Genomic DNA, 144179 nt, shown 5'->3' with positions numbered 1-144179 from the left:
TCATGTCTTTACCTAAGCAAGTTCTTGGTCCGATGTTGAAGGTGAAGAACTTCGACATGGGTTTATGGCTAAGCTTCCCATCATCATCTATCCATCTCTCAGGCTTGAATTCCAAGCTATCTTCTCCCCAAATCCATGGCATCTTTCCCTCACAATAAATTGAGAGTATAATCTGCACTCCTGGCTTAATGACAGTGCCGTCTGGAAGAACATCTTCTTTTATAACAGCTTTGCTAATGAGAGGAAGTGGAGGATATAGCCTTAGTGATTCGCACAAGGCCGCATGTAGGTATACTAACCTCTTTAGATCATCAGCCTCAAACACCAATCGCGGCTTTGTATCAGAATTTTTGGTATCATTGTTTTTCTTCATCGAGGCTACAAGCTTTAATTCCTCCAAGATCTTTGCTTCAACATGTGGTGCTACTGACCACAAGAACCAAACGAGACCAGATGCAACTGTGTCCCTACCCGCGACAAGAAAGGTAAACATTTCATCTCTTAAAAGTTTTGCATCGATCTTTGAAAAATCATCAAGAGACTTAGAGTAAGTGGCAAACATACCATTTGTTTCAAGCAAGCTTTCTTTCTTTGTAGAGATGTATTCACCGAGGAGGACATCTATAGTTCTTTGTGCCTTTGATAATCTCCTCTCATTCCCAACCCTCAACCATCTCAGGAACTTCCAAAAAAACATAGGCATTGTATGTCTATGTAGTGTGGCTTCTAGTGCCACATCGACTGCGTCCGCAAACTCATTAGCTGAAAGATTTGAACATAGAGACCTTTCATCTCTCCCAAATGTGGTGCTCATAATAGTATCGAATGCGAATCGTTTACACACCTCTTGTAAGTCAATGGTGTGTCCTTGTCTAGCCACATGAGTTAAGAATGGCACTAGTGAATCCAAGATTATATTCTTGCTCGATTTAGCTACATGGCTTCGAAACTTTATCGATGAGAAGCAAGTGTGAGCCATCTTCCTTTGTGATCTCCACGATTCATCATCGACGTTGATTACCCCTTTTCCAAATATGCTGAATAGCTCACTGAAATAACTGCCTTGGGGAAATTGGAGAAATTGGTCTTGACAATGTACTCAATGTTTTTGGGGTGGCAAGTTAACTAAGTTTTGAGAAGACAGGACCGTTAACGAAGAATGAACAACGGCCATCAAGGGAGGTAAAAATATCGGTCATCCACTCCAGTATGCGATTGGAGTTCCATAGGAGCAACGGGAGTGCACCGAGGAAAGGCCAGTGATATATGGCTTGGCTCTTTTGTTTAAGGTACCAAGCCAGAAAGATCAAACAAAGGAAGGCTAAGCAAACCTGAGGCCAGTACTTCAAGAACTCCATGTCGTATTTTATTTTATTTTTTCTTGTGGTCACTGTGATTACTAGTGAGGATTAAGAGGATTCTCTGGAAAGGACTATATATACTGTTTTAGAGCAGGAAAAGTCGACACGATAGGACCCAACTCAAGTTATTTCAATCGTTTGGAGCCAACTCGATGTCGTAAGGACTACGTGCCACATCAAAGAGTCGTGATAATATGACTCGCCAAGTGGCATACTCAACCTACTCCTTGACTAAAAAGTTCCAAAATCGTAGATCTATACGTCTTGAAATACACGATTGCACTTCCCCATAAAAAATACATCTCAGAGTGAGTCTGGTATAAGATTAAAAATTTCTAAGTCGTATAAATCATCCTCACCAAAAATCAGCTCATTTCAAAACTTGTAACTCATATAAAACAAAATAATAAATATGATGTGGATTGCTCTTTTTAATTTGTGCCGTACTTTATTAATTACCCGTATTAAATTCCCACCCAATCTATTTTACAGGAAGGATTGCAGATTACTCTTTAAGATTTTTATTGCCGACAGAAAAAAAATATATATATTTTTTAATAAATTGTTATCGGACTCTCCAAGATAAATAGTTTTATTTTCTTTGGAATCCTCCCTCCTCAAAATTTTCTTCTCATAGTGAGAAGTTCCTCCAAAAAATATTATTTTGAAGTTCTCACGTGGAATGCCCATCGAGCTTTAAAAAAAATTTCGAATTTATTTTTTTAATAATATATTCTGAGATCTAAGAGATCCCATTTAAAATTGGTAGTTACCAGAAATCAATAGCTCTCTACTTCCAGGTAGAAACTTGAAGGTTTCGAAAAATTAAAGACAACTCTGAGATTTTTATGAGCTGCGTGCCTACTACAAACGGCTTTCTTAAAATTCCAATGTGTCTTAAATTCCTACCGAACCTACACAACAGTTCTGGATTGCTCTTCGGATATTTATTGTGGACGGTGAAAATATATATTTTTTAATAAATCCTTATCCCCCTCTAAAATAAATAAATAATTTTTTTTTTTCAAATCCTTCCACCTCAAAATTTTCATTTAATCTTGAGAAGCTCCTCCAAAAAAGATTATTTTGAAATTCTCACGTGGAATTCCCATCGAGCTTTAAAGTTTTTTTTTTTTAATTTTTAAAAACAACTTAAATGATATATTCTAAGATCTAAGGGATCCCATTTAAAATTGGTAGTTACCAAAGATCAATAGCTCTCAACACACGTTGAAACCTCAAGATATTGAAAAATAAAAAATAAAAAATAAAAATTGAATTAATTAAAACACTTAATCAATTGATCTTTCTCTCTTCATCAATGTTTTTAGAGTGAATTAGCATTTAGTGAGCTGAAAATGAGTTATTTAATTTCCAAAATGTGTATGCTGACGTGAAGATAGATTCGGGGGATTGAACCTAAAACACGGGTGACTTGTTGATCATACATAGAAATTTCCGTTTGTGGGACTTTTTCTTAGTGTTTTATCAAATGTTGTCTAATATACCCAATTAATAGGGTTTTTGAAACTCTTTTATTGTCACTAGTACATCTTTTTTTCAAAGCTATAATTATAAAATTAATAGCTTTTTACATGGAATGCTATAGATATAATGCTATGGTTAAGTATATTACATCTATATCATTCATCACAAGAATGCCATAGATAGAATAATTTATCAAAACGGTAGAGTTTTTGAAATTATTTATCAAAACGGTACACTATAGCAAATAATTTTGAAAACGGTAAATTTACCATTTTCGAAATTAATTTTTTTTACCAAAACGGTAAAAACAGTAAAAAGTATTTTTTTTTTTTTACCCAAAATACCCTTTTTTGTTTTACATATGTATTTATAATTTTAACCTTAAAAAAATGAAAATCCAACTAAAAAGATTCACTCTCTTTCGGTAATCCAACAATCATATGAATTTACAATTCTTTTTTACCGAAATCAATTTTATTTTCGTAATTTCAGTCAAAAAATAAAAAGGGTATTTTCGGTAAAAAAAATATACATTTTATTGTTTTTACCGTTTTGGTAAAAAAAAATTAATTTCGAAAACAGTAAAATTACCGTTTTTAAAATATTTTGAATAGTGTACCTTTTGATAAATAAACGAAAAGTTATGCAATGTTATAATTGGGTAAATCTGCCTGATTATTATATTGTTTTCTTCAAAGCCACTTTTATTTCCCAAAATATTTAGATTCAATTTATTAGTAATCAAATAGTATTTCAAGCATCCCAATTACAGTGCTTTAAAAAAAAAACATACCTCGTAATTAAAATAGAAATAACAATGTTTACAAAGACTTATAATAAAATACAAATTGATTCATTTGCATCAACTCGTGGTCTCTATTTCCTCAAAAGCTTTAGATCCAGTTGATTGTTGATGTTGAGAGCTTATAGTTCTATTTCTTGACCTTCTCCTCACAAATGGTCTTTTCTTATAGGGACAATTATCAAAAAAATACCAAAAAAAAAATTATTTATCAAAATAAATCCAATTTTTAAAATTTTATAAAAAAGATACAAAACCGGTCTTTTAAAGACCGGTTTTTCTCTCTCCTCTATTTTCCTCAAGACTTTCTCTCTCCTTTAATATTAAAAAAAAAAAAAAAAATTTAAAAAACCGGCCTTTGAAAGACCGGTTTTTCTCTCTCTTCATTTATTTCTCTCACCCTTTCTCTCTCCTATTTTAAAAAAAAATTTAAAAAGTTTTTCTCTCTCTTCATTCATTTCTCTCACCCTTTCTCTCTCCTATTATTTAAAAAAAAATGAATTTTTTTTAAAATATTTTTTTCTCTTTCTCTCATTCATTTATCTTGAGATCTCAAGATCTTAAGATAAAATAATAAAAACAAATTTTTGATTTACCTTAGTTGAAGAAGAAGATGAAGAAGAAGAAGATGAAAAAGTTAAAACAAAAAAATAATTTTGTGAGAGAAGAGAAGAGAAGGGTAAAAGAGATAAGTGAAAAGAGAGAAAAATAATTTTAAAAAAATTCGTTTTTTTTTTTAATAATAGGAGAGAGAAGGGGTGAGAAGAATGAATAGAGAGAAAAAAAAATTAAAAAAAATTCGTTTTTTTAAAAAAAAAATAATATGAGAGAGAAAGGGGTGAGAGAGAATGAATGAGAGAGAGAAAAACCTTTTTTTAAAAAAATTCATTTTTTTTTAAATGATAGAGGAGAGAGAAAGGATGAGAGAAATAAATGAAGAGAGAGAAAAACAGGTCTTTGAAGACCGGTTTAAAAAAAAAAAATTTAATATTAAAGGAGAGAGAAAGTCTTGAGGAAAATCGAGGAGAGAGAAAAATCGGTCTTTAAAAGACCGGTTTTGTATCTTTTTTGAAAAATTTTAAAAATTAGATTTATTTTGATAAATAATTTTTTTTTTTGGTATTTTTTTGATAATTGTCCCTAATAATATCCAAATCCGAAATTTTTTTTCAGATATCCAAATCCAACAAATGTTCTAAAACTCTATTTGAATTCGAATTCGATTATCTTATTAAATATCAGAATAATTTGATTAAATTCAAATAACTTGTATGTATAAAAAAATATTATTTTTTCTTATCCAACGAATTTTTTATTATTAAATTATTTTTATTATATATTATATTATTTATATAATAATAAATAAATAAAAAATCATATGTATTATATTATTTATATAAAAAAATTAATTAAATAAAATAAGATATATCATATATTATTTCGAATCAGATATTATTGGATTCAAATGTTAATATCCGATAAAGATTCAAATATATAAATTATTTAAATTTGAATTCAATATCTAAAATTTTTGAATAATATCTAGGGACAATTATCAAAAAAATACCAAAAAAAAAAATTATTTATCAAAATAAATTCAATTTTTAAATTTTTTTTAAAAAGATACAAAACCGGTCTTTTAAAAACCGGTTTTTCTCTCTCCTCGATTTTCGTCAAGACTTTCTCTCTCCTTTAATATTTTAAAAAAAAAAAATTTTAAAAACCGGTCTTTGAAAGACCGATTTTTCTCTCTCTTCATTTATTTCTCTCACCCTTTCTCTCTCCTCTATCATTTAAAAAAAAACGAATTTTTTTTAAAAAGATTTTTCTCTCTGCTCTCTTCATTCATTTCTCTCTCACTCATTTTTCTCTCCTATTATTTAAAAAAAAAAAACGAATTTTTTTTATAAAAGTTTTTCTCTCTTTTCATTCATTTCTCTCACCTCTTTCTCTCTCTCCTATTATTTAAAAAAAAATGAATTTTTTTTAAAAAGATTTTTCTCTCTCTTCATTCATTTCTCTCACCAATTTCTCTCTCCTATTATTTAAAAAAAAAACGAAATTTTTTTTAAATATATTTTTCTCTTTCTCTCATTCATTTATTTTGAGATCTCAAGATCTTGAGATAAAATAATAAAAACAAATTTTTGATTTACCTTAGTTGAAGAAGAAGATGATGAAAAAGTAAAAAAAAAAAGTAATTCTTTTAGAGAAAAGAGAAGATAAGGGTAAAAGAGATAAGTGAAGAGAGAGAAAAATATATTTAAAAAAAATTTCGTTTTTTTTTTTTAATAATAGGAGAGAGAAAGGGGTGAGAGAAATGAATGAATAGAGAGAAAAAAAATTTAAAAAAAATTCGTTTTTTTTTTTAAATAATAGGAGAGAGAAAGGAGTGAGAGAAATGAATGAAGAGAGAGAAAAACCTTTTTTTTTTTTAAAATTCGTTTTTTTTTAAATGATAGAGGAGAGAGAAAGGATGAGAGAAATAAATGAAGAGAGAGAAAAACCGGTCTTTCAAAGACCGGTTTTTAAAAAAAAAAATTTAATATTAAAGGAGAGAGAAAGTCTTGAGGAAAATCGAGGAGAGAGAAAAACCGGTCTTTAAAAGACCGGTTTTGTATCTTTTTTGAAAAATTTTAAAAATTGGATTTATTTTGATAAATAATGTTTTTTTTGGTATTTTTTTGATAATTGTCCCTTTCTTATATCTACGTGATCTTGAAGAAATGTAAGTCCTGGGCTTCTTGAGGATCCTCTTCTCGCTCGGTCGCTCACACGCAACACCAAAAAATGGAACAATTTCCTTTCTCGAGCGCAAAAATTCCTTAGATCCTCTATAAACTCTTCCAATGATTTGAGCTACTTGAAACATAGAATACCTGCACATAAACTGCAATTAGTTTTCTGGAAAACAAGAATAAAAGAAGAAGATACATTCTAATGTCTAATGTGGGGAACAGTCCACAAGAGTGGCAACACTTGCAGATTTCATCAAATGTGATCTATAACAATGATCAAAACTACATTTCTATCTGTTTCAATTAATACCAAGCTAACAAGGGAAGTACATAGGTTTTACTTAAGGAATCAAAATTCACATCAGAATAGAACAGGCGCTACGTCATAATAAGCTCAAAACGATGGCCCAAGACAGTCGTTTTTTAACAAAACAACTGCCCTAACAGTCGTCAGAATCGTCGTTTTAAAAGGAGTCGCCTTTTATTGCGACCGACTAAAAAACGACTGTTGATGACAGTTGTTTTTTCCTGACTGAAGCCATATAAAACAGTCTATGGCTGTTGTTTTTCTGGCTTTTTTTTTTTTTTTTTTTTTTTTTGTAAGTTTAAAACAACTTTTTCCCCACTTTAAAAAATATATATAATTCAATTTTTGGGAAAATTCCACTATAAAGTATAAACAATCTGTCATCCCACAAATAACAAAACAAAATTAAAGAAGAATATGGTACCTTGAACAGGTTTGCTCTCAAAATCAGAAATTCCAGAAAAGCTACTTCCTTTGTGATCCAACTGAACCCTGCGACTGGTACTTGGAATCCTCAGGCAGCTCCTTGGGCAGAACCAGTCCAAATGGGCAGGCCAAAAGGCAGAGCCATTGAAGAAGATGACCCATTTGTAGCCATATATTGCTACTGCTTTGGAGCAACATTAGCAGAGCTTCCATCAACCTTTCGTTTTGAATTAATGCACATTAAACCTTCTTCTGCTCTTTGTCTATCCTCCTTGCTATTTCCCTCCGAAGTAACTCGATCTTTACTCGCTCTGAAGTTCGTCCTTTTCTCAGATCACTTCCTCTTCGCCTCCATCCACCTCAGAGACTGCAACTCTTTACGTTTTCTCCTCTCTTCTTCAGTTTCTATAGGTAGCGAAGAACTCTTAATTAAAGCATGATAGACAACAGGGGGTGGAGCTTCTGCATCATCGTCTCTTAGTAGAGTTTTCAAAGATGATTGAACTAGATTACTCTGTTTCGGGTCTACTCCAAATCAACCCCCCAAAGAGAGGCCTAGATTTAGCTCGATTTCTTCGATTTTCTCTGTTAATTGGGTTGGGTGGTGATTTCCTACTGCAAATCTCTTCAATAGATCTCTTGGGTTTGTCGAAACATCTATAAATCATATAGTTCAGCACTTAGTGCTAAAACTTACTTATCATATTCTAAGCAAAGAAAGAACCAATGTTGTTCTGATAAATATTGAGACACAATGAGATTTAAGATGAGGCGAGGGCAAGAGTTCCTCTAGGCTCAGTGCCACTGGAGTGATTGTCAAGGCATACTTGGAAAGAGGGTTCACAATCTTAAACACAACAAAAAAATATATATATAAATCCATCTATATCAAGAAACATAACAGAGTCGGCTTTATCAAACCCATCTTCCCCAAAAATCTTCAAAAAAGACTCATTTTGAGTTCCTTGAAAATTTTACACCAAAAAATAAAAAAGGCCCATAATAGAAACAATAACCCAAGGAGAGGATGTTCCTTCCCTTGAAATATTAACATACGAAAGAAATCAACAAGAGAAAATAGAAACAAATACCTCTGAAATTTTTAGGCAAAGCAACGAATTTGAGCGACACGACTTTCAGTTAGAAGCAATGATGTTGTTCTGTCAATGCCAAAGTGGTTGCCACCGTGCTCATTGCAACGTCTTCACAGATAATAGCCTTACAGAACAACCTAAGCCTCTCAAGTCTATATCGGTCAATTGTGGAAAGCAAATGCTGACCCATCAATGTAGAAGTTCATTTCAAGTTCAAACCAATAAGCTCTTGCATATCAGGTAGGACATTTGAGTATATGAAATTGAGTAGGGCCCGTAAATACACAACCAGGAGAAAAATAAATTTTAATTAACTTTTGTTAACATTTTCTTTCAATTTCAAAGGAGATAGGTTTGACCTAAGAACTCTAGGATGCTAAAGCCAGGTTTGACCTAAGAACTCTAGGATGCTAAAGCCTAAAAAAAGAATAAACTAAGGTGATCTAGAAAGACAACACTAAGCCCACTGTTGTGTAGAGATCTAATATGCTTGGTTATGTATATTAATTCAAGGGCTAGATAAATACCTCAGCAAATCAGAGGGAACAAAACATGAACTAGATTGTGGTACAATAGAAGGTCGATTAAGAGAAAACAATATCTTCCGTGTTCGAGTTCTCTCCTTCATTTTCTATTAATGTATCAGCATTCTCCACTAAGATGAACCAACAAAATCACATAAAGATTACATCAGACATAGCTATGCAACAAAATCAAATCTAAAATCCCTATAAACAACTGACAAAAATAGTAATTTGAGCTGGAAACAGAGAGAGAAAGATGTAGAACAAGAGTTTTTTCTCGTTTTCTCAAAATCGACAAGATTGAAGATGAATAATTGATTTCTGAGATCAAAGAATAAGAGTTTAATCTCAGAAATCAAGATCGAAGAACAAAGATTTCACGCTTTCATCAAATCTTCAAGCATTCAAAAATCTGGAATGAAAATACACAGAATCAATAAAGTTCTAAGTCAAATAATAAAAAACAAAACATCAATTTAAAGAGAATGAGAGAAGAAACACTGATCTAAAAGAAAAAATTACTGTAAATGAAATTCGAAAGCTGAAACTTAGCCAATCTATAGATAGAGTAGCTAGGGTTTCAAATCTTGAAGAAATATAGAACTTCGAGGTCAAAATTGAGAGATATTGAAACCCTAGAAAGGATTTTGTCTTAGAGAGAGGGAAAAATAGAGTTGGTGCCTCTGAGATTTGATGCGTCCGAGAGACTTGAATACGAGAGAGGGTTATTGCTTTTGAGAGAGAGAGAGAGAGAGACACACACACACACACAGCTGATGCAAGAGAGAAGGTAAATCGTGGGTGTTGGATTCAAAAACAACTCTTGATGGGTCCCAAACAGCACCAAATCCACGATCATGCTTTGTTGTTAAAATTGACATTAACTACACAACTACAATTGGTGCCGTTTTCATTGTATTGACTGATGGAAGATGTCGCTTAAAAACGACTGCTTAAAACAGTTGTTCTTTCCATAAAACCAGAGTCGCAGATTACCTATTATGACATAGTGAGGTATGTAGAGCACATGTACAATAAATATAGAACCGATAGGAAGTTCAATTAATTCATAACCTACTTATTTCTATCTTCTAACAATACTTTATACATTCCTCCCTTTCTCTATGTTGTTAACCAGAGAGCAGTAGCATTAACTAAAAATAATTCTTACCTTATAAACTTCCCCTGATTGCTCACTTCACTCTTCATGCTCGACTTCGGTTCACGTGCATTATGCTAGCAATATGTCAACGGCAGCAATCAAGGATCGATGGGGTTTAGTTTTGCTACCATGAGGTATGAAGCTTAGCCATGCGCGCCAGCTGTTTTGCTTCTTTGCTTCAAAAGCAGCTCCACTGTTGAGCATGTCTTGAGCTTTGATAGGAAGTTCTGTTAATTCATAGCCTCTATTAAACTTACCAAATGATACAAGATAAGTGACAACTCAATGAAAGCATGAAGATTAGACAGAGACAATGGCAAGAAAAAATTTAGACAAATAAGGGTTCAATCGTTAATCAGTGCTTATGCGAACCTTCAAGCTTTAACATCAAAAATGTATTTTAAAAACATGAAGTTATGGCAAACTAATTTTGGAATCTTTGTCACCCTTTTGGTAAGACACCCTAGATTGTATATTTTTATTACTTAGAAACTTATTTATAAGTAGCCATGATGTTCTTCTCTTTATAAATTTATGTCCCTCTCAACAAAATTCCACTAAAACCGCCCATCTCTACCTAAACACAGCATTCTTTTAGGAGACCTCTTAAGATATTATAGGAAATTGTGTCTTAGGTTTCTACATACATGGTCAAGGATACCTCTCAAGACATTATCTTTTGTTTGATCTTAGCCATAACAACATAAGACCTAAGAATATTTTTTTTTTGTTGATAAATAGCATTGCATTCATGAAACAGAACCAAATCGATCAAGTTGACCAACCTTGTGAAGCCTTAGAAAACTGAACTATTCACACATAGAACAACAAATCCCATCCCAATTGTACAAAATATCCTCATAAAACAGGCCCCTAAACTCCTTATATACTTTGGACCAACGAAAAATAAGACCCAAGATAGACATAATGGGATGATGAAGGTGTGAGATAGAGAATAAAATAGATTATCCATTAGATGTTAGTTAGTAGAGAATATAGAAGTACAGTAGCAGACTTAGGACTTAAAAGCAATACAAGAAAGATACATGTAGGGCAGAGTCTTGGTTTGGGAGTTCTGTTAATTCATACATTTAACACACCAGTCTTATTGGAGCTGCTCCTACTACTTGTCTCAAGTTTTATAATTCTTTATCCAAGCCCACAAGCCACAAGAAAAATGAAATTTTTGAAGGAATCTCCAAGGACCAAATCGAAGAAACAGGAAAAGGAACTACCCACATTAAACATGTTAGGAAGATGCATGCCTTCAACTTGTAATGATATCATGTTCGGCTTAATGGAAAAAAACAAGAGGATCAAGTCACCTTATAAATAAGGTATAGGAGGAGCATGGTTCCAGGTCTAAGTACCTCTATCACTGCCATTACTCGCAAACTGATGCTCCATCTAGGCATTGCTAGTCTACTGAATTGATTGGCCCATATAATTTTCTTGAACTAAATAGTTATGGCTATGGATCATAGTAGAATCCAGCTGACGGATTGAACTGCTCCTCACACTTCTGTCATAGATATCTCCTTCCCCACAGCAGCTACATAAATATCATTAAGATTAGATACATAAAATAAACACAAATGGCAGATCAACAATATAGATACATAAAATCCACACAAATGGAATGAACTAATACGAATAGAGATATACTATCATGTGAGTTGAATATTGAATCCAGAAACTATAACACAGCTATACAGAATTGGATCGAAATCAGGCAAAGACAACAAATGGGTATCCAAATCAGGAGTACCCATCTCTCTTTTTGAGCTCAAACTGCTAAACCATGTCAAAACCCCTCCTCCCCTGTTCATAGCAAATTCTAGGAAGGGATCTAAGGATTGGGCAACCTTCAGTGGGTTTTGGATGCAACAGGCTGAGGTGAATGATGGCAGTCAATATCTAGCTGGGCATTTGAAGCGTGTCCATGACTCAAAGATTTTTTATAAGTATCATTCATCATAATCTTAAAGGCCGAAAGAATATAAGAGGAGGCTGAAATGATGTAGCCAAAAAAATAAAAAGGCCAAAGTTTAAGATTGGCTACATAAAAAACTGAATACATAACTAATGTTGATTGAATGGCAAAATAAGATCCATGTAGCCAACCAACCCAAAATAGTTCGAATAAGGAAATGATGATCTGTTCTTGTATGTAAAAGATGTATGATCATACTTCATACACACCTGATTAAGGTAGCTTGCATGAATCCAACGTGAGGAAACATGGATTGACTTAGTATATCCACTCTTTCCAAATCCATGATTCCTAGAGAGATTTGGATCAAATGCCTACACTCCCATTAATGAGTGATCATCAACACTAATAGCCTCATTTCCAACAAAAAAAATTTCATACTATATCATTTTGTCCCTGTTATCAACATCTCACCAATAGAAATTAATGTTTAATATGCACATATGTGGCAGCTATGTCATTCTTGCTGATGTGAACCATTTTTTGTTTTTTTTTTTTTGCTGATGTGAACCTATTTGTGAACTCGAGAACGCCCCAATTATTGGGTATGAAAGAAAAAAATCTGATTTTGTCATCAAATTTTCAATAATTATGATCAGATTTAGTATTGGAAATAAATATTTAGATTCGTTGATTGTTTACAACATGTCTGAAACCTTACTGAGCCCAAGCATGGCTGGATTTTGGCGTGGGAATGGGTTTATAAATGAAGCAATTCTGAGGGAATGATAGACTTTCGATAATATGTTCTCTAAACAGGACGAAACAACTGGTGGCACATATATTAGCATCTTCTAGTGAAGTTTACGAACAAAAAAATATGGGAGGGCTCAAAAAATAAGGGTGAAGAAGAACTTGTGCCTATGAATTTGGTTGGGCTTATATTCCAAAGCCCAGAAATCAGAGAAAATGGAAAAATTTATAAAAAATTATAAAAATAATCAAAATATCCCTTAACGTTCGATTTTTACTTAAAAATCTAGATTCCTAGAAAAATGTGATTGAAAATAAGCTTTCAACAATATTCACACACATCAAAAAAATCTGAATACCACAAATTTAGGAGAATTGAATTTTTTCACATGAAATGATGACTTTTTACATAAAATAATAATTTTCATAATATGGAATGACACCAATCGATCATGATGAGATAATAAAATTGAAATTTTAATTTTAATCAAGAAATTGAGTATTGGACCCTCACCGATAAAAATTTTAATTTTACTTATTACACATAATTTAAAATGCAAAATTAAACAAATGTGACGTGTTAATAATAGAAGTTCATTATCTGCAAATCAACCCATTAAAATTTGAAATCTACCAATTAAAATTTAAAATCACCTAATCAATCCTAAAATTAAATCGACCTATTAAAATTCAAAATCAACCAACGAATCGCTGATTTTAACCATGGAAAGACTAGAAAATTTAAAACCAATCAGTCAATAAAAAAATTAATTAAAAAAATAACCAATTGCGAATTCAAATTCAAACCAATTCAACCAATCAATCAAGATAATCAAACCAACGAAAAATGATGAATGATCAAAAGTACAACCAATCGATCGTGAATTTGAATAAAATCATCACGTTTGCGGATTGAAATGATATGATCTCGATCAATTAATCAACCAACCACAAACTAAACAAATCAAACCAATCAAAGAGTAACCCATCGATTTAAATATCTTAAGGATCAAACCCCATAATCAATGGATAAGAGGTAATCAAAGGAGGCGTGTCATAAGTCACAGGATACATGGGTTCATTACCCCTTCTAAAAGAAAGTTACTACTTCACACATCCTACACCATTCGGCCAATGCATAAAAAAAAATTTAAAAAAAATCAGGAAAAGAGATCTTAGGGTAGAATCTCCATAAGATCACATCCCTCACGCTTATAAAAGGATAGTTCGGCCAGTAAAGGAAGGAGAGAAAAAAACAAAGAGAACTAAAAAAATTGTGACAACAACGAGGGAAGAGAAAAAGTAGAAGAAAGGAAAACATACGTGCAGCCACCCTAAATTGTTCTCTCTCTTGTTCCACGTATAACAACCTAGCACCACCTCTTTCTTCTTCTTCTCCTCAACCTCGCCTCTTTCTTCTTCTATGAACCACTCAACCATCCCCAGCCATCTTTTTGTTCTCTTCTTTAATTCACCTCTCTTTCAATGCCCCAAACAGCAGCTCTTCTTCATCTCTCATTCTTTCTCCCACCTCTCCTTTGACGCTTCAAACAGCCCCATCTCCCTCTCTTTTGACGCCCCCTACAACTTCTTCCCTATCCTCTTCTCTATTTCTTTTGACGCCCCAAAGCAGACCCATCTCCTTCTCTTTTGACGCCTCAAACAACATCTTGTTCTTCATTTTCCTCCTCCTCTACCGTTCTTTTGATGCCCCCAACAGCCCCAATCACCTTTTTCTTTGTTTTTGGTTCAACCATCATTCTTGGCCTCTCTTTCTTGTTATTTCCCTCGACTCTTACATCTCAGCCTCATAATCCCCTACTCCATCACTCTCATTACATTATACCAGCCAGCATCTCTTCTCTTCCATTTCAGTTAATTCCTTCATGGCACACAACCATCATTAAAATATAAACAAACGCTCTTGGCTTCTATTTCTTTCTTGGCTCCTTTGCACCCTTTCATTTTCGAACTCTCTCTACAACTCGCTCGGTTCTTAAGTGAACTCAATCGGAATGAAAGGCGGAGTAATCCGAATTGCAAATATATTTTTGAAATACCTATGTTTTAAATAGATTGTGATTATTCTTTTTTATTTGATTCTTGTCATAAGGCCACAATAATTTAAACTCGCTTTACAAGTTCAATACCATTTAAATCGTTGGATAGTTTATTCATCATTTAGTGTGGGTCAGAGATTTAATTTGATAATTATTTTAGCATGTTGTGCTTCCAATCGATTTGATAATTATTTGCACGTGTTATGATTTTTAACGTATTCGGTATTTATTTATACATGTTATAACTTTTAACAATTTTGGTAATTAATTACGCATGTGCTATTTTAATCATTCTAGCAATTATTTATGCATGTTATGATATTTATCTATTTTGGTAAATTGTTTATGCATGAGGAATTTTAATCGATTTGGTAATTATGTTCATATGCATGTAAGAATTTCGATCGATATGGAAATTATTCATGAATATGGTTACCAACTTAGTAAATTTTTATGCATATGATGATATTTGCCAATTGGAAAATTATCCATAAATGTGACATTTTCCACTTTGAAAATTAATTGTGCATGTGATGACATTTACCAATTCAAAAATTAATTATACATGTGATATTTTTATTTATTTGGAAATTTTAAGTATTTGATAATTTTACCAATTTGAAAATTCTAAGCATGTTAATTTTTTTTACCAACTTGGAAATTCTAAGCATGTGACATTTTTACCAATTTGGAAACTCTATGCATATTGTATTTTCTTATAGATTTAAAAATTTTATGCACATGATAATTCAAAATTTTGATAATTTAGTTATGAACATGGAGTGATTACCGAATTAAAAATTATTCATGTGATAATGTGTTTACCGAATTGGAAAATTTTCATGTAATGATGTGTTTACCAATTGGAGAGTCATCTCTTTGCATGCGATAATGTTTGCTAATTTGAGAATTCACTTGTGCATTTGATACGTATCAAATTGATTATACATGTGATATGCTAATTGAATTTTTCATTTTTCACGAGACTTGCCACTTGAGTCTTAGGGTATTGAACTTGATTAAGGTTTTTTCATACTATTTGGTTTCCTCTATGTGTGTAAAGTTTAAGGAATTGTGAAGTATTTGCAGGAATCCCAACCGTAGGATTTATTTAGCCAACTTGGCATAAAACGATAATAATAATATTTTGATTGATTGATTTGCATTGAAATGATGATAATTGGACCTTGGGTTGACCTTAGACTTCTTCCCTTGACTTATGATAGTTTAGGATCGTAGTAGAGCCTGATTGTTTCAATTGGGCGGATTCAGTGCGTAACACCATCCGAAACCCGTAACTCGACTCCTTACTTATTTCTCTTAATCGTAAACTACTCCGGATTTATTTAGAGTTATTTTGGTTCCTATACCTAAATTAGGTGATGCCTTCCCATTCTCATAAAATCCCTCAATTATTTATAATACTTTTCTGTACAAAGTATCAAGGCTTTTTCACCAACAAAACCTTAGATGGTAGTAACTACTTTGCATTAACTACATTTAGATCAAAAACCCTATAGATCACCATATAGATCACCTTGAAAGAACTCCCCCAACCTCTCTACTTCTCATCTCTCTCATGATCATCCAACGGTTGAGATCAAATCTCGATGTTTGATTTAGCAAATAGAAAATGATCCGCAAGCTCCTCACAACAAACTACAAAGTGCAAAGTGCGCCTCTAAAGCACTCAATTGCCCTTTTGCACAATGCACGTACGCAAACAAAACGACTAGATGCCGCTTAGCAACGAAGTGTAACTTCTAAAACACATAACTAAATTAGTTATTTGAGATATCTCATATAATCTCAAGTGAGAGTATTATATTTTTTTTATGTAGGATTATTCTATTTTAGGAAATAAAATCTTAAGTTCCACATTTTCTCTAAAATACAAAATATAGAAATACTCTTCAACTTATAAAAAAAAAACTCAATTTAACCCAAAAACTTTAAAAACAAATAAACCAATTATTTTTATTTTTATTGAATGTAATAAATATTTATTTTATTAAAATAATAAATATTAACATAAAATGATTTGAAACTTCGCAACCTTCAAGAATCTGAAATAAGGATTCTGCGACAATTCTTCCTCTATTTCTCTTTGTTTTCACCGACACGTTAGGATTGATAGAGAGTTGAGGATGATTGTATGGAAAGAAATAGAGAGATTTTAGAGAATCTAGGGTTGAGGAGGGTAGATGAAACAAAATTTATGATTTTAGTACAAGAACATAAGGATAGAACGAAGATTGGAAGAGAATGATGAAGTTCGTGATGAAGGAGTGTTCAGATCTAGGGTTTGGATTCAACTATAAAGAAATTTTGATGAATCAGAGATTCATGGATGAGAACCAAAAACCTCTTGAAGCTTCAACTTCGTCTAAAATAGCGACAGAGATATGTCTGATTTCGAGAGGAGCAATTGCTTCAACCGCATCTACAATGGTGTCAAGTTTTGTCTGACTTTGAGAGGAGTTTTTGAAGATTCAACTTTTTCTACAATGGGTTTACAGAGAGTTCTTCGTTGCAATGTCCGATTTAAGAGGAAAAATCGAAAAAAGTTATGTTTGAGTTCTTCGTTTGCATTGGTGATTGAGTTGTTCGTCGCAAGGTTCCCTCCATTTTTTAGAGAGAGTTGCTATTGCAACACTAACTTTTGTCTATGCCACCACAAGTGTGCTAATTCTTTGATGATTTACATATGAACTGGGGTGCGTAGCGTTAGAGAAACTTGGTGTGGCAATAGAATCTTTCTATTTTAATTAACCAAAATGTTGCTTGTTGTGCAAATTTGCAACAATAGAACTATTTGATTTCCAACGTGTTTTTTCAAGAATGTCATCAAATGTTACCATTTTACTAAGGTCTGTCATAGATAGAACATTGGGCAGAACACGTATTTCATTTTCAGGCATATAGATTTAAATAATGTCTTTCCAAATAGATCAAGAAATTAAAGATATTGTTCAAAAAGACCAAGCAATTAAAGGTAAGTTCGACCCTTACCCTTCTAGCTAATGTTTGAAGCTCATGTTAACTAAACTTTTTTTATTGACAAATCCAACCCTTTATCCTATAGCCTAGCCTATTTACTAATCTTGACTCGTTAATAATGTCCAACATTACATGAAAATCCGAAATTTGTATAAAAAAATTTGTTAGGCCTGGCCCGTCGAATTTTAAAATCCAAAACTCTGCGGCCCATGGACCACATTTTCATCTTCTTTTTCTCTTCATTGTTTCTCTTTCTCTCTGCTTCTTTCACTATCATCGATTGATCGATCGACCTCTCACAGTCTCTATCTCAATCGACTTCGCCCTCTCTCTCTCTCGATCAACGTCTCCGTCACTTTCTCACAGTCGCTATATCGATCGATCGACCTCGCTTTTTCAATCTCTCTCTCGATCGACCCCTCCATCAATCGATTGACCTCTCCATATCTCTCTCACAGTCTCTTTCTCGATCGATCTCTTTTTTGATATGTCTCCCTCAACAGATCTCATCTCCCACTCTATTTGATCGATCGATCTCGATCTAGATCTGATCATCGTTCTCTCTGTATCTCATCTATATTTGTATCTCATCGCTACTCGTCTCTGATAGCTCGAAGTGACCTATCAATCTCGCTGCCTATCTCTGATAGCTTGAAGTGATCAGATTAGTCACAAAGGAACTCTCACTTGCTGCATCACCTCACGCGACAAGCCAGGAAACATTGCGACTAGGTAAGACTTTAGAGGGATCATATATTACAATTTGAAAACACAGGTGTATCTCTAATATTGAACAAAATGTAGAGGTGCATCTTTTATTCATCTAAGATCATATAATCTCATAACCAAGGGGTGATTTAGAGGGAAAACCAAGGTTTAGGGTTTAGGTGCATTTCCCTCATTTTATTGTAGACTATTTGAACATTAAGACCCTGTTTTTTTCATTATTTATCCCAATTAACACACTAGAAGTTGGACGTATGTGATATATAGTTGCATTGTAGAAAGGCCATGACTAAGGATAGATACTCGAGAATTGTTTATAGGTTGTTAACAGTTTTGGAAGATTAAGTTTGATGGAAAGTTGGGGGCTCAACGTGGTTTTAAAGATCGTCCATGACCGAGGAGACTCATCTCGATATGATTCAAGAACGAGTGGGATATTCTATTTACATCATCCTTCACAATCACTCATCCGATATGACTTGTCTGATATTTTGAAATTTTTGATAAAAATAATTAACATTCAATAATTAAATATTTATTATCTTAATGAAATATGATATTGTGCCTAAGTATCTTCTAATCCATTGTATTTTATAAAGGAATTATAATAAGTTGAATATATATAGGTTAATAAATAATTATAAATTGAATTAAACTCTTTATCTCGTCCATACTAAGATTTAGAACTATGGGGCTCAGGGGAGAAGAGAAGTCGAATGAAAGGTCGGGAGGGGAGGGAGCATATTCAAAAAGATGTTGAGAATTGAGATTGGTTTCTTGGAACTTGAGAGGTTTGGGTAATAAGGAAAGGAGGTCCATTACAAGGAGCTTCATTAAGAAGTGGAAAATAGATGTAGTTGTACCGCAAGAAACTAAGTTAGATCTATGAATAACAAAGTTGGCGTAGAATCTTTAAAAGGGCCTCCTCAGTTTATGGCTCTTGTAGAAGTAATGAAGATATATTTCGATGTGTATTCTTAAGCTTTTTTATGGTCCCACAAACATGAGGCCTCGTTTATATTTTTTGAAACAGTTCGATGTTGTTCACTGTCCTTGGGACAATTTGCTTTAATGGTGATTTCAACTTGATCAAATTTTCTAGTCAGACAAACATGAGTGATTTCATTAAAACTTGTGGGTAGAATCTCCCTCTTGAAGGCTGTTGTAGACACCCCATTTTTGCATTCGCCTGATTAATCAACTCGTCAACCCGATTGCAACAGTTCCCAATTATGGATGTTTATTCCAATACGTTATTTTGTTACCAGATATGTTTCAGAAATCCAGATGAGGTATCTCGAACTGACAAAACTGTAGAAACAACGCTACGCTAGAAAAATATAATCCCAAAAACTTAGAAATCATCATTTTTTAGATAAAAAGAAGTTTCAAGATAAAAATCACTAAAAAATTATTAAATTATCAAAATACCCCTAACCTTAAAATATTCTTAGAGCTTACGTTACACTTAGAAAAATCCATTCAAACACGTAAAATAACAAATCGAAACCAAATAAATCATTTCGCCAATTTTTACAAAATTTGAAAAAATTACGAAAATACCCCTCATAAAATTCACGACCATTCCACAAAAAATTTCATAAATGACACAAACCAATATTTCCATTGAATTCCTTACGAAAAATCGATTCTAAAACATCCTAGAACATCAAAAATCGACTTGAAACACAAAAAGTCCTTTCCGAGGATAAAACGATAATTTTATAATTAAAAAATTTTGAAATTAATAAATAAAACATTAATAAATAAAGTGAAATATTAATAAAATTAATTTAAAATTTTAAACAAAAAAAATCGATCAATCAAACTCTCAGGGAAAATTGTTAATGGTTGCCAAGATATTTATTCAAGGACCCCTCTATTTGGGGGTCCAAAGAATTAAATATATAATAGAGGGGGATTCTCCAAAAAATTAAAGTCAATCAAGTAAAACTAAAGTCAAGATATTAAAGTCAATCAAGTAAGACTAAAGTCAAAATCTTAAAGTCAATCAAATAAGACCAAAAGTCAAAACCCTAATAGAGTTCTAATTAAATAATAATTCTATTTAATAATCTTAATTAAATAATAACTTTATTTAATAGAATTCTAACTAAAATATAACTACCTGAAATAATTCTAATTAAAATATAACTCTAATTAAAAGAATTATAATTAAACACTAATTCTATCTAAACAAACACTTAAAGAATCTATAAATAGGGGTCCTCACAATCTATTTTCGTATGAAAAAATAAACCATAAAAAAGTAGGTCAAAGAACCTTCCCAAAACCCTAATTTTCAAGCCCCAACTCCTTACCTAACATCCATACCCCAATTTTAACTCAAAAAACACCTAAAAACCCTTCTAAAACACCTTAAAACCCATAAAAATTTAGAAAATTCACAGATCCAAGAAGAACATACCTCAACTTGGAGATCAGAAATCAGATCCGGCAACAGAACGAAGTGAGGAATACTATACAAAGAGTTGTTCTATCAGATCTGAGGGAACAAAGCCGTTGTATTCAGAAAAGGTGACTATTTTTATTTTTTATTGTTATTTAGGTCTTGTTAGCAATGTAGTTTTATTTGAAAATTAGTAGAGACTGGCGTTTCTCGGGTGGGGTTGGTGCCTAACACCTTCTAACCCCGTAATATGATCCCCGAACTCTCAGTTGCTACTGCTTCACATGGTATCAGCCAAGAGAACAACTAGATTCTTAGTATTTGACAGTTTTTTCTTTATTTTAATAGGTAATATTGGACAATTTAGTAGCTTTAGATCGTACACTTTATTTCTTGATGATTGAGTGATTCATTGCGCCCTTTCCCATTCTAATTTGAGAGCATGCGACACATGCTTTGAAATTTGATTAGCTTATTACCATTTGGTGGGTGATTTCACTGGGCAGCAAAACTGAGTTACATGTTTCATTTGAAGTTGAAAGTTTAGAATGAGAAACTTACATGAATGAAAATGGAGGTTTTGCTTGGTCAATCGCTAAATAAGTCTTGTTCTTGAAGAGATAACTTACAGTGATAAGGAAAATGTTGGGCCCAAGTCCCTAGAAGGCATCAACAAGAGGATTGAAATACAAAATGGGTTCTCCAAGCTTACTAGGTTGGAATAGATTAGTTTGTGATAAAACTTTGGCTTTAGATGGATGTAATGGGAAATACATATTGGGCTTACACCCATAGCTAAGTTGGTTTAACACATTGCAAAGCAACTTTAAGGTCATGGGTTCAAGTCTTGCTTACCCATCAAAAATAAAAAATGAGACATAAATAATAAGTTTCTTCATCCCATCATAAGTGTTATGAGGAGTAACACTATTTTTTGTCGTATGGTTGATGGACCCCTTAGGAGAAACTACAAAAGCCATGTTTGGATTTTATTCCAATCTTTATATGAAATCTTGCCATTTTAGGTCCACATTAAATGCCTTGAGTTTGATTGTGTTCATTTGGAACAAAAATGATTGGTTAGAGAGAACATTTGATGAAATTTCTAAATTCATTACTCAGTTGAGGGGAGATTGACCCCCTAATCAATGGAATGGTTGTATTACCACCAGTTTGCAGTTGTAACACCCATAGATTTTTCCAACTTACTAAGTTGGCACCTTTGTTGTCATGAAGATCATAACTTCAATTTATTTTTTATCTTCTTCAATTATAAAGTTAAGGGCTGCTGATTTGAGGATTGGTATTTACATGGGAGGATAATGTATCTGGGCATGTCTAACTTCTTTATGCCTAGTATAGCTTGGCCTTTTTGTAGCTAGCAAGACACTTCACTTCTTTTTCTTCATCTTGTGTAATGGGATTTTTTGGTCCCATTTCTACTTTTAATTCAAAATTTTATTAACAATAAAAAAGTTTTACTAGAAGCCAAACTAATTGTAATTTAGTGCTAATAGTTTGCATAGTCATAACTGCTTACAAGATTCTAGAAAATGTTGTTGTTAAAAATGGTATTCTAATGGACACTAGTACTAAAGAGATGGGATGTTTATATCTTTTGCCTATATTTGAATATCACATTTACTGCACGATATAGACAATAGTTTGAGAAATGTAATCCATAGTTATGGGGTTGAAAATTGGACTCCAGGTGAGCGGATACTTATATTTCAATCTCCCACTCTTTTTTGTTTGCTTGACATGTACATTTGAGTCTAGTTAAATCTACACTTATTCTTACTCTTGGTGCTTGAGTCCCTATGAAAATCATGAGAGACAAATCAACCCACTAAATGAATGTCCATAGCATGGCGATCAACCTCACAAGAATAATCCATTTCGACATTTGTAATCTCATGGAAATATATGACTTGAAGGTAAAAAATCTAGGTGCTAAAAATTGGTATCCTATTCAATGCATGCCACCTGTTCATGAGGGGGCTCACCATCTTAATCATTCGATGTCTGCCATGTGTCTTAGCAAGTAGCTCCCTGTGTTTGAATGTTTGGGCGTCATAGTAGTAAGCATAGTCACCAAGTTGGAATATGGGTTTAAAACGGCAAGGGAAAACTCCTAAAAAGGGGAAAGAATCGAGAAAAAAATGATAACTATAAAAAATAAATTTTATAAGAATGTTATGAAATATGTAATATATAATACATTATTGACTATTGACTATATATGTTTCCAATAATGTAATATATAATGTTATGAAAAATGTTTCCAATATATTTTTGAATAGAAAGCATATAACATTTTTCCACACATCATTATACATTTTATGATGTTACCTTTTGAGCAAAATAACACACTATTGAAAAAAAAAAAAAAAATCATAACATTAATAAATAATCATCAACTCCTACATTGAACAACATTTATGAACCAAATCACAAACAACCATGAGGCCACAAAAATTGACCATAGCCCTAAAAGCAATGAGTTTTTTATATTTTATAATAATAAAAAATGTTTTTGAAATGTAAAAAATGCCGCCTCTTTTATTATTATTTTTTAAATCATAGTTTTTATTATTTAATTGTTAAAGGTACAAAACATTTTTAAGCAAAACTTCTAAAAATGTTTCCAATATATTTTTGAATAGAAAGCATATAACATTTTTCCACACATCATTATACATTTTATGATGTTACCTTTTGAGCAAAATAACACACTATTGAAAAAAAAAAAAAAAATCATAACATTAATAAATAATCATCAACTCCTACATTGAACAACATTTATGAACCAAATCACAAACAACCATGAGGCCACAAAAATTGACCATAGCCCTAAAAGCAATGAGTTTTTTATATTTTATAATAATAAAAAATGTTTTTGAAATGTAAAAAATGCCGCCTCTTTTATTATTATTTTTTAAATCATAGTTTTTATTATTTAATTGTTAAAGGTACAAAACATTTTTAAGCAAAACTTCTAAAAATAAAATGGAGTTTTTTTTTTTTTTTTACTTTGGTTGTAAGCATCGCTCTTTTATATAATGTATTGATGTAAGTAAACGTGTTTATGGCGTGATGTAATGCAAAGTATATAGAGGCTATAGTAGAGGAGTTAGGGTTACATTATAAATTGCTAGCTATTACTCTCCTTAAGTTAGAGATGGATGGAGCAAGGAGGCTTCATGTATTCTATCAGCAATTAGTGGATTTGAGCATCACCATGGACGTAGTCGTCGGAGTTCTTCACTGGTGACAAACCACTTCACATGTTGGTGTCTCTATTGTTCTTCTTCACACTACCCATCAACCATCTCAGTTGTGGCACACATCTCAAGGCATATATGGTCACCTCAATTTTTTTTCGAAGCTATGGGTTACTAACCTTGGAATGGACTGATTTGAGGGTATGATAGTCAACATGGCGGGACAACTTAATGTACGTAGGATTGTCCAACAAGATCACCATGTGGCCCCACCGATGGAAGCAGAAAACAAAAAGTAATGAGTAGGTGTAGATTTAGCCCAACTCTTTAATTTTATGGTAATCATTTTTTAGTGAAATCCTTGTATTCATTTCCTAGCAAGGGCTTTGAACAATCTCATTGTCATCTTCCACCTCTTACTTATCAACAAAAAGAAGAAAAAAACCCATCTTCCACCGCATCCTATATCATAACCTTGTTATTTTACGATAGGCCTCTTATTATTATTGTTGTTTTTATTTTGATTTTGATTTTTGATTGGTAATTCTCTTTTTAATGAGATAAGTAACTTGGTGATGGTGGGTATTGAACCCAGGTCTATGTATCATCACCCATAGTAGGCTTTTTTTTATGTTATTTCAAACCATTATGAAATTATTGTGAGGTAGTTTAATTTCAATATCATTCTAGATTCTGATGGGGTCGTTGGCTATAGATAATCTTATCATTTCTTTTGCTCCTTTCAGGATGGATTTATTTTGCTAGGCCTTTACTGAGATTTGCAACTTCTGAGCAGACTTCTAATGGTGTAAATGAGCAGTATAAAGAAGCATCTGATGGAGTGATTACTATGAAAAAGAGTCCCACTGATGAACAAAACGTACCTTATGAAGCAATACCTACAGAAGAAGTACCAAAATCAGAAACTCTCATGGGTGAAGAAATGCAGGCCTTTGAATTTCTGGAGAAGCTCAACATAAAGGCTTTGCTCAATCTTTTCATTCTTAAAAGCAAACCATTATTTCTTGTCAATGATTGTGGTTCTCATTGTGTTGGGACCAAGGGTTTTTAAGCTCCCCATTTATTTATTTTCTTTGCTATTACAGGATCCACAGAACTCCAGCCGTAATCGTGGCTTTACTTTCATCGAGTATAATAACCATGCATGTACTGAATATTCGAGGCAAAAGATGTCAAATGCTAAATTCAAGCTAGATAATAGTGCTCCAATCGTGAGCTGGGCTGACCCTAAAAATGCAGACTCTACTCTACTTCACAGGCTTTTTTTTTTCCTTTCGTTCTTTCTTTCATTGGTTTCTACTGTGCATTGGTCATAAAACAAGGGTTGCTAACCACTTAATGATTTCTCCACGTGGATGTTAAAACGGTAGCTGTCAATGAAAATGTTTGCTATTTATCAAACACTGATAAATGTTTCTTACAATCCATAAAATATCTATCATATACAGTTAACTCCATATCTGCAAGCTGAAATGATATCATGTCCAGAATGCAACGGCTTTGAGTGCACAAGAACACCTTCATGTGTTGTGTTTTTAAACTTGAATGAATGTACAGATGGCAATAACCATAGCAGCAGTGGTAACCGGTAAGTGGTAAATCAAGAAAATCCTGTAGTAGAATGAGATGGGGATACTAAAAGAGAGAAAAATATCAGAGTGACAGAATGGAAACTCATTGTGGTGAATGTCTATGACAACTATTAGTTCTGCACCCATCTGCATGTATGGTCCTAATGTAACAGATACGGGTCCATTGTACATTAGCAAACTTGATTTTGGAGATTCATTTCGGAGGCATGAGATGTACTGCAAGTTAGCAATTGTGCCTAATGAAGAGAACATATTAATACTAAAGTTTTGGCACCACAAACTGTTGATGAATTGAAGTTATTTTCTTTTCATTGCAGATTTAAGCAAAAATGTGCCCCACCTTCGACAGTAATAATGGTATCAGTTGGGGTCTTTGTTATAATATTGCTTGTAGGCCATATCTTCCATGCAGCTATAAACCGAATTGCAAAGGTGGAGGGTGATTATCGTGAGACGATTGAGCTCAAAGGCCTGGCTGAAGCTGCTGATGTGGCTAAATCCCAGGTGCTTTTTACTATTAAATGGTGTTCCAGTAGAGTTTTACACCGAAAACTACCATCATACGGGACACATTCTTTGGGGAAATGTCTATAACCTAGGGGAGTGATAGCATAAACTCGTTTTTTGATGGGTATGTGAATGCATCTACCATCATACAGGTGTTGGTTAAGCAATGGATGAAGGGGTAAAATCTGTACATGTTTATAATGTGGCAATGGATGTTCTAAAAGAGGCTGCGAAGAAGGTCACTGTTGCAAAGAAGCAATCAACAAGTGCATGTTAGTGAAGGAAATCAATTGAACTATTGAATCTATTTTCTCCTCTCACTCAGATTTTTCAGATTTTTTTCTTCAATTATCTCTTCTTTTTTCTTCGTTTTAATGTGAAACTAGGTCTATTTCAATTTTAAAAATATTAATTCATGAATATTGATTCATTTTTCTCTTCTTTGTTCTTCAGTCAATATGGATGCCCATCATATTCTTGTTCTATGATTTTTCTTTTGTTTTTTATTTTTCTAATTTTTTTTTTTATTATTTCGTTCATAGTGATTGGTGAATTAGAGGACCGTGCTATTATTTGTTAAACCTCCAAATTCGATGGTCATACTCTATGAATTTTTTTTTTTTTTAAGCCCATTCTCCAATAATTTGATAGTCCAGGGCCGTCAAAAAAAAAAATTCTACAAGAGAATATTTGACAAGCATATTTGACGGGAGGGTCTATAAAATTTCTCAAAATTTAACAAGTTAAGACCAACAAATATAGGCTTGTTTACATAGTGCAACCTAGTTGTTAATCTTATAAACAAATTCTATTTTAATTTCTTCCATCCTTAATATTTGTGCCCATGAGCCCAAATCCCGATAGATTTCATATCTAATGATCAAGCTCATTTTTGGGTCCATTAGAGACTACACTTTCAAATTAAAATCCTATAGGTTTCAGTCTAATCAGAATTAATCATGGCTCGAAATTGAAGTACATTTGAGTTGGATCATTTTCTCCTCATTCTCTTCTCTCTTTTTGGGGAATATTATAAGTTCGAAAACACAGGGTGGTATCTCAAAATATTCATCAAAATTAAGGAGGTCTTATGGTTTATGGAGCCTGATGGTACTGTTCAGGAATGAGTATTGTTCATCATTTAATACAATGGAGCTCCTGAAAGAAATTTTTTCAAAAGGTTATTTTCATAATTTTATTAGTATTATGTAAAACTCTAGTTAGATTTTTCAGGGGTTAATATATATATTTTTGGTGAAGGGGTGTAATCTATAACAGTGTATTTTCTCTTTATAGTAAAATCGGTGTAATTCGTGGATGTAACCACATAAAAATCTCCGTGTTTTATATGTGACTGTATTTTTTTTTTGGATCGATTTCTCTACGTGAGGGATATGTCTAGTTCACCCTGAAATTTGATTAATATTTTATTGACGAAATGTTTGCCATAAGTCAACTCGTGTCTTATTGAGTCAAGTTTTCAACTTTTAAAATTATATATATATATATATAGGTCAAGATCCGTAGGCACGTAAAGCTACAATAGGTTGTCTTATATGGAAAACAAAAAGGTTCGGAGTGAGACTGAAACTTCAAGCCCCATATTTACAAGTTGAAGAATTATTGACCGTCCATTTTTTGTAAACTACTTTTGATGGAGTTAGAAGTTTTAGAATGGGCTGATTTTTTGTGAGAATGATCTCCTCATCATAGAGATCATCCTCACAAAAAATCAATCCATTCTGAACCTTTTTACCCATATAAGACAAAATACATTTAAGCTTTATGATATATGTGTACAAGGATCTATATATATGGGGGCGGTTCATGGGACATATGTAAAAACAATGGTTTTTCAAAACATGGGTTAGAGGTTTTGGATTTAGCTGATTTTGCAAGAATGGTCACTATGATGAGAACATCATTCTCACAAAAAATCAGCTCAATCTGAAACTTTTAAATCCATCAAAAGTGATTTACAAATTATTGCCAAAAAATCGACGATCCACATTCTAATTCACTTTTAATGGGGTTAGAAGTTTCAGATTGGACTGATTTTTTTTTTTTTTTTTCGGATGATCTTCCCATCATAGAGATCATCCTCACAAAAAATCAGCTCAATCCGAAACTCCTAACCCATATTTTGAAAATTTATTAATATTACATTGTTTTTACATATACAGTGGTTCCTATTGAATTCCAAGCGAATCCAAAAATAATACATGTATATATTTCACACAAACATGAAATAAAGTGGGACATAAAGAAAATTAAATAAAAGGATAATGATTGTGATACAGATAAAATAAAGGGAAATGGGCTTTGCATGGATACATACTTCCAACATTACACTTTATATTTTTTTAAGGACTTAATTTACAAAAAAACATTTAACATAATCGTGCATCTCATAGGTTTACATACTCAATTAGAATATGAATATAAAATTGATTAAAGTAACATAAATCTTTTAGCCAATGATCAAAATATAACCAAGAAAGCCTTGGGCCCATATTGATCAAGGTCCAAAAACCCTTAACACTATGCCAACAACCCTAACTGTGGGATTAATGCCATTATTAATGACTATCTATTTTGGAAGCTTGTCCTCCCACCATTTAATTATTCTATCGGAGAACGAAGTCTATTTGAGAAGACCGAGGTCGTAGGGGGACATGTTGGCATTTTAGTAAATATTTGAAAAGCCTTATATTTTTAAAGTGATGGCATGTCACCTTGATAAGGTACAAAAAAAAAATAACTTTAACAATATATGCCAACAACCCTAACTGTGGGATTAATGCAATTATTAATGACTATCTGTTTTGGAAGCTTGTCCTTGAAACGGATAATAACGTTGCTTATAATTTTCAAATTACAAAATATCCTTCTTTATTGTGTAATGTTGAAACAAAAAAAATGCTTTAATCATTATTTTAAGTTACAAATTAGGACATTTAGCATAAAAGTTTCATAAGTTTACAGCAATGGCAAAAAAGGACCCTATTTTTTTTCAATAGTCAAAATAAGACTATTTGCAAAAGTAGCTCATGTTTTTGGACAAAAATGCCCTCATTTATAATTTCTCTAATAAACACTTGAAAAATAATATTTTAAATTATAACTTCCCCCCTCCCAACATTTTCTACCATTGAAATATATACAGAGAGAGATCCATTCTTTCTACCCAAAAATCATTGGAATTCATTAAAGAGACTCTAGATTTGAGTAACAAGCTCGTGTTTGGTTCACGATTATTTTTATATTCTTACAATTTTAGTATATCTATTGATCATATTTATATAAATAAAAAATGGTAGCAAGATAAAATTGATTTCTCGAAATTTTTATGGTTTTATTCATAAAATTTACCCAATATCAAACCTCGACGTTGTAATTTATTATAGTGTCGAGGCTTGATGGTACATATTGTGAGGTTTGGCGTTGTTGATATTTTTTACTTACAATACTTCTATTAGATAATTTCGTGGAGGTTCGACAATATGTACTGCTAAATCTCAACGATACATTCCAGCATTGAAGTTCAACAGTGAGCAAATTTTATGAACAAAATCATAAAAATTATGTGGAATCAATTTCCCTCCTACCATTGTACCAAGATTATAAAAATACATAAACAATTTTAAAAAAATGAATGAAATAGAGGAGAGATTGATAACCTTTAGTTGAAATCTTCAATAGATTGTGGATGGAACACGAGAGTTCGTAGTTTCAAGGTTTACTATTATTCCTTGAATCTAGAGCTTTTTAGATGAACTCCAATGACTTTTTGGTAGATAGATTGAATATCTCTCTATTACGATGGTATAAAATGTTGGGAGGGAGAATGATACAATTTAGAAGATTATTTTTTAAGGGTTTATTAAAGAGATTGTAGGTGAGGGCATTTCTGTTAAAAAAATATGAGTTGCTGTAGCAAATAACCCTATTTTGAGTATTTTAAAAAGAGTGGTCCTTTTTTGCCATTGTCATAAACCTATAGAATTTTTGTGTTAAATGTCTTGTAAGATAGCCCCTTTTTATTAATACATGTGCGTTTGCACATGTTTCCTTGATAAAGTGCTAAAAAGCTTGAACGATATATACCAACAACCCTAACCGTGGGATTAATGCAATTATTAATGACTATTTGTTTCCAAAGCTTATCCTCTGACCGTATAATTAGTCACGTTCTTATAGCTTGTCCTATGTAATTTTGAAGAAAAAAAAACACTTTAATCAATATTTTAAATTAAAAATACCCCTTTTTATTGATACACGTGAGTTTGTACATGTCACCCTGACAAGGTACAAAAAACTATAACAATATTTGCCAACAACCCTAACCGTTGGATTAATGCAATTATTAATGACTATTTGTTTTGGAAGCTTGTCCTCCACCCTGATAAATTAATCATGTTGCTAATAGTTTTCAAATTACAAAATATCTTTTTTTTACTGTATAATTTTGAAAAAAAACAATTTAATAAATATTTCAAAGTTCAAATTAAAATAGCCCCATATTATCAATACATGTGCGTAAGGTTAAAAAAAACTTTAACACCACATGCCAACTACCCTAACTTTTGTATAAATGCAATTATTAATGACTATCTGTTTTGGAAACTTGTCCACCAACCCTATATTTAACATTGCTTATAGTTTTCAAAATTATAAAATACCCTTCCTACAGTGTAATGTTGAAAAAAAAAAAAAAAAAGCACTTTAATCTATATTTTAAATTACAAAATCACTATTTTTATTGATACAGGTGCGTTTCCACATGTTACCTTGATAAGGTTTAAAAAACTGTAATAATACATGCCAACATCCCTAGTAGTGGGATTAATGCAATTATTAATGACTATCTGTTTTAGAAGCTTGTCCTCCAACTGTATAGTTAATCACGTTGATTATAGTTTTGAAAATTACTAATATCCTTTGCTTACTCTATAACTTTGAAAATGAAAAAAAACACTTTAATCAACACTTCATAATTAAACGGACATATCTAAGGATCCGTAGTTCTTTCTAGTAATTCATTCCATTTTGGTAGGCCATCGGGGTTGTTATCTCCAGAAACATAGATTGTTATAGCCATACTTGGCATTTAGGTGTGCACTGTAGAGAAATTTTTTCTAAAACTACTTATAGTTGACAGAGATCAAGTTTTTTGTTATATGAGATGGATCAAGAAATAGGTTACTGTTTCTAGGCATAATAAAAAAATAATACATGTAGATATTTCACACAAATATGAAATTAAGTAGGACATATAGAAAATTAAATAAAAGGATATTGATTGTTATATAGATAAAATAAAGAAAAAATGGATTGCTTCAATACATACTTCCAACATTATAATCATTAGATTTTAAGGGTGATGTTCTGCATAAGATCACTTTTTATTTATTTATTTACAGACTCAATTTCCAAACTTTTTTTATATCATAATCGTGCTTACCATAGGTTTACATACTCAATTAAAATATGAATATAAAATTGGTTAAAGTAACATAATATTTTAGCCAATCATCAAAATACAATTGAGAAAGCGTTGGGCCCATATTGGTCAAGGTCCAAAAAAAGTTAATACTATGCCAACAACCCTAATTGTGGGATTAAAGTAATTATTAATGACTATTTATTTTGGAAGCTTGGCCCCAAACCTCTCACAGTTCTTATAGTCTTCAAAATTACAAAATATCCTTCCTAAATGTGTAATTTTGAAAAAACACTTTAATCCATATTTTAAGAGTCAAGTTGGAATGACATTGAAATTAATCACAAGGTTTCTCATGACATTCTTGAGATCAGGATTGGTCTTGATTTCATACATGGCAGGTTTCTTAGATCCTATGTCGTCTCTATCAAATTCTCCTAAGTTGGTGCTTAAGTTTTGAGTATTTTCAGTCAATTCTATAAGAAACTTGTATGCCCATAATCACCAATGTCTCTGACTTATTGAAAAAGTCATGATTAAATAATGACTTCTTCTATCACTGATTTAATCATGACTTGTTTAATAATACATGATTTTAATAAACTTGTCGATTAGATAATGAATAATACATAAAATAATGAGGATACAAATGAGAATGACGTTGATTTGATATTTTTTTTTTATGTTAATGAATCCTAACTCAAACTCATGATTGAGATTTTTTTTATATTTTGAATAGTATTTTCCTTGAATTTGTTGATATCAACAACTACGTCATATTGCGCTAAAAACGACGGTCTTGAATCGTCAGTTTTAACGTAATATGAATTCCTAATTTATCATTCTAATGCAATAGATATAGAATACCTGTTAATAGGAATGATTACAAAGCGCTAATCTAATTTGATATTTTCCTCACTTTTTTCGATGTTTCTCGATTTTACCTAACTTTTCCCTTGCTGACTTATTCTCGAATCCCGCCTTGATGACTATTTGTTTGCTTATTAGGAGTTTGATTCATGAATTTGCCTTTGTGCATTGACTCTAATAGGATACGTTGGGTTGTTGGTAGATCTCAGTAGAAAAAATTAACGAACTGGACTTTATCAATCCCGTGATGAGAACATTTGACAAGTAGATCATTAAATCGCTCCTAGGTCTGGGGGAATTCCTCATCAAATTATCCACGAAAGTTTCTAATGAAATTCTTCAATTGCTAAGTCTTTATCATTAGAAACAATTTGGCCATAAATTTCTTTCATAACTCATCTCATGAGGTGATAGAGTTAGTGGCCAACGATTTTACCATTTTGTTGCATGATCCTTTTGGAAGAGAGGGAACAACCTCAACTTGACACTCTTTTTGCTCAAGTTTCCATTTTGAAAGGTGTAAACACCCTATGTTTGCACGCCTGATTAATCAACTCGTCAACCCGATTGTAACTGTTCCCAATGATGGTTGAATGTTTTTTATTTGTTACTAGATATGTTTCAGAAATTCGGATGAGGTATTTTAAGCAAGCAAAACTTTAGAAACCACGCTACGTTAGGAAAATAAGACCAAAAACTTAGAAATCATCATTCTTGGGACAAAAAGAAGTTTTACGAGAAAAATCACTAAAAATTGATCAAATTACCAAAATACCCTTAACACCAAAACATCCCTAGAGCCTATGTTGCGCTTAGGAAACCCTTGCGAACACAAAACAGCAAATTGGCACCAAATAAACTGTTTTGCCAATTTTCACCAAATTCGACAAAATTATGAAAATACTCCTCATAAGGTCCACGACTATTTCATGTTAAAAACCCAAAATTGACACAAACCGATACTCTCATTGAATTTCTTACAAAAAATTGATTTCAAAACATCAAAAAATAACATTTCAACCCAAAAGTCTTCTATGATGGCAAAATAGTAATTTTCCAACCCTATAGATACAAAATTTTAAAATTAATAATTAAAATATTAAAGAATGTAAAGTGAAACCTTAACAAATTAAACTTAAAATTTTAAAAAAATAAAATCAATTAATTAAGCCCATGGGCCAAATTTTAAGTGGTGGCATACTTATTCAAGTGGGGTCCACCTGATATTTAGTAGAAAGCCCCTTCATTTGGGATCCAAAAAAATTACAATATAATCAGGGGGGATTCTCTAAAATAATTAAAAAATATTCTTTCATTGTACCTAAGAATAGAAACCTTAATTCAAAATCTTAATTAACCTTATCTTAAATAGACTTAGTCAAACTAAAAAACTCTATAAATAGGAATCTCCACAACCCAATCTCGTAGGTCTAGAAAAACTTTAAGAAAGATAGGTCAGAAACTCTCCACAGCCTTCCCAAAACCCAAAATCTAAAGTCCCAAGTCCCTATTTAACATCCAAATCTCAATTTTTTTAAAAAAGCACCCAGAAACCCTCAAAACACCAAAAGAAGAAAATACTCAGATCTAGGAGGAGAATACCTCATTTTGGAGATCAAAAAAGGATCTATTGACGAAGAAAAAATAGGAAAACTCACACAATAGCGTTCTCCACTAGCTCTGAGGGAACCAATTGTCACAATCACCAGATAAGTTAGGTTTTTATTTTATTTTATCTTTTTAGATCATTTTTAACAATGTAATTTTTGGAAAAAGTTGAGACCGGCATTTGTCGTGCGGGATTAGGGCCTAATACCTTTCAATCCCGTAATGTGATCCCCGGACCCGTTCTTTCTGTAGATCAGTATTTTTATCTATTTAGAGTCAGTGTTTCGATTCCTAGACCATAATAAATAGGTGGAGACTCCCAAACACCAAACCGCGGATCTGCAACCCGTGGATCGAGAACATTTTCAGTGGCGACTCCACTGGGGATATTTTGAGGATCAAACTTGAAAAAATCCCAAATTTTGATATTTTGCAAATCGACCTAGTTTTTTATTTTGATTTATTTATTTATTCATTTATTTATTTGCTTATTTTTATTCTTTTGGCTTGATTGTGGATTATTTGTTTGGATTTTGAATATGGTATTTTTTATTTCTTTTATGGTCCAATTGAGGGTTACTTTTGATGACCCTAAATAATTTAAGATTTCAAAGATTAATGAAATAAGGATGGAATGATGGTGGTTGGGATGAGTAGCGATCAATTTTTACAAATAAAAAAATAATATTCTTTTAATCGACGTTGCTATGCATGGTGCGTGGTTAGTTTTTTTTTTTTTTTTGAAACTCATACATGACAAATCTTTTGAAAACATAGGCTAACTTGAATAACTCATAGTGAAAATGTTTTATAAAGTTTTTTGTTTTGCAAATCATGGCTTGGCCCACCTTGTCCTTTTTGGCATTTTCATCACAAAACTTACTACTTTATGAAGTTTGTTACTCAATTAAAAAAAAAGAAAAAAAAATAGTAAGCTCGCTAGATTAAAAACCTAAAAAGGCGATTTAGGCAAAAGCTAGAGCACGCTTGCTAGATTGAAAATCTTAAAAAAAAAAATCTAGGCAAAAGTTAAAGCAACCAAAAGACAAAAGAAAATCTTCGTTGAGTTGAAAAGTTAAAAAGGCGGTCCAAGCTGAAACATCAGAAGTCCGAATGACCAAGTTTCAATACACAGCTTAAATTAGGCAAAGACTTAGAAGCTACAAGTATCTTGTCTACGATTGATCTGAAAATGTTTGCTTCCCTAAGTGAATCAAGAGGGAAAATAGAAGATTCTACAATGAATCTCAAAAGAAAATATTTTGTTCTCTTGAGCCTAAATCAAAATCTTCAATGTAAAAAGTCAAAATTAAAAATTAAATTTTATTGTACTTGTGGTAATCAAATGTTTCAAACCTTCATAATAAGGGGCATTGTTTTTTTTTTTTTTTTATAGTATGTAGCTTTCCTCTTTACACAAAGGGCATTTTCTTTTTTTTTTTGAATTGTATTCAATTATTTCCAGTATAGGAATTTGTTCTTGAGCTTGATCAATGTTAATCCTAAAGGATAACGTGAACCCTAGATTTAAGGTTACCCTCTTGATAACAAATTTTTGGAAAACCCTTGAGGTGAGGGCATTTTGTTCTTGAGTTTAATCAATGTTAATCCTAAAGGATAATGGGAACCCTGAATTTAAGGTTACCTTTTGATAACAATTTTTTGAAAAGCCCTTGAGGTTCAAAGGAAGCTAAAATTTAGGTTTTAAATTCATAAAATTTTTGAAAAAACTTCAAGTTCAAAAAGAAGTGTTTCTAATCTCATATTGATTTTGCCCAGAGAATAACTCATTACCCTTCCACCTAAAACAGTAAATATAGCATCTTTTCTTTCCCAGATCCATTCATTATTTCCCATATTCATTCATTATTTCCCATACTCATTCATTTATTCTCAGATTCATTCATTCTTTCTTAGATTCATTCATCATTTCCCAAAGTTATTCATTTTTTCTCAGATACCGCTGAGGGTTTTCTCGAATTATGCTCAAATACCGCCAAGGGTTTTCTCAAGTTATACTCAGATGTCGCTGAGGGTTTTATCGAATAATGCTCAGATACCGCCAAGGGTTTTCTTGGATTATACTCAGATACCGTCGAGGGTTTTCTCAATTTATGCTCAGACGCCGCTGAGAGTTTTATCTGATTATGCTCAGATTATACTCAATATACTTAGATACTGTCGAGGGTTTTCTCGGATTATACTCATATTATGCCCAAATTATGCTTAGATTTATCTCAGATCTCAAATGCACATACTTGCACATTTATTCCATTAGTCAAGGACAATTTTCTAAAATTCAAGGATCTGACGCTCTCAGTGAGAGTTCACACTTGAGGACCTGACAACTTTTGAGTTCAGAGAGAGTTTTACTTTCAAATATTTGAACACCCTAACGAATTGCTAAATCAGACTGCAAAATGAATTATCATAAGCTTTGGCATTCGGATATCACATCATCTACCGAAATAGATTTGTTATCTAGTTTACTTCAATCCTCTGCCAAAAAGGGGCATCTGTAGACACCCCATTTTTGCACTCACCTGATTAATCAACTCGTCAACCCGATTGTGATAGTTCCTAATGATGGGTGACTATTCCAATATTTTTTATTTGTTACTAAATATGTTTCAAAAATTTGAATGAGATATTTCAAACAAGTAAAACTTTAAAAATCACAATACGCTAAGAAAATATGACCCGAAACCTAGAAATCATCATTATTGGGACAAAAAGAAAATTTATTAGAAAAATCACTAAAAAAGTGACCAAATTATCAAAATACCCCTAACATCAAAACATCTCTAAAGCCTTTATTACGCTTAGGAAAACCTTTGCGAACACATAAAATAGCAAATTAGAACCAAATAAATTATTTCGCCAATTTTTACCAAATTTAATAAAATTATGAGAATACCCCTCATAAGGTCCACAATCATTTCAAGCCAAAAACCCATAAATGATACAAATTGACACTCTCACTGAATTTCATACAAAAAACTAATTTCAAAACATCCCAAAATATCAAAAAATGACTTTTCAACCTAAAAGTCCTCTTTGAGGGTGAAAACGATAATGTTCCAATACTAAAAATTTAAAATTTTGAAATTAATGATTAAAATATTAATGAACGTTAAGTGAAACCTTAATAAATTAAATTTAAAATTTTAAACAAATAAAATCAATTAATTAAGCTCACGGGCCAAATTTTAAGTGGTGATCTACTTATTCAAGTGGGGCCCACCTGATATTTATTAGAAGGCCCCTCCATTTGGGGTCCAAAGAATTAAAATATAATCAGGTGGTATGGAAACCCTAATTCAAAACCCTAATTAATCTTATCTTAAAAAAACTTAATAAAACTAACAACCCCCAAAAAATTGTATAAATAGGAGCCTTCATAACCCAATCTTGCAGGTCAAGAAAAATCCTACAAAAAAAAAGGCCAGAAGCTTTCCACAACCTTTTCAAAATCCTAAACCTAAAGCCCCAAGTCCTTATTTAACATTCAAACCCATTTTTTTACTCTAAAAACACCTAGAAATCCTCTAAAAACATCTAGAAACCCTCAAAACACCCAAAAAATCAGAAAATACTCAGATCTAGGAAGGGAATATCTCAGCTTGGAGTTCGGAAGAGGATCTATTGAAGGAAAAAAATTGAAAAACTCATACGATGATGCTCTCTACCAGTTTTGAGGAAACTAATTGTAGCAATCACCAAGTAAGTTAGGTTTTTATTTTATTTTATTTTAATTTTTTAGGTCGTTTTTAGCAAAGTAATTTTTGGGAAAAGTAAAAACCAGTATTTACTGGGCAAGATTGGTGCCTAACATCTTTCAATCCCGTAATGTGATCTCTGGACCATAATAACTAGGTGGCAACTCCGAAACACCATAAAGTGGATCCATAACCCGTGGATCGATGACACTATTAGTAGCGATTCCACTGGGATATTTTGAGGATCAAACTTGAAAAAATCTTAAATTTTGGTGTATTACCAAATCAACCTAATTTTTTATTTTTATTTATTTATTTATTTTTATTATTTTGGCTTGACTGTGAATCATTTGTTTGGATTTTGAGTGTAGTACTTTTGATTTTGTTTATGGTCCAATTGAGGGTCACTTGTGATGACCCTAAATAATTCAAGAGTTCAAAGATTAATGAAATAAGGATGGAATGATGGTAGTTGGGAGAAGGACCCATCAATTTTTACAAATAAAAAAAATAAAATTCTTTTAATCGGCGTTGCTATGCATGGTACGTGGTTAGTTTTTTTTTTAAATCATGCATGGCAAATCTTTTGAGAACATAGCCTAACTTGAATAACTCATAATGAATTTTTTTTTTTTTTGCAGATCATGGTTGGCCCACCTTGTCCTTTTTGGCATTTTCATTACAAAACTTACTACTTTATGAAGTTTGTTATTCAAAGAAAAAAATGAAAAAAAAAAATTGTAAGCTCGCTAGATCGAAAACCTAAAAGATTATCTAGGCAAAAGCTATAGCACTCTCGCTAAATTGAAAACCTGAAAAAGCAATCTAGGCAAAAGTTAGAATAACCAAAAAACAAAAGAAAATCTCCGTTGAGTTTAAAAGCTAAAAAGATGATCCGAACCGAAACATCAGAAGTTCAAATGACCAAATTTCAATACACAACCTAAACCAGATAAAGACTTAGAAGCTATGAGTATCTTGTCTATGATTGATCTAAAATTTTTTGCTTCCCTAAGTGAACCAAGAGGAAGAAGAGTAGATTCTATGATGAATCTCAAAAGGAAATATTTTGTTCTCTTGAACCTGACTCAAAGTCTTCAATGTAAAAAGGCAAAATTAAAAATTAAATCTTTATTGCGCTTGTGGTAATAAAATGCTTCAAATCTTCATAACAATGCGCATTGTCTTTTTCTATAGTATATAGTTTTCCCCTTTACACTAGGGGTATTATTTTTTTTGAATTGTGTTCAACTATCTCTAGTGTAGTATTTCCTGTCAAACTAGGGGCATTTTTTTCTCAAGCTTGATCAATGTTAATCTTAAAGGATAATGGGAACCCTGAATTTAATATTACCCTCTTGATAATAATTTTTTTAAAAACCTTTGAGGTTCAAAGGAAGTTAAAATTCAGGTTTTAAATTCATAAAATTTTTAAAAAAACTTGAGGTAAAAAAAAAATGTTTCTAATCTCATGTTTGGTTTTACCTAGTGAATAACTCATTACCCTTCCACTTAGAATAATAAATAGGGCATCCTTTTTTCCCCAGATTCATTCATTTTTTCCCTGATTCATTTATTCTTTCTCAGATTCATTCATGTTTTCCCAGACTTATTCTTTTTTTCCCTGATTCATTCATTATTTTCCAGATTCATTCATTCATTTTTTTCTTAGATTCATTCATCATTTCCGAGAGTTATTCATTTTTTCTCAGATACCATTGAAGATTTTCTTGGATTATGCTCAAATACCATCGAAGGTTTTTTTGAATTATGCTCAGATGCCGTCGAAGATTTTCTCGGATAATGTTCAGATACTGCTGAGGGTTTTCTCGGATTATGCTCAGACGTCGTCAAAAGCTTTCTCAAATTATGCTTGGATATCGTCAGTGATTTCTAAGATTATGCTCAATTTATACTTAGATACCGCCAAGGATTTTCTCGAATTATGCTCAGATACCGTCATGGGTTTTCTTGGATTATGCTCAGTTTATGCTCAGATTATGCTTAGATTTATCCTAGATTTCAAGTGCACATACTTGCACATTTGTTCTATTAGTTAGAAAGAATTTTCAAAAATTCATGAATCTGACGCTGTAGTGAGAGTTCATGTTAAAAGACATGACAACTTTTTAGTTCAAGGAGAGTTTTACTCTCAAATATTTGAATGCTTCGACGAATTGTTAAATCAAGCTGCAAAATTAACTATCACTAACTTTGGCATTCAGATATCGCACTATCTACCGAAATAAATTTGATATCTAGTTTGCTTTAACCTTTTGTCAAATAGAGACATCTGTAGACACCCCATTTTTTGCATTCGCCTGATTAATCAACTCGTCAACTTGATTGTGACGGTTTCTAATGATGGGTGAATATTCAAATGTTTTTTATTTGTTACTAGATATGTTTCAGAAATTCAGATAAGGTATTTCAAGCAAACAAAACTTTAGAAATCACGTTACGCTAGAAAAATATGATCCAAAACCTAGAAATCATAATTCTTGGGACAAAAAAAGTTTTACGAGAAAAATCACTAAAAGATGATCAAATTACCAAAATACCCCTAACATCAAAATATCTCTAGAGCCTACGATACACTTAGGAAAACCCTTACAAACACATAAAACAACAAATTGAAACAAAAAATAAACTATTTCGCTAATTTTCACCAAATTCGACAAAATTATGAAAATACCCCTCATAAGGTCCACAACAATTTCATGTCAAAAATCATAAATGACACAAACTGATACTCTCATTGAATTCCTTACAAAAAATTAATTTCAAAACATCCTAAAACATCAAAAAAGAACCTTTCAACCCAAAAGTCCTATTTGAGGGTATAATGATAATCCGAGAAAATCCTTAGTGGTATCTGAGCATAAATTGAGCATAATCTTATAAACCACTGGCGGTATCTAAGCATAATCTGAGAAAACTCTCGGCAGCATCTGAGCATAATTCGAGAAAATTCTCGACGGTATCTGAGCATTATTCGAGAAAATATTCGACGGCATCTGAGCATAATCCAAAAAAACCTTCGACGGTAATTGAGCATAATCCGAGAAAACCCTCGACTGTATTTGAGAAAGAATGAATAAGTCTGGAAAAGGATGAATAAATCTGAGAAAGAATGAATGAATGAATCTGGGAAATAATGAATGAATAGGGAAAAGAAAAAATGAGTCTGGGAAAGAATGAATGAATCAGGGAACGAATGAATGAATCTGGGAAAAAATGATGCCCTATTTACTATTTTAAGTGGAAGGGTAATGAGTTATTCTCTAAGCAAAATCAAATATGAGATCAGAAACGCTTTATTTTTAACCTCAAGTTTAAAAAAAAAATTATGAATTTAAAATCTGAATTGTAGCTTCCTTTGAACCTCAGGGATTTTCTAAAAAATTGTTATCAAGAGGGTAACCTTAAATTTAGGTTCCCATTATCCTTTAAGATTAACATTGATCAAGCTCGAGAACAAAATGCCCCTAGTTTGACAAGAAACACTGCACTAGAGATAATTGAACATAGTTCAAAAAAAATATTGCCCCTAGTGTAAAGGGGAAAGCTATATACTATAGTAAAGGACAATGCCCATTGATATGAAGATTTGAAAGATTTGATTACCACAAGCACAATAAATATTTAATTTTCAATTTTGACTTTACATTGAAGATTTTGAGTCAGGCTCAAGATAACAAAATATTTCCTTTTGAGATTCATCGTAGAATCTACTCTTCAACATCTTGATTCACTTAGGAAAGTAAAGATTTTCAGATCAATCATAAACAAGATACTCGTAGCTTCTAAGTTTTTATCTAATTTAAATTGTGTATTGAAACTTGATCATTCGGACTTCTGATGTTTCAGCTCGGACTGTCTTTTTAGCATTTCAACTCAACATAAATTTTCTTTTGTCTTTTGGTTGCTCTAACTTTTGCCTAAATTACTTTTTCAAATTTTTAATCTAGCGAGAGTGCTATAACTTTTGTCTAGATAGTCTTTTTTAGGTTTTCAATCTAGCGAGCTTACAATTTTTTTTTTCATTGTTTTTTTTTTTTTTTGAGTAACAAACTTCATAAAGTAGTAAGTTTTGTGATAAAAATGCCAAAAAGGACAAGGTGGGCCCAGTCATAAATTTTAAGTGGTGGCCCACTTATTCAAATAGGGCCCACTTGATATTTATTAAAAGGCCCCTCCATTTGGGGTCTCAAAGAAATTAAAATATAATCAGGGGATTCTCCAAAAAAACTAAAAAATATTCTTTCATTGTATATAAGAAAGGAAACCTTAATTCAAAATCCTAATTAAACCCTAATTAACCTTATCTTAAAAAGACTTAGTCAAACTAAAAAACTCCTAAAAAACTTTATAAATAGGGACCTCCACAACCCAATTCATAGGTCAAGAGAAACCTTAGGAAACATAGGCCAGAAACTCTCCCCAGTCTTTTCAAAAGCCTAAATTTGAAGTCCCAAGTCCCTATTAATATCCAAACCCTAGTTTTTGCTCTAAAAACACTCAAAAACCCTCAAAACACCAAAAAGAATTAAAAAATACTCATATCTAGAAGGGGAATACTTCATCTTGGAGATCAGAAACAGATTTATTGATGGGAAAAAAATAGGAAAATTTACACGAGGACACTCTCCGCCAGCTCTGAGGGAAGCAATTGTCGCAACCACCGGGTAAGTTAGGTTTTTATTTATTTTTATTTTTTTAGGTCATTTTTAGCAATGTAATTTTTGGAAAAAGTAAAAACCGGCATATGTTTGGTGGGATTGGTACCTAACACCTTCCAATCCCGTAATGTGATCTCCGGATCTATTCTTTTTGTAGATTAGTATTTTTAATTATTTAGAGTCAGTGTTTTGGTTCCTAGACCATAATAACTAGATAACGACTCCCAAACACCAAAAAGAGGATCCGCAACCCGTAGATCGAGGGCACTTTCAAAAGGTTTGACAAATTGTGAAGAATTTATTTAAATGATTGTAGGGTCGTTCCCTTTTAAACCCATAAAATTTAGGGAGCATACATGTTGATTGCAATTATCCTAATTTCGAATTGTGTTGTATTTGTTGTCGACAACATGATATAGGAAGGTAGACTGGCTATGATTGGTGAAAATAATTCGTGAAGAGTTCTTTGATCCTCCATTACAAGTTGAAGTAAGCTAGGATGTTAATCCTCCATATCTTGGATTTGAGGGATAGGAAAGGTATTGAAATCTCTCATAATCTATGAAAGTAGGTGAGATTATGTGATCTCTGGATCAAATGGCTAAAACGATTCTTGTTGAGATCTCCTACCTATCATACAAACAAGAAGAAATTCACACAAAAAACCTATAGGTTTATTTGACTAGACAACTCCTAACTGCTTCAAAGGCATAATCTAAGCCTCTAACTCAATTCTCTAAAATCATTGCCATCAAGTTTGATCCCCAAATGAGAGGTGGTGCACAATGTTGAGCAAGGGCACTCTAAAATCACATTCTTGTCTTAAATAGACGTAATATATTCCCTTAATTGGCGGGGCACGATCGTGTTTAGGCATTGATTCTGATCAAGAATTGTAATTGATGCAACTTAGACTAACTTTATCTATTGAGCTCGAAGGGCCCTAAGGTCAGGTCTATCATATTTTAAATTAATTTTAGGTTATTATGTGAATCCAATTTTTTTAATAGAGCAAGAGATCGATGATGAAATCTAATTCTTCTCTTATGGTGTCATTCTCGTAAGGGTGCCTTCATTACTAAGTGTAAGTCAAAGTGTGCAATAATATCAACCAAAAGCACTAGAGAAACCTACTGATTGTAGTTTCATGAGAGTATGAGTCTTACCTTTCATTTTAGATGGGGTATGTACTAGTTGAGTCAACTCACGGACACCATACTCATTGTATGAACTTGAGGAGTCAATACAATTGCATCATACTGTCGTCCTCCCCTAAAATAATTACATTCCAAACCTTCTTGGATGGATTTCAAAATTAAAAGGTCGTTTACAAAAGAATTCCTACTACAAGTTTTATTCTAGAAAAAAATAAAAGAAAATTAAAATTTGTTGTTTCTTGTTGGGAATCTGACTCGAATGACCAAATAAAGCTCCAACCATTGTCTCAGCATCGAATCCTCCTCTTGTAAGAAATATAACAAGTCTGAAGGAAAGTTCTAAATTTCAAGATATTTTATTCACATTCATTAGAGTACAAAGAATATGTAGAAAAAATTTAGATCCAAATCGGTGCAGATTACCACACCGTCGGTAGGGTCCACTGTGTGGTTGTGAAATTCTAGTGAAAAATGATTTTTTTTTTTTAATCATGGACCTCTCTATGCTAATTGAAAATGAAAATGAAATAAACAGAGAAATTTTTTCACAAAAAGAAAACTTGGATTTGTTGAAACCCTAATCGGTTCTCGTCAAAATTGGAATCTTGTTTTCAGTTATAGCATCACCAATTTGTTCGTTGTAGATTGTCACATAAATAAAATAAAACAAATAATTAAAACCTTGTCAAGCAAGGGTCAATCCACAGAGACAATCTCGATTTGAAAGCTCTAACTTAAAACAATAAAGATTTAAAGTAACTATTAAAAACTTGATTTGTTGAAGATTAAACTATTTAAAAACAATAAAAATAGTGAAGTTGAAATCACAATGTAAAAAATCTTAGATTGGTCCAATCCATCAAGAAAGATCTACCTCATCTATTTATTTGTGTTTGATTTTATCTTGATCCAACTAACAACTTAATGTCGTTAGATTAGAAGGTTAATCCTTTTTAAGCACAATTAATAGATTATAAGTTGTGATTAAACTTAACAAGATGGAATCATAAAAACTATTTACGTTGTTCTTAACAGGGCATGCTTTAGCTTGAACATATCTAAGTCTAAATCATAAAAATCAAGATAACTTAGGCTAGATCTGATGATTTTACTTATCGAAATATCATCACATATATCAATGAAGCACAAATGCAAAACAGACAAACTGAGAAAGATTATCTTGCTCATGGTTTCATTGACCTCTCTAATAGAGGGTTTAGCCATAGATCATTGCAAGAACAATAAAATATTTAAAATAAAAAAAAAAAGAAGAGTCGAGAGAAAGGAGAATGTAGAAAGTTCTTCTTTTATTGATCTTGATCTCAGAGTTGTAGTTCATTTTCTAATTATAAAGCTTGAAAAAGAAACTAAAACTAAAAGTTAATAAAAGTTGAGTATAGGAAAAGAAGAGAAAGGTGGAAAAAGAGATGATTTTTTGGCTTGATTTGGTATTTATTTATAGAACTAGATTAGGGTTTTTCTCCAATTGAGAATCTTCGTAATATCTAAAAGCAAACCATAATTACCTTTCATCCATTGTGTAATGGACACATCAACACGAGATCTCCATGCAAATCATAGCCATGGTTGCACCACCGTACACCTCTACCACATTGTGGCCATAGTAGGCCAATTAGACACATATCATAATAAATACAAAAATAATGAATAAATGTGAACTATGCATGTATCGTGTCAATTTAGGGAAATAATCGTATATTTATTAGTAAAATCTCCATAAATCAGGCCTTAGAAATGACTTTTTGGGCCTTAATCATTGTCATCTGACCCTATAATTAATCACATTACTTTTAGTTTTCAAAATTACAAAATATCCTTTTCTACAATGTAATTTTGAAAAAAAAAACACTTTAATCGATACTTTAAATTACAAAATAACCCTTTTAATTGATACATGTGTGTTTCCACATGTTACCTTGATAGCTACAAAAGACTTTAAAAATATATGATAACAGCCCTAATTGTGGAGTGCAATTATTAATGACTATCTGTTTTAGAAGCTTGTTCTCCAACCATGTAATTAATCACATTGATTATAGTTCTCAAAATTACAAATATCATTTTTTTACTCTGTAACTTTGAAAAAAAAAAAAACACTTTAATTAATATTATCAAATGTGTTTGATAATAATAATTTCAAAGAAGATTATTGGTGACTAAGGCACAGAGAAGCCACTATCCTTAAAATCAATTTCGCCTCTTTAAGAATGAGTCTACAATGGAGTCGGTCTTAATCGTCTAGTTTCCAAGATTCAGCAGTCATTGTCTCTAGTAATCGTACACTCTGAAGTAGCAAATCTATGTCGAACTCGATCAAATCGAATGTTGTACAAGTAGCAAGATATTATTTCAAATATAATAGTAGAGAGGAGGCGGATCAGAAAGTTTTTTCTACGTATCTCAAACAGTAAGGCACAATCTGTTTTTATAGACAGTAGGCCCAATGGTCCACTATAGTAATGATAGGTATGTTGAGGCTTAAATCTGAGATTTAGACCCCTTTGCGTGCACATCGTTATAGTAATGATAAATACATTGATGCTTAAATCCGAGATTTTTACCCCCCTACGCGCATCACATGCATACACACACACTAAGGTTTTCCAGCGGGTTAATCCCAAATAGAATGAGCTGTAGTCTCACAAGTGCCTTGGGCCCCCATGTGCGTGCGAAGCCCACTCTTTTTCTCACTCTAATCGAAACAAGAGAAAAGAGAGAGAGAGAGAGAGTGAGATCCTTTATTAGTTAAATATCATTCTTGTATTTATTCAATGTGAGACTAAAAATTTGAAGAGTTGTCTTTACAACTCTCACAAGCAAGAAAACAAAGGGAATCCTTGACTTTCATCTTATACAATAAAGGAAAAAAGCTAATTTAGCTTAGGTTTCACTAATTAAGGAAATTTTTACACTTTACAAATAACACTCAAGAGGTCTTAAGTTCAAAACTTATCCCCAACAAAATGCATCAATAAAACTATGAATTTAACAACAATTTTTTGTTATATGAGACGGATCTAGAAAAAGGTTACTGTTTTCTAGTTATAATAAAAAAAATAACACATGCATATATTTCACACAAACAAGAAATTAATTGGGACTTAAAGAAAATTAAATAAAGAGAAAATGGCTTGCTTCGAAACATATTTCCAACATTATAATCATTCGATTTTAAGGGTGACATTCTACATAAGATCACTTTTTTTTTTTTTTTGTTTGTAAGGACTCAATATCCAAACTTTTTTTTTTAATCATAATCGTGCTTAAAGTGAAATATGAATGTAAAATTGATTAAAGTAACATAACATTTTAGCCAATTATCAAAATATAACTTAGAAAGCGTTGGGCCCATATTGATCAAGGTCCAAAAAAATCTTCACACTATGACAACAACCCTAATTGTGGCATTAATGCAATTATTAATGACTATCTGTTTGGGAAGCTTGACCTCAAACCGTGTAATCACGTTGCTTATAATTTTCAAAATTACAAATATCCTTCCTAACTGTGTAATTTTGAAATAACACTTTAATCAATATTTTGAGAGTCGTGCTGGAGTGACATTGAAATTGACATAGTGCACAAAATCATTGATGCTCTCACTTGTGTCTCAATGAAAAGCATCTATGGTTTTTTACACACATCCACATCAGCAATGTGTGAAATTATGTCAATTTCAATGTTACCCAGCATTTTCCATATTTTAAATTACAAAGTAACCGCCTTTTCTTTTTTCAGTATTTTTTATTTAATTTATTTATGGAGAATCTTGTTGCTGAAACTCAAGTTGAAATCAGGTGAGTTGTTGTTCTTACATGATCAGGTAGGTTTTACATTGTTAAATTTTTTTTGTTCTTGATTGTTTGAACAAATTTTATTCAGAATCATGACATAGGATTCATGTTGCCAGCCCGGCCTAAATAGCTGGGATAAGGTGTATGGGGATGATGATAGTGCCAGTCCACCTTCACCACATCTTCTACTACTGATTCTCCTCCTACTCTTAATTAATTACCCTGCCAAAACTACTCAACAATCAATTTCAAACGATCAGGACTCCTATATTTAAGACGCCTTTGGTATTTAAAGAAGGTTAGCTAGGGTCATTTATTTGAAAACTTTCCAGTAAGATGGGCCATTCTTAATCGTTTTTTCAATAAAAGAAAGCAACCAATTATGTGCAATTTTTAATCTCTTTTCGAATTGATTCAGAATCCAATACGGTGTCCCGGCCCGTTCCTATAAAATAGGAATGGTGTTTACATGGCACATTTGGATTGGAGTTTAAAACACCTTAGGCTCCTAACCAGGCTTTGCACGAAGGCCAATGTGTTTATTCTCAAATCTAAACATGCCATGTAGACACCGTTCCTACTTATAGGAACATGACTCCGTTCTGGATTGCGACTCTTTCAATTTTCCAGCTAGTAAAGTTGGTTAATAAATGCTAATTTGTATCTTTAGTCTATGTTGTGTGTACGCACTCATTACAGTACTTCTTCACGTGTCCTACCTGTTTTTGGAACCACCCTGACTCGTACCTTGGACCCACTGCATTGCTCCATGCTCTAAGGTAATTTGAATTTTAGGTCTTTCTATTGTTGGTTTTATTTGTTTTGGGTTTATATTAATTTGACGTTATGATACTGACAACCCTTGGTTGGATCTTTTATGGTAGTTACTTGCCGGAGTGATTGTTTGCTCACAGCGCTGTGACCAAATTTGCTCACAGACCACCACCGTTTTGCCATGTGGTCCTGATGACATAAACAATAATAAGAGAATTTTTCTCTCCTGCCCATGGTAAAAAACCGAAATTTCCAGATAAGATCATCTTGTCGCATTCAAAAATATGATCCAACACCATTTATCAAGCTTGAAATTAAATTTTTTTTTTATTTTTTTTTATTTTTTACTAAGAGATTTTTCATGAAATCTATAAGGTTGTGGTGTTCAATTGTCAATATGATAATTCATGTGGATACCACAATACTTTTTAAGATTTGAAATTTAAAAATAAATATTTCTGGGCAATGGATGCGTGGGCAGGAGAGAGAAAATTTTCTCTTATTACTTAGGGTGCCACATGTCAAAAAGGTGTTGGTCTCTGAGCAAATTTACTCAACGTTGTAAGCAAACCATCACTCTGCCTTGCCGTGCATTCTTTAGAATTTTGGGTTTTTCTCTCTTATCATAGTTTTTGCATTACTGTAGTTTTTTATTTTAGAGAGATGCTATTCACACCCAAATTTTTACTTATTAATAGTGAGCCAAAACTACATAATGCAGGCTTGTCATTGTCAATGAGATCGCCACTTATAAACCGGTGAGATTCACTTGAAAAACTTGCGAGATTGCGGTTGACGTACTTGGGAATTTAATTGAATAGTCAGCCCAAGTTTGAATTTCGTCAAATTGAGTTCACGAAATGGTAATTTTGTAAAATTCGTAGTTTAATTTTCATATAATATTTCATTCATTTATTGTTGAGAATAAGTTTTGAACTCAAGACCTCTTGAGTGTTTTATTGTAAAAAGTAGTACTTTCCTTTTTTGGTGAAACATAAAAATACTCTTTTCTTTTTCCTTTTTTGTTTTACTTTACTTTATTGGTTTTGAAAGTTGTAAAAACATCTCTTCTTTCTTTAGTCCCACATCGGGTAAATACAAGGAACGTTCTCAACTTATTTATGATCCCTCTCTCTTTAATGCTTGAGTGTGAAAGAGATAGAGACTGGGCCTCGCTCGCACATGGGGGCCCAAGGCACTGTGGGACTACAGCCCATTGAGTTTGGGGCCAACTCGTCGGAAAACCTTAGTGTGCGTGTGCGCATACGATGCACGCGCAAGGGGGGTGCAGATTTCGGAATTTAAGTCTCACATACTATTTCTGAGTGCACGGTTAGCAGACAGTGACTGTTAAATCTTGGAAACCAAATGCGAGAAACCGACTGCATTGAGGATTCAATCCTAAAGAGGCGAAATTGGTTTTAAGGACAGCGGCTTCTCCGTGCCTCAGTCACCGATAAGTTCTTCCAATTTCCTCGAATTATTTACATTATAATATTACTTATAATTCATTGTTTCAACAAACCAGAATCAAAATTTCTCCAACAATCTTAAAACCAATTTATATCTATATCTTGTTTCTATTTCTAAACTTTAAAACATGGATTTTAGACACGAACATGTGAAACCTGACTTGTTGAAACCAGAACCTTTTAATGGGAAATTTTATCGAAGATGGAGCCAAAAGATGCTCTTCTTCCTTGAAGCCCTTAATGTATTGTTCGTACTCAAAATAGAAAAACCTAGTAGATATATTTTTAATGATTGTGATAGATGTGTGTATAGTAAATTTAGTGGCAAAATTGGTGTAATCATTTGTTTGTACGTAGATGATATATTGATTTTGAAAAAAAATTTAAAAATAGTTGAGGAAACTAAATCTTTCCTAAAATCCAAATTTGAGATGAAGGATTTAGGAAAAGTTGATGTCATGTTAGGGATTAAAATAGCTAAAAAAAGATGAAGGATTTGTATTGTCTCAAAGCCATTATGTAGAAAAAGTGTTAAAAAAGTTTGGACACTTTGAGAGTATACCTGTCGTGACTCCCTTAGATTCGAACATAAAGTTAAGAAAGAATAGAGGTGATAGTGTGTCACAAAAAGAATATGTTAGGATCATAGGAAGTTTGATGTTTTTAATGAACTGTTCTCGTCCAGATATAACTTTTGTTGTGAGGGTGTTAAGTAGGTTCACTAGTAATCCTAATAGAGACTATTGGACAGCATTAGTGAGGGTTCTTAGATATTTAAGAGGAACCATAGACATGGGCTTACATTTTAATGGAAGTCCAAATGTGTTAGAAAGGTATAGTGATATGAACTGGATATCAAAATCTGATGAATCCAAGTCCACTAGTGGTTATATTTTTATGCTAGGTGGAGGGGTTGTCTCTTGGAAATCATCTAAGCAGATATATATGGCTAAATCTACAATGGAATCAGAGTTCATTGCATTAGAGTTAGCGGGAACTAAGGCTAAATGGCTAAGAAACCTATTAATAGGTATTCCTTTATGGGAAAAACTAATGCCATCAATATTTATACACTGTAATAGTCAAGATGCTATAGCCAAGGCTAAAAACCATATATATAATGGTAAAAGTAAACACATTCATCTTAGACATAATGTGATCAGGCAATTATTAATGAATGGAGTGATTGCAAATGACTTTGTAAGGTCAGAAAGCAATTTAGCATATCCGTTAACAAAACCATTAACTAGAGGGTTAGTGAGAAAATCATCGAGGGGAATGAGACTAATGCATATATAAATAATTAGTCTGTAATGGAAACCCAATCTATATGACTGGAGATCCCAAGAAGTAGATTCAATGGGTAACAACAAGTCACTGAACTAATTGATAAAGCACTAGTGAAAAAGAGTTGGCAAACTTTTGATCCCTTTCCTATGATGTTAAGTAGTGCTTATCTATGATGAGTTAAGGATGAACAAAAGTTCTTAATATAATCTATAGCCTTATTGGGTGGTGTGTAATAGTCATAGAACACACTTGATGGATTTACCTATGTGAATGTAGAAGTGGGGCCGCTTCTTATGAATAATATGGGCAATTATTCTAACGCATTCATGAAATATCAAGATTCGACACATGGGCGAAAAGTGTCAAACCATAAGAACTCGATCGATCCTAGAAAGAAAGATACGTATGATATAATAGTTAAACTTACATTAAAATGGAAAGGGTTAAGTAACCTAGTTACACCAGGTCCATGTGAGTTTTGTCTATCTATACTAAGTATCGATTAGGTCCAAAAGACATCGATATTAGGTATCCGGTATTTCAATTTGTACGAGCAACAATTCCTTCTCTTCTTTCTATGAATTTGTGGGGGATTTTTGTAAAATTCATAGTTTAATTTTCATATAATATTTCATTCATTTATTGTTGAGAATAACTTTTGAACTCAAGACCTCTCTAGACCTCTTGAGTGTTTTATTGTAAAAAGTAGTACTTTCCTTTTTTGGTGAAACATAAAAGAACTCTTTTCTTTTTTCTTTTTTGTTTTACTTTACTTTATTGATTTTGAAAGTTGTAAAAACATCTCTTCTTTCTTTAGTCCCACATCGGGTAAATACAAAGAAAGTTCTCAACTTATTTATGATCCCTCTCTCTTTAATGCTTGAGTGTGAGAGAGATAAAGACTGGGCCCTGTGCACACATGGGGGCCCAAGGCACTGTGAGACTGCAGCCCATTGAGTTTGGGGCCAACCCGTCAGAAAATCTTAGTATGCGTGTGCGCATACGATGCGCGTGCAAGGGGGGTGCAGATTTCGGAATTTAAGTTTCGCGTGATAGGCCCGCTTTTGCTAAACTTTTATTTAATCTCAATCGTTGGTTTGTGTTTTTATTTCAACCGTTGGTTTGTTTTTTACTGTTTTGGACTACAATTGTGAACAGTTGGGTCTGTTGTGAACCATTTTGGACTACAATTGCGAAAACGAAATACTTTCTGATATCTCTTTTTCTCCGATTTCAAATTTTATGTTCTCTCCGAATACAGATCCGCTATTTTCGAGTGCACAGTTAGCAAACAGTGATTGTTGAATCTTGGAAACCAAACGCCAGAAACTGACTGCACTGAGGATTCAATCCTAAGGAGGCGAAATTGGTTTTAAGGACAGCGGCTTCTCCGTGCCTCAATCACCGATAAGTTCTTCCAATTTCCTCGAATTATTTACATTATAATATTGCTTATAATTTATTGTTTCAACAAACCAGAATCAGAATTTCTCCAACAGGTAATTCACCCTTTCCATTATTTGGGTTTAGGATTTTATATGATCCTAATCATAATTGTAAACAAATACTAAAATTCTTTGAACAATTGTTTATGATGCTTCGTAATGGTGAGATTATAATTTGAACCAAACCTTGATAATGTGTTATTTGAATCATTAATTAGGGGTGTGATACATAATTTAAGAAATTGGGGTGTAATAAGTAAAATTCAGGGTGTCAATGGAAGCCCTATCAATGGAAAGAAAAACAACATTTAATCAGTTATCTCATTTGCATGAATGATCCAAATGGAACCACAACTTTTGCAAACAACTGGTAGAGAAAGTGGTAAAGAGAACATGATATTCGTAATCCTATTTTGAATGAGTTCAGTAACTCAGTGCTGGTAGGATTTGAACTTAATTCTTTGGTATCATCACCCAAAGACTTCACCAACTAAGCTAGCTGGCACCTACAAGAGAGTACGATATTTGTTTCTATCATGACTTAAATCTAATTATTCCGTTAAAACAAAATCTCTTTTAGATCCCAATAGTTTGTGTTTCCTTCAAAATTCCTTAGGTATGTTATATTGCTTAGAAAGTTATTTAGTAATCCCTTTTGACCCTATAGAACAAGTGAGAGTTTAATTGTCTAAACCTCTTCTACTTGGGTTTGGGAGTTAATACCATTCGAAGAGTTGAAAGTGTGGATGGACACTACAAAAACAATTTTCAAAATCAAAATTTCAAGGAACTAGTCACACAAATCTAGTCTTAACCTAGATGTTTAATTGTAAGATGAGAAAGGTGTTGGGCACCTCATCTTACCTACCAAGTTAGTGGTTACCAGGATATTGGTAAAAAGTGAAAATTAGGATTGTTTTTAGAGACTTTTGAGTTAGAATGCTGATGAGGATAAATGTACGCATGAATGTATATGCATGGTAGCTTAATGTGAGTGTGCACATACAGAAGGATAAGTGAAATGTTCCACTTGGTGGATTTTATGCTTGTTTTTAGTTGGAGCACAAATGTAACAAGATTTCAGTACTCTTTATTGACTCAAGCATTTTGATGGAATTAAAGTGTGCTCAAAATGAACTTATTTTTCGTTGGTGAAGTTCCAAGAAGACTTCTATTAGTTGGAAAGTATCTTTGGGAATTTCACCATAAATGATGCATGAGCAAGTGTATGCAATGGTAAATGTGTGCAAAGATAAATGCGTGCTAATCTCTCATAGGGAACTTATTCTGGACTTAGAGGGTGAGATCACCTCACATGGAGGGATTACTCTACCACCCTTGCTAATAGAAATTCTTACACTACATGATACATGCAAGTGTTGCAAAAGGAACTTATTATGGACTTAGAGGGGGAGATTACCTCATATGAAGGGATTCCTCTATATCATCCTCACCATTTGAAAAGAATTTTACACTATACGCTTGTAATGGAAATAAAACTAAAAGTAAAAAAGACATTAATTAGAACGTAAGTAAAATGTTCCCTAAGAAAATTATTATGGACTTAAGGGGGGAGATAACCTCACATGGATGGATTACTCTCTACCACCCTTGCTAGTTGAGGAGAAAAACTAGACTACATAGTTAGAATAATTTAAAATTTTAAAATAAAGAGATTAGAGTGAGGGGGTAGAAGAGGGGTTGAGAAGTGTGCAAGTAAGTAAAAAAAAATTAGAAAATTAAATTACAACCTGACCTTGATCATGTTATTCCTTATTTTCTTCTTATTCTAGATCTTCAAAGTAATTGAGTATTTGGACAAATTTTATGTGCTAGAAAGTTTCAAGAAGAGAATTTGATAGAATTTTGGGAAAATAAATTACTTTCTCTTCTTTCTCTTGGAGTGGTAATCTACTTATAAGTTGCCTTTGGGATAACCTTAAGGATATAAATGTCCAAATGCCATGAGTACAACTTAATTTCAACAAAATCTTAAAGAAAGTCATTATTAATTTACCATCAATCAAGGAGTCCTTTACAGTCATTCTCACCTCTTTTGAGTCTTGCTAATCATGATGATCAAATGATAGAAGTGTAATGCTCTCAAGGTTCTAGATAATTTTTTTGGAAGGAAAAAGGTGTTTATACTCTTTTAGAATGTAAAACTTAAATGAAAACAAGAGCCATGTCATGTAATTAATCTAAGGATATGGGGTCTTTGTAATGAATTACATAAGATAGAATCGCAATAAACTTTAAGGTAGAAAGATAATTACTCTTAGGTTCTAGAGAATTTTTTTTTTATGAGTAAAAAGGTCTTGATCCCTTAAATTTGGTCAAATTGCAAATTATTATTGATGAATGACCTTAAATTAATTAAGCACAAGAAGGTGCCCTTAATGGTCAATTACCTTAGATTGAATTTCAACAAATTACGGATAGGAAGGCAATTATTATTTGGGGGAATCATGGGTTAAAGCTTCAGGATTTACACATTTCCACAAAAATCAAATGTGAGAGATTAATGCAAGGGTAGAGATGAAAAATACCTCGTGTTCTCTTGGAAAATGATAGATTAGGAGTGTTTAGGTGTCAATTCCCTTAAATAAAATCTAGAGCACACAAGTGCACGCATTCCAATCATTACAGACTAATCAACTAGACCTTTCCTAAGGCAAGGTTTAGGCTTAAAGCATGAAGAACATTCGTTTAGTAGGGGGCTGAACAAAAAATACCTAGGCTTTGAGTGGTCCACGACCTACATATAGGAAAAATAGCTTCGCCATGGGTAACCCATAACCTAGCTTGAATTTGGGTTTGGAAAATAAAGTCTTGAAGAATTGGCCCCATTGCTAGATTGAGGATTTTTTAACTAAATTTCTCTTTGCTGGATTTCGAAAAGCTCTCATGGTCGATTTGAGCAAATTGGGGGGTCACAAACTCCATTGTCTTTTGTAGCTCCACCTAATGTTGCAACTTTTATTCTTACTATAAAAATGATTATCTTTAGATTAATTTCAATCTTACAAGTTTTACGAAACTATATATAAATTTGAATTCAATATTCATCATTATTTTTTATATTCCAAAGGATGCTACAAATAAATCATTACTGAATACTTAAAAGATGTCTTGAACACTTGTTCCCCCAAGTAAGGAGTAGATGACTATGCCAAGGCTTTTTGTTGAATATCTTTAGAAGGTCTCAATTCATTTTTTTTTAGTTTGGAAGAATAAACATAATGATGATTATTATTGCCCCAGTGTGGAATGTCGCAATCTAGTTTGATGGATTAAAATATTGAGTGATATTCGCACACATTTAGTATATGATTGTATTGATACATCTTACATGACATGAATCCATCATGGAGAAATTCGTCCCAAAATTTGTGTAAGCATTAGAGATAATATGTCTACTAGTGATCATATAAAATATGTTGTCCCAAGAATGATTGATATGGTAAATGATGCATTTGAACGTGTTTATGACAAGGATGATGCTCAAGCTTATACAGGAGCTAGTACGTTGACATACGGAGACAGAGCTAATAATGTTGACAATGTTTAAATTGAGAATGATTCACCAGAGAATATTTAGTATAACAAGTTGATGGTAGATGATACAATCCTTATATCCATCATGTCAAATTAATGATACAAATTTCTCAGTATATAATTGAGTTACTGAACATGAAGGCTATACATCTATGGTCTAGTAGGAGTTTCATCGAATTATTACAATTGATCAAAAAGATTTTGCCAAAGGAGAACGCTTTGAAATGTAAAACATTCACTGCCAAGAAGATGATCAAGTATTTGCATATATGAGTTACAAGATTATTTATGCATGTCGTGATTGCATAAAATACTGGAGAATGCATGAAAATGAAAATAATTGTCTTATGTGTGGTGAAAGCAGATGGAAACCGATAAACAAATTGAAGCCAAGAGGTTCACCTCTACCTTGAAAACTTTAAAATGTTTTCCTTTAACACTAATGTTGTAAAAAATGTATTATACTATGGATTACAGAGAACACGACATGGCATGCAAATCCCGACTAAATAACGAAGGAAATAATCATGCATCATCTAAAAGATTCTTCTTGTTGGAAACAGGTAAATCATAACGGGGTTACTTTGGTTGAGGCATGTAATGTTTGCTTGGTAATTGTAACAGATGAATTCATTATTTTTGGAAACAATAATAACTCTTATAATTGTTGGCCTGTTATGATTGTTTCGTATAATCTTTTTTCATCTTTAAGCATGTAGAATGAGTTTACTACATTGTTGATTCTTGAAAAGATAGGTCAAGGATATGATATTGACATTTATATGTAACCATTGGTTGGAAAGTTGAAAGAATTGTGGCCACATGAACCATAATATATGACGCCTGTACTAAGAGCATGAAAAAAAATTTGTTTATGGGTTATAGATGAGTTTATAGCATACGATCATTTGTCGGATTGTAAAACCATAAGGAAGTACGATTATCATTTTTGTAGTAAAAAAACAAAATCATTTTGGCTAAATATATGGAAATAAGTTTCCTTAAATGCATGGGGCATATAACATTTTTATAATATCTGAGAGCCAAAAAATCATAATTCATGGGTATGAAAAATATAGATGCATCCCCAACGTTAGAGAAGTTTTGAAGTATTAAGCTAATTGGAAATTATTTAGACCAACTTCGCAAAGGTAGCCGGCAATAAGAGGAAAAGGAACATAAATCAAAATGATTCCACTGTATAGTAAAAGAGATCAATCCTTTTTTTACTTTCTCTATGTGAAGGTACATTAGGATTAGTTTTGTAAATGTTAATATAATGTGTTATAAATTAATTAACGCATACTAACATATATTTTATCAATCTTATAGGATTTGCCTATTCGTCACAATCTAGATTTAATGCACAAGAAAAAAAATGTGGAAGAAAATCTCTTTGCAACAATTATGAACACGAAGGATAAGACTAAGGATGGTCTTCAAGCTCACCAATACGTTGGCATGTATAGAGAAGAATTGTAAGTTAACCTATCAAAAAGCTCATATTTTATTTTCCAGGTTGGAAAAAAGAATTATGGTATATTTGATTACCAAGAGTTGTGTGTGCGAGTTGGCAACTCACGCAAGTTGCACAACTTTACATGTTTAGAAATTTAAAAGGTGCAAGTTGGCAACTTTGTGACTTTCAATGTTTTTTGTCGTTTGTGGCTTCCAATATTTAAAGAAACAGGGAGAGAGTCAAATCTCCAATCTACCATTGGAATTGTCCCCAACTTGCCTTGGTATTGCAATGGATGTCGAAGCTCGTGAAGTCTCATCTTCTTTTCAAACCTGCCATTGGAATCGTCCCTTTTGCTACATTCCAACTCTTACATTCATTCTCTTCTCTTCTCAACAACCCCTATAAAATTAGGGTTAAGGCATCCAATCCTAATTTGTAATTTTTTTAATTCTAACTTTTCGTTCATCTCTCTCTTTCTACTTCTTCCCCAACCCATGATTTGTCGAATTCAAGTAGGATAGATGAGGTTGGAGATCTCATGTTCTACCCTTTTAACCTTTCAATGAGTTTTCAAGATAAATTTTAATTTGAATTTGATTTTGTAATTTGGGGAAGAAGGTAAGTTGAACTCGTAGAACAACCAAACACAAAAGTCATCATAAATTTCACCCTCAATAGACAAGAGTTGAATTTCGAGAGTCAAACTATTGAATATTCAACTCGATTAGGCAAAGTATAACCTTGTATCATTTGAAGGAGAGTGGGATACAGTGTGAACTGGAAATTTAATGTGAGTTTGAAGGACAACAAACTCAAGAACCTAAAGTTATATGATTATCACATCCTTATGCAAAACTTGCTACAAGTGCTACTGATACAAGCATTCCACAGTCGTAACGCATTGTGTGGTGCTATTCAACAACAATCAATGTTCTTCAGTGTCTTATGTTCAAAGATTATCGATTGTGTGGAACTTTCAAGATGAAAGATAAAATTGTGGAAACATTATGTGTGCTTAAAAAATATTTACCTCTTTTTTTTAGTTTGCAGACTTATTAGATATTAATGGATGCATGCTTTTGAACGATTAATACAATTTTCACTTTATGAGATTATTTTTATAGGTAAGTTTTATGTCAAAATCTAATACATGATCCATGTATTCGGAAGATGAAAACATATAAACGACATGTGGTGAATCAGACATGTTTAGAAGGATTTGTTCGATGTAGACTACAGATAATAAATTGAACAAGTAGACTTTGGGGAAGCAAAGGTCGATCCATAGGGACAACAACCAATTTGAAACTTCTATCGACTTAGAACCAATGCAGATTTTAATAACCAATTTAAAATAAAGTTTGGAGAAATTACAACTAAGAAGGAGAATGGAATTAAAATAAGAATTGAAATGCAATAAAAGGATTAGAGGGATTAGGGATCAAAATGCTCCATATGTTTGTATGTCCTACATGTTGGAACTTCCATTTTTTTCCTAGAAGTGGACTCTGGTCATCCGTATGTCCTACATGTTGGAAATCCCTTGAAGACTCCTCTAAATGCTCCTCAACTGAAAAAGAATCTGCAACTGAAATGGTAGGGTGAGTAAAACGGGGGAGTTACCTAGCAAATAAACAACTATCTTAAACTAACAATCTCCTAAATATGAAGTTTTGAACCATTCTAAAAAATTTGAAGCACATGCAAGTTTTTTAGTGTAAACAAGAAAGGTACATAATCATGCTAAAAGTATAAATAAACATCATTTAAACAGTTTGTAAATAATCAAAATGGATTCCATAAAATAGATCTAACAGTTCTAAATAAGAACAATGGTGGTATGTTAAAAATCATGATTAAATACATCCTAGTCATGATTTAAATTTATTTACTTCACCTGTGTGGAATCTCATCGTTAGTTCGTAGTTTTGTAGTCAGTCGCCACAATTGGGTATTCATTTATCTAGCTCAAATTAACTGTTGACTCTGACCATAAAGTACAGGTCCTTTGACGAATTATCAATACATTCGACTACTCTAGACTATTTATGATCATTGCCCAACTATCTTCATCTAAGTCTATTAGGTGAACACATGATTCTCGGAAGACATATCTACACTTCCACAAACTACTTTTACATTACATAGTTCATTGGTAAAGATAGAATGAAATATCTTGGATCTCAATTGTAATGCTACTCCCTATCCATCTCATATTACATAGGAGTCTACCATCTCAATTGTATATCCTAGGATAGTATGCCACTCTAGAAATGACATGACATGCAATCATCTCAAGCATTTACAGACTCTTTAACAAATCCTAAAATAGCTCTCTCTCTCTATATATATTTTTAAAACAAACTCAAAAACAACATACAAATGTGTGAAATGGATTTCTAGGTTCTTACCATGCAACCGCCCAACACGACAAACATAAATAATAGTACACATCGCACCACGATAATAGAATTTAAATAAATATGTGCACTGCCTTGATATAACAAAAATATAAATACTAAGCCTCGAAAATCTATTCACTATCACATGCAAATATAAAGAGTCTATACTATCATTTATAAAATCAAGGACAACACATCTATAATGCGATCCTTCAAATTAAACTTTAAACATCTCAACCATTTCCATTGGATTAAAAAGAGTATTTCTCATTTTTCAAAAAGATAATTGTTTCTAGTTTGTTTTGAAATATAAAAGGATAAAAGGATCACAAAATAAAATTTCACAGTCTAAAATGTCACGTTCACCGTGCTGCGGTGAAATTGACACTAGAAAGTACTAATTTCTCTAGCTAGGCTTAGAATGTCATATAGTTTGAAATGGTGATAAAATTTATTGAATTTTTTATAATAAAAAATTTGATGTTGGCAGAAAGTAGAAAAAAAAAAAAAAATATATTTAGTTAAATCTGTGCAAAACAAAACATATTTTGAGGAAAATGACTATTCCACAACAATCTATTGCGATAAAGAAATCTCCCAAAAAATTAAATGCAGAAAGGTTTTTGTCTAATCGCGCCGCAGGTAGCACATACTGCACTATGGTCAAATAAAACAATTGTCAGATTGTTCCTTGATCAAGCGTTTCTGTTCACTTCCTGATTACATTACACTGGTTTATTTTCAATTTTGTGAAAATAATTTTGACCGACAGAAAACAGAAATGAACAAAATAAGATAAATTGGATCAATATGTAAGAAAATATGAAACCAATTTATTCTAAACATTTATTTCATAGAGGACATTATTTTTCCCTTATTTATAATAAATGATTAGTGTTTTGAGTTGAAAACTACCATGCATTGCAATCTACAACTATTAAGAAGATCTAGGAGTTTCCTACCTTAGATCTAGGCCAAGAAAATCCTCGAAGACGAGAAAGATTGATTTGGGTCAAAGTTTTTCTCTTGAATGTGATCAAAAGTTCTGCTTCTTCGGTTCCCCTTGAAGCTTGCAATGAGTTGATCGAATTCCCTCTTACATCAAAATATCTAAGTAGATGGAAATCAGCCTAAAAGATTGAAGGAGGCTAGGATTTTTCTCTAGGGTTTATTTTTTAGAATAGCTATGAACGTGAGAGCTGGAAAATCTGGAATTTTCTCAAGTTTAGTATTTATAAAGTCCTAGGGATCTAAGGGTTATTATAGGATTTTTTTTTTTTCTTGAAAAAGTCTATGCCTCGAATTCTGATTTAAACGAATTTATAATCTATTTTGGGTGATTTTTCAATACGAATCTAATGGTGTGATCAAATTTATTAAGATCAACTTCTAAAAAAAAATTATTTTGTTGATTAAAAATCTTCCTTGAGATGAACATTAAAATTTAGGTCATTGCATTCTCCCCCCTTAATAAAATTTCGTCCTCGAAATTTAAATTCATACCTTAATCCATAAATAACTTAGGATATTGGGCTCTCATGTTTGACTCCTCCCATGTCACTTCTTCAATGTTGTGGTAGCTCCACAATACTTTGACTAAGGGAATGATGTGAGATCTCAACTATCTACAATTTGAGCAGGTCCTTCCTCATATGATATATCTTCACTAATCTCCAATGACAATAAGTCGACCTAGTGTGAAGGATCCGGTTCATACTTCCTTAACATGGACACATGAAAAAAATTATGAATCTGCTCCAACTATGGGGTCGTATCAATTTTTAAGCTACTGGTCCAATTATCTCATAAATCTCAAATGGCCTTACATATCTTGACTTTGGCTTCCCCTTCATGCCAAATTTGGAGATCCCCTTCCTGGGTGATATCTTCAAAAATACCATATCGTCTACCTCAAGTTCCAAAGGATTTCACTTCTTGTCAACATAACTTTTCTCTTTGCTCTGTGTCGTCTTCAATCTCTCCCTGATATTCTGACTTTCTCTATTTTTCTTCAATTAATTTTGGACCCATCAAAATTGCATCCCCAACCTCTGTCCAACATATCAATGATCTACATGGCCTACCATACAATGCTTTGAAAGAAGCCATGCCTATGCTAGCTTGATTTCTATTGTTATAAGACAATTCGACTAGGGGTAAGTGTGTCTTCCAACCGCTTTTGAAGTCTAAAACACACGCTCAAAGCATGTCTTCTAGAAGACGCAAACGACTATATTGTTTATCCAAAAATCGATTTGATGTATATTAATTTAGAGAGAACACAAAAAATACAAAAGAAGTTGATGAGCCATTTATTCTTGCTTATCAAGCAACTAAAGTCTTTTATTGCAAAAATGGTAGTAGACTTGCTAAAGATTGACATGTTGTCCTAGATGTTCCAAAGAGATTGAACTGAGATGTTGATTATTATAACGATCCCTTAGAATTTGAGGCAAGAGTGAATGAAAATTCTTTAACAACGGCACTACGAGATAATATCATAGAATACGATAACATAGATGACATTGAATGAAAATGCTTGTAATCAACGGAACATATTGTTGGCATCTCTATTAGTTTTGGGTCTGTTATTTTATCTATTATCTTATTTATTTCAACATGTAGCCAACATGATGAGCATGCATTTATTTATATTTTACGTTTACAGCCTTCATTTCAATTAGTTGACTTGGAAACAATTTGTGATTACAGTACTATGTCAATGGATCGATCATCATCCGCTCCTAACTTGGCTAGCATCGGAAACATCGGCATCAACATCTACAATTGAGAATATGTATAGGGAGGGAATATATGGATGGTAATTTGTTAGATATTTGTTATCAAGTTTTTGTTAATTTTTTTTCATTTTTCACAGGTACCGTTATCCTAGCTAATTTTGGTCCAAATGGGCAACCTATTGGTGCTAACTCGACACAATTATGTGCTACTATAGGGCAAGTAGTAAAGACACGCGTGGCACCGTCTATGATATATGGACTAGGATGTCTACTAAGCACATGGAGAAATTTTGGGAGGCTGTCAATGTGAGTGCCAGTGCATTAAATGATTTAGTTTTAATTGTTAGTTGTATCTCTTAAATATAACAGAGATCTTAATTAAATCAATGAGCATTCAATTCAATTTGTGTCTCTCTAAAGTATTGGTTATAAGTCTTTTATAAATACGCCTCATCATCCTCACTTGTAATCACACCATAATCAAAAAAACACAATATGGAGTTCTTGAAGAACTGGCCACAAATTTGCTTTGCCTTCCTTTGTTTACTCTTTGTGACTTGGTACCTCAAAACAAGAGCCAAGCCATAGATTACTGGCCTTTCCTCGGCACACTTCCGTCCCTCCTAAGGAACTCCAACCGCATCCCTGAGTGGTTCACCGAGGTTTTTGAGTCTCTTGGTGGCCGTGGTTCTTTCTTCATTGGCGGCCCCATCTTCTCTAAACTTAGGTACCTCGTCACTTGCGACCCCCAAAACATCGAGTACATTCTCAAGACCAATTTCTCCAATTTCATCAAAGGCCCAGCTTTCAATGAGATATTTGACTTACTTGGTGATGGAATATTCAATGTCAATGATGAATTGTGGCAATCACAAAGGAAGAGGGCACATGCTTGCCTCTCATCAGTGGAGTTTCGAAACCTTGTAGCTAAATCTAGCAAGAAAGTAGTCTCGGATTCATTAGTACCATTCTTAGCTCATGCGGCTAGACAAGGGTGCACCATTGATTTACAAGATATGTGTAACAGATTGACTTTCGATATGAACATGAGTACTACATTTGGGAGAGATGAAGGACATCTATCTATAGATCTCCCGGCTAATGAGTTAGCTGCAGCGCTCCATGATGCACAAGAACCCATAATTTATAGGCATATCATGCCTATGTTTTTGTGGAAGTTCTTTCGATGGTTGGTGGTTGGGAAAGAGAGGAGATTGTCGAAGGCATGTAGAACTGTAGATGTCCTCCTTAGCAAATACATCTCTGCAAAGAGAGAAAGCTTGCATAAAGGAGTAGAAACAAATGATATTTTGGCTACTTACATAAAGTCTCTTGATTCATCAAAGAACGACACAAAATTCCTAAGAGATACCATGCTTGGCTTTATTCTCGCGAGTGGGGGCACAATTGCATCTGGTCTCACTTGGTTCTTATGGTTGGTAGCAAAAACACCTCGTGTTGAAGCAAAAATCTTGGAGGAATTGAAGTTTGTAGTCTCAAAGAAGAAGAACGATACTGAAAGTTCTGATACGAAATGGCGGCCATGGGTATTTGATGCAGATGATCTAAAGAGGTTAGTGTATCTACATGTGGCTTTGTGTGAATCACTTAGGCTATACCCTTCAGTTCCTCTCAATATCAAAACTGCTATAAAAGAAGATGTTCTTCCAGATGGCACCATCGTTAAGCCAGGAATGAAGATTATACTCTCATTCTTTTCCGAGGGAAAGATGCCATGGATTTGGGGAGAAGATAGTTTGGAATTTAAGCCTGAGAGATGGATAGATGATGAGGGGAAGCTTAGCAACAAACCCATGTCAAAGTTCTTCACCTTCAACATAGGGCCACGAACCTGTTTAGGTAAGGACATAACTTTTACTCGGATGAAGTGTGCTGTCGCTGCTATACTCTTTAACTTCCATGTTGAATTGGTTAAGGGTCAACGAATCGTCCCAAAACCAGCTATAAGTCTCCAAATGAAGAATGGTTTGATGGTTAAGATAAGAGAAAGAGCCATGTGAGTCTTACTCCTACTGGACTCCTACTGTATGGTAAGTTATTTCGGTAAGAGAATAAGACGTATTGAATAATGGTACATGAGATATAAGACTCATGTTTTAATAAGGTGTACACGTACATCAAATCATGTTTTAAACATTTGTGTGTAGTGTGTACACTACCATCTTGAATTGATTTTAATTATAATTAAGGTTACAAATCTGTTTGAAAAGTTTGTGTTTCCCCTCCCAGCTTAGTCAGTACTTTTGATACACTAGGCTAAGAAAGTCCAACAAAAAATGTAATGGGATCGAGCCACTCAAGATAACTTTCGAAATACATCCAACTTATTTATATATTGGGATGGTTCATGGGACATAAGTAAAAACATATGTAAAAGCAATGGTTTTTCAAAATATGGGTTAGAAGTTTTGGATTGAGCTGATTTTTTGTGAAGATGATCTCTATGATGAGAAGGTCATCCTCACAAAAACTCAGCCCGGTCCGAACCTTCTAACCCATCAAAAGTGATTTAGAATGTGGATCATCGATTTTTTACCAATAATTAGTAACCACTTTTGATGGATTTTGAAGTTTCATATTAGGTTGATTTTTTGTGAGGATTGCTAAAACTACTAAGTGCTTCTATAAATCTTCGACACTAAGTAGCATCTCAATGACACTTTAGGTAGTCAATTAGATGAGTTTCATTATCAGGCATCCTTGTGACTCCAACAATCTGAGTAGACCAACAAGCAAATGTTAATCTAACAAACACATCTATCTAATACACACACAGTGCTAAGACCAATAAAATAAGATCCTAAACAAGCAAAAGGAAGTAATTAAATGTTTTTTCGCTTTCTATTTATATGAGGAAGATCTTCTCGATCTCATCCCTTCTCTTTCAATAATATATCTTATATTTATTAAAGAAACACATATTACAGTTATCAAGCTCACAATCTAACACCTCAAGATGATCCACGATCCTAGTACAACACCTTTACAAACCATGAAAAGTTTACAAGCACTCTAACAAGCCATGGTGTCACGGCCCTATTCTTTTCTAAGTGAGGTCGTGCGACACAAGGGGGGTCAAGTCCACTTGCAAGCCTGTAAAATGATCGTACACCACACACACGTATCTAGCAAACAAGTAAACGAGGCAACACGAGGCAAAGCCCGGAGGTAACTTTGTTGATATAATATTGAATTACACGGTGCAACGCGTTACAAAAGCAATAGATGCGTTACAAGCAAATGATGATCCTATAACATGCGGGACTTCTATAGAGCTGGTCTTCAAAGCTTCAACAACGTGGGCGTAGGACCGGGGATTGGGATAGCACTGACACCCTTCCTACAAGGTAGATATCTTTCTTTTCCCAGGTTTCCAAAAGGAAACATCAAAAGTGGAGGCCGGTCATACTCCCTTATTACGAAATGCCACTAAACTAACAAGTGTGCCCTGGCACGGGACTGACACGTACCCTAAGCTAATAGATATGCCCTGGTACGGGGGCTGACATGGCTTCATAACAAGCCTTACATAGTATTACATGGGTGCTCCCGGGTGAGTCCGGGGCGAGACACACCTAAACTCTAGGTGTCAGAGTACATGGCCGTTACAATCTCCCCCACCTATTCTGCAGACGTCCTCGTCGCATTGTCCCTAACAAACTCTTCAATCTTCTGCTTGAATGGTTGTAGGTTCTCTGCTCTTTCCCAGGTGACTTTGCATTCTGGCAAGTTCTTCCATGTGACGAAGTACTCCATGTGATGCTGCTTGCTTGAACTGCTACTGACTTGACGCTCGACGAGAACTTGATCGACAACACGTTCCGGTTGGATTGTTGAACGAGAAGGTGAACGTGTTGGAATGCTGCGTGCTAGATCTGCTGGATCTGCATGGAATGGCTTGAGATAGCTGGCATGGAAGACAGGGGGGATGTTGCGTAACCAGTGTGGTAACTTCAGCTTGTAGGAGACCTTGTCAACTCAAGAGAGGATGAGCATTGGACCTTCATAATGCTGTAGTAGTCCCCTGTGTGCTCGCTGTACTCGGTTGAATCTTCTCAATTGATCTGTCTTGAGTAGAAATAAGTCACCAACTTTGAAACGATCTGGTCGACGATGTTCATCAGCCCATTTCTTCATCCGTTTCGACGCTTTTTCAAGGTAAGATCTGGCAATTTCATTGTTGTCTTGCCAAAACTTAGCAAACTTGTACGCCCTTGGACACTATCCCTGATATCCTGAAACAATAGTATGAGGAGTTAAAGGTTGTTGGCCAGTAATAAGTTCAAAAGGACTCTTGTTGGAGGAAGAGCTCTTCTGAAGGTTGAAACAGAACTGTGCGACATCAAGTAGATTCGCCCAATCATTTTGGTTGGCAGTAATAAAATGCCTGAGATATTCCTCCAACATGGCATTAAATCTTTCAGTCTGCCCATCTGTTTGAGGATGTCCGCTGATCGAAAAGTCAAGCTGAGACCCAAGTAATCTGAACAATTCGATCCAGAATCTCCCGGTAAATCTTGAATCTCTATCGTTGACAATGTTCTTGGGCACACCCCAATACTTGATGACATGCTTGAGGAACAAGTGCGCTATTTCTTCTGCCGAGCAATATGTCGAGGTCGGTATAAATGTAGCATATTTGAATAAACGGCCCACAACCACAAGGATGGACCCATACTCTGTAACCTTCGGCAAACCTGAGACAAAGTTCATAGAAACACTTTCCCAAGGCTTTTGGGGAACTGGAAGTGGTTCCAGTAGCTCGATTGGTTTGTCGCGCTCAATCTTGTCTTGCTGGCAAATGAGGCAGGTCCTCACATAATCTAACACATCATCACGGATGTTCGGCCAGTAGTATCCTCGCTCCAAGAGAGCTAATGTGCGGCGCCAGCCCAGATGGCCAGCCCATGGAGTGTCGTAACACTCTCTCATTAGTTCTCGTCTTAGCCCGTCCGCACGTGGAACAAACATGCGGCTCTTGGTGGTATATAACAACCCATCACGAATCCAGAAACGGCGTGCTTTCCCCTTCTGTACCATATCCAATATGGCATTTGCTTGGGGATCACTATTCAAACCATCATGAATTCTCTGCTGTAAAGTGCTGGTTACCTGAGAAACTTGACGCTGAAGTGCTGCTAGCTCTGCTTTGCGATTCAAGGCATCGGCCACGCTGTTGTTCTTTCCTGGCTTGTAATCCAAGGTCAAGTCAAACTCTGCGAGGAATTCTTGCCAACGAGCTTGTTTTGGCGTCAACTTCTTCTGAGTCAGGAAATGGCTCATTGTCACATTATCGGTCTTCACATGAACTTGTGATCCCAACAAATAATGTCTCCAAACTCTCAAACAGTGGACGACGGCTAACAACTATTTCTCCTGTGCGGTATAGCGTCTTTCAGCATCATTGAGCTTTCGACTTTCATAAGCAAGCGGATGCCCATCCTGTAACAACACTCCTCCAATAGCAAAGTTAGATGAATCTGTCTGAACTTCAAACGACTTTGTGATGTCGGGTAGAGCTAAGACTGGGTCTTGCATAACAGCAAGCTTGAGGTCTTCAAACACCTCATGACACTTATCTAACCAGGACCAAGTGTGATCTTTCTTCAACAGGTCTGTGAGAGGTGCGGCTCTTTTGGAATAACCTTGGACGAAACGTCGATAATAGTTCACAAGACCGATGAATGACCTAAGTTCTGTGACAGTAGAAGGGGTTTTCCATTTATCAATAGCTCGCACTTTCTCCATGTCCATCCGAATCTGTCCATTACCCACGTGACCAAGAAACATAATCTGCTCTTGAGCGAATGAACACTTCTCTAGCTTGACATACAACTGATTGTCGCGAAGCACTTGGAATACCTTGCGTAAATGTTGAATGTGTTCTTCTAAGGTAGAACTGTATACTACAATATCATCAAGATATACCACAACAAACTTGTCGAGGTACTGTCTGAAGAAGTCGTTCATCAAGGTGCAGAATGTCGCAAGTGTGTTCATAAGGCCGAAGGGCATGACTAAGAACTCATAAGCACCATACCTGGTAGAACAGGTAGTTTTCAGCTCATCTCCATCTGCAACCCGTACTTGATAGTACCCTGATCTCAAATCCAACTTGAAAAAGTACTTGGCTGCCCCAAGTTGATCAAACTAATCGGCAATCAGTGGAATCGGATACACAAAGTCGCAATAACCCATCATGCTTCTTCTGGAATAAAACAGACGCCCCATAAGGTGCCTTCGAAGGTCTGATAAATCCAGACTCTAGAAGTCCATCAAGTTGCTTGCGTAGCTCAACTAGTTCCGAAGGACTTATCCTGTATGGCCCCTTTGCAAGAGGCTTGGCACCAGGTATTAGTTCGATTTGATGATCAATCGGCCTACGTGGCGGTAGGGTCTTCGGAAGCTTTTTCGACATAACATCATCAAATTCAGTCAAAACCTGTTTTACCAATGGGGGAGTTGAACTATGGTCCTGATTATCAGGTTCAACTCGTAAGGTAGCAAGAAACGTTTGCTCACCTTTCTTCAACCATTTCTTCAACTGAAGGGCTGAGATCATCTTTCCCTCTTCTTTACCTGTAGAGAGAGGAATGAAGCTTGGACTTTAACCTAGCAAGCCCAAAATGTTGGCAAATGGCATCGTAACAGCCCTATTATGTCGTAGAAGGTCCATCCTAATGATAACTTGGAACTCATCGAGTGGAACTGCGAGAAGATCTAGCTTACCCTTTCATGGACCTATCTTGATGGCTACGGACTTGGCCGACCTTTCTTCATCAGGAACTAGTAGATGCCATTGACTCATCTCTGGGTGCCTAGGTATCCACCGTAAGCCTTTCCTCGTTTGAACCTCACCGTTCACTTTAAGGCTGCCATCCTAAGGTGCTGCTAAATGGAAGGATCTTATCAACGTCCATGAATGATAAGAGTGGCCTCGAAGTTAACAGCTTTCATACGGCTTGAATCCTTTTCGAGCCGGATATTGAGGCGCTTCGCCTCTGCAGGGGCAATGAAATTATGTGTAGCTCCCGTATCAACCATTGCCTGGGTGGTCTTACCACCAATCTCCATATCAACATACATGAGACGCTTACGCTGACGGATCTTCTGAGTCTCAGAGGTTTGTTTCATTGCATTCAACAGATGCATAGCTCCCATGTGAGAAGATTCATCATCATCTTTCTCACTTGAACTCTCGTGACTAGGGTCACTCTGGGAAGCTAACAATGCGTTCAACTTGTTTCTTTGCAAGCAATTGAACTTCTTATGAGGACCACCACACAAGTAACACTGAATCTTGTTGCGGTGATTGTTGGACTAGGTACCTGTGTTCTTCGAAGGAGAGGAATCCCAGTAGGATCTCCTACTTGGACTATGTCTAGATCCTCCATTTTTACCTTTGGAAGACCCATGGGTGCGTTCACTCTGCGAAGAATACCCTTTCGACTGATTGGATACCTTCTTTCTATTCCCATCCACAGGAGAATAGTCTGTCAACCGTTCAGTTGCGGCGATAGTAGTCGTGAGGTCTTGCACACGTTGCCTCTGTAATTCTGTTTGAACCCAAGGCTTAAGCCCTTCTGTAAACGAGAATAACTTGTCTTTCTCTGACATGTCACGGATATCAAGCATCAAGGCAGAAAACTGCTTGACATAATCGTGCACGGTACCAGCATGTTGGAGTTGCCTCAACTTCCTGCGGGCAATGAACTCCACATTCTCGGGTAGGAACTGATTCTTCAGCTCCCTTTTGAGGTCTTCCCATGTATCGATGGAGCATTGGCCACTCTCCATCTCGGTGTACTTTGTTTGTCATCATAGCTTAGCGTCACCTGCAAGATACATAAAAGCAGTTGTTACTTTTACCTCTTCTGAATCCGGACGAGCTGCACGGAAGTACTGTTCCATATCAAACAGGAAATTCTTGAGCTCTTTCGCATCGCGGGCACCACTGAAGGCGCGTGGCTCGAGACTCGCAAGCGCGAGGGAGAAGCATCACTACCGGTAGGCCGCTCGTTACCAACGGCTCTTACCAAGAAGCCTGCCTTAGTAGTGAACTCCGTAATCTCTTCCTGTAACGTGGCTATGGATCCTCGGGTATCTTCCTCGAGGTCAGTCATTCTGGCTCTGAATGTCTCGGTTCTATCCTCCAACGTGTTCTGGCGATCATCTATTCGCGCAATACCATCAACAATACCGGATAGCATACCTATCTTTTCCTCCAATACCTCAATGCATTCCTTGTTTGTACGTGGTGCTAGTGTGTTTGGAGCGGGTTGGTCCGCGGTACTAGTAGTTCCTCTTGCCATCGTTCGCGTGAACTAAATGGAATCTCGGGGAAATAGCTAGGGAGAATACCAACTGTGCTCAAACAACTGTAGCTCTAATACCAAATATCACGATCCTATTTTTTTCGAAGTGAGGTCGTGCGGTGCAAGGGGGGTCAAATCCACTTATAAGCCTGTAAAATGATCGTATACCACACACACGTAGCTAGCAAACAAGTAAACGAGGCAACACGAGACAAAGTCCGGAGGCAACTTTGTTGATATAATATTGAATTACACGGTGCAACGCGTTACAAAAGCAATAGATGCGTTACAAGCAAATGATGATCCTATGACACGTGGGACTTCCATAGAACTGGGCTTCAAGGCTTCAACAACGTGGGTGTAGGCCGGGGATTGGGATAGCACTAACATCTTTCCTACAAGATAGATATCTTTCCTTTCCCAGGTTTCCAGAATGAAACATCAAAAGTGGAGGCCGGTCATACTCCCTTATTACGAAAATGCCACTAAACTAACAAGTGTGCCTTGGCACGGGGCTGACACGTACCCTAAGCTAACAGATATGCCCTGGTACGAGGACTGACATGGCTTCATAGCGAGCTTTACATAGTATTACATGGGTGCTCCCGGGTGACTCCGGGGCGAGACACACCTAAACTCTAGGTGTCAGAGTACATGACCGTTACACATGGACTACGTCATACATATTTTGGCATTGGGTTTTCAATGTGGCAACATGGCGTAGATCCTTCCGCAGCAGCCCCAACTCTATAGCACATTCACCAAAAACCCACTTAATCGACTTATTAGTTTCCATGAATAACAATAACACTTGTACACAATAATGTCATTCGACATAAAAATGGAGATATTTGTAGTTCCCATTCTCCAAATTTTCATCTCCTTTTTTTCCTTTCCTTCAAGAAATTTACAATCAAACAAGTTTCAAATGACCCAATTCACCCTATAGAACTTGTTTTAAAAAATTGATCTAGATTTTCAGAAAATGGCATAAAATCCAAAGTTGACCATTGAAGTGTGCGAGCTTGATGTGATCAATGTAGAAATTGATTGCAATAATTTCAAGTTCAAAAAATACTTCTAATGGGTCATTACTGCATCATATTAAAGGTCCAATATTTTCACCTTCTTGATGACCTTGAAGGATGTAGAAGACAAAGATGATGACCTTATCCAACTGTTGCAGAAAAAATAGAGAGTGGGTGATTGAAATTAATGAATCAACCATTTTTTTTTCTCTCAAGGAGAGAGTGGGGAGAAACACTTCATTGGACTTAGTCCAAATACAGAGATTTACCTCTTTGGAGAGAGAGAGAGAAGCCTTCAATGTCGTTCGTTCGATTTAGGATTTTTCGCTCGCACGATCTCGTTCGATTTTGGGTTTTTCGTGTTCATACGTTCGATTCAGGGTTTTTCTTCAATTTAGGGATTTTTTTTACTGAGATATCTGGTTTGTCTTTATGTTTTTTCATAGAGTTCGAAGATGAGAGAGATTTTGAAAAGCAAATGTCTTATTTAGTTTGTTTTATAAAAATAAAAAATAAAATAAAATAAAAAGTATTAAAAGGGATGGTTTTGTAATAACGTGATTTTCTCTTTAATTTGTGCTGTGAATCAAATCTTGTCTCTACGATTTCGTTAGGTCTAACGACCCATTTATGGAGTTAGAGGCTTTGGATTGAGCTGATTTTTTGTGACGATGGTCTTTATGAGGAAAAGATCATTTTCACAAAAAATGAGGTCAATCTGAAATTTTTAAATCCGTCAAAAGTAATTTACAAATTATTGATAAAAATTTGACGATGCACATTTTAAATCACTTTTGATGGGGTTAGAAATTTTAGATTGGACTGATTTATTAGAATGATATTCTCATCATAGAGATCATTCTCACAAAAAATTAGCTCAATCCAAATCTTCTAACCCAACTTTTGGGCAAACTTTTTGGCAAAACATTTTTCAAAACATGAGTTAGAGGTTTTGGAATGGGCTGATTTTTGGTGAGGGTGATCTCTACGGTGAGGAGATCATCATCACCAAAAATCAGCCCATTCCAAAACTTCTAACCTCATAAAAAACAGTTTACAAAAAGTGGACGGTCCACGATTTTTCAGCTTGTAAACATGGGTTAGAAGTTTTTGAATGGGCTGATTTTTGGTGAGGATGATCTTCTCACCGTAGAGATCATCCTCACCAAAAATCAGCCCATTCCAAAACCTCTAACTCATGTTTTGAAAAATATTTTGCCAAAAAGTTTGCCATTGAACGCTACCCTATATATATATATATATATAGGGTCAAAATCCGTATACACATACAACTATAACGTGTTTTGTCTTATATGGGTAACAAGGTTCAGAATGGGCTGATTTTTTGTGAGGGTGATCTCTATAGTGAGGGGATCATCCTTGCAAAAAATCAGCCCATTCTAAAATTTCTAACCTCATCAAAAGTGATTTTATAAAAATCGGATAGTCTACAATTCTTCAACTTGTAAACTAGAGTTAGAAGTTTGGAAATGAGCTAATTTTTTGTTAGGATAATCTCTTTACCATAGAGATCATCCTCACAAAAATTCAGCCCATTCTGAATCTTTTTGCCCAAATAAGACAAAACATGTTGTGGCTTTATGTGAATGTGGATCTCGACCTATATATATTCCCAAGAAAAAGATGTGCGATTTTGTGCTCTTACCATGTCAACCGCATACCCAATCACGTGCATTCATCATTATTCATATATTATATAATAAAACACAATTGAGTTGGAACAGTTGTGTGTGACAAAAACGTTCAATCAACTACAGTGTTGTTGGATACAAATCTCTCATCAAACTATGTCACGGGATCCATTTTATTCTCTTTATTCTTTAACTCGTCTAACTTTATTATATTTTCTCTTTTATTCCTTCAATTTACTTTATTATGTTTCATTTCTTACCTATTTAATCTCTTTTTTTTTTAATAATATTCATTCAACTTAATTTTTCTCACTTTTACCCACTTAATCCAAAATAAAACACCCCTTCCTCTAACTTTACTATATTTTCTTTTTTACCCTTTTAATTAACTTGTTTTTCATATCTTACCTCTTTAATATCATTTTTTATTAATAATATCCCTTCCTTTAAGGGGACCTATTTTATTTCATTTATTCTTCACCTCCCCTAATTTTATTATATTTTCTATTTTATCCCTTTAATCTTAATTTTTTATTTATAATAATAAACCTCTAACTTTATACATATAGGTAATATTTAATACCCTACTATTTGCCCTATGATCCTACATAGGTTGGAATGGCCTAATATTTGGTAAGGATGATCTCTATGATGAGGAGATCATCCTCCACAAAAATTAGCCTATTCTGAAATTTCTAATCCTATCAGAAATGATTTACAAAAACTAGCCAATTCATGATTCTTCAACCTGTAAAGATGGGGCTAAAATTTTTGGGATGGACTGATTTTTGGTGAGGAGGATCTCCTCATCGTAGAGATCATCCTCACCAAAAATCAACTCAGTCCAAAACTTCTAAACCATGTAGGACAAAACACTTAGGGCCTAACGTAGGGCAAATAGTAGATTTGGAATAAGTCATTAAATATGCTTGAAAAATAAAAAAAAATGTAAAACAGAATTCCTTCCCTCGCAAGAAACGAATGTAAGAATGAAAGCTTTAAAGGCATACTTTTTCTTAGAAATTACAATCACTTCTTGATCTACTCGGGAAAAAACATTAGTTGGAATATTAAAGATTATCTGTTTTAATTAAAAAATATTAGTCAAGAAGAGATGAGAAATCAATGATATTTCCCATGAAATCATTACAACAGTTATTCCCACAATGACTCTTCGACTCACAAAATTTATAGACACAAGCACAGTGATTATGTTTTTGTAGGTATCTCATTGTTAGACAAGCAAACAAATCATTTACAACCCTAAGTGTTTACTTGTATGACAAAGGACCAGACCTTGATACTGCGAACCTTGGCAATGGACTTGGACCCATACTTCCAGAAGTTGAGCCTTCAACAAACTTCACTTTCCTAGAACTATATTCTAAGGGTCCAGAACGGCGAACATTACGATGCTTGTGGTTGTCACTGCTATGCATACTTCCACTATCAATGTCATAGATCTGCCCTTGGCTATGAGTTGAAGACGCTTTGAAATAACTTGAATCATTACTACTTGTCTGAGGTGTCAAATCTCCATAGTTGTGTCGGAATGCAGGTGAAGAGTGTGCAAGCGATACAGCCGGTGAGTGTCGGGGTGAAGGGTTTAGAAGTGCCAGTGTAAGAGATGGAGAATTCACATAGTATTGGCTATATATGGAACGTAGAATGGCGTAAGGAACATGGGTTTCAAGTGTAGTTCTTGGAAGATATGGAGATAAGTCACAGAGTTGGTCTAGGAAGATCAGCTTTGCGACAATATGAGACCTGCGGGAGAGATGAGAAACTAGTTTAAATTTTGCAGAAATCATGTATCAGAAGGAGAGAGGAGCTGCTATCGGCACCCCTACTTTTACTTTTTACACTCCAATTTCTTGAATTGGTTATCACACACTAATTAAGATTAAAAGACACCATTCAAAAAACTACAAAAGTTTGGTTCAAGTTATTACTTAAACATTACAAAGCATTATGACACATTCAAAAAACTTCTACAGTTGTTTACAATTAGGATTAGGCTTATTCAAAATCCTAAATCTAACAAATATAAAGAGAGAGAGAGAGAGAGAGAGAGAGTTTCTGTTGGCACCCCAACTTTTACTTGTTCTTAGTCATTGACTTATTTTTATTTTTATTTTTTTGATTGGGTTGTAATAAGTAAAAGTTGAGTGGCAATAGCAGCTCTCTAAAAAAAATGGCAATTGGTGAAACAAAGAAAAGGAAGTGCATTCGTCACAATAAAATTGTTTTTAAGCTGTTCCAATTACAGTCTTAGGAGTTTGTTAATATCCCTTAAAAATTAAGTATTTATTTTATATTAAAAAATGAGTACATTTATTAATTTATTGATAAGCTTCATGGAAAGACTAAGCAATCTGAACTGAACTGTTAAAGGACCAACTTAAATTCTATTAATGTAGGATTTTTCAAAACTGCTGAAGCATCATAAGGAAATTGAAAATTGGTCTTTGAGGGGTTTACCAACATGTCAGTGCACATTCATAAAAGAAACTTGGGGCTTTCTTTGTTTTGTTGGGTCGAACTATTTTCTCTAGATATGTAAAGAAATTTAGACATTCAAATATAACTATGTTACCTGTTACTCTCACTCCAAGAATCCAGAATAATTCCTGCAGAGCATTTAACAAAGTGCTGCATAGCAGACTTTATGTTTGCTTCAACTGAAAAACGGCTTTGTATTTCAGGCTCCAAACCCTCATCAGCATGTCCATTTGAGAGAGTTTGCTTCCTTTGCTGTTCCCTTTCCAATCTAGCGAATTCACTCCCTGCAATCACAGCGTTGATGCACCTGTGACAACAAAAATCAGTCATGAATAATTGAGGCCAGTATGGAAAAGTTGACCCAACTTAATTGCATGACACCTGACTGCACAGGTTTAAGTGAAGTTTCTAACATAGAAGAGGCTGCATTAGGTAATGAGTAATAGCAATAGATTTCAAGCTTTCCATTAAATGCATGCAGAAGGGCCCAAACCATCCCTTTAATGTTCTTTCTTAGGATATCTCCTACCTCAAAAATTGCCACACCAACTTTTGCTAACGCCACCCCAATTCATATGTAAATCATTAAAGAATTAGCACACATCTTGGGGTGGAATTAGCAAAAGTTGGTGTGGCAATAGAAGCTCTCTTTTTCACAAGTATAATTTTATTGCTTAAAAAATAAGAAAGTAAAAGGCAGTCGAGATGACCGACCTAAAAGAGAAGAAAACAAGACAAGCTACATGGAGCACATCGACTCCCACCTAAAAACAAAATCTTCAAAAAATACCGCTTTGGTAAGAATCATCTTAACTGCGCAGATATTTGGACTAGAATATCCATGCAGAGTCCATCTAAAGGATGTGTCATGACCTTCCTGTTCAATTTATCAGATTAGGAGACAGTTTGGATAATCAATGAGATGTACTTGAGGTGGGAGATTTCCTATGTAGGGCCCCCCTCACTAATTGGATGGTCTTGGAGCCCAATAGTAAGAGTAAGAAGAATTAATTTTCATGATGTAATAACAACTTGGGTTTTTTAACATGTGCCCTAAGGGCACACATTAAGCTGCATTAAATACACCTCCAAAATTCATCTTCCTACCAAAAATGCCCTGAAAAATTTTGTTTCTACCAAAAATACCCACGAATGCTTGTTTACAAGGTGTATTTAATGCATTTTAACATGTGCCCTTAGGGCACACGTTAAAAAAACCATAAAAAATTAGTACCCCCTCATTACTAAATTATATTTAATAAAAGCATAAGCACCTAGCCAAACAATGGATATTGTTATTGAAGCCCCCGGTGTCGACATTGAAGGCAGTCGTGTTCCAGATATTGGATGTCATGAATGCAGCAAATAGATAAGGCAACAAACTCCACGAACTGTCATTCGCACTCCCTACATCTTCCAAAATTGACCGCACCCACTCTGAATCATGATCACCAGCCACCCCAACACTATTCGCCACCCATCTCAACCTCCTAGTTTCCGCCTTTTCAGGTATTTCATCAGGCAAATGCTTAGCTACACCAGCAAGCAGCGAAAACACTAGAGGTGCACCTTCTTCCAGCACAGCTCCAGCAGCCTCAGCTAAGAGCCGATCAAAAGCGAGTGCTTGCCCTGCTTGAATACAGAACCCAACTACGGTGTCCATGTCCACAATGTTCTTTAAATTGGTCTCTCTTTCGATTCGGTCACCAGAATGCATGCTTCCCGCAGCTGCCTCAAGTGACTCACGGTTCGACCGCAATGCAGTGTCAATGCAATTCAAAAGAGCGGCGGTGTGCTCTTTCATCATTCTGTCGAGTCTGTCAACACCATAGCCACCGAAAATCCGAACGAAGGCTTTCAATTCTCGGAGATCTGTGACTGATTCTGCGAAATACCCACCAACAGGTCTTGTGCTCTTAAAGCATTGGTGAGTTGGTGCAAACAGGATTCCTGCACCGGATACATCTTTGACAATGTTTTCAATGTACCAGTTGCATACGGCTTCGATGGCAGACCCAGTATGCTGGTCCATTGATTTTTCAAACAAGTGTAGGGAAGAAACTGGCCCAGAGAAGGTCTCCGTTAGTAAGACTTCTCGAATACCTTGTGTAAGGTCCATGCTGATGTGCTGCTCTGCTAGATGGACTATGCTGACATGTCTGCGGATCAGTGCCTCTAGAATGGAAGGCCGCTGAAGGTCATTGTCAGTTTTCAGAACAGCAAGTAGTCTCCTCCTGAAGTTTCCAAGGATGCATTCTCTCATGTACTGCAGAATAGTGAAGGCTATGTTATCATCGAAATCACAACAATTTCAAGTGGGTGGGGCTAATTCTAAGCACATAAGCAAAAATAAACATGCATTATATAAGACGTAAACAATTCATTTTTGGAGCTATATAATGAATGCAAGAAGCAAACCAATTTCAATTAGTTTTGGATTGAAAGATCATTTGAGGCGGCTGAAAATACTATTTTCAATTAACTTATGGACAACCCCTACACAAAATATACAATATCATTTTTCAAGAATGTTGAGACATTGCAAGAGTTGAATTAATGGTAGGGAAGGTTCAGGGAATCATATGATAAAGGGGTCATAATAAGTAAGAGTAAGAGCGCCAAGTTTATGTCTTTTAATCCTAAATGTTTTTCTTTTACTAGGTATAAAATTTCATAGTTCTCCAAAATTTTGTAAAATAATTCCCTTTCCTCGGGTAAGGACATCGAAGACAACTTGATTTCTTTTATTCAAAATTGTTGTCAAAATCATTATTCATCCAGTGAAATTTTTTTATGAACAGCGTATTTCCGCAAAATTTTGAGATTACATTTATAAATTGCAATATTTATATTTCCTCGAAATTATGTCAAGAATTTTTTAATTCTAGAGTAATCAAGATTTTTTGTTGCCTTGGGGCACTATATCCTAATAACTACCTCTGCAGTGCGCACAAATCAAGTATGCAAAAGGGCTTGAGGTGGAGAAATTTGATGGGATGATCAATTTGTTTTGTGGAAAGTAAAGCTCCAGGATATCTGGATTCAATAAGATTTGCAAAAGGCACTAAAGGATGAGATGGGAAAAAACAATTTAAAACATGAGGGAAAGCAATCAAGAGGAATACAACTTGAAGGCCCAAGTGCGACTTGAAAATGTCTTAATGTATGTATGACCTGGTGCATAAGATTAATTTGTAAAGCTTTGGGTAAACTTGAGTCTTTCCATGACGAGTTCACACAGAAATTGATCATACATGAAACAACAAATGCACATATTACGGATATGGTACGGTACATGTATTCTTTATCATTTGAACTACTTACATTATTTCTTAATTGCTAGGAAACTACTCGTCTTTCCCTCTACATGCAAACCAATGAAATTCACTCACATAGAAATAAAATGCAGAATAAAAGTATATTGAAGCCTAAATTGACACAAGCAAACCACATAAGAACACACCACGACTTTAACATGAAAACCCCTTCAATGAGAAGGTAAAAACCATGGGACCTAATCCAATCAAATAGCTTTCACTAAATGAATAGTGGGCTTACAAAAAAAAATTCTCTAAACAAAGCTAGTGGATTCCAACATCAAGATACATCAAATTGTATTACGATATATTCTCAACAAAAAAGTTGGATTTCAATTAACAAGAACAAGAAACCTTTTATTATAACGCAAACACCTCCAAAAAACACCTTTTTGGGATTCCAACTAATATCTTGAACGTGTGGATTATAAGCCTTCACAAATCTGATGATAAACCTCCAAAGTTGTAATCAAAACGACAAGAAACAGGCATGAAACTGACTTCCAATAGGGACTGGTTTCCCACTTTCTTCTTGTGTGTGGAGTGTAGAACAGTCAAGAAAGACAAAAAACCTTCATTTTGTCATCCCATACGTTGGAGAGAGAACTTGAGTAATTCGTGAGCATTAAAGATCTACCTATCCACTAACACACCCCAAGAAAGAAGAGACATTGGAGATTGAGAAACTCTCTCTTCAACTATTTGTAGGACCCACCACATCATAAGGAGGCATACCCGAACATTAACTTCTAAATATGGTGTTCAGAATGGGGATGAGGATGACACTTACATTTTATCCTAATTTCCCTATTTCTACAAGTGTTGGGCTTCAAAACTGCTTTGTGGTTCAATTCCATTACGTCAGATGATTTTACAAGGCCTAACTCTCAAATGAGTCGAGGAAAAAGAGTCCAGGTGATGTATATTAAGCAAAATGCCAAGTGCCCAAAGTATAGCCAAATGAAAATAAATGAGGCACTTCTTGGCATTGTGGCAAACAAAGGTGTGATAAATTCAAGATCTTCTGGGTGAAAAAGTTATTGCAAATGGAGGAACTTATGGAAGGCTCACATCAACAAGAAAATCATGATCACAATGACAATTTGAAGCTGAAAATGGGAGAAGATCTAAGGACTCAAAAAAAAAAAAAAGAGAGAGAAAGAAAAAGGAAAGGGGAGTGGATATACCAAATGGAGAGGGAGAAGACGGTGCATTTGCATAGCTATCAACCCAAACCCTTGCTCTTAATCTTATCTTAATTAGCACCCTTCTCCCAATAGATTTTAGGCTTTAGGGTTGTGGTTCCTCCATAGAGGAGCTAAGGATTAGTCTAAAGATTTCACACAGCATCCATTGAGTTCTCAATTATGGATTATGGCCTGTTGTATATTCCAGGGTCTAGGGTTTTTCCAAAAGGATTCTAGGGTTTCAATTGTCCACTACGATTCAAAGTTGCTTGTAACGTTGAGTGAAGGGGTTTATATAGTTGGGAAAAATGGTCTTCTGTTTTATTTTCTCTATTCATATAAGTGGAGTTCTTGATTGCAAGTGCCCATGTTTTTGTGAGAGTTGATTTTTTTTTTTTTTTCTCTATTTTTCTCCTATAATTGCCAGTTTTTTTTTAATTGGATTATACGTCGCATTAGGGCACTTTGTTCCAACAACCGGTATCAAAATGAGGGTGAGTCAGGTCTCTCTTCTAACATACGCAACATTAACACAAACACATCTTTCCACCTACTAGATAGACAAATCTTGAGAATTACTATTGCCACACCAACTTTGTGCAATTCTTCGGTGATTTACATAGGAAGTGGTGTGGCATTAGTAAAAGTTGGTGTGTCAATAGCAGCTCTCTAAATCTTTTATTTCAAAAAATATATATATCGAAATTTCCTTTGAAAATAATTTATCCTACTGTTTTTTTATCTTTCTTTTCAGTGTTCATCTAAGGAGGCATAAAGCCAACTCTTCATACTTCAAACTATGAAACCAAGGTTTAAAATCTCGTATCGAGGCAATGTTTCAGTCAAGAGAAACATCGATATTGTCTTGACCGATACATGCTGATACATTCCCGAAACATTCAATGCTCGGGGTCAATGTTTGTATCAGTCTCGGCCGATATGATACCATATGATCTTTGAACCATCATTGAAACGGCTCATTCCATGCCTCCATATGTAAAACATCAATTTCTTTACCATATTCCAAATCTGGAGCACAACTAACATTTTCAAGTTACGTGATTTTTAGAGTTCAGAGAGATATATATGCCTCCACATTTCCAAACTCTATTTTTTAACAGTCATTTATAAAGTGAAGAATAATACGAAGACCATGGAGGCATAATTCATTATTTTATGACCAAATATTTTGAATCCATCATTAGAGAAGCAAGTATGAAAAAACGAGGAATCAGGCACATCACCTCTCTAAGAACAAATACATGGTTTAGAACGCATATGGGCTCCATATCATTTAAAACAGAGCATAGATTTGTTAATCTCTGAGTTGCAGCCTCTAACCTGTCAATCACAAATTTGAAATGATCATCAGTTTCCCCTAGAAAAAAGATCTCTCAATAGTATCCATGACTAAAATGTCTTTGCTTACATTTTAATAGAGTTATTATTTTCTGGGTAGCTTTCATGGCCAGGTAATGGCAAACCAGAGAAGCCTTTCGGAGATTTCGCTGAAGGGGTTGAGAACTTTGTTGCGTAATTCATGTGAACAGCTGCTTGCTCTGGAAGAAGCTGAAAGTTTCAGTAAAATCAGTATCAGAAACATGGTTGCATTCAACTAATGCCCTTTGGTTATCATCATAAACAAACAAAAAAGTAACAACCTGAATCTCTAGTGAGCCAAATCCTCCTTCAGAGTCAAGAATATTGATTAGTCCTTCCAATCCACCCATAATCGATTCAATGAGAGATTCCACATACAAAACTGCATCACGACCAATTTTTGATATCTGCACTTATACACAATAAAAGAAACAATCATTGCAAGTCCCACTTAATATTTGTGATATAGCCTCAGCATCTGATGATAGATTCTATCAGGGGTCACTGGTATAACAGCATTAATGTTTTCATAAGCTATATTCACGGAGAGAAATAATTATATTGGGGACATGCTAGCACATACATCCCACAAGTCATTGACTAGTTAAATAAAAATAATACGCTACAAGGTTGGTCAAGATCTTGATGACAAGTTGAAGAATGGCCAAGGACTTGTCATTGATTCCATCTATAGCTTGTAAAAAAATTTTCTTTATTCCTTGAGAAGAATGATAAATAACAGTAGGTAAATACATAAATTCTCACAATGGTGCCTACTGTAGTTAAGAGACAACATCACAAAAACTCCAAATCAACTCTTTTTAAAGCAAAAGGAGCTGTACATGGATATTTTACCTCCCAACCCCCACCCAAAAACATAAGGGGGAAAAAAGATAAGTTTGTGAGTTTTGATACCACAGACCTGGGTTCAAAACCCACCACTTTCACCTCTGAGTTTATAATCTCATTGAAACCAGGTTTACAAGCGGAAACACCAAACATTTTAAAAACTAATCAAAAGGGGAAAAAGAATCAATAACTTCATTTATTGGCCTGCCTGGACAGTGTGAAGATAACCACCATAGAACAAAAAGAGTAGTGGAGACTTCATGAGTGGTGAAAAGAGCACATTTTTTAGATGGAATCAAAATGATTCCAAGTGTATATTAAGTTGCCTCCAGGGTAGTTAGGCATCATTTTCATCCACCCTGAGCTATCTTCGCAAAACTATATAATGTCCCAGAGAAGTTCCCTGATGTTTACTTTCAGAAAATTGACATGGTGTTATGTGTTTCTCATAAAAACATGAATTAGAGAATTCTGTTGACAGGGACAAGATTTTATAGCAAGTGCTGCACTTACTAGATTGGGGAATAAAGTAATAAGGGAAGATGGTTGAGATTCATGAAGGCTGAAGCTGTATATCATTTAAGAAATAGCTATTCTTAGTTTCACATTATGATGGAACGACTACAACACTTTTTAATGCAGAATTTGTCTCATCATGGAGCTAAATTTCCAGCAGAAGAACCACCACAGAACTTACTAAAAAAAAAAATTAAAAGACAGCCTTAACCCAAAAGATGTGATTGGCTACCACAGAACTTGAACTAGCAGTAAATTAAATAAAAGAAACTATATTTATACTTGTGTAGCAGAGAGAATTCATTAGGGTGTATGGATCTCCCTGCGCATCCCACATGAATCTCACAATCAATTAGGACAAAAAAGGAGTCAGATTTTATCCGAAATCTAAGTGATACGAAATCTGATTTTAGCAGGGTTGGGAATTTAAAAAAATGTATCGAATATGGCTTGATGTCACTCAATTAGGGGTGTTCAACCGGATAAACCGGATCGAAACTGGTTTACCGGGTTTTGGTTCGGTTTGGGGGTAAACCGAACTGACCGGTCCGGGTTGAACCTAGAACCGATGGCCTAAAGGTGAACCCGAAACCCATGAAACCTGGTTCAAACCAGCCTAGGTTTTAACCCGAAATCAATAAAAGTACTTCATATTTTATAACATTTGAAAAGTATTTAGTGTTGTCACAATTCCCAAGTCCCAACAGCTATATATATATATATATAGTACTTGACGTGAGGCATAGCTCACATTTTTTAAAGTAAAAAAAAAATCTAAAAAAGCCAGAACAATCTTCAAGATGTTGGGTTCTAAATATTGGGTTAAAGATCAGGTTTGCGGCTAAAAATCACTCCGGTTCAAGGTTCAGTTCGATTTCAGACAATAACCCAAGACTAAACCAATACTCATCGAGTTGCTTATGGTATGGGTTTCCAGCTCTGGGATTTTTGAACACCTCTACTCTTGATCCAAGTCGTATCCAAGTTGGAAAAGGATCAATTCCTATATCCGCCTAGATCCGAATAATAAATTGCTTTGAAAATTATATCATTAGGATTTTCAAAATATCATCTTCCACAACTAAAATATAACATGAATTTTTATAAACTAGAAGGATTATAATGGTAGTATAAAATAGAATAGCAATTAGCAAAGAAGTCTTAACAGAAAGAAAAAAAAAAGCTGGAATTATTTAGATATGGTTTTATCTATAGTGTTCAAAAGATTCGGAAGCAGTAACTCACACCGGTTTTTTCAACTAGGAAACTAGACCGAACCCAGAACCAGTCCGATTTTTAACCACAAACCCGAACCTAAACCCGCGAATTTGGTCTTTGACCCAATTTTTAGGACTTCAACTGTCTTGAAGACCGTTTTAACTTGTTCTCAAAAAAAATTTTACCTTCAAAATTGTGGGCAATGTGTCTAACGTCAAGTATTTTTCAAACGTTAACTTATATATATTATATTTAAAATATATACATAGATATAAAGTACTTTTATGGATTTCGAGTCAAAACCCAAACCCCGTTGGAATCTAGTTTCACAGGTTTCGGGTAGGGCTCAAGTTCACCTTCAGGCCATCGGTTCAGAGTTTACCTTGAACTGGTCAATTCAATTCATGGTTTGGTTTACCCCCAAACCAAACCAAAACCCAATAAATCGGTTTCAGTCCGGTCTAGGCTACCCGGTTGAACACCCCTAGTTTCATCAAGTAGGATCCGAGTCAGATTCAAATCTAAATAAAAAATTTGGATCTAAATATGGATACACTCTGATCCGGCCTAGGTCCGACCCATTTTAGGCCCTACAATCGTTTCCCCAACTCTAACTAAAAGTCGACTTAGTATTGAATGTTTGGTCATCTAAACATGGACTCTTGAAGCTTGGATTGGCAGGGAATGTCTAGGGAAACCTCTACAATACTCAAATCAATCCACTAGGAAAGAATAGTTTGACCAAATTTGAAATCAGAAGAACATAATTTATGTTGGAGGACCTATTTAAGGCTTAAAATGGTACGGATTTTACCCGAAATCCGAGTAATCCAAATCCAAATTTAGCAGGTTTGGTTTCATCAAGTATATCCGAATTAAAATATGGTTCGGATATGGGTTGATGTCCCTTGGCCCGAGTCAGATATGGTTCCATCCCTATATCTGTTAAGATCCAAATGATATATTACTTTACAAGATGTATTCTTATATTTTTTTAACTCATCTTCATCAACCAACAACGGTTGAGTCTAGTAGTCAAGGCATCTTTTCAAAATGGAAAGGTCTTGAGTTCAAGTCACCATTTAGTCATATTTTAGTAATTTTATTTAAAATAATCTTAAACGGTTTGACATTATCCAACCCGACCAACCCAAATCAATAAATTCGGTCGAATTGAATCCAGATATGATTTTAATAAAAGTAAAATGGTTCGGATATGGTATTAGCTAGTATGATCCAAGTCGAATTCAAATTTGGCTCTAGATATGAATCCTGATAAAAAAATCGGATATGGATATGGACACGCTCATATATGGCCCGTATCCGACCCGTTTTAAGCCCTAGACCTATTTGTAGCTAAAGGGACCTGCCCCTCCAACTAGCAAGTTGAAATGCATAACCTAAAAAATGATACCATGAATCTCATATTGGATTAGCGGCAACTATAATAGCCCATCTGGTTTAGCAAGCAAGTAGCATGAATATCCATAAATATTTTGAAGATAGGGGTCTATTTTTAGAAAATATATCGGGAAGGGGCATTGTACCACTTAAGAGATAAGAGCTTGAGTTTGAGTTTTTGTCATTGGGGGAAAGATCATAGTTGGGATCACGACCTCCACTCCATAATTGCAGGCAAAAAAGGATTTGCCTATAAATAGCTGAAGTGTGGCCTTTAGGCCCATAAAAATCTTGCAAAGTGTTAGAGACTAAAAATCAATCCATAAGAGAAAAAGGACAGGAGAGAGAGGGTCGAACTTGAATAGGTTTGACCCCTCCTCCCCTTCTCTATTTATATTATAAAAGCATACAGGGCCCATTTACACTTAATTAAAGACATGGGCCCACCCAATAAAAACATAACTACACTCCCCCTCAAGCTAGAGTAGATATATCATAGATGCCCAACTTGGAACAAAAAGAAAAAAAAAGTACACAAGATACAAACTTATAAGAAAATCAATCAATTTTTTTTTTTTTTTGATAAGTAAGAAAATCAAAAACAAAAACAAAAACAAAAAAAAAAAAAAATCAATCAATTGATCAAAAGACTTCACATAGGGTGTGACAATTTGTTTACACGAGTAAATCCAGAAAAAAATGACAATCAACTTTGATGTGCTTTGTGCGCTCATGAAATATAGGATTGCTAGAGATAAAAATGGCTGTCTAGTTGTCACAATACGTTTGCATAGGTAATGGATCATCAACACCCATCTCACGAAAAAGAGAATAAACCCACAACATCTCAGAAGTAGTCTGGACCATTGCACGATACTCTACTTCCGCACTTAGAGAGCAAGACATCACGTTTTGCTTCTTACTGTGCCAAATAACAAGATTTACACCCAAAACATGTATAAAAACCAGAGGTGGGCCCGCCATCAAAACAGTTCCCGGCCCAATCAGCATTAGAGTATCTAGAAATAGTCAAGGAAGATGAATGACAGTACAAGAGACCCTTTCCAAGAGCACCCTTCAGATAGTCCAGAATACGGCAAATAGCTTTCCAATAAGGTTGTTGAAGGGCATGCATAAACTGACCGAAAACTCTCAAAGCATAAGTAATGTCAGGACGAGTAACTATAAGGTAGATGAGCTTGCCAACCAACCGTCTATACCTCTCAGTGTCCTCAAAAACTTCCCCATGTTTAGCATCAAACTTGACAAAAGGATCCAAGCGAGTATCAACTAGACGAGATCTCATAATGCATGTCTCAAATAATAAGTCAACCACGTACTTGCATTGGCACAAAGTGAGACCTTCCTTGGAACGTGCATCCTCGGTCCAAAGGAAATAACAAAGAAGGTCTTAAGTCATTTATGTAGAATTGAGTACCCAAATGAGCTTTTAACTAAGCAAATACCCTCAGAGTCACTACCAGTGACAATGATGTCATCCACATAGACAATAAGAATAATAGTACTTGAGGTGGAATGACGAGTAAATACAGAATAATCAGAGGTAGAATCTTGAAACCCATATCGAAACACCACAAAGCTAAATTTGTCAAACCAAACACGCAAAGACTGTCTCAATTCATACATCACTTTCTTCAACCTACACAACATATGTTATTTCCCTTCAACAACAGAACCTAGGGGTTGATTCATATACACTTCATCTCGTAAATCTCCATGAAGAAATGCATTTTTTATGTCTATTTGGTATAGTGGCTAGTTAGAATTAACTGCGATAGACAGAAGAATTCTAATGAAGTTGAGTCGAGCAACAAGTGAAAAAGTCTCACAATAATCCACACCATAAGTCTAAGTGTGCCATTTAACTACCAATTGAACCTTAAGTTGATCAACAAATCCATCCGATCAATACTTCACTGTGTATACCCAATGACAACCAACAGTGATTTTCCCAGAAGGAAGAGTAAGTTCCCATGTGTGCTTCTAATAAAGTTCATGCATCTCGTCATCCATAACAAGTTTCATCCAAAAAAAAATCAAAGTCTGACAATATGAACTAGGGACAAAAACAGTGGACAACGAAAATGCAAAGCGAAAAGTAGATGAAAAATGATGGAAAGACACAAAATTTGATATAGGATGCCTAGTGTAAGAACGATTACCTTTCCACAATGTAATAGGTATCATAAAGGATGAAGGAATTGTGGGAGGAGGTGAGAGGTCCTCAGGAGAGTCGGATGATGGTGAAGAAAGGTCCTCAAAAGAGTCAGGTGATGGTATGGCTACGACTGGACCATATGATACAGCTAAGCAATGTTGAAAACGTTGATAGACCTGCAAATGTGGATGAGAGGACACTAGAAGAGGAACCGTAGGTAAAACGAACTACCCCTAGTGAAAGGAGACAAGATCAGAATCAAACTTGCAACCAAAAGTAGAGGAGTAGACTCCAAAAAGGTAACATCAACACTAGTATAATATCGACGTCCTATAGGATCATAAAAACGATAGCCCTTCTGAATTCTTGAGTAATCCAAGAATATATACTTAACAACACGAGGAGACAACTTATCAAGACCAATCCCAAGAATGTGAGTAAAGGAATGTGGGTGAAGGAAACACACTTAAAGACATGCAGAACAATAAGGAAGGGCTTGGCATTAAGATAAAATAAGGAAAAAATAATTTGACTACCAAGATAGGTATAGTAACCCAATTAATAAGGTAACAAACAGTAAGAACTGCATTTGCCCAATAAGGTTGAGGAACATACATGTTAAATAATAAAGTGCAAGTGACATCCAAAAGATGACGAAGCTTACACTCGGCAACATCATTCTGTTGGGAAGTGTGTGGACAAATAATCTGATGGATAATACCATGGTCTCTATAGAAACCAGACGTACAGCTTTGGGTATATTCAAGGGCATTGTCAAAACGAAAATTTTTAGCACATCGTTTGAATTGAACATATATTTCATTATAAAAGGCTAAAAAGATTTTGAGTAGTTCAGAACGATCCTTCATTAAAAATAGCCAAATCATTCGAAAATAATCATCCACAAAATGACAAAATAAGAAATATCAAAAATATTCTCTAAAGTAGGGGGAAACTACTATGGTGATGCTTGCAGAACTAACAAGCCTTACATTCCAAAATTGAAATAGGACTCAACGTGGGAACAACTTAACGCAACTTCTACAGTGATGGGTAACCCAAGCGATAATACCATTGTAGAAGAGAGACTACAGCACTCAAAGTACGAATTGGCACGTCATGATTAAGAAAATACAATCCATTACATTCATGCCCCAAACCAATCATCTTTTTCATCATGAGGTCTTGAAAAACACAAGAGGTAGGAGAAAAGGTTACAGAACAATGCAGTGATTTTGTCAGCTAACTCTTAGAAAGAAGATTAAATGGAAACTCAGGAACAAATAAGACAAATGTTAAGTGTCATTGAAATTGGTGGTACAAAGATCACTAGTTCCAAGCACAAGTCGAGAAAAACCATCAACTAAGATAATATGAGATTTAAAAGAGCGAAAATTAGAAAAGATTGAGAAGATACCACCCTTGTGAGCATTAGCTCTAGAATCAATAACCCGAGATGAATGGGATTGAGCAACTACACAAGTAGATTTATCTGTATAGGCCATGGTTGCGATGGGAGTAGATGAAAGAGATGGTAAACCTAATAATTTTTGGAAGATTTGACTGAGCTGAACAATAATATTGTCTTGAGACTCAAAATCGGTAACCATGGTCTTGGGTGCAGAGGGTTGAGTAATAGAGGCTGAAGAGATATCACCAGATGGCTTGGTGAATAGAATTAGGACGTCCCCATTTGTCCCAACAATAATCCTCTGTATGCCCAATCTTTCCACAATAATTGCACTTCCAACTGGATCTATCAGTACCACGACTAGAGCCTATTAGAATGGTATTCAGTTGTTAGAGTCGTTGAGCTAGTATTCAGGAAGAACGAGTCATTAGGAGTCCTAGTTGAACTAATCCAGTAACGTTAAAATAACGTGGTAATCTTTAGCCACAATTGGAACTGTTTTGTTACAGTAGGAGTCTGTATCAGATCCTATATAATAGGATCAATTTCCTTGTTTACGCATAAAGTAAGTTCTATTCAATTCACTTAGTTTTCTCTTCATTACTCAGTCTCTACTCTGTTATACTCTGCCCATACTCTGTTCTTTACAAGCTTACATCTGGTATCAGAGCTTTGTTTGGTGATTTCAGCAGGCCATGAGGGTTGTTATTCAGCCGGTCTTGTTGTGTTTCAATGGCGCTGAGAGAGTATTTTGTGCAAGCCTCTATTCCACGTTTCGATGGTTACTATGACCATTAGAGTATGCTCATGGAGAATTTTCTGAGGTCGAAGGAGTATTGGAGCATTGTTGAATCTGGTGTCGGTGAACCAGTAAATGCAAAAGCACTAAGAGCATTGACAAATGCTCAGAAAAATGAGTTGGAGGAAAGACGGCTGAAGGACTTGAAGGCTAAGAATTTTCTTTTCCAAGCCATTGATCAGTCAATTTTGGAAACGATTCTAGCAAGAGATACTTCTAAAGAAATCTGAGATTCTAATAAAAAGAACTATCGTGGAACAGCCAAGGTGAAACATGCGCATCTTCAAGCTCTTCGTTCAGAATTTGAGACTCTTCGTATGCAATCTGGAGAGACCGCTTCTGGGTACTTCTCAAGAACGATGGCTATTGCAAATAAGATGCATTTTCATGGTGGCAAAATGACAGATATTATCATCATTGAGAAGATTTTGTGGTCGATGACTCCGAAGTTTGAGTATGTGGTGTGTTCCATTGAAGAATCCAATGATTTGGATACCCTCTCCATCAATGAATTGGAGAGTTCTATGGTGGTTCATGAACAGAGAATGAACCAGCATGAGACATCCGAACAAGCCTTGTTCTCGAGCCATAAAAATTCTGAAGGGAGAGATTCTGGTCGGGGACGAGGAAGAGGTGCTAGTCATGGCAATGGAGCTGGACGTGGCAGTGATAATCCCAATGTAGGAGCCCAGGAATCAAAATCTAGCAATAAGTCCAATATCAAGTACTACGGGTGTCACAGGTATGGCCATTACCGTTCAACTTGCACGGCTAAGCTATATAAAGAGAAAGGTATGAAGTCCAATTTTGCTGAAAAAGAAGAAGAAATTACTCTTTTAATGGCTTATCATGCCGTAGAAGATAGTCATTCTAACATGTGGTACTTAGACAGCGGCTCAAGTAATCACATGTCTAGAGATAGATCCTTGTTTTCCAATTTGGATGAAACCGTTCGAACTTCTGTAAAGTTTGGAGATCATTCAAAGGTTTCAATTATGGGATTTGGCAATGTGAAACTCCAAGGTAAAGATCACAATATTCGAACTATCTTGAGTGTTTTCGATGTACCAAATTTGAAAAGCAACTTACTTAGTATCGGTCAGCTTCAAGAGGATGGGTATGCTTTCATCATTAAGGCCGGTTTTTGTCGGATTGAAGATCCACAAGAACGACTTCTTGCCCAGGTCCACATCACTAAGAATCGTTTGATTCCCTTGCATTTATACTCTAATGATCTTCCATGTCTTGTTAGTATCGTCGATGATTATTCTTGGTTATGGCATCTATGGTATGGTCATCTTAGCTTCAGTTCCTTGAAGCTTCTTTATCACAAAGGCATGGTGAAAAGCCTTCTAAAGATAGACCACCATCCAGCATTGTGTGAAGACTGTGTTTTTAGCAAACAACACTGTGATAAGTTTTCAAAAGGGAAAGCATGGAGAGCAAAAAGGTCTTTGAAGCTGATTCATACCGACATTTGTGGCCCGATTACTCCTCATTCCAATGGTAAAAATCCATACTTCATCACTTTCATTGATGATTTTATTGGTAACAATCAAATAGTATTATCTTGCCTTCTGGGAGATCTCTCTTCAATCCAAAGTTTATTCATGTTCATAGTGTGCCATGACAACTCACGAAACCAAGGACCTTACTTCAAACCTTGGGGCTAATTTCTCAGTCCAACGTATAACTAATGCCCCTCTAGATGGTCGTAACTTTCAATCTTGGTCTCTGTCGGTGCGACTTTATTTGGGTAGTAGAGGAAAATCTAGTTGGTTGTCCGGCATTGTTCCTAAGCCACCTCTCAATGATCCTAAATTTGAACAATGGGAAATTGATAATTGCACCATTCTTGGATGGTTATTTAACTCCATGGAGCAACGCATCTACACTATGTTTATGTATCACGAGACAGTTTCTTCTTTGTGGTCCGCTCTCACTTAAACATATGCACATGCTCGTAATGACTCGCGAATTTATGAACTTTACCAGGATATTGCTCAAGCTACACAAGAAAATCAGAGTGTTGCTAATTACTTTGGATTTCTTCAGTCCCGTTGGGAAGCTCTCGCACTATGAGTCTATGGCTGAGTTGTCTACTGAGGCAGCCGGGTACGTGGTCAAGCGAATTGCTCGACATCAGACATATCAATTCCTCATGGGTCTACGCCCTGAGTTTGAGGCATTGCGGACCCAAATCCTTAATACCTCGCCTCTACAGTCCCTATTTGAGACATTTGCGACAATTGATAGTGATGAGCGTCGTCACCGTGTAGTTCCTTCACAAACTCAGTCCCCTATCATTCTCCCTACTCCAGACACAGATCAGATGGTTCTTGCAGTCAACTCAGGTTTATCTAACTCTCGTACTCAAGGATCCGGAAATCGAGGCCATGGGATCCGTGAACGTGGTAAAGGTAGTGGTCTTACGTGTAACCACTGTGGGAAGATTGGCCATGAAAAGGCCCGTTGTTTTCAACTTTATCCCCACCTGTTGAAATCTTCTAGGGGACAGCCTCGTGCTGCTGTTGTGGAATCTACCTCTGTTGATTCTACGTCCCTTGGAACTATGGATTTGCAACATTTACAAACGCAGATTACAGCTATTGTACGGGATCAGCTCCAGGCTCAGACTTCCTCATCCTCAACAGTCGCATCTGTTACCACACCTCCAGGTACCTCTTTTGCATTTCATGCCTCTCAGTCTGACTCTGCTCCTCTGACTTGGGTAATTGATTTTGGTGCCTCTGATCACATGACCAGTGAATCTCATCATTTTATTTCTCCCACTTTTCCTACTACTCACAAAGAGGTTCGCCTTGCTGATGGGTCTCTTACCCCTATTCACAGCAAGGGTACTATCTCATTAACCCCTGTTTTTTCTCTTGATTCTGTTTTTCATGTTCCTCACCTATCTCTTAATCTTATGTTTGTAAGTAGTACAACAAAATCTCTAAATTGCTCTGTAACATTTTTTCCTACTCATTGTGTCTTTCAGGACCTGACTTCGAGGAAGATTTATGGCAAGGGGTATGAGAGGGATGGGTTGTACATGTTTAGCGCTCCTACTACTACTGCTCCAGCCTCCATTCTCCCACTCACTGGAACTCATATTTTTTTTTCCCAGACTTTAGCCTTATGGCATGCTCGATTAGGACATGCTAATTTTCAACACTTATGTTCATTATTTCCTGCTTTAAAAAACTCTTGTAGTGGACACAAATTTCAGTACTCTGTGTGTGAGCTTTCTAAACACACGTACTTCTTATATTCTTCGCATGCATAGAGTTAATGCTATTTTTTATTTAGATCATTCTGATGTTTGGGGGCGGCCTTCTCCTGTTACTGCTTTTAATGGTCATAAATATTATGTTACATTTATTGATGACTATTCTCATTGTACTTGGGTTTATTTAATGCGTTCTCGTTCTGAGGTGTTCCCTATTTTTGTTAATTTCCTTAAAATGATTCAAACTCAATATAACATTACTGTCAAATCTCTTAGAACAGATAATGGTGGGGAATATATTTCTGATGGGATCCGTTCCCATCTCCATGAGCGTGGTATGCTTCATCAGTTAACTTGCCCATACACTCCTGAGCAAAACGGGGTGGCGGAACGTAAAAATCGCCACCTCATGAACATCGTCTGTTGCCTTCTGCGAGGGATGCATATTCCCAAATCCTATTGGAATATGACCGTTCTTACTACTATTTTCCTCCTGAATCGTGTTCCGAATCGCACTTTAGGGGGACAGGTGCCTCTTCACATTCTTCGACCTGATAGCACTCTCTTCCCTATTACACCTAGAGTTTTTGAGTATACTTGCTTTGTTCAGGATAGAACTCCTCATCGCACCAAACTAGATGACAAAGATGTCTGTTGTGCCTTCTTGGGTTACTCTTCTATGTCAAAGGGGTATCAGTGTTATGATCCCCTCTCTCATCGTATTATTCATTCCCTAGATGTCACATTTTTTGAAAATGTTCCATATTTTCGTACTTCATCTTCTTTGCAGGATTATTCTCTAATAGTGCTACCATCTCCAGTTTTTCCTCCATCTTCATCTTCATCTTCGCCACCACCGTTGCAAGTTTACTCTCGTCGACCACCCCCCTCTCAAACTTTGCCAACATCTTCCTTGGACTCAGGTATATCCCCTTCTACGGTTACACCTATTCCGTCTATTTCTGACTCTCACTTACCTATTGCACTTCGCAAAGGTAAGTGAGGGTGTGTTACTAATCACCATGTCGTCCAGTTTGTTTCTTATCAGAGTCTTTCTCCTTCCTATCGAGCCTACCTTGCCACCACAGACTCTATTCGGGTTCCTCGATCTATATCTGAGGCTTTACGTGATCCTATGTGGACTAGAGCCATGACTACTGAGATGGATGTATTGCAGAGGAATCATACTTGGGATCTTGTTTCTCTTCCTTCTGGGGAGCAGACTGTTGGTTGTAAATGGATTTTCACAGTCAAGTACCTTGCAGATGGTACTGTTGATCGCTACAAGGCTCGACTAGTTGCGAAGGGATTTACGCAGACTCTGAGAAAAGACTTTGGAGCCACATTTGCACCTGTAGCCAAATTGTCGACTGTCCGTTTACTTATCTCTTTAGCAGCATGTCATTTATGGTCTCTTCACCAGCTTGATGTGAAGAATGATTTCCTTAATGGTGATCTGACAGAGGTCATTTATATGGACCCCCCTCCGGGATTTCTTCTTCAGGGGAGTATTCTGGGAAAGTATGTCGCATTCTCAAATCTCTATATAGCCTAAAGCAGTCTCCGCGAGCTTGGTTCCAGTGTTTCTCTAAGGTCATTCTATCTATGGGATTTTCTAGATGTCATTCTGACCATACTTGCTTTACTCAACGAGGAGTAGATGGTCACAATACTATTGTCTTGGTTTATGTGGATGACATTATAGTAACTGGAAATGATACACAATGGATTGACAGAGTTAAGAGGCAATTGGGTAATGCTTTTGAAGTTAAGGACTTAGGTCTCCTCAAGTACTTTTTGGGGATAGAGGTAGCCCGCTCACATCGTGGTATTTCGTTATCTCAACGCAAATACACATTGGATCTTCTTCAGGACACCGGAATGCTTAGGTGTCGTCCTGCATCTTCCCCAATGGATTAGAACCATCGTCTTCATGCTGAATCTAGGGAACTGTTATCTGATCCTTCATCTTACCAGAGACTCGTAGGCCGTCTAATTTATTTAACTAATACTAGACCAGATTTGACATTTGCGGTTAGTGTAGTCAGCCAGTTTATGCATGCTCCGCATACCTCTCATCTTGAAGCTGTGTATCGTATTCTTCGCTACTTGAAGTCTCGTCCTAGTCCAGGCTTATTTTATTCATCTACTACTCAGCCACATTTGTCTTGTTTCACTGATGCTGATTATGCGGGTTCTCTTACAGATAAGAGATCTACATCTGGTTTTTGCACTTTCTATGGTGGTAACCTTATTTCATGGAAAAGTAAGAAACAGAGTGTGGTTTCCCATTCATCTGCTGAAGCTGAGTATCGTGCTATGGCTCTTGGCACATGTGAGCTTCTTTGGCTTAGATCTTTACTAACAGAGTTGGGATTTCCAATTGCTAGTTCCTCCTCATTGTTTTGTGACAACAAGTCTGCTATCATGCTTGCATCTGACTCAATCCTTCACGAAAGAACTAAGCACATCGAGGTTGATGTTCACTTTCTTAGGGAGAAAGTTCAATCTGGTGCTCTTAAGACAGTTTTTGTTCCTTCTTCAGATCAACTGGCCGATATGCTTACAAAATCTGTTGGATCTTCTGTCACTAACTCTCACCTTGCCAAACTGGGTCTAGTTGATATATTTGCCCCAGCTTGAGGGGGAGTATTGGAAATATTAGAATAGTCAGCTCTAGTTTGACTAAAATTAGTTTATTTAGTTTTATTTATTTGTAAGGGCATTTATGTCCATTCCCTTATTATTGATTATAAATATATACCAAGATCTCATTATGAGACTTGATTTTTCTCTTCTAAATTTCTTCTGATTTTACACAGAAAACCTGGGTATATATCTTGCAGGCAAAATCGGAAGCTTTGTCTATCTTTAAGACATTTAAAGTCCTTGTAGAAAAGAAGGTTGGATTGCCAATCAAAATTCTCAGATCAAACTGAAGAGGAGAATATACCTCACATGCCTTCAAGAGCTTTTGTGCACAGCATGGCATTCGTAGATAGCTCACGGCGTCTTATACCCCTCAGCAGAATGGGGTAGCCGAGCGGAAAAATCGCACCATCCTCAACATGGTGCGTAGTATGTTGCGGACATCAAAGCTTCCAAAAACTTTCTGGCCTGAAGTTGTGCTATGGAGTGTTCGTTTATTGAACATATGTCCTACTAAGACTGTAAGGAGTATGACTCCACAAGAAGCATGGAGCGGAAGGAAGCCTAATGTTGCTAACTTACAAGTATTCGGGTGTATTGCTTACACCCATATTCCAGATGAGAAGTGGAAAAAGCTCGATGACAAGAGTGGGAAATGCATTTTTCTTGGCATTAGTGAACACTCTAAAGCTTATAAGTTGTACAATCCCATTAGTCGAAAGTGTATCATCAGCTGAGATGTCGTTTTTGATGAAACACATGTGGCCTTGGAATATTACTTCTTCGGGGCAACAAATACTTGCTGATTTTGATGTGGATGAAGGTGAAAGCACTGTTACAACCATTGGTAATGATCTCCATATTTCTGAGAAGTTGCAGCCCCAAAGCCTTACTACAGCCAGCCCTCAAAGCAATTCAAGTGCTTCTGATACAGACCAGCTCTCAAATCCATCTTCACCTTTGCAAAGCTCCCCTAGAATTGAGGACCAAACTCCTAGTGATTAGCAACCTCACCCTCAGCGTACCAAGCATCAACCATCATGGCTTCAGGACTATAGAGTGTCAAAATTTGCTGAAATAGATTCGGTTGACCATATAGCTTTTTTCGCTAATCCTGATGCCTTGCTCATAGGTGATATGCTCTCTCAAGTAGCTTTACTTGGACACTGTGATCCGGTCTCCTTCACTCAGGTTGTGCAAGATCCAAAATGGAAAGAAGCAATGGATGAGGAAATTCATGCCATTGAGAAGAACAAGACATGGGAGTTAACCGACCTTCCTCGTGGTCAAAAACTGATAGGTGTGAAGTGGGTATATAAGACCAAGTTAACCACGGAAGGCACCGTGGACAAGTATAAAGCCAGGTTGGTCGCAAAAGGGTATAAGCAGCAGCAAGGCATTGACTATGAAGAAGTGTTTGCCCCAATTGCAAGGTTGGAAACTATACGGATGATCCTAGCCTTAGCAGCCCAAAATTCTTGGCAAATTTTTCAGATGGATGTCAAATCAGCTTTTTTACACGGAGATCTCCAGGAAATCGTCTACGTTGATCAGCCGCCTGGTTTCGTGAAGAAGGGGAATGAAGGGAAGGTATATCGACTACGTAGGGCGGCCTTGTATGGACTGAAACAAGCCCCACGCGCTTGGTACAGCCGTATAGAGTCGTACTTCATCAAAGCTGGTTTCCAAAAGTGCCCATATGAGCCTACTCTGTTTGTTAAATCTGAATCAGGAGGGAGTTTTCTACTTGCGAGCTTGAACGTAGATGACTTGATTTACACGGGGAATGACCCTTCCATGTTCCAGTCTTTCCGAAGTTCGATGATGGGAGAGTTTGAAATGTCAGACCTGGGCTTGATGCATTATTTCCTTGGTATTGAGGTGATTCAATCTGATGCAAGGATATTTATCTCACAAAAGAAGTACTCATGAGATATTGAAGTGATTCGAGATGCAGAATTGCAATCCAGTTCAAAAAGTCAGTCGAAATAGGTGTTAAACTGGTAAAGGATACTCTCGGAAATGTCGTTGATAGCACTTTGTACAAGCAGCTTGTAGGAAGTCTCATGTACTTGTCTGCAACTCGACCAGATATTATGCACGCTGTTAGTCTCATCAGTAGGTATATGGAGCATCCAAAAGAAGTTGGCCTTATATACTTGTACAAGCAGCTTGTAGGAAGTCTCAAGTACTTGTCTGCGCTACTTGCGTGGTACTACTGATCTTGGCCTTATATATAAGAGTGGAATCGTTTCAGATTTGGTTGATTTTTCAGATAGTGATTATGCTGGAGATTTGGATGATAGGAAGAGCACTTCCAGATATGCTTTTATGCTAGGTACAGGAGCTATCTCTTGGTCGTCAAAGAAACAAAGTATTGTCTCCTTATCCACCACAAAAGCTAAGTACATCGCTGCAGCCAATTGCGCTTGTCAAGCTATATGGCCTCTAAGAATGCTAAGCAAGATGCAATTTCATCAAAAGGGGAGCACTCCAGTGTATTGTGACAATAGCTCAGCGATAAAGTTGTCCAAAAATCCAGTTGAACACGGACGAAGCAAGCATATTGATGTGCGCTACCATTTCCTGTGCAATCTTGTCAAAGATAGAATAATAGGTCTCCAATACTGCAAGAGTGAAGACCAGGTTGCTGATATTTTCACCAAAGCCCTGAAAATTGATGTGTTTGAGAAACTTCGATCATTAGTAGGTGTTTGCTCACTTACAGGAGGGTCCTGCGTCAAGGATTCGTAAACTGGTGTTTTCTCATCCAGTTTAAAGGAGGGTATTAGAATGGTATTCAGTTGTTAGAGTCGTTGAGCTAGTATTCAAGAAGAACGAGTCATTAGGAGTCTTAGTTGAACTAGTCCAGTAACGTTAGAATAGTGTGGTAATCTTTGGCCACAATTGTAACTGTTTTGTTACAGTAGGAGTCTGTATTAGATCCTATATAATAGGATCAGTTTCCTTGTTTACGCATAAAGTAAGTTCTATTCAATTCACTTAGTTTTCTCTTCATTACTCTGTCTCTACTCTATTATACTCTGCCTGTACTCTGTTCTTTACAGGCCTATAGAGCCACCACACCACATGTGTCACTACAATCATCTTAATTACCACCCATGAGAACCCAAGCATCTATGGGAGCAACCATCGATTGCACTAAAAGACAAGTCGAGAAACTACCCAACAATCAAGAACAACCATCACCAATAATAATAAAAAAATGCGCGGAAACCCCATAGGGAAAAAAAACAGCACCTTCGCTAAAAGTCGAAGAGCAAAGAGATATAACAAAAAAATACCGTAATATACCAGAGAGCAAAAACACCGTCATAGTAACAATAGGTGTAGAAAACACTTATGAGAGGAGCAGCAATGGTAGATGACAAACTTAGGATACGATTTTTGAGAAAATCAAAAATCCTAAAAACAGCCAAAAACGACCTAAACACCTCCAAACGCAAAAAATATGCCTATAAAGCTCCCAAAACTGATCACGAAGCCCCAAAAAATTAATCACAACCACCAATAAGGCCCTTGATACACATCTAGGGTTCCACTTGTAGCACAAATAGGGATTAAAACCCTTTTTTGCAGAAAATACTATTCACGGTACTGTTCACACAGCATTGTTCATGCGCCATTGTTCACACGACACTATTCACAACTGTTCATGGAATACTATTCACATATTTGCCCTAAAAACTGAATTTTGGAACTTCAAAATTGCAACACAGGCTTCACAATCATCGATAAACCATAAACAAATCAGAAACTACACCCTAGATACACATCTATGTGTAAAAAACAGCAAATGAAGACTCCTAAATTGTGTTTTGTATGAAGACCTAAGGTTTTGAAGAATCCGGATGAAAAAGAGAAGAAAAATAGGAAGAGGAGGAGGAATAGATTAATCTAAGAGTAGAGATGCTCTGATACCATGTTAGAGACCAAGAATCTGTTGAGTTTAGTCCCACATCGGACACAAATTGCCTTGTCTCTCTCCTTGTAGGCTCCTGGGGCTCTCCACTCATGGCCAATTGGTTTTGAGTTGGACCCCCAAATTTATCGTGGTATCAGAGAGGGCCTTTCTCTCCTCCACGTCACCCAATTCATATCCCCACGTGCTTTGGCCAAGTCTCAAGTCCGACCCACACGTGCAGAAGCGTGTTGAGTTTAGTCCCATATTGGACACAAATTGCCTTGTCTCTCTCCTTATAAGCTCCTGGGCCTCTCCACTCATTGCCAATTGGTTTTGAGTTGGACCCCCAAATTTATGATACCATGATAAATTTGGGGGTCCAACTCAAAACCAATTGGCCATGAGTGGAGAGGCCCAGGAGCTTACAAGGAGAGAGACAAGGCAATTTGTGTCCGATGTGGGACTAAACTCAACACACCCACGCATGTGTGGGCTGGACTTGACCAAAGCACGTGAAGATATGAACTGGGTGACGTGGAGGAGAGAAAGGCCCACTCTGATACCATGATAAATTTGGGGGTCCAACTCAAAACCAATTGGCAATAAGTCAAGAGGCCAAGAGCTTATAAGGAGAAAGACAAGGCAATTTGTGTCCGATGTGGGACTAAACTCAATAGAATCAATCCACAAGAGAAAAAAAAAAACAAGGAGAAGAGAGAGAGGGTCGAACTTGAATAGGTTTGAATCCTCCTCTTCTCTATTTATATTATAAAAGCATGTAGGGCCCACTTACACTTAATTAAAGACGTGGACCCACCCAATAAAAAATAACTCTAACAAGAAGGATGTCAACTCTATCCGTTGACTACTTCACATTTCTTGTTCATATTGTTTTCTAAGCCTCATGAGCATTTTCAACCAAGCCATTTCTTTTGGGACAACTAGGAGTCGAAAATACTTGGGAGTATCTAATGCTCATGGCAGAATTGCATCACAACTTGTCCCAAGATATGTTTTATACTTTCCAAGATGACCAGTTGAGCAATCACAGACCCAAAAGTATTGTTCTCTCACAATAATGTGTCACACTCTTATAAAAAAGGGTTGTTTTGACCAAGTGAGTGAACTAATACATGGATATAAGCAGATATTGTCACCTTCTATGGGGCCAACTATGTCAATCCCCACTATTATGCACGGCAAGGGATTTCCACAACTAGAAGAATGTGCAAGTCGAAGGTTCTAAACGAGTGAGAGGAAGCCTAAAAGGAGCATGAGTCGAGGTGTGATAGCAGATGTGAACACACTTAAGTTAGTAGAGGGCAGAGCTTTCAACAGAGTTGAATGGGTAACAAAATTCGTTTGGGCAACCTCAAAATTTTGGGATAAGGCTTTGATGATACATTGATGTTGATAAGGGCTCCAGAAAACCCTCATCCGAGGTAAGTTGTAATTTCCACATAAAGATTTCCTTTGTCTTAAGGAATGACTTGATTGAATCCAAGGTCATTGGTTTATACTCTCGCTATAGACATACAGAAATGCTTCTAGCATCTTTTATTCTCATAAGTTGGCACTGTGGGGCTACAATCTGGATCCATCGAATATCCTTGTGTCTAAATAGGGATACCTCAAAACATAATGGCTAGCTAGCATAACTTCCATTTCAGGAATCCAATCTATGGAGGTTATCCTAGCCAGCAACTACATATATAATCAACAACAAGAAAGCCTTACCACCAAAAGATTCGAGGTTAGCTAAACAGATCTTTTTTCCTTCGTTCCACTTGGCCCAAAGCCAATTTTCTGTTATTGAGAGAGGATATATACATAACAATTTAAAAGGAAATACTGGACCAGTGTCATATTGCAAAAGACCAAATGATCACAACTAAACAATTCACACACCTTAAAATCTGGTTCATTCCAAGTAAATAAGTAACCAAATGGATTGTTGCTACTTCAGCAAGATCTTCATTCATCGATTCAACGAACTTGGGTTCAAACCCATCCTTAAACATTTAACCACTGACCACACCAGTTGCTTACCCAAGATGTATAATGATTATAGGCGGTTATATTCCTATTGTTGGTAGCACTGGGGAGCGTTATTTAGACGAAACATATGCCGGTGCATATACTATCATAGTGCTCAAACCCACCATGAAGAAAAGATATCCATCTTACAATGAAATATTCCTTTCTCTGGATCATTCGTCACTTGATTTCAAACATTTTGTAGGAATAGAACTACTAACCAAGTCATGAAAATTAGTTATCCAGTTTCAGAACTCTTTGGCATGGATGGGAAAAAAACTAGCAAAAACAATACATGCAAAAAAATATTACAGACCAATGAAAAGTACCTCTTCTGGAACAATCATTGACGCACATTCTGGAAAACTACTAGCAACTCCAAGCCATGCACAGCAATGTTGTGGACGTCCCTCTGGTCCAAACATGGTGTTCCTGAATACCTGATTTGAAATATTCACATCAGATCAAATTGCAACTAAAAAAGGAAGAAGAAAAACTACATAATGGTAGCTAGAAGAGCTATAATGGCAGACAACCTAGGAACCAAGAAAGAGAAACAGAAACAAAAATTACTGCAGTAAGATGCTGGTGGTAGAAATACAGCTTTTTCAGGCTTCCATGCTTTGATAGCTGAGATTCAAGTTCATCAACACATCTGCAAGATCACAGTTACTGATCCATAAATACCAAGATATATACTTGAACAAATCTATTTGCATAAATACATTAGTGCATGTGAGGCATTCATTTGATGTTACGGTTGATTTTCTTTTATGGGTGTAAGCTGGAAAAAAAAACCCACAACCTCGAAGTTGCTTTGCAATGTCTAAACGAACCGAGCTATGGATTTAAGCCCATGTTATAGTTGATTTGCTTTATCTGAAATAATTTCCTAATATTCTAATGATTTTAACATGGCTTGGTTAATGCTGAATGCCCTTAAAATAGTCTTTTAGAGTATTGATCTCAAGGTACATCTTTGTCAATTGAAAACACTAGACATCTTGATAGAGACAGTGATGAGACAACTGTTACAAACTGAGACAAACTGCCTCATTGTGGTCACCCACAAGGCATATCCATCAACACGGTTTGAAATGGAAGAAGTTTGAGCTGTGGTTAAGAGACAAGTGCCTTTGTGAAAAAACTATGATCTTTGCTTGAAACCTTTTTTGGTCTTCCAAGAGGAGAATCTTTTGGAATGATGCCACATTGGATATGAACTTGATAGGATTCCAATAGATTGTAATAATTAAAATAGAAAATAGAAAGGGGGTAAAAGGAAGAAATACGACCAATTCAAGATCGTTGGGTCTTCAAAGCTAGCTGAGCTTATTTCATTAATCATCAAACTTGCTTATCTTTTGGCTACAATCTTGCTAATTAATAAGAAAAAATATGACTTGCAAGCTATAATGCCCTTTTCGCTCTAACTGCAGAAGAAAAGTTTGTACAATCCTATGGCTAATAGAATAAATATTAGGAATGAAGATTAGGACTAAATAAGATTATAAAAGAGGGAAGGATATAGGAGAAAGTATCATTTCACATCGCATAGAGTGCCCTTTCCCTCAGGGTTGAAACCAACTGAATCTCAGATTGTAATTGAAGCAAGGTCGGGCCAGGCTTTAGACTGGGCTTATGGGCCGGGCTTCCATATCGAAGCTCAGGCCGGCCCACCAATATACAGGCTCATGCAGGCAGGCTGCAGGATTGCAGGCCAAATTTGCATCCCTAGTTCAATCATCCATTTTGACCATTTTAACTAAAACATTACTATATTTTAGAAATACAAAAAATTAAAGAATTAAGAATAGGATTATAATAAACTCAGAGGGCAACAAATACATTCATGTATATAAGCTTGAACATATAAGTATACTTTAAAAAAATGAGTTTTTACTCTAATTTTTAAAAATTAAAGAACTACAATATAATAGGAAACCCATAGAGCAACCATGCAAGCATGTATGGTATACTTTAAACATATTTGCACAATTACATATGGAACTGACTAAAAACACATATAAGATAGACATTAGCAACATAAGATGTTCTACCAGTAAATTAATATTGTGCAAAATATATATATATATATATATATATCATTTAAATTCCTTGCCGAATTAAATTTTTCGCAAAGGCATCAATATGCTATGTAGGAAAACAGAACCATGTGGTTTAGACTTTCTTAGGACACAAGCATTTTCTTTTTTTGAACGATAAGCCCCTTTTTTAATGAGTTCAGTAACTTGGTACTGGAAGGATTCGAACCTAGGTCTCTGGTATCATTACCCAAAGATTTTAACCACTAAGCTAGCTGGCACCTGCTGCCGCAAGCATTTTTCTTAATATACGTAGTCAACAGAGTATAAATATTTAAATGTTATGCCTCTCAAAGTCTCTGATGGGCACTTAATGATATTGATCTTACTTTTCTTACTCCAAATGGTTGCTAATTGTAGTCTAAAGGCTTGTAGGTATGTTTCATGCATATTATATTATTTCATAAATTTATGATGCACATTTTCATAAAGTTTCCATCATTCCAACAAATTTTACATTTCACATTGGTCAAAATATTTCTATAACCTGACTGAAAAAGACATCAAAATATAAATTACAGAATAATGAAACCTATTGATAATTGTTGATTAGTACAAAAGGATTTCACTTTGAAGTTTGAGTTGGTTAATGTGACACAGTTTTTCCCTGCAAAAGTAAACTGTATTACAACAAAACTGCAAAATTAATGTCATGATGTCAAATAAACAAATTGAAGAAGCACCTGGACCAATTGTAAGCAGCATTTCCTTCCGATAATAAGCCTTCCTTTCCAGTAGAGACAGTGGCCTTCTCCAAGTGTCTGATGTTTATTGGTGATCGAGAAGAAGTGACAATCATTAATATTGACAACCAATCCTTGCGCAGATCCTGAACAAATAATCATGAAGCATGTTATGCACTGGAACAAATTTGCTCATCAGGAAGGCTTCTTAGGTACTAACAAGCAGCACATAAAACACATGCAATGAAAAAAGAAATAGTTGTAGAAAGCGAACGAAGCTTCTTTGTACTAGAGGCATGCTCGTGGTCAATCTAACGTGAACTAGGACTTGGGGGAGCAGATTTCCAATAAATAAAGTAGTTGGGGTGAGATAAAAGCATCCACGAAATTCCAAAGCTATGTGGCAGCCTACTAGTGTGTTTCTGGGAGGGCTCCAAGTTTTGGAGTATTATATATCTATATTCCAAGCTATTGGCTAGGTTATCAACATGGATGGAATACGACATCAATTGACGATAAATTCAGGATTGTGGACTGACTGTTTCCTGGGCTTGGTATTTTGGTCTCTAAGTTTTGTGGACCAAGTTTTGGTCACTTGAATTGCTCAAAATAACAATGAAATTTTAGACCTTTGAAGCCCGTGGAAAAGTCCTAGAGGTAAACTATGTAAGCTTTCCTATTTTTCATTGGTTGTTTGTTTTCCTCTATTGCTCCATTTTCTTTTCTTTTCTTTTCTTTTTTTTTTTCAATAAATCTCTGTTTCTCTATATGTAGAAGAATTGTAGAAGAACCGTCAAGTCTCATAATGCGAGCTTGGCAGATATTTATAATAACTGATGAGTGAATGGACAAAAATACCCTTACATAGAAATAATAGAAAACTAGGAAACTACATTATTTGCAATACTCCCCCTCAAGCTAGGGCAAATATATCAATTAAGCCCAACTTGACAAGATGAGAGTTAGTGACAGAGGGACCAGCAGACTTCATAAGCATGTCGGCAAGTTGATCTAAAGAAGATATAAATATTGTTTGAAGGGCACTAGATTGAACTTTCTCCCTGAGAAAGTGAATATCAACCTCTATATGTTGGGTTTTTTCGTGAAGAATAGAGTCAGACAAAAGCATAATAGCAGACTTATTGTCACAAAACAATGTGAAGGAACCAAAGACAGGAAATCCTATCTCTGTCTAAAAAGATTGAAGCCAAATTAGCTCACATGTACCAAGAGCCATAGCACTATACTTAGCTTCAGCAGAAGAACAGGAAACCACACTCTGTTTCTTACTTTTTCACGAGATTAGGTTACCACCATGGAAAGTACAGAAACCAGAGGTAGATCTTTTATCTGTAATCGAACCAGCATAATCAACATTAGTAAAATAGGACAAATGAGGTTAAGCAGTGGACGAGTAAAACAACCCAAGACCAGGACGCAACTTCAATTAGCGAAGAATACAATAAATGGCGTCAAGATGAGAAGTGCGCGGAGCATGCATGAACTAACTAACCACACTAACTGCAAAAGTCAAATCTAGTCTAGTGTTAGTCAAATAAATCAGACAGCCGATGAGTCTCTGATAAGAAAAAGGATCACAGATAATAGATCACCAGATTCAGCATAAAGACGGTAATTCTGATCCATAAGAGAGCAAGCAGGACGACAACCAAGCATATCAGTGTCCTGAAGAAGATCCAATGTGTATTTGTGTTAAGATAGCGAAATACCACGGCAAGAGCGAGTACCTTTTATCCCCAAGAAGTACTTGAGGGGACCCAAGTCTTTAATCTCAAAAGCACAACCTAATATCATCTTTACCATACCAATCCACTAGGCATCATCTCCCGTAAGGATAATATCATCCTTCAGAAAGACATTATTCACATTGAGTTGGTGAAGAGGCCATAAGTGACATGCAGCTAGAGAAATAAGGAGACGAACAGTAGAAGTTTAGCTACAGGAGTATATGTAACACCAAAATCCTTTCCTGGAGTCTATGTAAATCCTTTAGCAACTAGACTGGCCTTGTATCGATCAATTGTGTCATCTGTTAGATACTTGACAATGAAAACCCATTTACAACCAACAGTCCACTCCCCAAAGGGAACAAGCTCCCAAGTATGATTCTTCTGCAAAGCATCCATCTCAACAATCATGGCTCCAGTCCACTGAAGATCTCATAAAACCTCTGAAAGAGATCAAAGAACTCGAATAGAAGTAATGGCAGCAAGGTAGGCCTGATAAGAAGGAGAAAATCCCTGAGAGGAAACAAACCGAGCAATAAGATGATCAGTAAACACACCCCATCTTACCTTTGCGAAGTGCAATAGGTAAGTGAATCAGAAATAGAAGGGATAAGAGCAGAGGTGGAAGAGAATATACCTGAGTCCAAGGAGGAGGTTGGCAAGATTGGAGAGGGACAAGGGCAATGAGAGTAAACCTTAAGCGTTGGCAAAGATAGAGAGAAAACCAGAACAGGCAACACTATAGGAGAAGAAGTAGAAAAATAGTCCTGCAAAGAAAATGTGGCACGAAAGTAGGGAACATTTTCAAAAAAAGTGACATCCATAGAATGTATGACACGTTGAGAAACAGGATCACAACATTGATATCCCTTTGACATGGATGAGTAGCCCAAGAAAACACACCGAATGGCTTAGTCATCTAATTTCATGCGATGAGAGTTGTGATCCTGAACAAAACAAGTGCACCCAAAAACTCTAGGTGTAATCAAAAATAGGATCCTATCAGGCAAAGAACATGAAGAGGCACCTATCCCCCTAAGGTACGACTCGGAACAAAGTTAAGAAGAAAAACCACAACGATGACCGTCATGTTCCAATATAACTTAAAAACATGCATGCCTCGAAGAAGGCAACGGACAATGTTCATAAGGTGGCGATTCTTGCGTTCCGCCACCCTGTTCTGCTCAGGAGTGTAGGGACAGGTCAACTGGTAGAGCATACCATACTCATGAAGGTGAGAGCGAATCTCATTAGAAATATATTCACCTCCATTATCAGACCGAAGAACTTTAACAGTGATGTTGTACTAAGTCTGAATCATTTTAAGAAAGTTAACAAAAATAGGAAGCACTTCAGACCAAGATCGCATCAAATAGACTCAAGTACAATGAGAATAGTCATCTATAAATGTAACATAATACCAATGACTAGTAAAAGCAATAACAGGATAAGGAAATACAAGTATGTTTGGAAAGTTAACACACAGAACACTGGAACTTATGCCCACTACAAGAATTTTTTATAACAGGAAATAAATAACACAAGTGCTGAAAATTAGCATGTCCTAAGCGGGCATGCCACAAATCTAAAGACTAGGAAGAAAAAATATGACTCCTAGAGGAGGGTAGCACAAAAGCCAGAGCAACAGTATGCGGAGATCCAAATAGGTACAACCCATCCCTCACATACCCCTTGCCAAAAATCTCCCCCAAAATCAAGTCCTAAAAGTACAGTGAGTAGGAAAAAAGGTCACTGAGCAATTGAGAGATTTGGTAATACCACTCACTGACAAAAGATTAGGAAATAGATGAGGAACATGGAGCATAGAGTTGAGAGAAATACTAGATGATAAGGAAATGGTACCCTTGCTGTGTATAGGTGTAAGGGACCCATTAGCAAAGCAAACTTCATTATGAGTAAAAGAAAAAATAGATTAAGTGAAATGCCTAGACTCACCAGTCATGTGATCAGAAGAACCAGAATCAATAACGCATATTAGGGGAGCTGGACTAGAGTGGGTGACATGAAATGTAGAAGATATACCTGGAAGCGTGGTAATTGTTATCATAGTCGAAGATGAGCTAATATGAGCACGGATCTTATCACAAACAATAGTGGCAATCTGGGTCTGAAATCGCTGTAAATCAACGGTGCCAGAAAAGTCAGTAGTGGGAACAAGTGAGGAGTCCACAATGGTAGTATGAGAAGCAAAATGCCCCAAAAAAGGAGTGGTAATAAACCTCAACAAATGAGGATATAGCAGAAAACATCGGACCTTCTCATGGCTTGTCTTCCTACAATGACTACAAATAAAAGTACTCCCGCGATCACTACTACGGCCCCCTCGGCCATGACGAGTATTCAAAAACCATCCTGATTTGCCTTTACTTCCCAAATAAAGTATCATGAACCAAAACCAAGACTGAAAATTACGACCAGCCAATAGGGTACTAGTTATACGTTGGGCTGAGGAATTTTGCCCAAGAATTGTATTGAATTCTTTGTTCTCTTGGTTCGATGTCATATCTCACAAAGAGACAAGTGGATAAAACAGAATACAGAAAAAAAAAAAATCAAGTCTAGGGATACTACAAATTGACGAAGAAAGAAAGTGAGTCAACTCAACATACAGTTAAGGTGCAGAAAGAAGAAAAAAAAAATGCTGAGAAGCAGTCAAGGCAAAAAGACACAGCTTTGGCTTGAATGGAGTTAAATGCAAACATCTAAGGGGCTAAAACATCAGCACCATCGCAAAACACAACAGTGTTGTCATATCGCAACACAGAACCAGCACAACCTTATCACAGCAGTGCTGTCATATTGCAACACAGAACCAAAACCACAACCTTATCGCAACCAGCAAAGAAACCAACCAGCAACATAGCCTTATCACAGTCAAAACAGACCCAAAAAAAAACAGTAGCACAGAACCAGCCAGCAACACAGATCCAGCAGCTATCGCAGCCAGCAACTATCGCGGCCAGCAAAGCATCCCAGAACAGCCACTTTCAGCAGCCTGACACTTCTCTTATCAGTGCCAGCAAAGCAGGGACCAGCAGTACAGCCCAGCCTATTGTATGGAACAGAGAACACTCAGAAAAGGAAACCCTTCGTTAGCCTTATCGCAGGGATCTAACAGCGCAGATCCATCCTTATCGCAACATGCGATTGGGATAAAAAATAAAAAAATAAAAAGAACCCCCAAAGGGGAGATCCTCCAACGAAAGCTGTTGCTCCTAGGGTTTTGTTCTCAAAGATCTAAAGTAGTTGATAAAGGGAGAGAAATGAGAGTCAAGTCTCCAAGAAACCCAAAAATTGAAGGAGAAAACCCAATCGATGGATCTTCTAAGGCGCTCTGATACCAAGAAGAATTGTAGAAGAAGAACAGTCAAGTCTCATAATGAGAGCTTGGCAGATATTTATAATAACCAATGAGTGAATGGACATAAATGCCCTTACATAGAAATAATAGAAAACTACGAAACTACATTATTTCCAATAATGTTAACTATTGTCATTATTCATGAATTCCTGATATTATTTCTTTCTAATTGAGGGTTAAATTGTGTTGGTGAACTGGGTATCACTTCACAACAATTGATATCTGAGCTACATGACACGGGGGCATGTAGCTCAGAAAGAATTTTGTGGAGCTTATGCCCTTTAGCCATTTGTGGGGGATTTGGAAAGAGAGGAATATTAGCGGTCATGGAAAAGGTAGCCATCATTTCTATTATGGGGCTTCTCTTCTTTTGGTACAAAGGTAATTAGGACATCTAACGGTTTTTGTTTCAAGATTTCTTATTCCGTTTGGACCATGTGTTGTGAGAGCAGACAGTTGGGTTACCGTCTTGGTGTTGGGTTTTTTTTAGTTGTTCTCCTTAGCTTTTCATTTGGGTTATGTATTCTTCTGGAAGATCTGCTCAACCTTCATTCTCGTAATTTTATTATCTTTACCAATTATAAAAGAGTCATGGGGCATGCTTTAGTACAGCTAACATAATCCTCATCCACCATCCACTTCAATGGGGAAGTTTGATATTGAAGTCAAAACTTCCTCCCTTCGTCTTTCCAATGTTCCCTGGCAAAAGTTATTCCCCTTTTGGTTGTTGATTTTAATTACTTTAAACTTATTAGTATTACAGGGAAAAGTAATCCTCAATGATTATTCAATAACAACCCCATATCATCGATCAAAAATAAATAACCCCATATCAATCTGAAGTGCTTTGAAAACTAAATACGCATAAGTTACAATGATTTTTTGCGGATCTTAATTTATTGTTTTACTTGGAAAAGAATACACAAAGAAATAATACAAACAAAGATCACTAAGACTCTTCTAAGTCTCTACTACACTGCAGGGGTCAAATCACCGTTCTAGTGAACAGTTATCATTGTTGCAAGGTCCACAACCTTGTGGTCGCAAATTTGGTCTAAGCCAAGAATATATGGGAAAATTTTGGGCATATTAACCCAAAATTTAGAGAGAAAAAAATACTCAAAACAAAAGAGGGAAAAAATATACTGCCCAGATTTCTTACTGATAGATCACATGTAATCGCAGAAATATTTTCGCCCTGAGGTTTTGGTATGTTTTCAAGGCGCTGAACAATCTGCTGGAAGAGGGCTTTCAATGTTGCATCTTTCAATGTTGCATCTAGGTCAAAAAGAGCCACCATGCCTGGTGTGCCCAGTAAAAATCGAATTCTGCCGGCACATGATGATAGATATGATAGTGCATAACCTCTTATTGCTGCATATAAACATAAAGTTACAACAGAAAAATTAGTTCATAGCATTAAGACTACAGTTACTGTAGCATATAGATATTAGCTAAACAATTATTTCAGATTTTTGAGGGAATGAGAAACAAATTTGGAAAAGGAAGCTGTCTCCAATTGAAACAAAGGAGGAAAAAAAAAATTGAGCACCTATCTTTTAACTCCTTGATTTTGCTTCTTAAAAAACACTAATACTTTTCACTTTCCACTAGACAAAACTTTCCTTTTCTGTCAAATCTGACCTACCGAAAAATAGCCCTCTAACTTGAAAAAAGGTTTAGAGAGGTAATATAGACATCAACAGAATTTGGGGCCATTTTTAATCTTCTTTTAGAAATCTGATGCAAGAAAACATTGACATTTTATAAGCAGCCAACGAGAGTTTAAAAATGTAAGAGAGACGAGACTTAATGAATCAAAACACAGGGGTCTTTATTTATTAATATTTTATAAGTGAGATTTGAGGGAGTAATATTTATATTTACTCTTAATTTATTGATTATTCAAACCGACGTGGTATCATGTCGATATGGACACATTAAGAATGTGAAATGAGCTAGCTATCCAGTTGAAAAGATGTGAGCATGGTGTATGTCATGAGTCAAATCTTGTTTCAAATAGTTATTCTTCAGATGGTCAAAGGAACTTATTGTCATGACAAACAATTAAAACATGTGTGCATTATTTTCTATTTTCCCACAGCCTTGAGAAATTAACAGAGAAAATATTCAAACTAACCTGCAATATATTTGCGCACTAAACAGCAAAGGCGGTCCATTCCATCTAGTAGGAACCCTATAGTTGGATCATTTGGATCCTGCACCCAAATCCATACTAAGCTAAAGTTAGCAGGGTTTTTTCTCTTTTTTTTTTCAAATGAAAAAGCTCCCAAAGGAAATTAGCACTCATCAGATTTGACTAGGTGAACATTAAGAATATTCCTTACTATGTCCACTGATGCAGTTCGTACGGTTTTAGATTTTGATGATGCGATCCCAACATGTTGAAAATACCAAATAACCTCACATTGAGCTAAAGCCAATGCAGAAAATACCATCTGTAGGAAACAAATCATTGTAAAAAACACTAGCAACTAATGTTGCAAAATAACCTAGGAACTTAACCATATCAACAAATGTGGTTACGGTATATTAATACAGATGCTAAGTACAAAAGCAATTCAGTAATTAATTTTGAAGAGGCAGAGAAATTCAAGCTTTAAATAACTAGTTAATTAAAGATGTATAGAACCATAGGTGGACCATGGAACCACAAAACCTAAGGCCAGATGGTGAAAAGCAAAAGCAAATCACACAATAATAGAAGAGGGAACCATGGCGCACCTTCACAGACTGCAATCGGTCAATAACAAGCCCATTTTGTCCTAGAATAGGTTGGTAATCTTCAGCTCTTAAAACAGCTGACGAAACTTCTTTTCTTCTCAAAACATTTGATGCTAAAAAGCTTAAATAGCAGATAAAGAATCCCTTCAAAACTTTACTAAAACATAATTCAAAACCCCTAAGTTCATATCTAATTTAGAGCATTAATTTTTCACAGAAGAGAGCACTTGACTAAAATACCCTTGTGACAGAGCTGTGACAAGCACATGCTCAAGCAAAAAAATTGACTGTTTGACACCCAAAATACCCTTTTTAGGTATGGTTTCATTCAAGGCCTCATTTCTCCCCGCTAGTGCATAAACCTCACTTTATTCAGCCTCCTCAACAAATTTAACTATAGTAAGAATCCTTGCCTCAGCGCAAATGTATTTTCCTCATTTTCTACGACTAACATTATTAGTAGGAAAATGCTGAAATAACATTGAAATTGACATCATTTCAGACATTGCTAACCTGGATGTCTATAGAACCATAGATGTTTTTCATCGAGATACGAGTGAAGCATCTATGGTTCTATGCACACCAACGTCCCAAATGATGTCAATTTCAATGTTACTCCAGCACGACTCTTATTATTATGTTATCTAACCAGGAGAGACAGAAAATAAATTAGAAGACAATGTCGGATTACAAATGGCACATGTAATGTTTGTCTATGGTTAAGAGATAAGACCTACCTGAATATTAGGAGCTAATAAACTTGGCTGATCAATGAAAAAAAGAACCATTCTCCCAATCTCTTGTTTCAGTAATATTCTCCTTTCACGATGTATAGCATCACATGAAACTAATGCTTGCTCATGCACTTCGCTGCAAGTTAGCAACCATTACACCACATAACTACAAAACCCGTTATGTAACAAAATAACAAAATATCACAAAGCAAACAAGGTAAAAGGGTCCCAATATGATCTGATATAAAAATTTGGAACTTCAGTCCAATAGCACCAATAAAGGTGTACCACATAAATTGTGCCTGTAAGCAACGTAGCTACAGGGCTTCATTACACAAGCAAAGAGATCCTACAGTTGTTTTGTTTGTATTGTGCATCCTCGAACTGAATATACATGCTAATATATAGATACATGTGAAACTTTATCTTAAAGCTATGCAATGTAACATGCACGGCTATGATATGAATACTAAATATTTCAAGTGACATGGAACAGCAGTGTAAAAAATGTCTACAGGTCTTTTTTGTCTTTCTGGAAAAAAAATGAATGGTTTTTTCTTCATGGTCGTAGTCTTGGAATTCATACCTTATCATTTTCTCAACCTGCTTTGCAACACTATACTCCAGATCTGCTTCTTTTTGCTTTGTGCGTCCAGATTTTGCCAACTTCTTTGACTCTAATATCCGTGGTAAAACATATAACTGATAATCCTCATGTAATAGTATATACTGCATGTTAAAGATTACAAAAATGATCAGCCACCACGAATGAGAATTGCAACTTTAGCCGGAGATAGATAAAAATTTACCTCATCCCTAAACAATGTGAGAATTAAATTTTCCTTCAGTACAACCTGAAAACAAATACAGTGAAAATTCTTAATGATGCATCACAGCAGGAGTATCATGTAAAGTACAAAAAGAGTGCCTCACATTCAAAACATGTCTAGTAACATCGACTTAGCCATTAAATTGGATGGATTGCTTGCATCACTATGCATGAGAGAAGACAATATTCCATACTCTTCTCAACTTCCTTACCTGGTTGATATTTTTAGCCCATCTCCAATCATGATTCAACTTCAATTTTACATTCCATTTTGGAGTGTTTTGGCTGAATATTCAGTTTTGGGCTGAGACCAGAACAAGACATTGATCCCGAAACATAATACGTTTCGGGAATAGTAAGAATTGTCTCAGAATGTTTCAATCTAGACAGTCTCAGTTTTTCTATTGAACAAAACATTGCCTCGAAACGAGATTTTAACCTTGCTTCCAATGACCTATCAACTCCATTGAAGCCCAAGAGAAGACAGCATCTGAAGAATCACTCTCAAGTACCGAATCAATTAAACGATGGTCTCCACGATGAGAATGCCAGGAAGAAGCATACAAATTTCTACTTCATTTGAATCTTTGGACCAATCATACCAATAAACACCTTTAGAATCTCCCCATGATTGTTTCTAACATGCATCCTACCCAACTCTCCCCGGTTATTGATGAAACTTCAACTGGAATCCAACCTAATCCACCTTCCCTCAGTTGTATCACTCTTTTTTGATTCTTTGATTAATATAAACATCTCTCTGAAATTTACATTCCATCAAGAGCATCCATAATCAAATCAATGTTCTTGCATGCAACCAAAAAAAGATGAGATTTATCTTCAAAGATTATTTTGTTCCACAACCCCAACCAGCAAAGCTTACAAGGCATTGAAATAACCGAGATTGGATGAATGTTCAAAATGGAAGATGTGATGATGGAAGCCTGTCCAAGCTTTTTCTAATTGCTCTCCAACTGTTTGTTGCATTGAAACCCAAGAATCTATTGGAGTGATATCAATGCAAGATATAACAGAAAAATAAAAGAAAACAATGATATAAAGGCACCAAGATTTTACATCATCCACCGACAAAAAGTTGCGATCACAGCAACAACGATCTAGGGCTTCTACAACAAGAATCGGATAGGGTGTGAGAGTGCAAGAGCAACAGGTCTATCCAGCTTCACCACTCTAGACTCATCAAAAGTATTAAAAAAAATTCTTTACCACTCTTCCAGCCCCCCCCCCCCCCTCTCTCTCCCCCCCAAACTCTAATACATTAGTTCTCTACTTCTCAAATGCACCTTTATTTTACAACTCATGCATCTCAAATAAAAAGCTCAAATTGAAGCTTACCTAAGCCTCCCCAAATCTCAGACTGAACACAACTAAGAAAATTTTCCAGACCCTGGATCAGAATAAAAATAATGAATCATGGCACATTCAGCTGTCTTATTATCTTAATAATGTCAAGAAAAATATAGCGTTCTACTTGATAATTATATCAGTTGACCATGATAAGTCATAATAATAAAATAAATAAATAACATATTGGGCACATATCTTTGAGTTACAATAAGGGAAAGAAAATTCAATACACTTTCACAACAAATATTTTGGTCTGTTTTCTGTGTCCAGTGAATATAATTTTTAGGCTTCTGGAGCACAAGTCTTTATACTAGGTTGAATAATATTTATAGGAGCCCAAAAAAGGACAAAAACTTCCACTAAAAATTGTTGTGCTGAGGTTAGGATGGGCTATTGCAGTGTAATGTAGACAGGGTGCAGAAAAAAGATGAGCATACACCGAAATTTGGAGAACCTTATTTTTGGAGGAAACAGATTGTTGGCATCCATGTGTGTGATACCACTTCTTATCCATGCGTCCATATCCACAAACGTTGGAGCTTGAAGATCTATGACTTCACGGGTTAGAGATGCATATGTTATTGTATTTTCTTAAACAGTGGTACCATTTGAATCTGCTTGCCAGTATGTTGAAGCATTGTTTTTAGAGGCACGCCAGGCTTACACATTGAGGCACACCTCACAATGAGGCTCATTAAAAATGCCCCGAGGCATAAGGTTGAAACATAAAAGCAGCTAAAGCTTCCGCCTCAAACCAAGAGGCACCAAAAGGTCTACACCTTTTGACCAAGGCATATGCCTCATGGTAATTTGATTTTATTTTTTTAAATGATATATTTCTTCTTCTGTTCTTTCTTCTTTACTTTTTTTTGCTAACCAAGCAAGATTTTATAAGTTTCTTCTTTACTTCTATTTCCTTGTTCTTGCTAGCATGCAACATAATCGGAACATTTAGAAGTGAATTTTTTTTATAAGTAGAGATATATTTATTAGAAGAGAAAAAACGGAGGTCAAGGTGACCAACTAGAATACGAAAAAGGAAACCCAAAATACCAAAAGAAAAACACAAAGGACAACGACCACCCCACTGCAAAAGACACCACCCCTCTACCAAGTTACACACCCTATCCCATCTCTCAAGGAAATCTTCAAAAAGGATTCCCTTAAATTTCTTCAACATCTTTTGACCAAACAACAACAAAGACAAAATCGAGATAATGAGATCTTGAATAAAACTCCCCTTTCCTTCAAAGAAATGATTGTTCCTCTCTTTCCAAAGGCTCCAAGAAACCACAAACAAAAGTAATCCCGAAAGGGTTCATTTTGACTTCGGAAACGAACGACCCCATGCCAGCCAAGAGTCAAACAGTGTACATAGAAGAGGAGAAGCACCCATCCAAACCGAAAAAGTAGATGGAAGTGTCCCTAAATCTGGTATGTGTAAGAGCAATGAAGGAGTACATGATCAACTGACTCCCCATTGGCTAAACATAAAGAACAAAAGTTTGGAGAGACAACCTCTCTTGATGATCTGGTCCAAAGTTGGGATCCTACCCAGTGCCGATGACCAAACGACGGCATTTTCCCTCCCCACATGAATATATGAGGGAAATCCACGGCATGGACCTCCAAACCAGTAACATACAACAAACACAGAAAACCAGCCCTCCCTAGTACCATCCCACAGAATATGATCCTTGAGATCCCCTCGCAACTCCATGCTCTTGATATCTAGCGTCAACCACCCCAAGCTCCCCATATCGTTAGATGCCCTCCTGAGCCCAATGTCCCAAATTACCACCCCCATCCCTAGTGACAAAAGAAGAAATAGATTGGCCCTTCTTCAACGAGATCTCTAAAAGCTCTGGAAATTGGTGTTATTTTTGTAATAAATAGAAAATATTTATTTACTAAAGAAACTTTCAACTATTCAAATACAAAAAAATTATTTTCTTGCTAAATAATACTATTTTATATCTTTATTTATTATAATGGATTAAATATTGGAATTCAATTATGTGAATTTGAAATTTAGAAATATGAGGTGCCTATCATAATTTTTTTTTAAATTAATATTAATTAAATATCAGGTGTGTGAGGCTTACGCCTCAGTGTCTGAAAACATTACTTAGAAGTTTTGTACAGCTTCATATACGTTGGATGGTTAGGTAATGCCCAAGTCCGACTAGTGATTTAAGGAGCCAGCCCCAACCTATGATGGGCTGAAAATTGTGTCTAAATAGATGTTTGGGCAGAGCCATTAAATTTTATTTTTTTAATAGGCAAAGATAAGTGAAATTTATTGATGTAAGGAGGTCAAGGTGACCAGCCTTACAACAAGACAATACACCCACAACACACAACCACCCAACAACAAAAGATAATTCTCAACAAGATTACAGATTCTATCTCATCTTACAAGCTAATCCTCATTAGTATTGCACTGGGATTTAACAAATATCCGCTTGTAATTAGGCCAAAAATACCCTATCATGGCCCTTTCATGCACAGCTATTTTGGAATTATGTAGTGCCTGTTAAAGAGATACACCCAAGGATCATAGAATTAGGATCTTCTTTGTGGAAATGAGATACATGAACAAACAAAGATAAAGCAAATATCTCAGATGCTTGCTAGGAAAGAAATAATTAATGGTTATGTAAAACAAACTAAAAATAAAAGCATAACCAGTATACCCTAACAGAAAAAACAGTTGAAAGATTTTATTCAAGCTTACTCTCAAAAAATAAGGCTAAAATATATATATTTTTTGATAGGTAATTAATATATAACTGTAGGTATAAATTACTTATCGAAAAAAAAAAAAATTGTATGTATAAATTAAGTATTCCGTGGATTCCAAATCTCATTTCAACCAAGTGTACATGGAAGCAGACCTATAGACTGATCAGGATGGCCTGTATGACACTTATGTAAGGGATCTGTTTCACTATTAGTGCCTACTCTTGCTTTATAAGCACCTGTATTTGAAAAGATGCTTACTTTATTGGTCGCTCCTTTCAATTAATTTCCTTCAATATAAATGTAACTACAGAGAAAACTATCAGAGAACATAAACAATGAATTGGTCAGAGTATTACCAGAGCGATATCAATGCTAGTGACACGAAGTAGCTCATCAGGACAAACAAGATACCCAAACAGAACCCATTCCCGATAAGAAGTGACATTTGCTAAATCTTGAGCCCTCTGCAGAAGCAATAATTGTAAAAGAAATAGCTAAAATCTTCAAGGACCTTCCTACAGTGATAAAGTTGGAAATTCATAAATAATTGTGAGCAGATAACTCAAGAAAAAAGAACTTACCATTGGGTGAGCAGAATTTGTCAGTATGTCTGGATATCGGGGATGAAATGGACTTAAGAACCCCTCATTTCTCAACTTCTTTGTATCAGTAGACAGAAAGATAATAGGACCCACAGCCTCCAAAACCTGAAAAGGGGAATTTAGGCTTTCAACCATGATGAGTCATTCTACAGAGCAGAGACTATGAATACGAAATCTATATCTTAAAGTCATCTAAGGTAATTACTTGAACATTGCCTAGTACTATTGGTCAAATTAAGGACTTGGACTCTTCCATGAATAGATCATCAATTCTGTAGTCAGCAAATAAGAGGGCGGATGCCCCAGCAAATGAATGAATGCTTGGGGATGTTTTGTGTTGCAATGCAGAGGTGCACATGTAATACTTGGTTTACTGTTTACATTGCCCCCTTCTGTATCACCTATCTTCCGTCTTGTTAAATTGTTCTTTGTTACCTATGAAAAGAAGGTAAGGTCATTTGCTCGAAAAGAAGGTAAGGTCATTTGCTCGACCAAAGTATGTCAAAGTTGTCTATAATAGTCTAAAATATTTAGGCTAGATGCTTATACAAACTACTGATTGTACCGCAAGAAGCACCTCCACAATTTTAGTGGTATCTCATCTTTTACTAATGCACACAGTTTAAATTTTTCACACATGGTATAGAAACCCTAAGTAGGTAGAATAGAAATATCCCATGTATCTTAAATGAGCCATGTTAGACCCAAGAGTATCACATTGTATAGAACATATCCTATAATCTACTGCAGTTTATTGAAATGTGGAAGTGAAATTGGATAGAATTTGTCGTGATTTCTGGTAGCATGGCAAAGATGGAATTAAGAAACATCATTGGGTGAGTTGGAGGAAGTTGTGTTTGCCTAAGAAGAATGGTGATTTGGGCTTTCGAAACTTTAGTTCTATGAATTCGGTTTTGTTGGGTAAGTGGTTATAGAGGTTTGGGGAGGACAGGGAGAGCCTTGGGAGGAAAGTAATTATGGATAAATATGGGGTGAGTGGGAATGGGTGGGAGAGTGGGCCGGCTAGAGGTTTGTTGGGGTGTGGGGTGTGGAAAGGTATCTTAAGACTTCCTTTATTTAAGAAAAATGTGAAATTCAATGTTGGGAATGGGAGTAAGGTTTGATTTTGGGAGGATTAGTGGTGTGGGGATGGTCCGCTTAAGGACATTTTCCTAGATCTTTTCGATTTGTCTTTGAGAAAGAACCAAGTAATTTCTTTTTTTTAAAACATTGGGAACGAGGCGACCAACTGGGACTTTGGGTTTAGCAGGTCTTTTAATGAATGGGAGTTGGAGTCTTTAGGGAGATTGATTTCTTTTAGAGGAGAATAGTCACACGGAAGGCTTTTTAAATGACCGTAGATTGTGGGGTGGTGCTAGGGATGGGAGGTTTTTTGTCAAATCTATGAACGATATCATTGCCCCAAGGAGCTTGGCGACATTTCCTCATTCATTTGTCTAGGGTGGTAATATTCCTACTAAGATCTCGGCCTTTATTTGGCTGGACGCTTTAGGGAGACTGCCAACGTTGGACCAATTAATTAGAAGAGCCTCATTTCACTGAATCAGTGTTACATGTGTAAATCTTGAGCGAAAACTTCGGATCACTTATTCATTCATTGTTGGGTTGCTCACCAGATTTGGTCGCACTTCTTCTCTCTATTTGGTATAGTGAGTTGTTTCCCTCGATCGGTCAAGTCGGTTTCGGAGTCATGGCTAGATTGGGGAAGCTCCCTTTCTTTATCGAAGAGGATTATTTGGTTCTTGGCTCCGTTTGCAATTTGTTGGGATATCTGGAAAGAGCGTAATAGTCGCATTATTTAGGAGAAGAATTATAGGATTGAAGAGTTAGTTCTTTCTATTTTGGCTCTCATGTTCTCTTAGAACAAACTTTGCAAAGAATTGAAAGGGGTTCTAATGTAGGACGGTGTGGGGAGACAAGAAAATGGAATTTGATTTTGGCAAAATAAGGGATTTAGAAAAATATTGTTGGGGATTAGGTTAAGGATTTGGACGACAATAGAAAATATAAGAAAATGGAATTTTATTTTGGAAAAATAAGGGATTTAGGGTATTTGGATATAGGGTAGATTTGGTTTAAGAGATTAATGAAGTAAGGGTTAAAGAAAGTGGGGAACAATTAAAGCATAAAACAAAATGAAGTTTGTAGGTTTCAAGAATCCAAAAAGGGGTTTCAAGAATCCAAAACTTCAAGAATTCAAGAATCAAGAATTCAAAATTAAAAAAAAAAAAAAAACTTGAAAACAAAATTTATGGCTTGAGTCCTTGAAAGGATTAAAGGGTTCTTGATGGTTTCTTGATTTCTCACAAATATAAAAAATACAAAAATATATAAAAATAAAGATAAATGATAAGAAGAAGATTAAAGAAAAGAAAAAAATTGATATTTTCCTTGGAATCACCCCAATTATTTCTATGACATCAACCATGTTGAAGGCACCAACAATCAAAAGAAAACAAAAACTTCTTATTTATTTCATTCATTCTCTATCAATAAACCCTAATACAATCTCTAAATAAAGAAAATCAACCAAGAATCCTAATAAAACTAAAATGCCTAATTTTCGTAATTTTCGTAACTTTCTTTCTCCTAAATTTTCAACCCTAATAAACTTAAATAAAACCTATCTAAAGTTACCAAAGGGCCTCCAAATATTATACTAAGACCATGGGCCAATAAAACATGAAAATAAACCCAAAAAACATAAAAATAAAATCCTAAAATAGAAACCTAAGTCAAAATTAAATCTACTCTTTAAGATTTGATGTTCCCATCAATTCTCCTCGACTAGGAAGATTTCGCCACTGAGAAAATAAAATTGTAGTAATTCTCATCATCAGTTGCATTCCACATTAGGTTTTCTTTGAAGATTTTGTTGTTAGATAGGATAGGATTTGTTCTATGTCACAAGAGTACTAGTTGTTCAGGGTTCTCTGTTGTTCTTTCTTTCTTTCTCTTTTTCGCTTTGTTTTCCTTGTTTTGGATTGGTCTCCTAAACACCCCTTGTTCTCTTTTCTTTATCAATAAATTTATCTTTATCAATAAAAAAAAAACCTAAATTGAACAAAGATTTTTATAAATTATCCTTCAGTACTTTCTAAACTGTATGTCTTGCTAAAAGCCATATGCCTCAGTCACGCCTCACACTAAGGTGCACATCTTCTAATCAGAGTTGTAAGCCCCAAATGTTTTTAACGAGCCTCATCCTGAGACGCGCTTGGAGGCATAGAAGAACCTTCCGTTTGTCCCAACAAACTACAAAAAGTAATAACCACCCTCTAAAAGAAAAGGACAAAATAGACCAGCTTTGGAGTAGGTCCATAAATAAAGGGGGTGTATAATCCAAAGACACCACATTATTTTAAAAGATGCCGAAACTACACTAGAAAAAGCGCAATGAATGAGAAGATAAATACCAAAACCCCACTAGATTTGCATGTGGAGCAAAAACCAACAAAGATTCTACGATTAGTCAAGTGGTCAACGGTGAAAATTTCTGTTTAGCTTACTCATCAAAAAACAAAATATTTCTGCTATGGTCATCATAAGTGTCAATGGGTACCCAATTACCTGAAACCGATTAGCCGGTTTTGGGTCTACCATAATGGACCCAATCATTTTTGGGTCCAGTTCTGAGTAGCAATTTTGAGGACCCAATAAGAATCAGGTCTCATACGGGTACCCGACTAAAAAATTTATTTTATTTATAATAAAATTAACAATTGGATTAAATACTAATAAAGCGATATCTTGAAGTAAATGTATTTGAAATAAAATTAAATATAAAAAATATGAAGCATTTAATTTTTACCTCATACCATAACATTCATTCATTTTTCACATATTGTACAATTTCAAAAACAAATAAATGACCCATACCATAATTTTCTACAATATTATTTTCAAAAGTTTGATTTGCTTAAAGAATTCATTGTTAATTTAACTTTCAATTGAGGAATTATAAGTTAATCATTACATTTATGAATGATTTTCTATTTTATCAAGTACATTTTTTTTTCTTCTCATTCAAAAAATAATTATCTATCTTATTGGGTACCCAATAGGTATCGAGTCGGTTCTAGTTCCAAGGTTTTCATACTCAGAATCAAAATTTTATTAAGGTTCGAGCTCTGGGTATATGTGGAACCAACCCAGAACCGACCCATTGACACCCCTAATGGTCATAGATCATATTAAAAAAAAAAACACTTCGAATGGAATTTTGGAATGACCCCCAATCATTAATCTAGAAAAAGAAGTAGGAGAAGTAGAATTGGAGTAAGAATTCAAAACATAATAAAAAGAACGAACTAAAAGTTCTAGCAATTCCTCAACCACAAAGTTAAGAAAGGAGATGTAGCTAAAAAAAGAGGGACAATATAGTTCAAGTTTTTGTTTTGTTTCAAAATGTTTCAAAGGATAATCCCCAAACCAACAATTCTCGCATAAACGAATCATACTCCCCTTTCCTAGAGAGAGCTTCATTGAAGGCTTCTCTCTTCGGGAGGTTTATTTTTTTGGTTCGTTGTCTTCTATTCACATGATGTGATAGCTTTCTTTTAGGCTATGGTATATTTCCCTTATTTGGATGATTTTTTTTGTCTTTTGATGATCACACTGCTATTGGAGTAGCGAAAGATCTCTCTTCAAGCCAAAGTTTCAAATCTAGGCCTAGATATTTGTTTTTTTGGCAGAAATCTCATCGTTTTTTATCTACGGCCTTGGTAGAGAGCAATCCTCATAATATTCTGGAAGATTTCAGTTCTAATTGTTGCAGGTTCAATTTTATGCCTCGTTTTTTCACTTTGTTCCAGATTTATGGTGATCCATTGAAGTATTAGATCTTCTCGGAAGGTCTTCTACTATTTTTTCTTTTTTTTGCATCTTCTATTGGTCCTAGGTGTATGTTGATTTGATCCTACACTGTTATTTTATCAAATTGTAGTCTTCCTTCATTTGATTGTTGTCATATCAATTTTTCTCTATTACCTTTTGTGAGATATGACGACAAACCAAGAGAATAAGGAATCAAATACTATTCTTGGGTAAAATTCCTCAACCCAACGTATTACTAGTGCCTTATTAGATGGTCGCAATTTTTCAGTCTCGGTGTGGGACTCTTTTACAATTATTGATAGTCATGAACATCATCGTCATCGTGTAGTTCCATCTTAGACTCAGGCTCTTGGTATTCTTTCTACTCTAAAAACAGATCAGACAACTCTAGCAGCCAATTTAGGTTTTTTGACTCTCATGTTTAGGGATCTCGGAGTCATGGTCGTGATCGAGGGAGTGACCTTATTTACAGTCATTGTGGGAAAACTAGCCACGAGAATGCCCAATGCTTTCAGCTCTATCCTCAATTGTTGAGATCTACTGCTACTTCTTTTGTGGGGTCTTCTGCCCCCCCCCCCCCCCCCCCCCCCCCGTGTTGCCGTTGTGGATTCATCATGAATTCCTACCAGTGACCCTCCCATTCCTCCTGGATCTATTGATTTGCAGCAACTTTAAGCCTACATTGCCACCATTGTTCATGATCAGATCCATGCTCATACTCGATCATCTTCTACTATGGTCTCATTACCACGCCTCTAGGTACAACCTCTACATTTCATGTCACCCAGTCAAGTCATACTCCCTAGACATGGTTATTGATTTTGGTGCCTCTAATCACATGATCGATGAGTCTAGTCACTTTACTTCATTTATTTTCTTGCTACTCATAAAAAGGTTCATCTTACTGATGGGTCCCTTACACCTATACACAACAAGGGTACCATCCCTTTATCATCTCATATTTCTCTTGATTCTTTACTTCATATTCTTCACTTATCTCTTAACCTTTTGTTAGTAAGTAATATAACTAAATCGCTTAGTGACCTTTCCTACTCATTGCATTTTTCAAGACCTGACTTCGAGGAGGATTTTTGGCAAAGGGTATAAGCGGGATGGGATGTATCTGCTTGAATCTCCATATACTGCCACTCAGGCTTCTGTGCTACCTTCTTCTAGGAGTCACACTTTTCCATCTCAGTCTTTAGATTTGTGGCAGGCTTGCTTAGAACATGTTAATTTTTAGCATTTATGTTTTGTATTTTCTGCTTTGAAAAATTCTAGTAATGGACATAAGTTTCAATGCTCTATGTTTAAGGTTTCTAAACACACATGTACTTCATATATTCCTTGCATGCATCAGTTTAATACAACCTCCTCTTTGGACTCAAGTATCTTATCTCATATCCCTTCTCTCATCCCTCATGTTTCTGACTCTAACTTACCAATTGCAACTCGCAAAGGTAGGCGGAGTTGTCTAACTAATCATTTTATTACCTAGTTTGTTTCCTATCAGGGCCTATCTCCTTCTTACCAGGCATGTCTTGTTGCCACTGCTACCATTCGAGTTCCTCGATCTGTTTTAAAAGCTCCACAAGACCCTCGGTGGAATGTAGCCATGACTATCGAGATGGATGCTTTGCAGAAAAATCATACATGAGAGTTTGTTCCTCTTCCTTTTATTACGGATTGTTAGGTGTAAATGAGTCTTCATTGTTAAGTATCTCGTGAACGGCACCGTTGATCAATACAAGGCCCGCCTAGTTGCAAAGGGATTTACGCAAACTCTGAGAAAGGATTTTGGTACTACATTTGCTCTTGTAGCTAAGCTTACTACTGTTCGGCTACTTATTTCTCTGGCTGCGTGTCACTATTGGCATATTCACCAACTAAATGTGAAGAATGTCTTTCTAAATCGTGATCTGACTGAGGTCATTTATATAAACCTCCCTCCTGGGTTTTGTCTTCAGGGGGAGTGTTCTGGAAGATATGCCGCCTTCTCAAATCTCTATATGGGTTGAAGCAGTCTCCGCGAACTTGGTTTCAATATTTTTCCAAGGTCATTTTATCTATGGAATTCTCCAAATGTCACTCAGATCATACATGTTTAGTTCATCATGGATTTAGTGGTCGTTGTGCTATTGTTTTGGTTTATGTATGTGATATTATCCTTATTGGGGATGATACCCAATGGATTGACAGGGTGAAGATGATATTGGGTCGTGTTTTTTAGTTAAGGACTTGGGTCCTCTTAAGTACTTCTTGGTGAGAGAAGTGACCTACTTTCGCTATGGTATTTCGTTATCCCAGCGCAAATACACATTGGATCTTCTTCAGGACACTGGTATGCTTGGTTGTCATCTTGCTTCCTCTCCTATGGATCAAAATCATCATCTTCATACTGAATCTGACGACCTTTTATTTGATCCTTCTTATCAGAGCCTCGTGATCTGTCTGATTTACCTAACACACACTAGACCATATTTGACTTTTGTGTTTAGTATGGTCAATCAGTTTATGCATATTCCGCGCACTTCTCATCTTGATATTGTTTATCACATTCTTAACTACTTGAAGTCGCATCTTGGCCTTGATCATTTTTCTTCATCCACTGCTCAACCCCATTTATCTTGTTTCATTGATGTTGATATGTTGGTTCTTTTACAGATAGAAGATCGACATCTGATTTCTATATTTTTCATGGCGGTAACCTGATTTTGTGAAAAAAGTAAGAAACATAGTGTGATTTCTCATTTTTCTATTGAAGCTAAATACCGAACTATGGCCCTTGGCACGTGTGAGCTTATTTGACTTAAATCACTAGGATTCCTTATTTTTTATTCCTTCACTCTGTTCTACGACAACAAGTCTATTATTATGCTTGCTTTTAAATTTGTCTTTCACAAGAGAACCAAGCATATAAAGGTTGATTTTCACTTTCTCAGGGAGAAACAGTCTGATGTTATTCAAACAGTATTTGTATCTTCTTCAAATCAGCTAGCCAACATGCTTACGAAGTTTGTTGATCCTTCTGTTACTAACTCTCATCTTGTCAAACTGGGCTTAGTTGATAACTTGATATATTTGCACCAGCTTGAGAGGGAGTATTGGGAGATGTCTTTTTTTTATTTTTTTGTTCTTCTTTATGTAAGGGCATTTATGTCCATTCACTTTTTATCATTTTAGTATAAATATCCTGGCAAGCTCTCATTAAGACTTGACTATTATTCTTTCATAATTCTTCTTACTCCAAACCACAAGAAATCATGAAAGAGTTTATCCAATTTACATTCTACATACGCAGAATCAAACACAGTTACATAAAATAAACTGGCATACTTGCCAATGTCAATTTCATCAATGTCACCTTTCCCCCTTTGGACATATATTTCGACTTCCAAGTGCTAAGTCTCCTCCCCACCTTCTCCAACACCAACCCCCAAATCGTCCTACTGTTATATGTTGCTCAGTTAGTCATAAAATTTTATGTGTTCCTAAAAGGAAGCGTGGCTTGGGATTACAAATGATGAACCGATATGTTTTTTGGAGATTTGGTAGGAATCTAACACTCTGTATGGATAAATTACTGAGGCTAAGTACAGAAGAAGGAATTTTGGTTGGATCAGTAGAAAGGCATGCTTATCTTATGGTTTTAGTGCTTGGAACAACATTTTGAAAGAATGCCCAGGTTTTTAATTTCATATCATAAGAACTCCCAAGGTTTTTATAATGCGGTGAGTTCAAGCAATTCAGTCTCTTGGAATTTCATATTCAAAAGAATTCTCTCTCTCTCTCTCTCTCTCTCTGAAATCATTTTACCTTACTTTTGGAAAACCAATATTCTTCCATCCCTAATTCCTCTTTTTTTCACTATACTATTCCCACTCTTTTTTTCCCCAACAGGTAGAATTATCTTCTAATTCATATCTTAACCCACTACCATAGAAGACTCTGACTAATAAGCTCCAGAATAAGAGAGAGTGGGCAAACAAAGAAAAACAAAACCAAACAAATATTTTCAACTCAGGAGCAGAAAGTTACTTGTCATGTTTATCATGAGGAAGCATTTAAAATGTTATCATGAGATGATATCAACAAATTCAAGGATCAAGCATATGACCTCTCCAATACGCGGGCTGACAAAATTAAGGTCTTCATGCAACCCTTTTAATGGTGGGTCATACGAGTCTATAAATTGAACCAACCTGCCATCCAGAAAAAGAAAGGAAAAAAGAAATAAAGTGCGGGAGATTAAATGGATATAAGAATCATAAAACAAACCTACTCTTCAATAAATAGTGCAAAATCATGCTACAACCAACCATGGCAAAGATGTAAAGATAAATACTTATTTTGTTGGCTAGCACTTCAGAATATAACCTGTGAAATTATTCCCATGCGAAGTATGCTATTTAAGGGAGCAATGTATGGCTTTTTTTCAGATATAATGCAGGATTGTTTCTTGTGCTGATCTTATATTACTATTGTTAACTATGACTGAGGCTAGTTCAACACTAATTCAAAGATAGACATTGCATCCCATGTTCCTTTCCATACAAAGAGGATAGTCCCTAGTCAATCAGTTGGAGTCGAAATTTTAACCATTCATGCCTGAGATCTATATAACAAAACTTCTCTGACCATGAGCTCAACATAAACCCAATTGGGGTCAAAATTACTTGGAAAATGATATTGTTCAACTAGTTTGCTATTAAAATTAAATTAGATTTATGAAATTAGAGTAATTTTGTGGCATTTGCAGATTTATATATAGGAAAATGATATCTTCAGAAATGGAGAAGAGTAAAATGCAGCCTACTACCTTTAACATTCAACCATTCATAGCAAGACTGGAAAAAGAACGGACGACATTATACTTAAACCTTTATGGACAAAGGGTTATGTTTTACACCATAGCTTTGTGCCTACTGTAATTTGTAAGGGTTTGTTTCATCACTGATTTTCTTCTTCAGCAAATGGAAACATTCCAAGTTAGATACATATTAAATCTATGTATTTCTTAAGGTATTCATGCCGCAATTAGAATAGCTTTGGAATTTATCAATGTTTCAGAGTATGATAACATGTATAAGCAACGTTGAACCCAATAGGATGCCTTTCAAGATGAACTGGGCTTGTAAAAATGATTTTAACAACAAAATGTTTCCTACCGATGATAAAACTCACAGTCTCGGCCATTTCTGAACATGGCATGCACAAGATTATACATTTGCAACATCATTTTCCTGGGGATCTGTCATGAAAGCATCAAATTTCTATAATTAGGAGAAAACGAAAATACGCATTCACACGCGCACACTCATACACACACATACTTGTCTTCCATGAACAAATGTCATCCAGATCTGGGACTAGCTACAAATGGAAAACAGAATTGTTTTTAATCCTAACTGCAATTTTCTACAGTGCAACCCAAAAACAACTTTTGTTATCACAAAGAAAAAAAAGCATTGGAAGGGAAGATCTGGATCAACAGGCAGACTTATTTTCATGCCACAGAGAGGTACCATCTACACAGAAGGTCTAAGCTTATGACTAAGAGAAAAGAGTAGCAAACCAAATCAAGTACAGAAAACTTCCTATTCAACAACATGTAGTGTGTCTGTGTGTGTGTTGTGCACGTCGGTAGCAAAAATCAAAGAAACACAATGGAAAGTGGACTTGCCTTCTCAGAGAAGAGGTTAACACGGACAAAGGAACAAAACAAATCCATAAACGCATGCAGGATCAGTGAGTTCTGATGGGGCTGCAAAACATACCACCATATATTTAGAGACATAATGCAAAAAAATTCCAGCCATCACGTTTCTTTCTAAAATGCAAATACTACACAATCTAACAACTTACCAGCAAGGTAATGACTGTGCTGCTTAGATCCAATATAAGCCGTAGAGCTTGTTCTCGAAACGACATTAAATCAAGAAGCAGCTGTCAATAGAAAAGAATACTGACCAATTAAATGCCAGATGGTGGACATGTAAAATCCATATGGTATAGAAAACGGTTACAACAAACATGTTAAAGTTAAATATAAATAAGTAACTATACCACAAGAACAGTTTTTCTGGAGGAAAAAATCAGGATGGCGTCAATCTCTCTGATTCCTTCATCAATCAATCACACAAAAACATAAATGACGCGAAGAAAGAACACAAACGGGATTTGTTTACAGGGCTCGTTGTGAATCCAACAAACTTCCTAGGCTCCAGATGGTCATTCCATTAATTTCCAAAAAAACTTGTTACATGTTTTTTACCACCCCTTACAATCTATAACCCTAGCCTTAAATAGATTAAAATACAATAAAATAAACACAAAAAGGAAGGCAATCAATCCTAATCCATCTAGAATTTTAACTGCCCAATCGATATTTATCCAAATAAGGTAGCTCCTCTCAATTAGGAGTTTTCCCATTTTAGGATTATTTTCCTAATCAGATAAAACCAAATCATGCCATGAGACACGATAGATAGATCCGACGCAGATCTTAGGATACGCACCACTTTTTATTGGAAATAACCTAGTTGCTATTTTAGTCATAATTATTTAATAGTGATAGTTGTTTTATTTATTTCTTATTTGTAAGGCTTTTCTGTCCTTTAACTATTTTAATTAATATAAATTCCCGTCAAACTCTCACAAAGAAGCTTGACTTTTTCCTTCTCAAAATCTTATAGGTATCAAGGCCAAGGAATTTTGCAACCCCCCCCCCCCCCCCCCCCTTCCTCCTCCTCCTTGGTTCCTCTTCTTCTTCTTCTCTTTATGCACTAAATCCTAACCTAGAGCAGCCTTATTCGATATTCTCTCCTTCGGGGGTCTTTTAATTTTTTTTTCTCTTTATCGCATGTTGCAATAAAGATTTAATCACATGCTACGATAATCTTTCTGCATTGTATTTCTACCCTACATTAGGGTTTGCTCATTCAAATTATTTTTTTTCAGCAATAATCACTACGACAAAAGCAGTGGCTGTTTTTTGGGGGTGTACGACAGCAACTATTAGCAACCTTTCTGCCCTACGACAACAGCGGTGGCTGCTTAGGTGCCCTGCGACAGTAACCCTTGGGAGCTCTACAGCCCTGCGACAGCAATCCTTGCTAGATTTCTGCCTTACAACAGCACTGAGAGTGTTATTGGAAGGATCAGTGGCCTTGCAACAGCCCCTATTAAGAGTTTTTCAACCCTGTGACAGATCCAATTAGGAGTTTTTCAACCGTGCAACAGTTATTGGAAGCTTTCTACCCATCCACAGCAACAAGGGTGCTGTTGGGAAGACCTGTGGCAACAACTACATAACCTAGGGAGGCTTGCGATTGCACCTAGGGTGCCCGTTAAGTTCTTTTTATTTGGCCCTCCAAATTTCTTCTTCAGACCTCCCTTCGAACCAAAGCAATGACTTCGGAACAAGCTATTACAACTTCCGCTACAACCTTCGGTCTAACTCTTCAACCCAACATATTACCACTACTCTTCTCAATGGACGGAACTTTTAGTCACGGTCCCGATCTGTGCGACTCTATCTAGGTAGTAGAGGAAAATCTAGATGGCTCTCTGAGAATGTTACTAAACCATCACTTACTGATCCTAAATTTGAATCATGGGAGATCGCCAATTGCACTATCCTTGGGTGGCTATTTAACTTCATGGAGCAGCGCATCTATACCATGTTCATGTATCATGAGACAGTTCCATCTTTATAGTCACCACTTATTCAAACATAAGCCCATACCAGGAATGACTCGAGAATTTATGAGTTTTATCGAGACATTGCCTAGGCTACCCAAGGGACTTAGAGTGTAGCTGATAACTTTGGATTTCTTCAGTCATGTTGGGAGAAACTTTCTCATTATGAGTTTTTGGCAGAGTTATCTTCAGAGGAAACTAGTTATATGGTTAAGAGGATTGCTCGACATCAGACCCACAAGTTTCTTATGAGTCTACATTCAGAGTTTGAGACACTTCGAACACAGATCCTCAACACCAATCATTTACCTTCTCTATTTGAGATATTTGCGACCATTGGCAGTGATGAGCATCGTCAGCGTATTGCTTCTCCTCAGACTCAGGTCCCTGACATTCTTTCTGCTCCAACTACAGATCAGATGGTCTTAGCTGTCAATTCGAGTTTCTCCAACTCTCGTACCCTGGATCAGGGAATCGTGGTCGTGGTAAAGGGAGTGGCCTTCAGTACAGTCATTATGGGAAGACTGGCCATGAGAAGGCCCGCTGCTTTCAGCTCTATCCTCATCTGATATCACGACCTTCCTCCACTTTGTTTTTGGGACAAACTACTCCTCGTGCCACTACTATGGAGTCATCATCTATTCCTTTCACTAATACTTTTCCCCCTTAAATTTTCCCTAAACCATACTTGCATCGAGAATCGTACTTTTAGTACCACATTCACGATCTAGATCAAGACATTTTATTTTCCTATAATAGCCCCTTCTCGAAGGTGGAAATTAATTTGATCGATATCCACCTTCGAGAATATTGAATTATGCAATTCTGGAAATTCTCCCAAGTATTGAACAAAATCGGATTCCCATCCGAGTCAGATTTGATTGAAACTACTGACTAATTTTTCAACCTAGATGAATAAAATTCTACTAAATTAACACTCATGACCGATTCTCTGACGAATCAAACTTGCTCCTACAAACTCCATGAATGAGTCAAATTCATGTTCAACTCCCTAACAAGTCAGACTAATTCCCCAAGACTTCTTGAATGAGTCAAATTCAATCTCGAGTCCCTAACAAGTCGAGCCTTTTGACCAAGTCAGATTCCCAAATTGTCGGACTAGGGAACTACATGAGCCTAATTCATATATGGGCTCAAGAAATCGGGCCCTCAATCCAGTACTTTCATAAATTACCCAATGCAAAGAAGTTTGACTCAACCATCTTCAATTTGACTCAACCAATAGAAATGAGATCGATTACTCCAAATGATTTTCCCATTGCAAAATTGGACTCCCCATGACATAGTTGAGCCAGAATCAGGGTTGCCCCCATTAATAAATTAGACCCCTACTTACCTTTCGAGAAACTTGAGAATATCTTAAATATCTGGCAGTATGAATACATTTCTACTACAAACGTTCTTGCTGCTATCAAATTTGCAGGTCCTCCACCACTTTTTCTAGATGAATTTTAGATGATAATGCCTCAATAAAAGAGTCTAAAAAATCTGAACTTCTTGCATAGCAAAGGATGGATGGATTCTCTCTGTAATTTTCAAGAAGGCTTGCCATGTCATCAAATTACCCGAACCGATCCGATGGCACTTCTCAAGCACATGGTCCAAATTGAGAGCCTTAGCAACCCAGTCTAACCCACCATACAAACCCTCACAAAACTACACATACCCTTCACAGGACCTATAATTTTCTAAAAGGCTTGTTGGAAACCAACAACCACAAGCCTCATTATATGTGAAAACCTAAACATTCAACCATCCATGATTGAGAAACAAGTAACAATTGTAAACATGGTCAACACAATCAGATCCACATGATCATCTAACATCCAGTTCAACATCACAATAAGCTTGTCATGGAAGAAGTATAGAAAAAAACAACCCACAAACACGATCTTTAATGTTGAATGCCACACAGACTCAAAAACTATAAAGTCACAAAATAATGGCTTGATTAATGCAAAAACATAACCGAGATTTTACTTGATACAAAACAATGCTTCACCAAAACTGTAAGGTTGGTTGAAAGCAGAAGGATCTGCAAGTTATTGCAATGGACACCGAGTCAAACGATCAATTTCTCTTTCTCCGACAATGGCACATAATTCAAGGGAAGTCTAATTGTAGGGTTCAGCCAGAAATAATAAATCAAAAATCTCTTTTCAAACCAAGGTATCCGCAGGTGAATGGGGTGAATGGGGTGAATGGGTAGGCAGAAGCTTCAAGCTTCCAACAAAACTACGTTGGACAACCCAAAGAAAAAGTTGGAGGATCATAAGGGAAGATGAATTGAGGAGCTCCATAGTGTAATATGGGTCTGCAAGACTACACCCAAGAGAGCAAAGTTATCACCTTTCCCCTTAGCACATGGGAGTGAAGCCATGACACCCACCAACAACTTGGAGTCGGGCTATCGAGATCGACGAAATTGAAGAACAACTCACCGAAGTCTGAATTAGGTTGACGAAACTTGGGAAAAAACCTTAGAAAAACTTTAAAGATATCAATAAGACAATGACAACTTAAAAGGTCCTATGATTGGAAGATTGAGAAAAAGATCTTCAAATAAAGAAATCTAGTAACAAGGAAGGTATTTTAAAATACCAAGAAAGCAAACATTGGAAAATGATGGGGGCCAATAGAAAAGGCACCCACATTGTAGATAAACCTAGGGAGGCAACTCAAGAAGGAAATGTAATAGAGGCACTCTAGGAGTTAGAATCGATCTTTACATTAGAATCTAACTCATGGGAGTCAAATTCAGTGTTTATATAAACTTGTTTGGAATTCATATTAGTATGAGAATTTAGCTTATCTTGGAATCGGATTCTATCTTTACTTAGACTTGATTGGGAGTCACATTGCACGGAGAAACTGGCTCATTTGTCAATCGAACTCGGGATTTTAAAAATCTAGGAGTTTAAAGTTTAATTGGGCTCATTTGGAAGTCACACACTATTAGGGGAATTCCACTCATTTGGGAGTCGAACTTGAGCTTTTAACTTAACTCTCAAGAGAGAAAAAGCTCATTTGAAGATTCTGACTCATTTCTTCATAGGAGTTTAATATGTACTTGTAAAATAAATTCATACAAGTAGTACTTTTGTAATTATACCCAATCTTTAGGTATATACATATAGAATGACATAATGGAGTAGCGTGTGAACCTTTTTCATATTTTTCATCTTCTTTGTGAACTTTCACCTATTTTGGGGGAATCAAGACCACGAGGGTGCAATTATAGAAATAACCCAAGAAAGATCCTTTATGGAAGTTTTTAACCACTAGCCTTAGATCCTCTTTGATCACCTCTCGGGAAAATTTATGAAATGCCATCAAGAAACCATCTGGACTGGAGGCCTTACCTTCATCCATCCCTTTAATGATTTCCCAAACTTCTTTTTTCCTAATGGTCTTTTAAAACCAACTACCCTAATCCAAGCTTATCTAGTCAAAATGAAGATCATCCAAGGATTGTCCACCTCTATGTCGCTCCATCATGGGGATTTATAAAACTCAAACACACCATTTCTAATGCTTTCTTGATCTCCAATGAATTTCCATTTATAACAAGCCTAAAGATGAGATTTGCTCTTCTATGACCATTGACGGCCGAATATAAAAAAAATGTATTGTTTTCTCTTTCCTTTAGCCATCACCCTTGATTTACACCTCCAACTTATCTCTAGAATGTTCTCCAATCTCTAAAATTCTACCTTCAAATTACATATCCTAGTGTTCTCATCAATATTGAGGGCCTACATTTCTTCTTTCTTGTCCAATGTTGAAAATAAAATAAAGTAAATTGCTTATCTTGGAATCCACCCTTCAAAAATCTCTTAATCCCTGATTTGAGCTTTTACTTGAGGGCTTTTAATTTGCATCTAAAATGCATCCCAACTCCACTTAAAAGGAAGAAAGATCTCTGCCACTCACCAATTTGATCCATGAAATTCAGGTGATTTAGCACATGTTTTCAAAACAAAAGGGATAGGTCAACTCATAACTTCTCTTGCTTCTAATAATAGGGAAGATTGATCAAACACTAGTCTAGGAATTGTATTTTTTGAGATTGATGAGAAACTCATGTTTTCAAAACAAAAGGGATACGTTGACTCACAACTTCTCCTACTTCTAATAATAAGCAAGAATGATCAAACACTAGTCTATGAATTGTATTTTTTGAGATTGACTAGAAACTCATGTTTTCAAAACAAAAGGGGTAGGTTGACTCACAATTTCTCATGCTTCTAATAATAAGGAAGAATGATCAAACACTAGTCTAGGAATTGTTTAATTGATGAGAAACACTTCTCCCAAGATATCAAACTAGATGTGTACAGAGCACACCTGATGGAATTATCATAGTTCTTCTTTTCTGAACTTATGGTCGAGAGTGCATTCTATCCCACATCCTTAATACTCCAAATGCTTGGGACAACACCCTTATCCACAGATTATCAACCTTCAATCATTATTTCCCATGGACATAGCCTTTAGTGGTGAACCACAAGACTTTGCGCCTTGTGTGTGATTGTTTTCTTCTATTTTTCTAACGATTTGGTATCATCATAATTCTATTTAATCCTTTGGATTCTATACAGAACAGTTGGGAGAACATAAAACCTGTTAGGTTCTTTGTCTCTATAGCAATTACATTGTTTAAAGGCAACAAATACTTGAACACCCATACAAAAAATTTATGTTTGCTGGTCAAATGGTTCTATGCCTCAAGGTCCAGTACTTGGACAGTCCATCCTATTTTTATGGATATAGATCACAGAAGATCATGCAGATTTTTACCTCATTCATTTTAGAATTAAGGATGTATGTACCATGTATAGACATGTATGTAGTGAAAACAAATGGTATCTTCTTCTGGAAATCCTAGCTATTCTTAGCATGATATTGGAGAATCTCATTGTATGCTTGCATATTCGTCCATAGGTCAAATTGGATATGTAATTATTGATTTTCATTATATTCATAAATAATACATACACTATTAATTTTCCTCTTTTTGGGCAATCTTAAAGAATCCACCTATCAAAAAAAAAAAATTTTGAACCCTCCTACCAATTAAAAGTTTTGTCCTATATAATGCAACAAGCATTACGAATATAAGCATCTTTTAATTCCATGATTCAAATTGTCTAATGCAATGCATTTGACAATTGGCATCTGATACATTAGCTCAAATCTGTTGCATATTTACCGAGATCAGGATGTGATAAATGGATTCCAGTCTTTTTTCTCAAGTGAACAAAACAAATAATATTACCAATAACAACGAACACAACCTAAAAGCACATTCATATATACATGTAGACCAATCAAATACTAAAAAAGATGATATTTCTTCTAGTAGCAATGAAAGAAACTGTGTACCGTGACCCATGGTTCCAAACTTTGAAAATAGACTTCAGCATTATCGTGCAAAGCATCAAGAGCAACCTTATCAACCTACACCAATAATTTCCCCAAAACAGAAATAATCAATTTTTATTTTTACCAGCACGAAAATCTCAGTAACTAAACAGGCTTCAAAAAAAAAAAAACTTACACGTTCGAGTTGCAATTTGCTTGGATGCTCCGGAAACTTCTTCGAAACCAGCATACAAATCCTCGGATGGTTCGGAATCACACCCGCTTTCCAAAATGCATCCGAGAACACATGAGAAACCGAATCGGGATAATCTAAAATCTGATTCAATCTATACATCTTAGCCAATAAACCTCCAGCAACATCAGTAAGTTGCAAGACCCAATTCATGTTCAAACCCTTATGCGATCCTCCTCCCAGGTTCTGTGACTGCCCTTCTGAACCAAAATGCTTCCTAGTCATCGATGACGTGGGAGAGTTCATTTCTTGACTCAAATATTCAGACCATCTAGATTGGTTATCCCATTCCCTTGATCTTATAGAGGTGGGAGACACATCTTGGGTAGAAAAATTATGTCTTGAGTTTGCCATGAATTAAGACCCTTAAATTCTCTGCAAATTAGGCTGTTAAAGTTAAGAGTGATAAATTACAGAATTTTAAACATCCAAAATTTAATTAGTTTCCACATTTCCTAATTTCAACTCCTCTAAACATAACAAAAAAGATAAAATTTATAAATCAGAAACTAAAATTATAGAATCTCAATCAGTTATTTGCTTCTCATTTTCTTGGATTGACAGGATTAGTTCAATTTTTATTCGAAACAAAACGAAAACAGGTTGAAAATCACTAGATTTGAAGAATTTCTAAGTGCATTTAGGCATCAATTTGCAGAGAAACAAGATTAAGGAATCCAAATTGAGTTATAGATGAAGAAAAACGAACCTTATAAGAATGAGTTTTAGTCTTCTATTATCAGTAGAGCTGCTTGATCGACATTAAAACTCGAAGACAAGTAGATCGAAAGCTCGAACTCCAGATCTAAGAATCTGAAAATAACAACAGTGGAGAGAGACTGGAGAGAGAGAGAGAGAGAGAGATTGTTTTTTCTAAATTTTAGGACAGAGAGGCTAGCGGTCGCGGTTTTTCAATGTCTGGGTCGTGGTCTCGTGGACTAATAAATGATAGGCACGTTCAATGTGCCACGTGGCTTATTTATTGGGCCATAAACCCGTGAATTTATCCACTCTTGGCGTGCCACATGTGGGATTAAATTATTTACAGTCATTAAACGGAAATTTACAAAAATATGTCAGGTCGGGCTGTCCGAAGCCCCAACTCCCGAGCTGAGTTCGTCCTTAAGCATGAATCGGATCTAACCCTAACTGCCTCAATACTTAAAAGGGACTTAGTTACACATCCAAACCTAATCCATGTTGGGTCTATGTACCTAAATCTCTTAGAATACCTAACTAATCATCGGGAGTAATTCTCCCCCTTAATCCATCGAGTAATTTTTGAGATATATCTCTTGAGAGTGACTCTTAAAGAGAAATTTGACTTGGGACACTAATTAAAAGAAATTTGCAAATTAAATAATTCAAAAGAAAGATAAAAGTTAAGAGAGCTTCTATTGTCACACCAATGTGTATGCTAATTCTTTGATGATTTATATGAGTACGTTTGTTATAGATTGTAACTTTTATTGTAGAATTTTGTATCTAAGAGAAGCAGAAGCTTAAAATCTAAGAAACTGTGTTTAAGAGAATTTCGTTTGTTATAAAAATTGATGAAGAAGTAATAGAGAGGTTGAATTGATTTTGTTGTTTAATCAATGATTTAAGAAAAATGAGGGGTGAGATTGTCATTTCATTCTCATACATTTTTCAATGTTGACTTCTTATAGTGACTCGCACATGAAAGCAAGCCCTAGATTGGGGTGGCATTAACAAAAGTTGGTGTGGCAATAGAATCTCTCAAAATTAAAAGTAATATTTAAGCAATAAAAAAACTTGACAAATACACAAAAATTTGTAAATGACACTCCTTTGTAGAATTGAATGATGTGTCAACATATTTTGCAAAAATATTTTATGAAAATAGCCCAATATTTTACAAAAAATATTGAATCGAACATATCTTTTTAATATTTATGAGAACAATCATGTACCCAATTTTATAATTATTTATTTTTACGAAAACTATTATTTGATGTGTCATTGTTTGAGGAATAATTTGACGAATTTAGCCTTATGCCCTTGAGTTGAATGGAACAAAAAAGGGAAAATAAGTTAATAGAAAATGCTATGGCAAATCAAAAAACGGTTAGTAATAATAATAATCGCAAATTTTCATATATATATATATACAGCCCTAAAGTTTGCCAAACATTTTTCAAAACATGGGTTAGAAGTTTTGGAATGTGCTGATTTTTTTGTGAGGATGATCTCTATGATGAGGAGATCATAATCACCAAAAATCAGCCTATTCCAAAGCTTCTAATCCCATCAAAAGTGATTTACAAAAATTGTGGTTGGTCCACAATTCTTCAATTTGTAAATTAGGATTAGAAATTTCAAAATGAACTGATTTTTGGAGAGGATGATCTCTTCACCGTAGAGATCATCCTCACAAAAAATCAGCTCATTTCAAAGCTTCTAACCTATGTTTTGAAAAATGTTTGGCCCAATGTTTGACAAACTTTAGGGTTGCTGAACTGCTCCCTATCTATATATATATAGGGTCAGGTTCAAGGACCATATGAGAAAACATATGTAAAAACAATATAACATTAATAAAATTTTAAAATATAGGTTAGAAATTTCAGATTGAGCTGATTTTTTGTGAGGATAATCTCTATGATGGGAAGATCATCCGGGAAAAAAAAATCAGTCCAATCTGAAACTTTTAACCCCATTAAAAGTGATTTAGAATGTGGACCGTCGATTTTTTATCAATTTTTGTCACTAATTTGTAAATCACTTTTGATGGATTTAGAAGTTTTTGATTGAGCTGATTTTTTGTGAGGATGATCTTTTCATCATAGTGACCATCCTTGCAAAAAATCAGCTCAATCCAAAACCTCTAACCCTTATTTTGAAAAACCATTGTTTTTTCATATGTTTTTACATATGGCCCTTGAACTGCCCCCATATATATATATATAGGGTCAGGTTCAAGGGCCATGTGAGAAAACATGTAAGAAAACTTTCGTTTTTCAAAATAAGGGTTAGAGGTTTTGGATTGAGCTGATTTTTTGCAAGGATGGTCACTATGATGAGAAGATCATCCTCACAAAAAATCAGCTCAATCAGAAACCTCTAAATCCATCAAAAGTGATTTACAAATTAGTGATAAAAATTGAAAAAAAATCAACGGTCCACATTCTAAATCACTTTTAATGGGGTTAGAAGTTTCAGATTGGGCTGATTTTTTTTTTTTTGGATGATCTTCCCATCATAGAGATCATCCTCACAAAAAATCAGCTCAATCTAAAATTTCTAACCCATATTTTAAAATTTTATTTACCGCCGAAAGTTTTCTTACATGTTTTCTCACATGGCCCTTGAACCTGACCCATATATATATATATAATCATTTGTATGAATATCTAAAAACATGGTTGATTCTGTAATTTTGGCAAAATACAAAGTTATTATAGTAATTTTCACCAATAAAAGGTGAAAAAAGGTTACTAAAAGTGATAATAGAAGCTTGTAATTAGTCTTGGACAAGATCATGATCTATGAACTGAGCAAAGTCTAGATACAAGCCCAATCCTCTATCTACATGATTACCCAATTATGAAAAATATATGCATATTATATAATTTAGGATCTATGAACTCGTGAAAAGGAATTCATATGTTCACACACAATCTCAATCCAATGATTGTGATATATCTTAGAGATTCAAAATATGTTCTCTTGATATGTCTTTTATCCCGATTGGATTTTACACGATTGGGATTGTGTGTGAACATATGATTTCCTTTTCGATGAGTCTTCTGATCCCACCTCATATCTTAATAGGTACGTAGGGTTACCGCAAATTACATATTGTCAGGATTAAACCTATTGTTTAAAAAATTATGTCAATTGAATTTTGACTTCTGAACTAAAATTTGATTACGTCTAATTGGTTGAATCTACTCCAAAAGTAGTCAACTCAGATTAGATAATTAATTATGTCGGACTAAACCTATCGTTTAAAAAAATTAAGTCAGTTGAATTTTGAGTTCTGAACTAAAACTTGATTAGGCCTAACTAGTTGAATCTACTCCAAAAGTCGTCGACGCAGATTAGATAATTAATTACGTTTTTTTCAAATAAAAATAAATATTATTAAAATTTAATATAATTTGTAAAAGTTTTAAATATTTATACATATTTGAACTCACATAATTGACTCTTGGGCTACCGATGGATTTCTTCTTTTTTAAATCTGGTGGTATCATTCATCGGTTTCTTTAACTATATAAGATAGTATAATGGAGGAGTACAGGAAATGGTCCACTTCTGTTGTATGTAATCATAATCACTGGGCCCCGTTTCTACAGTTGACTTTTGTCCTACTGTTGTGTCGTATTGTTGAAGTTTCGACTTATTTTTTTAATAGAGGTTTTGGTTTGGGGAGGAGACATACTTAACTTAGACATTAAGCCATCATGATTTCAAAATTAAACTCCTATTAGTGAAAAATCTTATTCAACTCCATGCCTCATTAAGTCGTGGTGTCTACGTTTTAAAAACTCAGATTCCAAGATGACTATGGCGAGTCATCTATAAGGTGAGATCCAAGACAACATGTCCAATGTTTTCTAAATATTTGTCAAATTTTCATGAAATTCAACCGAGTCAATATTATATATTTGAGTTTAGTTGGAGTGATCTCAAGTGGGAACCTCATATTGCACTTCTTGACAAGAAAGTGGATAGGAATCAAGGACGGATTTAGAGTGGGGGCACTTGCTCCAATTAGAGTTTTTAAATTCTATGGATTAATGTGTTATCGAAACAGATTTTAGCGACAAATAAAAAAATCTGCCACTATTGCTCTTATAAAAAAAAAATTCTCTCATAATTGCCCCCATAATTATTTTTTTCACTCTTCATTTTTTCCCACAAATTTTTTTCTATTCTCAGTTGCCCCCACATAAGCAAAATCCTGACTCCACCCTTGATAGGAACCATAGATGCTTTTTCACTTATATCGGTAAAAATACATCTATGATTCCTATCCACGTTCACGTCAAGAAGTGTGATATGAGATTTCAGCCTGAGGTCACTTCAGCATTATTCTTTATATTTTTGTATTGGACAATTAATTTCTTTTATAAGTTAAAAATAGCGTATTCTAAAAGCACTACATTGTAAAATTGGTGATATTAGATTTACCCCCTGCAAATTATAAGATGAGGCTTACCCCCTTGATTATAAGTAATGTTGCATATTTTTTAATGATTTAATGGTAAAATTTTAATTTTTTTTTCAAAATGTTCTTTAAATACTTAAATTACTAAATCAAAATTTGAAAAATATAAAATTTTCACAATTAAATCATCAAGTAAAACAATATTGATTTATGATCAAGGGGGTAAGCCTAATCTTGCATTTTACAAGAGGGTAAATATATAAAATCGATTTAAGTCAACTTCACATCGTCTGGGATAACTAACACCCTGGTTGTGGGGGTGTTAGGTATTTTATAAATAATTGTTCTTAATTTTTGTCTTTTTGTGAAGTTCTTGATATAAAAAAATTTGCCTTTTCATGACCTTTGGATTTGTTAATTTGGACAGACAAGTTTGTTGCATATATACATCCATTTGCCAGTTTAAACCAACTCCATTTGTTGGGTTATCCTTACTATACATTCTATATTATATTCTTTAAATATTGTCCTATTCTAGATCACATTTTCCTTTCAATTATAGATTTCTATCTTGAGATACAAGTTAAAAAATCAATGGTTCTCTATGCGCTGCCACATCATAATGTCCGACGAAGGCAGTCCAGCATTTTCATTTTTTTTTTTTTTTCACTTGTAAATTTATTTTGCGCAAAGGAATAATTAAGAATTTTTTTTTCTCTAATTCACTACGAAATAGAGATCATTAATGTTACTAATTGAATAGTTTTGTGCGCAGAATATCTTTAGACAGGACTACTTGGGGGCCAAGAAAAATGGGTTTCAAAGTGGAAAGTTACTATAATCATGGTTCAAAGTTTCATCTCATTTTAAAATGTTTTGATAGAATATTCCAATTGTAGTCGAAACTCAAATAAAACCTTAATTCCGAGACATTTAATATTTTGGGAACATGTGGATTGAGACTATCTACATTTTCTTTTGTTTGGAATATTTCCTCAAGATAGTACAATGTGCCAAGCCCCTTATTTCCAACAAATGAGGTGAATGCATCATTTTGTGCTATTTTCATAATACACACACACACATATATATATATATATATACTCGGCGTGGATAAAGAATACAATTAGGTTAGTCTGAATAAGATTTCATATCTTACTAAAGGTCGTTGGGTCCACACGGATTGCCAATTGGAAATGCTGGCTAGAAAGGTTAGTTGAAAATTGTAAGAGCTTCCTAGAATTCATTTTGCACTAAAAGATTTGGAATTTATATAAGGGAAGTGTTTGGAGATCCTAAAGAGAGCCAAACATTTTGCCACACATTTTTCAAAATAGAGGTTAGAAGTTCTAGAATGGGCTAGGCTTTTTTTAGGATGATCTCTATGGTGAAGAGATCATTCTCATAAAAAATCAGCTCATTTCGAAACTTCTAACCCTGGTTTACTAGTTGAAGAATGGTGGACCGTCTAATTTTTACAAACCACTTTTGATAGGGTTAGAAGTTTCGGAATGAGCTGATTTTTGGTGAGGATGTTCTCCTCATCATAGAGATCATCCTCACTAAAAATCAACCATTCTGAAACTTCTAACCCATACATTGAAAAAATGTTTGGCTCTCTTTAGGACCTCTGCACGCCATCCTTTATATAATGACTAAAAGCCTAGTAAAAAAAAAAGGTTATTGTTAAAGACACCCCACATAATTATTAGGATCCTTCG

The 144179-nt window shown here is 35.3% G+C and overlaps 1 protein-coding gene, 1 long non-coding RNA gene and 2 pseudogenes across 2 annotated transcripts; 1 reads left to right on the top strand and 3 right to left on the bottom strand.

Annotated features, from left to right (window-relative positions):
• The window catches only part of LOC147410925 (noroxomaritidine synthase 2 pseudogene), a 2008-nt pseudogene extending 547 nt beyond the window's left edge, over positions 1-1461 (bottom strand).
• A 57281-nt stretch (positions 1462-58742) lies between these two features.
• On the bottom strand, positions 58743-72409 carry LOC147410923 (uncharacterized). Its single transcript, XR_015178257.1, has 3 exons — positions 72200-72409; positions 72028-72079; positions 58743-59005 (listed from the first exon to the last, which is right to left on the bottom strand). It is a non-coding gene; the product is annotated as an uncharacterized LOC147410923 (long non-coding RNA).
• Positions 62640-64587, top strand: LOC147410924 (alkane hydroxylase MAH1 pseudogene; annotated as a pseudogene).
• A 2286-nt stretch (positions 72410-74695) lies between the features above and the next one.
• Positions 74696-138230, bottom strand: GRL (transcription activator). The gene is made up of 24 exons (XM_086441677.1): positions 138031-138230; positions 137265-137696; positions 137090-137164; positions 129848-129928; positions 129666-129746; positions 129151-129233; positions 128100-128184; positions 119105-119230; positions 118880-118987; positions 114391-114435; positions 114168-114310; positions 113585-113717; positions 112451-112561; positions 112243-112321; positions 111265-111476; positions 104973-105118; positions 102758-102839; positions 102514-102624; positions 82250-82375; positions 82018-82157; positions 81833-81929; positions 77359-78350; positions 76179-76391; positions 74696-75349 (listed from the first exon to the last, which is right to left on the bottom strand). The coding sequence occupies exons 2-24, from the start codon at positions 137673-137675 to the stop codon at positions 74854-74856; spliced, it is 4176 nt and encodes a 1391-aa protein (XP_086297803.1). The 5' UTR covers positions 137676-137696; positions 138031-138230; the 3' UTR covers positions 74696-74853.
• Between the last annotated feature and the right edge of the window lie 5949 nt (positions 138231-144179).

Source organism: Akebia trifoliata, chromosome 1 (genome assembly GCF_017979445.1).
Source record: "Akebia trifoliata isolate Shusen 1 chromosome 1, ASM1797944v1, whole genome shotgun sequence".
In the NCBI taxonomy this organism is placed as follows: domain Eukaryota; kingdom Viridiplantae; phylum Streptophyta; class Magnoliopsida; order Ranunculales; family Lardizabalaceae; genus Akebia; species Akebia trifoliata.
This window is presented reverse-complemented; position numbering and strand designations above follow the sequence as displayed.

Bases quoted from the DNA above. Each gene is read 5' to 3' on its own strand.
- GRL (XM_086441677.1), bottom strand. From the start codon at position 137,675: ATGGCAAACTCAAGACATAATTTTTCTACCCAAGATGTGTCTCCCACC. The intron at 137,165-137,264 runs GTAAGTTTTTTT...TTATTGGTGTAG, and splicing joins GCAAATTGCAACTCGAACGT to GTTGATAAGGTTGCTCTTGA. The intron at 82,158-82,249 runs GTTGTTACTTTT...TGAAACTTTCAG, and splicing joins TTGGCTCACTAGAGATTCAG to CTTCTTCCAGAGCAAGCAGC.